Source organism: Dreissena polymorpha, chromosome 5 (genome assembly GCF_020536995.1).
Source record: "Dreissena polymorpha isolate Duluth1 chromosome 5, UMN_Dpol_1.0, whole genome shotgun sequence".
NCBI lineage: Eukaryota > Metazoa > Mollusca > Bivalvia > Myida > Dreissenidae > Dreissena > Dreissena polymorpha.
In genome coordinates this window covers 29,839,651-29,962,346 of record NC_068359.1, presented here as the reverse complement: position 1 = coordinate 29,962,346, position 122,696 = coordinate 29,839,651, and the positions used below count along the sequence as shown (strand labels likewise).

The window sequence follows — 122,696 nt, the reverse complement described above, 5'->3', positions numbered from 1 at the left end:
ACATGTGAAGTTTCGAAATTGTATGTAGAAGCACTTTGATTTTAGAGCAAAATGTAAAAGTTTTAGCACGACGCGGACGTCGGACGGCGGACGTCGGACGACACGACGAGCTGGCTATGACAATACCTCGGGTTTTCTCCGAAAACAGCCGAGCTAATTATATTATATATTTTTATTTATTGTGAATGACAAATGCTGTCAACCATTTAGCATTGTTGGGTTTTCAAAGCGTGAAACAAGATACATGCATTTTTAACCCATTTATGCCTAGCGTCCAGAAAAAGACCTTGGCAAACAGCGTTGACCCAGATGAGACGCCGCATGATGCGGCGTCTCATCAGGATCTGCGCTTATGGCTTAAAAGAATTTCTGTAAGAAATATTCTAAATCTAAAAATAAATATACTAGACATCCCTAATTTTGAAAATAAATTGATCCAATTTAAAGGTAGGGTACCTCGCCCTTGAGTCGGTCGGGCTAGCGGTACGATTCCATAATAAAAAGCTCTTCGATCGAATTGGTAATTTGATAAACTTGTTTTGTTGTGTTTATCTGAAAGCAACATGTTAACAGAGTATTTAGAAAATTTGCTTTGTTTATTTTGTCGGAAACACAACCTTTATTAAGGGTACCCCCGAAACTGTATTCTGTGTTCTTTGGGTATTATGTCAAATTGAAACATTAGCAGTTGAGTAATTGACCTTTTTTCTTTCACAAAACCAAAATTGACCTTTATTCCGCTGGTTTCTCGTGCAATCAATTTTATTCCGCCACTCCCTTAGAATTCTATGGGACATATATATTTTATCGAATAGATATATGTTTTTAGTATTTTACAGATTGGATGAACCGTAAATATTGGTTATTTAGTAAGAAAGGTAACTTTTAAGCAGGCAACCATATCACATGTATATTTTGTCCATAAATGGTCGTTATTTGGGCATGTGGATTTTATAAATGTTTCTTTCATTCAATACTGATGATTCAGACACATAGTGTGTACAACCTTACACAATCATAGTATCTAGTAACAAAAATAGTATCTATTTAAACAATACCGTGACAAGTTACAACAAGAAACCGTCGGAGACGGGTAATGCTCCCCAAAGTTATTTTTGTCACAATATTGCACTATATATTCAGATAAAAGGAAACGTCTTGAGGGGCATAACATTGGACAAAATAATACGATGGATGGTTTAGCAACTTAAAAATTCAAAGGGCCATAACTCTCTAAATAAATCATCTAACCAGAACCCACAAATAACATGCGCATCTCCTCAAGGTAGTTAAGCTTCCCATAAAGCTTCATTGAATTCCAGTCAGTAGTTGGGGAGAAATAGCCCGGACAAGAATTGCACTATATGTACAGTTTATAGAAAATTTCAAAGGGCCATTACTCTGTGAAAAATCATTCGACCAGAATCGGCTTATAATATGCCCATCTCCTCTTGGTAGTTAAACTTCCCATAAAGTTTAATTGAATTCCGGTCATTAATTGCTGAGAAATAGCCCGGACAAAAATTTTGCACGGACGGACGGACGGACGGACGGACGAAGCGGCGACTATATGCTTCCCCCCAAAAAAAATTTTGGGGGAGTATAAAAATATGTAAAGATGCATCCTCTATTCAAAACTACATTGACGCGAGATATGCATTTGTCTATGTTTTTTGTGTTGGTTTTCAACAGCACAGTTTCAAAATTTTAATACAAATTTAAATATATGCGATATGTATTCAATATGTAATTACCACGAATGTAACGCATCGAAATTATTTTGTGTTTATTCGTACGAGCATACTGTGTTGTGTTTGCTTTAATTAATCCATTTATGCCTAGCGTCTAGAAAAAAGGCCTTGGCAAACAGCGTAGACCCAGATGAGACGTCGCATGATGCGGCGTCTAATCAGGGTCTTCGCTGTTTGCTTAAAGGAATTTCTGTAAGAAATATTATAAATATAGAAATAAATCTACTAGACATCCTTAATTTTTGGAAATAAATTGATCCAATTTAGAAGGATGGGAGAGTCCAATCGGCATACATGGGTTAACATGAACAAGCTGTAACAACTGGCGTGACCTTGTATGTTATAAATCTCCCATGTGACGTTGCTTGAACGTCTCATTAATATAATTAAATACGGATTAATGGAGGCGTATAAATAAAATCTTTCATATAAGAACCAAGATCAAAAGTACCAGAAGTGAGATACCCATCGTGTTATGATTTATACTTTTATCAAACTATAAGACCTTAATACAAACACCTATTTGGAGTATAGGGAACAATTTTCCTCGCAAATGGTGCGTTTTGAAACAGTTATCGCCATTGCAAGTTTGAAAAAAAGGCGTCACACCTGTTAAGGGTTACAATTATCTTAAAAAAGTAATTGCGCAATGAATTCAGTTAAAGCGTTAATATGGATAATAAATTAACAAAATTGCGTGATTTCTGTAACGGATTCTTTGTAGTACCGTTCATGGGGATGAACGTCTCTTTACCAGGTGTAACAATGTATGTTTAATCACTCATGAAACGAATAACTTGCACACTACACTAAACGATTAGATATAAATACATATAACCATTAACACTCCATCATTAGAATGCTTGAAAACACAACGTTTATAGCTAATATTTCTAATCTCAATGCAGATGAATCATGCATTCAAGCATGATATAGAAATTAGAATACTCCAGAATGTTTAAGACTTGCTTATGAAAAATATTTAGATTGCATTAATAATAGAAATAATAAAAAAGAAATAATAAACAATAGTTATCCAGATTTAGACTTAGCGCTCATAAATTAGAAATAGAGACTGGTAGATATAATAACATACCCAGAGATGAACGTAAATGTAAACTATATGTAACGCAAACACTGTTGAATCGGAATATCACTTCTTTCTTACCTGCTCCATCTATAAAGATCTACGAATTAAATATAATATTCGATCTAACTGGCCAAACTAAGTCACCTTTAACAATATACCATCTTGCCAAAATGCTAAAGTAATTAACAATGTTGCAAGATTTATAACTGATGCAATGAAACTTCGTGATGAAAAAATAGAGGTATTTGCTGCTTCTTAATTAATATTGTATGGAACCTTTAATATGTTGTTTATTTACTACTTGTTTCTTCTTACATAACTGTTAATACATTTACTTTTGTAAATGCTGTTTGACCGCTTTATACAGTTATTTATGTGTATAATTACATGTATGTACATGTATTTGTTTGTATTGTATTGATAAACTTCGACTATAATTTGTTAACTTGAATATGTGAATGGTCAAAGGCATTTTCCCGATCTTCCAATAAAAACTTGAAACTTGATATCAATTGTGTCAATTATGTTCAAAGGAAGCCCACATGAATATTACAGCTATAAATAAACATTTTAAAAATAAATGAATTATTTTCTTCTCTCTAGCTGGTTTAACCACGTTTATATATGTACTTATATGTTTAATATTTATTTGTTAATTCGGTAACGACTAGAAGTATTTTTAACAATATACGTATGCATTTTTAAGGTGTGCTGAAAACAATATTTGATTTCAATGCGATTTCATTACTTCTACTGCTTTTTATTACTTTCTTTAAACAAACAAACGCGTTTTGTTTGTATTATAAAACTGTAAAAAAACACAGCTACAAAATTTGAACGTGTGCTCGGGTGGTATGTTCTATTCAAATTGTTTCCTCGAAAATAAATAAAGGTTTAACCAATTTATGCCTAGTGGACTCTCCCATCCTTCTAAATTGTATCAATTTATTTCCAAAATTAGGAATGTCTAGTATTTTTATTTCTATATTTATAATATTTCTTACAGAAATTCCTTTAAGCAAACAGCACAGAACCTGATGAGACGTCGCATCATGCGGCGTCTCATCTGGGTCTACGCTGTTTGCCAAGGCCTTTTTTCTAGACGCTAGGCTTAAATGGGTTAAAAAAGCCATTATAATAAATTAATAAACGACCTTATAAAAGTGCGATAAAAATATATAGCTATTTCATGTGTTTACTAAATGTAAGCTGTTGTTATGTTCAATATGTTACATTAAGATATTATGAAACATGCATATCCTGTGCAATAGCGCGTTTCAAATGCCATAATTCCGGCAACAATTATCAGTTAAGATTTTAATAACAATTAACAGTTTTTTCTACAGAAGCGATTTTAATTTAAGTGCTCAGGGATATTTTTCTCTCTTTAATCGAATTAACAATTTTATATCATAATATTTTGCATTTGCATAAATGCGCACGGAATGCGAATATATTCGACATCAACATCTGAATAATAAATGTATCTTTTGATTTTATCCATTTTAATAGATAGGAATCTAAAAATATGTCGTGTGATACAAACAAAAAGTAACTTACTACCATAAAAATCAACGGTAAATAGTGCACTCTGCTTTTTAGACCTAGATTAAATTTTGATAGTTATAGTTCGTTAACGCAGCGTTATGCTGTTTTTATATCAAAGATTAAGGTGTAAAACAGCTTAAAATGAGCCTTCAAGACCAAAGCACGCAATCTTTAAAGAGGGCTTTGGTAAGCCGAGTGTGTTAATCGGGATATCTGACTTGCAATTACATTTAATTTTCAAGTACTTAAAAGCATAAATGTTTTCATTTTATAATGGTGACTAAACACTTACACGAATTTCAATAGAACATTTAATTAACACGAAACGCATATGTTTTGCTCGACTGATCTATTGTAAGAAAACATGCCAAAATGATGATATAAAAGCGGTATAAAACGACTGAATGTTAATGTAACAAAATGCATAATGCTTTAGAATCAAAACGGAGTTTAAATAAAATATCGGGATTAACTGGAAACAGATTGACAGACATCGCATAAAATGTGGTGTTTTGAACAAACATCTTAATAACAACTTCATTTATTAATTCTTCCTTTAACGGACCTAAAGACGGACAGACAATTGGAAAATTTCGATGCTTTATACCTCCGATTTTGTAGGAACATACATTTGAAGCACCTAGAAATCGGTTACTAGACTCACCGAAATCGGTCTCAATTTCAATATAACCAATCTACAATGTGATCTTTGTGTTGCACGTCAACATATCTACAGTTGTATTGCACGTCAACATATCTACAGTTGTGTTGCACGTCAACATATCTACAGTTGTGTTGCATGTCAACATATCTACAGTTGTATTGCACGTCAACATATCTACAGTTGTATTGCACGTCAACATATCTACCATTGTGTTGCACGTCAACATATCTACAGTTGTGTTGCACGTCAACATATCTACAGTTGTGGTGTACGTAAAACATCTACAGTTGTATTGCGCGTCAACATATCTACAGTTGTATTGCACGGCAACATATCTACAGTTGTGTTGCACGTCAACATATCTACAGTTGTGTTGCACGTCAACATATCTACAGTTGTGTTGCACGTCAACATATCTACAGTTGTGTTGCACGTCAACATATCTGCCTTTGTGTTGACCGTCACCATATCTGCAGTTGTGTTGCACGTCAACATATCTACAGTTGTATTGCACGTCAACATATCTACAGTTGTTTTGCACGTTAACATATCTACAGATGCATTGCACGTCACCATATCTACAGTTGTGTTGTACGTCAACATATCTACAGTTGTGTTGCACGTCAACATATCTACAGGTGTGTTGTACGTCAACATATCTACAGTTGTGTTGCATGTCAACATATCTACAGTTGTATTGAAACTTTAAAATCTAGACGGCATCCGTAGAAAGTGGACCTTCACCACGGCAGATTAACATGAAAGTAATTAAAACGTAAATAATTATGCACAGTCATTGGTAAATTATATAGATATGCCATTAAACATTTATTTTATTCTTTACATATACTGAAATTCGATGTTACAAATCTAAGCGTGAACCTGATGGAAAAATCTATTTTTTAAACTATTTAATTATTCCGTTAATAGTTTTAAATATCCGATACTTGAACAAAAGCCCCACGTGCATTGGGATGTGTGCAACACACGATGAATATCTTAGAATTACCCGGAAACAGGTCCTAATGATGACATTATATCCATTCCGAGACGTGTTACCTTTTGCAACAATTCGCGATAAAAACATTTTTAATTAAAACATCGTCCATTAAGCACGCGAGATTGCCGCATAACTGCACGTGACGGCGCGCTCAACTCTTCAATTATTCCTGAATTAAAAAGCAAATAGTGTTCATTATTAAGTATAAAACGATGTTAAAGACGATTTGATAGGCCGTAACGTTGATATATGTTGCCCGGAGGTTGGTCTTTCTCAAGTCTTACGTCGCCAGATCCTTAGTTGTTCTTCAACGATTTCCTTGATAAGGACCATTAAGATGGCGTACGGAAACATTTCAAGTTGTTGCATTTTCTTAAATTGCTATTTACACTTTGATATGCATAAATAATGGACTCTCGAAGGGGCTGCGTTTTATGAAGTCACGTATACTTTACAAATTGCGTGATGCGTGGTTTGGTCCTATTGCCATATATTACCACTAGTGTTTAATAATGAAGTTGGTCATGCGCACAAATGCCGCTTTTTTCTGCTTTTTTCTTGCGAATGGTTGTTTGACAAAGACTGTACTCGAAAGTATTTTCATCTGAAAGGAAACATTAGTATTATGTCGATGTTGTTTTCCTTTATTGTTGATGATCTACGCGATAAATTTTACCCCAGATGATAATATTGAGGATCTTTGATTTACATAATTAATTGCTAACATAATGATGTAGTGATTAGACATCAATGACAAAGACTTATCATTTTAATTTAACACGAAACAAGATGCAATATAAACGCACATTGTTGTGTAAAGCAAACGTGTTTCCGTATCGACGATCTTACAAATATTAAGCTGCTTAACCCATTTATGCCTAGTGGACACTCCCATCCTTCTAAATTGGATCAATTTATTTCCAAAATTAGGGATGTGTAGTATATTTATTTCTATATTTAGAATATTTCTTACAAAAATTCCTTTAAAAAACAGCGCAGACCCTGATGAGACGCCGCATTATGCGGCGTCTCATCTGGGTCTACGCTGTTTGCTAATGGCCCTATTCCACTACGAAAACAAGCCAACGATTCGCTACGATTTCTCACATTTATTGAATCGGGAAGACTCGTGACAGTCTGCGATTCAGTTACGACAGTGGTACGATTTAGTTACGACGAATCGTGGGGTTCGGTTGAAGTCTTGCGAATAGGGTCGCGACTTCACTACGATGTGTAAGAATCTACTGCGACTGTACTACGAACGATGCAGATCGGTCACGACTAATCTAGGACCTCGCCGAACGCACCCATGAATTCGGCGCCAATACCTACTGATATTGATTCTAACACGGCACTCGACTTGTTTTCTATAGACAAAGAAGGAAATAAAGTGTGGGTTATTCTGCAATAAATTATGTGCGGGGCTTAATGTTTCGAAAATAGTTCCGAATAAATAAAGAAAATATTGCAGTAAAATGCACGTGCTTAAATCCCGCTCTTAAAGAAATGTAAAAAATGTAGCACGTATATAAATGAAATGAAAAGACAAATTGTATATTTGGTGATAAGTGGCATGACCACGCCAGCTAAGAATTTGTTTGTTAAGAAACGTAATTAAGGAAACATTTATAGCATGTCAGCTTTTCAGAAGAATCAACGCATGTGACGTCATTTAGTTTCTATGAGTGTTGTTCTCAATGAAAGTGACGTAATTTGCAAAATATTTATGAATGAAAACGACGTCAAATGTTTGTACAATTCAATGACGTCACTAAATAGTGAACTTTGTACTAAGAAGGGCGGAGAATTGAAAAATATAGTTCACGTCCAAAAGCGTGAAGCAAATCAATCAAAATCGTGTAAGAATAGAAATAATATTTTTCTATGATGGATTGTTGTCGAATAACCCACAGTAAGGAGTATAGATTCGTGTTATCAAAGCACTCGTGCTCCGCATTCGTGATTTAAATCCTACGCATCTATACTCCTTACTGTGGGTTATTCGACAACAAAACATGATGGAAAAAGATTATTTCTTTATCATTCTTTACAAAATCGTAACTGTTTCGTAACTAAATCGCGAGAATCTTAGCGGGCTCGCAACTCAATCGGGGTGAACTCTTGAGAGTCTTGACAAAGTCGTAAATGATTCGTAGACAGATCACGTGATCACCGATTCCCCGATTGAGTCACGAATTACCTAAGATTCAATTACCACGCCCAAGAACGCACTACGACACTGTTACGAGTCAACTGCGATTAAATTCAGTCTTTGAGGTCTTGGTCAAATTTTAAACACGTTTAAAAACTGGCCGCGATTTTTTGGGAGTCGGTTACTTATTAATGAAATCGTGTTAGAATCGAAATAATCGACGGGTAACCGTTGGTTATTGCGGTAATAACCAACGGTATGGAGTTCCGAATCCGAAGCGTAGGAATTAAACCACGAGGGCGTAGCCCGAGTGGTTTGATAACATGCATCGGAACGACATACCGTTGGTTATTACCGCAATAACCAACGGTTACCCGTCGATTGTTTTCGATTCTAACACGATTTCATTAATAAGTTATCCGCGATTTAAAATTTATAAATAAGAATTATATTAACCGAAAGTCCTCCACTTTTCCGCGAAAACGTGACGTCACCACAACAAATAAATCAAATGACGTCGTCTTCATTCATAAACAGTGCGCGGACAATCAAAGTGACGTCACTTTAAACAACCGTTGGTATATCGGGGTAATAACCAACAGTAGTTTTTCTTCTTTGTATAGAGAAAACAAGTCGAGTGCCGTGGTAGAATTAATATCAATAGATATTGGCGCCTAATTCATGGGTGCGTTCGGTGAGGTCCTAGCTTAGTCGTGACCGATCTGCATCGTTCATAGTACATTCGCAGTAGATTCTTACACATCGTAGTGAAGTCGCGACCCTATTCGCAAGACTTCAACCGAACCCCACGAATCGTCGTAACTCAATCGTACCACTGTTTTTACTGAATCGTAGACTGCCACGAGTCTTCCCGATTCAATAAATGTGATAAATCGTAGCGAATCGTGGGCTTGTTTTCGTAGTTGAATAGGGCCATATTGCCTTTTTTCTAGACGCTGGGCATAAATGGGTTAAACTATAATATAATTCAATTTAGCAAAATGTCTTAATGTTTTTATCCAGAATATTAGTAGTGTATCTAATGAAAATTACGATGTTAGTTTAATAATAATATTATATAGTTTCTATGAAAATATGACAACAATGAACTGATTCAAAAATCAAACAAATGTACTAAATGATTTCCTTATTTCAACCTAATAATGCATTACATTAATCATCCATAAACTATGCGATGATTTGAAACATGAAACATCCCCAACAACTATGCACGTTTCTGTTACAAAACTAAGACACATCAAAACCTTAAAGGGGCCTTTTCATATATTGTTGCATGTATTGAAGTTTATCATTAAATGCTTTATATTGATAAATATAAACATTGGATCTAAAAAGCTCCAGTAAAAAATCAAGGATAACATTTAAAAAAGAAAGAAAGTAACCCTCAACAGGGCTCGAACCACTGACCCCTGGAGTCCTGGAGTAAAAGTCTACCACTTAGTCCACTCGGCAATCCGTGCTCATACAATGGCATATGTGTTTTATTCTTTTTATTATCAATCTTCGTGGTTTCACAAAATATAACGACAACAACAGAACGCTCCAAATTATTCAATCGTTTCGCGTTGCCATGCTTTATAATTTTCATGTTTTTAAATCGTCAAAAGATGCATTTACTCGCTAATTTAGAGCATAGTAAATGTTCAGTAAAACTGTTTCCTCACAAATATCAGAACTAAACCAAAAATTTGCAAATCTGAAACAACTTTTTTTTTTAATTTTGTCAAATTACCAAAACGTGAAAAGGCCTCTTTAAACACTCTAATTCTTACTCTGGAGAATCTGTAATAAACTCCACACGCGTTTGCGACCATTTGATGACATTTACTGCATTCATTCGAGATAAGCCTGTGACAACAAAAAGCATTGAAGTTCCAGTAACGATACCTAAATCTATCGAATACATCTACATTAATTGAACCGTTAATTAGTCGAGGAAAAACGTTTCGTCTAAAGTGGACACTACGGCCTTAATTGCGTCGTTTGATATGAAAGGTCCAATTTCCGTAGTCAGCTGCATCTATGACAATTCGTTTTTCTACAAAATGAACACATTATTTAATTGAAGGAGCCTGTATCTTTACCCATTCGTTTAACAACCCTCAATCCATAAGCGCGCATTAAAAATTCATCAAGCGGAGATCCAGTAAAAAAGGACTTGTATGGTAATTGTAGAAAGTTAATTTCCAATGGCAATCATTGTCAAGTGTTTCGATTGGCCGAGGGCGTTCATATGGGCGGGTTGAGGATGAAAATAAGAGTATCATGGCCACGCGATGTGTTTACAGTTTCGCTAAAATATAACCATGACAACTAACTTAAACGCATTAACCACCCGGAATAGAACAAATATATTTAATTCAGTAGCCGTTTGATTTTAATACACTTTGTTATGAACTGTTAGTGTGCGTTAATTTGGCTTGGTGAAGAGATAGAGACTAGAGGTTTACTTTTTGGTATGTAGAATGCAGTGATTAATGTATGTTATTAACGATTTAATAGCTATATTAATAGCATATAGTGAGCATCGTTTAATGAACAGCGACAAATAATTCTGTATTGAGTATGTAGTTTATGTAACATATACGAATAATAATGCTGATATTAATTGTATTATTATCACAGTAATACTCTTACATTTGATATTTTCATATAAGTTGTATAATACATTTCTATACTCATAAACTTGTATCAAATAACCGCACACAATGTAACGCGCACGTAATTCATTCAGGAAAAAAGAATACATGGTTAACCGATCATCATGATATATATATTTTTTTACAATATATCATTAAAAATCGCAATCTTTGCGATACGCACTCAATATGCATGTACGGTTTTTAGTATATTATGACAATTTATAATGATTCGTTTTTAGTTTTGAATTAGAATATACAATTTAATAATAGCATTTAATAACATAAGGTAAGAAATAAGTTAAGAAATGCATCTTTTGACGATTTAAAAACATGAAAATTATAAAGCATGGCAACGCGAAACGATTGAATAATTTGGAGCGTTCTGTTGTTGTCGTTATATTTTGTGAAACCACGAAGATTGATAATAAAAAGAATAAAACACATATGCCATTTTATGAGCACGGATTGCCGAGTGGTCTAAACAAGCCTTCTTGAAATAATACTCTCGGCATGACAGTACAAACAACACTACCAACATACCAAACGTCTTATTACATCGAAAGTATTCTTTAGGGTTTCTTTTATTAAAACTGTAGTAAAGCCATCGTCGCTAACTCTTTTTGCACGAGGATGACAATTCCTTGCAAGCGACAATGAAAAAAAACTATTTTTATATAAATAATCTACATTTTGTCACGTGATTTGATCATTTGTTTCATGACTTGTTTAGACACGTTCATAAAGATTCAATACAATATATAATCATAGATATGCTTTATTCAGGGAAAAAAGGCAAAATGCCCATCACTCCACATATAAAACAATACAAAGAAATATATAACTGGTTAATGATGAGGCATGTTACGTCATGTTAGGTATCTGTACATACATATTGTAAATTAAAGAGACAGCAATATTTTGTTTCATACGTGCACTGTAATAAGTTCGTTTATGACACATAAAACCAACAGCATGTTACAATTAATTTAACGAATCAAGACTAAAGAAAAAAAGTAATTTAATGATCGTTTAGACCAAATAGAGTTTATGTGTTTAATATTCTTATTAAGTTCCGAATACTTCAAAGTAAAATCAATTTTTAATTTCAATTTTAGATAACTTAAATAATGTAAGAGTCGAAATAATTCATGGGATTATCGTTATTTAGGGGTCAATAAACAGTTACTTGGGCTGGCGATCTGTGTCTATTTTAAACCCGGGCTTAAGTGTTGTTTGTTTATTGACCGATAAACAACAGTGCATTAAAAGTATTTTTATATTAATGCTTTTCCATCTAAACCCGGGCTTAAGTGTTGTTTGTTTATTGACCGATAAACAACAGTGCATTAAAAGTATTTTTATATTAATGCTTTTCCATATTATATTGTAATTGCTAGTAATCAATATGTTTCTAAATGTCATCAACGTTCATTTAAAGTGTTAGCAAAACAGACGAGATCTTGCTTGTTTTTATGTTGCATATTTATGATTGCTTCAGTCTCCACAAGTGATTAGAAGCTTTTGGAATCAAAACTTTCAATTTGTTTTTGGTTTAAACCATTAGCCCATATGTGAGAATTTAAGTTAACTCTAAATCATTTAAGTTGTTACGTGGTAATATGGAATTATTTTTTTTACTTATTTTAATAGCAGGTGAAACTTTTAAATTTACGTAAATAAAAAAATGAATATGTCCAGACGTTAAGAGCTCGTGAAAAATTATTTTTTTACCGTATGCGAATTTTTGGAGCCTACGAACAGACGACAAATGTTTTCGTCTCCTAAAAGGATTCTGATGTATGTTTTCATTAAAGAACAATTTCATTAAAAGCAGTACCCGGACATAAATCAACTTAATTCGCCTAATCACTTGCTTGTGATCATAGACACTAAATACTTTGAAGCGTGTGTCGTGGTTACAAACAGGTTTCACTGTTAGAGATGAACGAGTTCTTGTTGATCGGCGTTATATGTTAAAGTCTCTATAACGCTCAAAATCAACGAAAATTTCGTAAAGTATTTCGTAAAATAAAGTTAACACCTAAACAACCAGTGTTCCTTATAGCAATAGCCACAATTTCAACGCTAGATGTGGTATGATTACATAGATTTATGTATATACAAAATGTTCGTTTTTATTTATTTGTGACACAATTAATTCCATTTTAATTTCCCGCAAATATATCTATTCATACGACACGCGAACACCATGTTAGTGTTCATGGGTCGTATGAATAGATATTGTTGCGGGAAATTAAAGTGGAAAAACAACGAGCATTGTGTTGGTCTTGAGTAGTAATGTTACTTTAAACTGTTAACATGAGCATTAATTGTCAGTTAGTTCCGTCTATGATGAAATATTGTTTAAATAATCGGTTGTTAACAATTAAGAATCAATGTTTCCGAAAGAACGCATTTTGTCGACAACTTTTGTGGATATATAGTTATTGTTTCTTTTCTGTTGATGTGTTATTGTTTATTAAGCAAGAGTTTCAGTGGGTTTCATGTTAGCACAAAAACAAAACTTTTAAAACTTCGCTTTTTATCATAAACAGTTCTTCTTTTAAAACTCTTAGCTCAACAGTGTAGCTACAATAGACAGAGAGAGAGAGCCCGGAAATAGTCCGGACATATTTTGTTTCTTTCCTTAATAGGAAACAGTCCGGACCTTTTTTTATTTGTTCCTTTAATAGGGGTTGTCGCAGTTTTAAACAGCTTTTCGGTTTGTGATAAAAATGGCAATAAAAGTTTCTAGTTAAAAGTTTGTTCTACTTCATAAGAGCGACTGTTAATAGCTTTAATCGTACAACATCATTCATGTAAACAATCATGCAATGTAAGAAGGCATTATAATAGCGCTGAACATATTTTATGTCGCGATTTTTGCCGATAATTAAATCTCCTCAACCTTGGTCTATATAGCCTTATATGTTTACTTACCAGATTATGATGCATTTACAGAATTGACAACCAACAACATTCAGAATTGAAGATTCTGTTAAGCTCTAATTAAATACAATAATTTTGTATTTTCACAAATTTCACCAAAAGATGTGCACTGAGTGTGTACCCATTTAATAAATAAAAGGAGAGAACCTTATAAGTAATACCAACAACATAGTGTACATTTAAGTTCGTATTCTCACGCATAACCGAAACAATCAAGCTCTGGATATCCTATATAAAATAAAATTTATATAACAGGTGAAATAGTCTATACTGAGTGTTACCAATTTAAAAAAAAGCTAACTAAAACGCCGTCGTGCAGTGAGCTAAGAACGATAACAATAAGCATATAATCATGGCACAACCAGTAATAACTCATTAGCATTTTATAAATCGGTAATACAAATTGTGCTTAACAATTGTCTTACTTAAATAAAAACTTGTCAATTGACATAAATTTTTAAGATTATCAAATATTGATCGCTTTGAAAAAAATGCTTATCTATTTTGAATTAAATTTCGAAACGAAGCAAGAACAATTTTAGGACTAACTAAATGTATTACATGTACTTAATATGTGGATAAGAATTTGATACTTTCGCCAAAAATATAATATGAAGTTAACCAACACATATTTAATATGTCATTATAAAATATCATTATCATCTAATATACACCCACTACTTGAAATTAAAATGTCATGAAACCCAATACTGTAACAAGCGCTGGTGGGATTCATGATATAAACCACTCGAGTTTTTCGAAGTTTATTGAACATATAAAATCAGTGTCACCCCGGGTTTTGTACATCATCTTATAATTTTGATTAAAACTCAGGATACTCGACTAAGTACAGCATAAACCATTACTTTAACCACAAAATATAACCATTACGTTATACGCTTGCTTTGTAATGGGCCATCGTTGTGGTGGATAGATGGTTCTCTTATAAATCGTCATAAATCTTATAAATCGAAATAAACTCACCAACACAAAAAGGTATAGGTGTTTGGTAGCTAAGACCAATAAAATTATGTATAAAAAGTATGTATCTTGATAGTTATTGATTGGCATGATTGGAAAATCACTGTACATTGTGTATCATATTTATTTGCATCTTTATTGAATGCCCTTTTCCCTATGCAAATTCGCTTTTTTGGACGAACTTTTTGACCTACCGTTCGAAGAAGGCAACAATGAAACTGAAAATAAATGTTACCCCTTCTCGTGGGTAACGCATGCGTACGCACCTCTCCTCCTACAAACAACAACAACAGCATAACACGTCGAACGTAAAATTTTGATATGAAAATCAAACAAATGTATACAAAAATCGAAATCGAATTTGTATTTAAATAAAACATCGATAAAATGTTGAAATGAAACACACCAAACAAAAATGTGTTGTAATCAACCATCTTAAAATAAAACGCACATTAGCAAATATGAATTAACATGGTTTGTTTAATATGTTTACATTCCGATTATAACGCCAGCTTGTCTAGGAGTAAAAGCGAGAAGAAGAAGATATCGCCAACTGGTGTCGAAAATGCAGACTTCGAATAAATGTTTGCGCGATGTCTTTACAATTAACGCATAAAGGTTTGCATTATAATCTTCGAGTCGCATTATGACTTTACTTTCGAAATGCTCAGTGTAAAAACATTTTTTTTTGCAAACGTAATGTTTCGCTACGGTAGGTCGATACGTGATGACTCAGTCCTAAAATTCTTCACGCGTCTCGTCTTAAAACTATCGTCTATTGAAAATTATGTACTATCTTTCTATTTATCGAATTATATGAAAAACATTCGTGAGAACTGCGTGGTATTATTACCGATAAAAATAAAGCTATTTGCTTTTTAAATTCTTTCGTAGCTGTCATAAAACGTTACATACCAATGGATACATTTAGGACGATTTCGGTTATTGAATCTTTCCTTCGCAAATCAGAAATATAAATAATCTTGCCGATGAAAGAGACATTCTTTGCCTGATGTTTACAAAGATGGCTTACTAATTCCGAATAAATATTTCAATTACCACGTATTTCACAAATCATGTTCTTTCGAGTTCAAACGGGACACTCGTCTTTCTCTTTAAGGATGAAAGCTTAAATTGGCGAGAAATTGCTTTAATTGGCTGTCGCCGCTAAAAGGTATTCTTTTAAGTGAAACACTAAAATCAGTCCCCAATGAGTAATACTAAAGAGTCGCTGAAATAAACTCTTTAAAGTATAATCGTTGGAACGTTTAAGGTAAATTGGTAATAGTGGTAATAACTGCTGTTTTGGATGTTTAAGTATTTGATTTTTATTTGAGATTAGATCGTAACGCCTTGTACGTAGGTCCACGCCAAACATGATAGCATGGGGCATAACATATATAACAGATCTTGCTTGTATGGAAAACGATTTTTAATGCATGATCAAAATGGCATACCTTATGAGTTTTGAAACCAGTACGGCAAAATAATCTTTTGAAGCGTTGTATATATAACATAAATTGTCAGCAAACACGGAAGTATCGGCTTCATAACCGATCCTACGCGTTTGTTAACTGGTTTCGTTCGAGGGTGTCCTGTAAGCAGATAAATGGCATAGTTTATGGGCATGTGAACAGGATAACAACATGTGCATACGTCGTGTAAATCAAACATTTATCGATAATGACAACCCATGAAGAAAACAATATGTTGATTTGACGCCAGTTTATTTGACGACTATGTTTGAAATTATTGTAATATATTTATTGCGAAAAATATGGAGAACCTATTATAACGATTTAGAATTTTGTTATAAAACGACTCTACTGAACGCTTTGTTACGACGCGCGTTCATTCAAACGCCAGTTGGTCTGAAGTGATGCTTTAAGTGGTACGACGTCGATTCGTGCATTTCCTCTTGAAGACTTATGGCTCTTGAAAAAGAGAATTAATATTTCTTCACGTGGTAAATTTAAGATGCAGTTGTTCGCTAAGTTATTTGCTCAGAGCATGGCGTTTTGTGCAAAAGCAAGAGCAATAAAGCGTCTAGTTACAAGCCAAAGAAGTTTGGCTTCTGGGATAATGAGGATTGGAACCGAACGTTTCATAAGAAAATATGTAGTTTATTATTTTATAAGGTCATTAGAAACATTAATAATGAATGGTCCAAGTAGCCCAGAGATAGTTTCAATATACTAGTATATATATATTTGTTGATGATAATCCACTTTCTGCGTGAAGCAATCACCATTTTTCATAGCTTTGTCAAGTAACGCAGTTATTACCAAATATATATTACTTATTGATTGAACATCTAGTGACCACAGTATGTTTAACTTTAAAACCTATCATTGACTCTTGGATATTTTTCCACAAAGAGAATTATGTACGAACTACATAAAAATTTCTTTTTCAAAGTCCAAGATAAAATGTTGAATAATATTTCCATTAAAACCTTTGATTATGTGTATTGTTCAGTTTCTGAAATGATTGTATTATATTTATTTCAATCTCGAGACAGAAGGACAATCTAAAGATATGGTAATTTAAATAAGTTCATATTCGTAAAATTTAAGCGTTTTTTTACATAGTCTGAAACATTATATCTAAATGCTTTTACCAAAAGTAAGTAATATTGGTGTGGTCTGGCTGGAAGTTAAAACTTACTCGTAACTACGCCGATTCATTGTGTTATTTAGCATGGTTGGAATTGTTTGATTACTTAAAGTTGAAATCTTCCTTACACAGTCTTGAAAAGCTCGATTTTAAACATAAATCTAATCAAGATGTAGTACTAAGAAAAGTTCAAAGGAATCTGCATTTCTCTAAGACAGTATGTGTGAAACAATGTCGTGACAAGCAGTCGTGCCCGTAGCAAGTTATAGGATATTATTCCACTAAAAGAAATACCGGGAAACAATTTCCTGGAAAAAAAAACTTGAGCTAAAGTAAAACGGGTTTTACATTTGAGTGTGAAATGCAACCGCTGTGGGCTAATGAAGGTAACACGATGTAGCGTGTGTCGCGAAATACATAAGACCATGTAACCGCAGTGCCCTTAGAAACTCGACACATTTCAAAGGTATTAACGTATGGCGAGTAAACAACTCTAAACATGGTTGAATAGGTTTGAAGTACGCACGTAGATTAAATAAAAGCACGGCATTCGATTAAGAATCGCTGCTTTAAACTGTACATATGATCATGCCTTGCGTACATGGCCTTAAAGAATAAGATTACGGCGATGCCTCCTCGCAAACCTGTTTGTCCACTTTGATTAATCGTTGAATAAAACTAACGATTAGTTAATTTAATTATTAATAAATAATAATAATTCATTGTTTAATATCATCAAATTCGTATCATTTATTCAGCGTTCTTTCTTTAAAAGTGCTGATATTCAAACATGTCTAAATAATTACCGGTTGTTTGCACTGTCTCGTTTATGCAAGGTAAGAAAGTCCATGAATATGAATGAATCGTGAACTAATATGCAACACAGATTAGCATGTGTGAAAACAAAGATCATTTCATAAAAACGACGATAGGGAACTTGCTGATGTAATAAACTTCAACAAAAATACCAGTGAGAGTGTCTGTTTTGGAAAAAAGGGGTTTAGTGCATGTGTGTAAAGTGTCGTCCCATATTAGCCTGTGCAGTCCGCACGGTCTAGTCAGGGATGACACTTTCTGCCTTAACTGGATTTTTGCTGAGAAGAGACTTTCTTTATATACGAAAAAGACCAGAAAAGCGTAACAGCGGTGAGTCATTGATTAGCCTGTGCGGACTGCAACGGCTACTTTCGGACTACACAGTCCGCACATGCATTAATGTGTATTTTACCATGCTTGAAGAATTCTACTTTTTTATATTTTAGAGCTGGCTTTGTTTCATGCTGGAATCTTGAAAAGTGAAGTAATACTAGCATTGCGAAGTTCACTACCATGCCACATACAGGTAAATTCAAATAGTTATTATTGGATTATATATAATTTTTGAAAATTATTGGTGTTTACATGTCATGAAAAATACCATCACTAAACCATTGACCAGACCTTTTCATGGGATATGCTACTATTAGAACTCATTTCACCCCAACGTGCACTAAGATTATATAAGTATACAATAGGTTCTTACCATATGAGTCGTGTTCTGAGAAAACTGGGCATTATGCATGTGCGTAAAGTGTCGTCCCAGATTAGCCTGTGCAGTCCACACAGGCTAATCAGGTACGACACTTTCCGCTTTATGACATTTTTCGTTTAAATGAAGTCTTTTTTTAGTAAAAATCCAATTTAGGCGGAAAGTTTCGTCCCTGATTAGCCTGTGTGGACTGCACAGGCTAATCTGGGACGACACTTTACGCACATGCATTATGCCCAGTTTTCTCAAAACGCGACTCATATTAATTACATGCGAAGATGAGGCAACACCGATGCCAATTACAAATTCAAACCACCGTTTAACATTCATACAGTAAATATTACAAAATAATTAAACAAACTATATGTGTTTTACATATGTCTTCATAAATATCCTGAATATAATATATAATAAATAATACATGTATAATCTGTATTTTACTTTCTACCTTTATCTGTTTTACTTTATTAACACTTTTAATAATTTATCGAGTATGATCGAATTTATCGAACAGCATTAAAAAATTCAATATGTAATACCTGGAAACAAGTCAATGGTCGGCGCTCAAAATTTGGGCCGAGTTACCGAACACAAACTTCTTTCTTATGTTTATTTTATTGGACTATATTTTATGTTATTTCTAGATTTGTTTGCTTTCAATACTTATTGGAGTAAACCTATCAGTTATTCTTCTCTGTGGGAAAATAATAGCATTAACATTTAACATGTTAACAGATATGCTAGACAAATCAATCTCGACGTTTGTTGTATTTTTGTATATTTTAAATTGCATAGAAGGTAGCGGACAATCTGTTTATCACTACTTGCTACGTCAGAGCACGGCATACGTTTAGTATTGTTATGCTTATTCAAGTTATATGTGTAATACCCAATCTTTTCGACAAGTCATCATGTATAATGGTGTCAAAATGAGTTGCATAATCAATAAACACAGTTTTAAAACTATTTTGCACGAAATGTCTATACGTATTAATAGTATGCGGACCTAATATACAAGCACGAGTTCTACCTTTGAAGACAACTTTACAGGGCATTAACAACTTTTGCTCATTTTCGCATATTCATTTCAAGTTATTTCTTTATATAAAAGAAAATATTTTTAAACATAATAATTTTTATTAACTCTCTCTGCCATTCGATGGATTAAATTGGTTTAAATAGCAACTCTTCTTATATAATCGAACAAAGTACATATGCAGTTAATTCTTCAAGATAGATACGATTATCATATGCATTATTGAAATTATTGGTTGAATCAGGCGCCGGTAAAAAAATACGCATCATTTCCAGACACTCCTCTATTATGCCTCTTCATTGAGTTATTGTTAAAAAAAAGTCTTCGTTTACTGGCGTGCGCGTGATCGACAGATTCACCCACCCACCCGTGCTGCAAAACGTCCTTTATGTATAACCATATAAACATTGTTTAAATAATGCGGTTAGAAAGCGAAACCAATTTATGTATCTGTTCTGTTTGATTCAAAACACATGATATATCGGATAATGAGTCTGGATTTTCCAACACGGCGCCGGCTATATTACATTACGTCGCGCTAGTTTGATAAGTTAAGCAGAACTTATTAGATTGTTGTACAATAGCTTAACTTACGATAAGTGAAAGTAATTGCTTAATAAATTTCGTATTTGATTTAATTAATTCTTTGAATGCCTTCATCAAGTTCATCCTATTCGAATATCTTATTTCTTGGTTAAACGGCAAACGAAAAAAAACTAATTATGCTTTCATGCGTTCATATAATGGAAAGCTAATCAGCGGGTCTATTTTAATTTAAGCGATTTTACGAAATAAATAACATATGGTAAATCACGTATTGCAAAGACACGCAAAAGAAGTCACGATTTGCATTACCCGAAAGTGAATAAACGAGCATCTAAATTAAAAATATTTCATTTTGTAATACGTAATTGTGTATTTATATTTTTGCACATGTCAATTAATTTGAAAATGAACATCTAATCAGTGCAGTAGTTTGAGAATACAGACAATATATGAGACAGTAAACCATTAAGATAATAATCTCAAACGATGTTTCTATTTGTAAAGGCGTGCATCAGTTCGAATTATACAAATTATCAAAAATAAAATTTAATGTCACACATGGAATTAGACTCAAATTATCGTATCTTATTTGATTGCATTTCCTAAGTGAAGAGCAATAACTCTTACGTATCCGATACCAAAAAGGTAAATTACAACATGTTCATGTAGCCGTACAGATTTTTTTACTTATCGAAAATATCATTACACTATTGTAAACTCATAAAATGGAAATTGTTACTGCTGTTCTGTCAATTTATAATTGATTATCCAAAACGATCCGTTTTGAAATATAAAAAAATCGCGCATATACAAACAGTCACGACTAAATTATCAAGATATACGCCGGTAAAACAAAAATGCTTTCTGGTGACATTACACTAAATCATTTTGTATCCCTCCGTGGTCGAAAATAGTGCCTATTTCTAAAGAGTTCCCTTTTTCTTCGAGTTTTAAAGCGATTTTGCGATCGCGACCATGCTTTTTGTGATTATTTCCTGCATCTTATATGTTTATTCACCAATTCTGTGCATTTTATTGGTGATTACGTTGAACGATGAACGTGTGGGGTGCGTTCAATGAAGTACGGGGCTTTGTCGAAATTTCACTTTCGAAACTCTATTTTTCTAGGGTGCTTGTATATGTGCGAATTTTACTTTCTTAGAAGTAGAATGACTATAGTTTTTTGGCTGCATTTATTGAAAGAGGTCAGACTTATCTTTAAAATGATACCGGTATTGCAAAATTTTATGTTCAAGAAATATCAGAGAAATGCTTGGAAAGTTTGCCGTTTTATAATGAGACTATGGGAAATGTAATACAACCTTCTAAATCTTCAATCGCGCGCAGACAATGGCGGAGTCGCAGCCATTTTGTACGACGCGAAGGTCCGTGAAAGTACCGTCGCTTCAAATTGAGAACAAATAAAATCGCACGACATATATTTGACGCGAATTAAAAACCTGTCCGTAAAACATCCGTAGTTGTTGCTAGATCGACGAGATTGTACCCGCCGGAGTTCTTGGACGGGATCTTTTAATATCGTGAAATATTAATATTAATATGTGACTTTGCCATTTCAACCCTGCGGCTCAACGTTTTAATGATAATTATGATTTTAATTTAATTCTTGTCGAGCCATTGTAGCGTTTGGGAGAAATGTTTAATGTCTGATTGAACGTCGATTTAACCTGTTAATCAGAAGATCATTTCCCTGCCCAATAATTTTGGATCAGTGGCTAGGTTACATTTGTGTTTGACGGCTAATGCAGCCGTGATTTTTGTGTAGTTTTTGCTGAAAGAGATTAAACATTTGTCATCCTTTAATTTATCCCATTCCGATTAAGGATTTAAGGGGCCAGTCAATGATACATTTAATTGATAACATCATCGTATCTCTGCAGTGGTTTTATTGACTGAGTCCTAACACGGTAAGGACAATTTTTTCTCACCTTTAATTGTATGTATTCAACACCTGCAGGCGCTTCATTTGACAAATCTTTTTTTTTTTATATAAATATTGATCGTGATTGATGTAATTTATTTAAAAATACTCATTTTAAACCGCTTAATGGTTATTTTAACTAAAAGTACATCAAAAAGACTGATATAAAATGCATTTTCAATTATTTAAAGAAAAAAGTAATGGCTATGCCAAAGTCTGCATGTTTCAGGAGCTAAATAACAATTTCTACAGTGAAACCACTCAAACATAATTCAATCACCAAACGTAAATGATTCAGAGAGGATTTGCTAAAAACAAGCATTACATGCGCTAAAAAAATATGCAAACAAATTTGAACAAATTAAGTCTGTACCGTAAATAACTACTTGAGCAACGCTTTATTGGCACTACTTAAAAGTACCACAGCTACTCTAAAGTATACTACAATGCACCATAGGTACGGAAAATATACTACAAATTACCCGGGCATACTTAATGATACTTTTAAGTATATTTTCCGTTCCCCGGGTACTTTGTAGTATATTTTAGTGTACCCGGTGTACTTTTAAGTAGTACATGAGCCAACAATAACCAATAGTGGTTGTCTCCATTTGGTAATTGTTGGCACAGGTACTACTTAAAAGTACCATGGGAACACAGTCAGTATACTATAATCTACTCCGGGTACGGGAAATACGCTTTAAGGCACCCGGTCATATTCAGGTGTACTCTATAGTATATAAGCCATACCCGGGGTACTTTGTAATGTACTTAATACTTAGTAGTACATGGGGTACTTTTAACTTGTACCGTATCCGACAATAACCAATCGAGCGTATGTAACAGTACGCTAAATACTTCCTGGAAAAAAATGCAGCGTTGTGAAACACCGTGGTTTTATACCGAGTCATTTGCTGATGTAGAAAACGTTCCGAAATATTTATAATGTACATACATTAATAAAATTAACGACATTGGTATCTGAAAAAGAACGTAGAAAAAAAACCCATAAATAGTCTTTTGTACATAGCATACGATTTTTTTCCGTACATTTGTACAAAAGAAACACAACTGAATCTTATCTAACCATAACCTTCGATTACATTTTCATTTGTTAAGCAGTATGGGCAAACGATACGAATTTTAGTCGATTACTCTGTATACGAAAATAAAGTTAAAAAGAACGCTGTGAAATGAATATTACAATTTTTAAAGCTTTACAAGAATTTATTGCGTCTATCAAGCGAGGCATGCTTTTTAGATGTTTGTAGATTTTATTATTCGCGTGTAATAAGTAGAACTGATAATCTAGATAATCGAAAATGTAGATGCGATAAAATTGATTATTAAAATTAATAATGCGTTTAAAAGCTGCAAATCGCTTGATAATCGCCGGATAACGCTAGCTGTGAATGCAAACGATTTAACGATGAATAAATTAGGCTGAAAATGCACTAATCTAATCGCTTTTTATCACACAGATTTGCAAGCGATAGCTGTTAAAACGAGGTACCTGGTAAACCAAGATTAATCGCGTAATTTCATCTATTTTACGCCACAAAGTTTGAAAATTTGACTTTCAATTTAGCTTTTTGTGCAATTTGTATTCGAACTTAGGGAACCCACATGTTTTTTGTACAATCATTTTGTTATGTTATTTAAACATGTCTTAAAAATGTAGATTTTTATGATAATAATTAAAGCATTCGTTACATATCTCGTTTTTTCTTTGTTAAAAAATAGAACTGTATCGCTTCTTAAAAAATGGGAACAAAGTTATGATACAAAAAAGGTAATCGGCATAATATAATTATGATAATTTTAATGGTTCAGTACAAATGCAAACCACTCTTTTTTGACAAGGGCGTTGAATTTCAACAACATGGATCTTCAAAAACACCCATCGATCCATTCTTTTATGTAAAAAAAAGTTAACTTTTCGCTAAAATTAATTCATTATTGTCCAAATAAATCGGGGTTGCACAATCTTGCAGATAATGCTACATTTCACCATTCGAACGTACAAGTGTCCGTGCATTTCAGGTCAGACGGGTGTAAACCAGCTGGGTGGAGTGTTCGTCAACGGGCGCCCCCTGCCGGACCACGTGAGACGCCGCATTGTGGAGCTCGCGCACATGGGCGTCCGTCCGTGCGACATCTCGCGGAGGCTGCTCGTGTCACATGGCTGCGTGAGCAAGATCCTCACTCGCTATTACGAGACTGGCTCCATCAAGCCTGGCTCCATCGGGGGAAATAAGCCGAAAGTGAGTCCGATAAGCGTATTGTTCCTTTCATTAAAAGCCATAGTGTGAGGGTGTGTGGGTGTGTGGGTGTGTTGGTGTGTGGGTGTGTGGGTGTTTGGGTGTGTGGGTGTGTGGGTGTGTGGGTGTTTGTCGAAGTATATGAGGACCTTCCGTGCCCAAGGCTGCATTATGCGAGGACCCGGAGTGAGACCCGGCACTTATACCTAATTAACTATTTGACGTACTTTAATTGGGAAGTATTTTGAATTGCAGCTGCAATTTTCAGTTATTTGTTGTTTTTGTACTGGAATATATAATATTTTGTTGTGGTCTTGTGTTGCGGTGGGAGGGGGGGGGGGGGAGGGTGGAGTATTCGGAGAAAATACCAATTGTTCGGTATGGTGATCATAAACCAAACTTTCATGTTTCCGGTAACGGGGAAAAAAGCCGGTTCGCCTGGGTGAAAGACGCCATATGAGTGTATTGTTTAATTCATTTATCAAAAGCCAGAGATGACTATCACCATACGTCTTCAAGCGTATAGTGACTACCGGTATATATCCAAGAAATCAACATAAGAGCCGCGTTCTGAGAAAACTGGGCTTAATGCATGTGAACAGGCTAATCTGGGACGACACTTTACGCACATGCATTAAGCCCAGTTTTCTCAGAACAAGGCTCATTTTTATTTTGATAAATTATTAATAATTGTTAATGTTTTCATTTTCTGATAGAAAACTTGTTAAAGGATGATATTTAAGAAATTATGTACCGTTACATAACCATTAAAATACGCATTCATAAACATTAATTCAAATTGCAGCAAGTCGCAACCCCACACGTTGTTCGCAAGATACTGCAACTGAAAAAGGACAACCCGTCCATATTCGCATGGGAGATACGTGACTATCTACTCTCCCAGAGAATATGCGATGACCAGTCCATCCCTAGCATCAGCTCCATAAACCGGATATTACGCAATGCCGGCGCGTTTAACAGCGACGGCGTCCTTACGGAGATGTCCCCGATGCTTTATGCACCGTACAGCGCGCCGGCCCTGCAAGCCCTGTACCAACGGCATCATCAGTCCGCGTTATATCCCCTCAGTATACCGGGTCTGTCGTATCCGCGGCTAGTGCAGCCGCTGATACCTCTGGAGCCGGGGGAACTTCCGGTTGATTCCTCAGTCGCCGCCGACAGATCGTCATCAAACAGCGGCGTCCTGGCCGACGATGTTGCGACACACAGCTCCCGGAAACGACATATTTCCGATGATGACGGAAAGAACGCTGCCGGCAAAAGACAGAAAGTTGAAAGACTTGAGAAAGACGGGGAGTGTGGCGACAAGAAAACAGCGGAGATAACAAAAGGTATCGTTTTATATCAACAATAATGGTCGATTAATGTAATTGCTTGTAAATTATTAATGAACGCAGACGGATTTGTTTCCAGCATAAATCGTTCGCATGGTACCGTGCGAGTTTAAATACAGAGACTGTAATGATAGGGGAAGGATGGACCAATTCGCTCAGATTGCCGCTGCTAGGGTCACAGACATTGAAAAGGCGTGAAATGCGATAGCTGTTATTTAGAAGATTTAAAGGCTGGGAATTGATAACCTGGCCTTAACGGAGTCAATAGTAACTCCTTATTTTCGACACGTGCAATGCCAGTTGTGCAGAAATAGACTTGGTCTGTTTTAATTAATTTAGTTGTACATATAATATATGTTCTCAATCCATGTTTTCATACATTTTTATATCTAAAACAAATCGTTTAATTGACATGTTTTGACACATGGTAGTTGCTTCTGTTTAATTTGAAAAGTATAACAAAACCCGTTTATTGGATGTAATAATTATTATTCCGATTACTGATGTATAAATCTATTCATACAAAATTGAAAAAATGTTAACTTATGTAAAACAAGTCGGGTGTTGTATTATTTTTGGCATACAAGTCCTCCGTGTGCAAAATGTTTTTTTTGTATAATGAAAGACTATATTTGTGTTTTCTTATTGCAGCGGTTTTCCAATAATCAAAACATAAGTTAAGAAGAAATGTATATCGCTTGGTATTTGTTCGTTAAATACTAGGTTTTTAGTACTAAATTTTTACGTATGGTATTCGCAAATCACGCGCACCAAACGCAACTATGAAGTCGATTCTCGACAGTTTCTTGTGGCAAATATTAAAGCCTCTATAACGCTTAAAATCGACGAAAATTTCGTAAAGTATTTCGTAAAATAAAGATAACACCTAAACAATCAGTGTTCCTTATAGCAATAGCCACAATTTCAATGCTATATGTGGTATGATTACATAGATTTGTGTAGATACAAAATGCTCGTTTTTTTTAATTTGTGACACAATTAAATCCGTTTTATTTTTTTATTTCCCGCGAATATATCTATTCATACGACACACGAACACTAAAATGATACCATGTTAGTGTCCATGTGTCATATGAATAGATATCGTCGCGGGAAATTAAAATGGAATTAAATATGCAACACAATAATAAAAACGAGCATTTTGTATCTACAAACATCTATTTTACCACACCACATCTGGCGTTGAAATTTCGACAATTACCTTAAGGAACATTGATTTTTAATTGTTTAACTTTATTTTACGAAATATTGTACGAAATTTTTCTTTGAGCGTTATAGAGGCTTTAATAGCTTAAGTAAATACACGGGTGCTTACTTTAAGATTAAAACGACAATATAGCATAATTTTATGCGCCACTGTGAACATTTTGTGGATATGACAAAGTTTGACAACGTCTTCGGTTAAATAAATAAACGCAGATAAATTGTGATAAATATATGAGCCTTGTTCTGTGAAAACTGGGCTTAATGCATGTGCTTAAAGTGTCATCCCAGTTAGCCTGTGCAGTCCGCGTAGGCTAATCAGGGAGGACACTTTCCGCTTTTATGGTATTTTTAGTTTCAAGGAAGTCCCTCTTTACCGAAAATCAGGTTTAGGCGGAAAGCGCGTCCCTGATTAGCCTGTGCGGACTGCACATGCTAATCTGGGATGACACTGTACGCACATGCATTACGCCCAGTTTTCTCAGAACAAGGCTCATATATTAATTGTTGACAAAACGCCGTGATACAGGTGTTTGGAAACGGAACACTGCGTGCATGGTCTCGAGAATGTAACTAAGCGGATTCAATACAAGATAAATAACGAACATGCTACTGAGGTATTGAATGCACAATTTATATTGTTGTTGATAACCCTTTGTGGCTTACAGGCTTATTGTTTGTATTCTGAATTTTAGAATCTGCTTTTCAAAAAAAAAACATGGAATATAGATGTTGAACACATTTTTTTTAAACATAAAATGTTTGTCCCTCTTCCACATGAAACGTCAAATTTCTCCGTTTACCGGAATATGTTGAAAAGACTGGGTCAAAGTTTGGACAATTATATTTTTTCATAAGAGTCAAATAATGGAAAAGTCATATATATGTGTTTTTTTATTACGTTTGCCATGTTAACAATCGTGCTTCTTGGTCTTAAGCAAGTTATTATATGAGGCCTGCTCTGGGAAAACGGGGTTAAACGCATTTGCGTAAAGTGTCGTCTCAGAATAGCCTGTGCAGACCGCAAGGCTTATCAGGTATGACACTTCCGCCTTGACCAGATTTTCATTTTGAAGAAAAATTCCATAAAAGCGATGCTCATATAATTCTAGAAATCCCAGCAAAGACAAAAGGCAAGACATACTCTATGAGAACTAATTCACGATTGGAAACTGAATGTAGTCAGCGCAGGTGATGTTCCACTGCTTTAAGGCTGTAAATGTCACATTTGACAAACCCAGATATTGAGTCCTGCAATCCATTCACGCGACAATCTCATTTACGGCCCCTTATCCTGATCGTTTTCGGTTGATTCTAAGATTTCCCCCGGCTTTTGTGCGAGCGCGGACATATTTATTATACGTCATGAGACTTAAATGACCAATAAAACCGAGTATGGCTGCTACGTATTAGTTATATATGAAGAACATGGTGTTTACAGTTAATTTAGTCATGATGATACTTGATAACGAAACGCTTCGCCTTTTTGCCACCTGTTTATTTAGATACACGATATGTCTAAATGTTAAACAAAATGTGAGCAATTGCCAGTTATTTACCTCGCATGAATGCCAAATTAACTTAACATACAATTTTGATCTGATTTATGGGCGAGTTTGGATATGCTTAAATCGTACTATGAATGGGTGATTAAGGAAACTAACCCACAACGGTTCAGAAGAATTCGTTTCGTTTACTTCTTTTAACGAACAACCGTTTGAGATCATCCACCGTAAATGGCAGGTTCTTTTGTTATCGTGTTTGTGCAGCTTTGACGAATGTTCTGGCGACATCTGTGTTTCCAAGTCCTGACGATATACAGACATAATAAATATCATCTGGAGCAGCGCGTTTCTTAATGAATGATAATTTTAGATCAATCCGTAATGACATTCCATTAGATAGCTTTCTTCTGTAAAGCTTATTGCGTCACAATCTTTGACATTCAAGGCTTTATTATCAGTTATTTGATCGGAAACTAGAGTTGTTCCGTTTTATAGACAATAAACTCAAAGCTTTGGTAAATAATTGGTGGAATCTTCACATAAAGCGATTCTGCGCATGAATATTTAATGAACAATTTTGCAAGTAGTCCTGTTAATTGCGCTCATTAACAGGCTTGTCAATCAATCGAGATAGCGCGGAATCGCTTTGTGGGCCTGAAGCGGTGTCATTATTAATTAGAAAATAGCGAGAGACAATCTCTGCATAATAGACACGCTCAGAAAACTATAAATATGTATTCCTTACTTAATGTAGCCATGCTATTTTATGGTAATTTTCAAACAAAAATACCGAACAAGCGTTGCGATAAGCAGCCGTATACAATTACTTAGGTTAATATTGAACCATTTTGCCACATAAACAACAATTACATTTGCAGAATCGGATTTAAATGATGAGAAATTACACTTAAAACATACAAAACTGTATATCCTGAACGGTTTTGTTCTATCTTTTGAGAGAATATATAATTTTTCCTATCAGAGAATGATTTCTTAGTTGAACGAACAACCATACGTGTACTATGTAAACTTTGAAAATTGTATTCATGGTCATATATACGGTCTGTTTCTTATTTCAGTAACGAGTTTGACACGACTGGGGACGCACGAAACACCAGCGGAACCAACAAAGGAACAGCGAGTGAAAACCATGTACTCTATAGCAGAACTAGTTAAGGACAATCACAAATCACCAACTGCATTGCCACCATTGACCTCCGAAAATGAGACCGCAAAAAGCGCGTTCCACGTCCATGCTTCAAGGGCGTCGTTACACGAGTTAGATCTCTGGAAACACCACTTCTTAATACCTGGAATGTATGCGCTGCCAATGCCGTCTGCCTCATACGACACTATGGCCATGCGCCAGATGACGTCAGCATTAGCGTTGCGTTACCATAGCGACACACGATTCTGTTCAAGTTGAAATGTGCGTGCGATTTCCCAATCATTGTTAATTGTATTTAATGAATGACCAATCTCCGTGACTCTCCGGGCGTGCTTGTGTTGGTACCTGTATAACTGATATCGAGACGAAGAATGTTAGTGGTTTTTCGTGTAAGACGTGAGATCATTAAGGTAAATTAGCATTCAGAGTTTCAAAATCTAATGAAATTAATGGAACATGTAATGCGTTTATTTTTCCGATTTCATTAAGACCGGAAACATCGGACCTGCGAACGGAACCGTATCAGCGATACGTACCTTTTATTGCCGACTTATTTTAGAATCCAGATTGCAAGTGCTTTTATGTCTTGCTATCATTGTTTGAAATCTTATCGTGAATAAAAATGTTATAATATCACACGTCTTCTCCAGCAGAGTCGTAAAAATAAAAATAAATACTTGGTTTTGAGAAATGTGAGAAAATGCATAATTTTTGTATCATTCTTACAACCTGTATTTCTGAATTACTCTCGATATTTTCTGAACAAAGAAAAACACATACCATGTTATCAGCAATAAAATGTTATGATTGCTGCGATTGTGTATGCATGTATACCCACTAAATGCATATCAATAACATAACAAGAAAAGTATTGATGCAAATAATCAAAGGGCGTCGGGAATTTCAGTGTAAAAGGCACTCAATGAAGTTACATGGAACGATTTTTTTTCTACTGTTAATATTAATATATTGGCCGATTATTTTAAACAAAATAGAAAAAGATACTGGTATAACCATTATCTATGATTTTGTGTTATAATCTCCAAATAACCATTGTCTATGATGTTGTGTTATAACCCCCAAATAACCATTATCTATGATTTTGTGTTGTAACCCCCAAATATTTCATAGTTTATTTTATTTACGTTGTTTTTTTTTACTGACATCCGTGTGCAGTTTTCATTCATGGAACAGAACTGTATAGGTTTTAAAAGATCTGCTTCATCTTGTAAGCGTAATTTCATATTTTTCTCAACTTCAAGGGGAGATGATTCTGAACTTATTCTTACGTTGCTCATTTACGATAGGGCTTGAATACTCATTGATATGAAAACACTGTAAAAGTTTTAATGTGTTTACGACCCCCCCCCCTCTCACGCATATATTTTTAATGGACATAATAAAAACAAAAAATGGCTACAATAAAACAGCATATTTATTTAAACTAAAATGTCTACATCAAAACAAAAAGTTAACATAGATCTCATCTCATCTTCGCATGTGGTCCAATCTGGGACATAGGCCGCCAACCAGCTTCCTCCAGGCGTCTCGGTTCTGGGCGAGTCTCTCAAGCTGCCCCCATGTTTGGCCCATCTGCTTAGCATCTGCATCCAGGTCACGGCGCCAGGTGTTTCTAGGCCGCCCTCTCTTCCTTTTCCCTTGGGGGTTCCATGTGTGAGATTGCCTTGTCGTATTGGATGCAGGCCTATCCACCTCCAACATCACTGAAGGATGTCTTCTTCAACTGGCTGCTGGTTTGTTCTTCTCCATAATTCTTCGTTGGAGATCTTGTCTGGCCAGCGGATCTTGAGGATCTTCCTGAGGCAGGTGTTGATGAAGACCTCTATTTTCTTTATGGTGGTGACAATGGTTCTCCAGGTCTCTGCTCCATAGAGGAGTAGCGGCTTCACGATCGTATTGAAGAGCCTAATATTGGTGGTGATGCCAATTACGCTGGATCCCCAGATGTTTTTCAGCTGATGGAAGGCTGCTCGTGCTTTACCGATGCGGGTTCTGACATCTGCATCCGTTCCTCCCTGGTTGTCCAGAATGCTGCCGAGATAGGTGAAGCTGTCCACCTCCTCCAGCGCCTCGCCTTGGACTGTGAAGGGTGTGTTGTTTGATGCGTTGGTCCTGAACACCTTGCTCTTTCCCTTTGTTGATGGTGAGGCCCAGTCTAGCTGAGTTGTCCGCTACCATGTTTGTCTTTTCCTGTATATGTTGTTGGGTGTGGGAGAGAAGAGCCAAATCATCGGCAAAGTCGAGGTCTTCCAACTGTTCCCAGAGTGTCCACTGAATTATATTCCGCTTCTGCTCCGTTGATGTCTTCATTACCCAGTCTATGGCCAGCAGGAACAGGAAAGGTGAGAGTAAACAGCCTTGCCTCACACCAGTTCTCACTTCAAAGGCATCCGTGAGCTGTCTGCCGTGAACAATTCTGCAGGTCATTCCCTCATAAGACTTCCTGATGATGTAGGTGATCTTTTCTGGCACTCCGTAGTGTCTCAGAAGTCTCCAGAAGGACTCCCGGTCAACGCTGTCGAACGCCTTTTCATATTCAATAAAGTTGACATACAACGGCGAATTCCACTCCAGGGATTGTTCCAGAATGATGCGCAGGGTTGCGATCTGATCCGTGCACGATCTCTGCTTTCGGAAGCCTGCTTGTTGGTCATGGAGATGCGGGTTTACTGCGTCTTTCATTCGGTTCAGTAGGATATGATTAAACACATTTCCTGGGATGGACAACAGCGTGATTCCTCGGTAGTTGGAGCAGGAACTGAGGTCGCCTTTTTTGGGAAACTTGATGAGGTAACCCTCTTTCCACTCTGGTGGGATTTCTTCTTCTTCCCATATCTTGCTGAAGAGCAGGTGTAGTAGGTCCACACTGGTCTCCACGTCAGCCTCAAGCGCTTTTGCCGGTATGCTGTCAGGTCCTGCCGATTTGCCGTTCTTCAATTGTTTGATGGTGCTGCTGATCTCTTCCTTTGTGGGAGTGCAGCATTTGATTGGCAGATCGCTTGTAGCTGGCAGAATCTCCGGTGGGTTCACAGGGGCTGGCCTGTTGAGTAGCTCTTGGAAGTGCTCAATCCACCTCTTCTTCTGCCCTTCATCATCTGGTATTACTCCTCCATGTTTGTCCCTTACTGGCCTCTCTCGCTTGGCAAACTTTCCTGCTAATCTCTGGGTGATGGAGTACAGATCGTTCGTTCTGTTCTGATAGGCTGCCTCTTCCGCCTCTGTTGCAAGCGTCTATAGGTAGTTCCTCTTGTCTTCTCTGATACTTCGCTTGACGCTCCTATTTGCTTCGGTGTACTCTTCTTGTGCTTTCATTTTTGCGGCTCGTGTTCTGCTGTTGTTTACACTTGCCTTCTTTTCTCGTCTTTCCTCAACTTTCTGAAGCGTCTCTGCTGACATCCACTCCTTGTGGGTGTAAAACTTGGGGCCCAGTACTTCTTGGCATGTTGAAGTCACTGCTTCTTTCACGTTCTGCCACTTCTGCTCTATCGTCCCTTCTTCAAGCAGCTCCTCTAGGACCTGGAACTTGTTGGATAGAGTGACCTTGAATTCTTCTTGCTTTCAGGTGTCTTTCAGAGTGGCAGTGTTGTACCGTTGGCGTTGGTTGGGCCCCCCTGTCCAACTCTTATTCAGCTTTAGTTTCAATCGGGCGACAAGGAGATGATGGTCCGAAGCCACGTCTGCTCCTCGCTTGACACGTACATCCTGAAGAGAGCGACGAAAACGCCTTGTGATGCACAAGTGGTCAATCTGGTTCTCCGTTAACAGGTCTGGTGACACCCAAGTTGCCTTGTGTAGCCTTCTGTGGTGGAAAACACTTCCTCCAACGACCAGGTTACTTGTGGCGCACAGGTCGGCGAATCTCTCCCCGTTGTCGTTCATCTCGCCTAACCCTTGCTTTCCCATGATCTCCTCATATCTTCGGTTGTCACTGCCGATCTTGGCGTTGAAGTCACCAATTAGAATAATGATGTTTCTCTTTGGTCTGTCTTGTATGATGGTTGACAGTCTATTGTAGAAGTTGTCCTTCTCATCCTCTGTACTGTCGTTTGTTGGGGCGTAGCACTGGATTATGTCCATGTTGATCCTCTTCTTCTTTTTAAGGAAAGAGGCCGTCATGGTCCGAGGTCCGTGTGCCTCCCACCCGATGAGCGCTCTCTATGCCGACTTGGAAAGCATTAAGGCTACTCCCTGGGTGTGTGCTGCATCCTCCTGCTCATGCCCCGAGAACAACAGTTATTCACCGGAAGACAGTCGCTTCTGCCCAGAGCCAGTCCATCTTGGTTCACTGATCCCTAGGATGGTGAGGTTGAACTTCCTCATCTCTGCGGCCACTTGTGCTGTCTTCCCGGTCTCATACATGGTTCGGACATTCCATGCACCGATGGTGGTAGTGGTCCTGGTGGAGATTATGTTCTTCGGCCTGATGGCTTCCAGTTGACACTGGCTTTCAAGGTCCGGCGTCATACGTTCTCCCAGGTCCGTGATGTCTGTTGTTATTCTGTTTGGCGTTTCTGTAGCAATAAGGTTTCAACAGGGTAGGGTAGCTAGCCCTACGTCCAACCCTCCTGCTTTTTCAGCGCGGGCTTGGGACCGTCCTTGGCGGAGTTAACATAGAACACAAATACAATACTTTGATTCTACTGGGGCTCGAACCTTGGGCCTCTCATATGTGAAGCGAGCGTGTTTTTTAACAATTAACAATTTTTTAACAAGAGTGCTTTTTTTCTTATTTAAAATCTAACATTTTATGAAGCATTTTTTAAGTGTGAATATGTTTTTGATAAGATCTTACTTTTAGTTGTATAACTTGTGTCGAGGTATGTGCTTTTAAAGGGGCCTTTTCACGTTTTTCACGTTTTGGTAAATTGACAAAATTTTAAAAAATTGTTTCAGATTTGCAAATTTTCGTTTAAGTTATGGTATTTAAGAGAAAACAGTAATACTGAACATTTACCATGCTCTAAAATACCAATTATATGCATCTTTTGACGATTTAAAAAACTAAAAATTATAAAGCGTTTCAACGCGAAACGATTAAATAATTTGGAGAGTTCTGTTGTTGTCGTTATATTTTGTGAAACTTCGAGTATTACTTACATAAAGTATAAAATACCATCGTTATTGCATAAGCACGGATGGCCGAGTGGACTGAGTGGTAGACTTTTACTCCAGGACTCCAGGGGTCAGTGTTTGGAGCCCTGTTGATGGTTACTTTTTTCTTTTATAAATTTTATTCTTGATTCTTTTACTGGAGCTTTTTAGATCCAATGTTTACATTTATCGATATAAAGCATGTTAAGACAAACTTCAATACATGTCAAAATCTGTGAAAAGCCCCTTTTATATCTATGATTATATGCTGTTTGATAGACATGATGGAAATGTTCGGTAAAATATCAGATATAAGAAACTCGAATGGCTAGGAACAGCCAACAAAAATTGTACAATGACCTAGTAGTGTCAAGCCTTCGTCTTCGGTCTATGTACAATTTGCTGCTGCCCTACTAGTCACGATCATAACATACGGTGCACAGCGGAATTATATACATGTATTTGTTAAAAGATGTGATTTTTTCCTCGGATTCGATTGACCCAGTGGCCATTTCTGAGATTCAAGCGACCCGAACAAATCCGATTTTGAAAACACTCCGCATATTTCAATGGCAGCATTATAATGATAACGTGTTATAATTGTTGTAACCAGCGATGCGATTGGGTGTTGCTTCCCAATCGTCCAATCAAAATCAGTCTTTGAAAATGTGCTGGTAACATCTTTGCTGATTCATTTGCAAATTACGTCGCTTCGAAGACGATACAGTTTATCGAAAGAAAGAACGACCCTCGCCGATCTCGGCGATTGATAAATTAGTGCATATCACATTTACATGGCAATTACAGGAAATAACCGTGACTATTAACCAAAAAGTAATACAAGTTTCCCAATCGTTATGGTAACTGTCTTGCATTGAACGGCGCGGTGTATTCGATGTGAAAATGCCAAATGCCGTTAATAGAAAACTGTTCAAAGTGTAAACGTTCAACAAAGTGTTTATCTAAAACTATTTTAAATATCCGTAAATGCTCAAAATCAACGAATACTTCGTAAAATAAAATCACCCCATACAAAATCAGTGTTTCTTATAGCAATAGCCGAAATTTCAACGCTAGATTTGGTTTGGTAACATAGATTTAACGAGATACAAAATTCTCGTTTATGTGGGACAATATATTCCTTTTGAATTTCCCGCGACGATATGCGAACATTTACGCGAGATTGGCTTCGGGCAGCGTCGGAAGCATGACGTAGTTCACATAAATAATCATTATGTTATTAATGAGAAACTTATTTTACAACTGAAGATGACGAAGACATTTGGTCCACAAGCGGTTTGTAAACACAGTTGAATTTCGGAATTTGATGACGGCAGCTGTAGATTTCTGGGATACCTTGCATACAATATGCAAATTAACGCGAACCGAATGAATCCGATATTGACTCGAGATCATCCGTAAAACGAAACAAGATGATATCGTGAAACGACTTTTAAATGCTAACAAGTTGCAGAATTTTGTATTTTTTTGCTTTTTACACCAATGTTACTTGTTTTACGGTTTACCTATTGTACTTAACCTTTGTATGACACTTTTTGTTGTTGGACGTTTTTATATAGAAATAGTATTGAACCGTGTTAACGGATCTGTAAAAGGTTTTACCTCCGTTTTACGCATCTCGTTCTCAAAATCAGTCGACAGAATTGTCCAACTCTCGGACTTCAACTGAAACACACACCTACTTTCTTAATTGGGCTGCTTGGCCGGTCACTATAATGCAATTGGACTCGGAGTGGGCTTTTCTATTTTAATCTTTGTGTCAACCAATTTATGCTGTAATGGACGATTTAAACAACACTGGCCAACATTAACATACATTTTATTACTATAAAAGTAAGGTCAGATCCAGAGCATATTCATTGTTTGATATATGTTTCTTATGAAATGTTAGATTTTAAACTGTAAATAATAATTGAAAACAAAGCACTTGTTCAATGGCCAGTGTAAACAACGAAAAACAGAAAAGCGCTACCGCACAACGCAACGTTGTTTTCTCTAATTCGCTTCTTAAAATTTAAGAAAGCGCGGTTTTTATTAAACAAATAGGCACCGGTCCATAAACTGTTGATTTCCATGATCTAGTTTACGGACATAATCCGGCAAATTTGAAAAAGGCAATATAACTTCGTATAAATATATCATACATATTGGACAAAATTGTAATGCTTTTCATTGCATTCCATATTTCCTAAGCGATCTGTGTTAACAAAAGTCAATAACGTGATTGAGTAGACTAATAGGGTCATTCGAATATTTATGGATAAAATACAAATAATTTATGTGCCGCACTTCAACACGTTTTGTCAAAAATTAAACTTGTAGCTCGTCCCGATATGTTATTCAGCTTTATCCGTTATGCGGGTTCAATAAAAGCGAACTTTACCATATCATATCAATTTAATTTAAGTTGAAAACGTATAATTTGATTAACGGCCAAGGTAACGCTTGAACTACGTACAATTCAGTCATAATACGAACTACCGGTGTTGCATCTGTTCAAGGGAAGTAACACATTTCTTGTGTTGCAAAAATTGTAATGCTTTATTTCCCCTCACATAGAAATTGGTCATTAAAGGTGCATTTTCACAGATTTTGGCATTTATTGAAAAATGTCATTGAACGCTTTATATTGATGCATGTAAACATTGGATCTAACAAGCTCCAGTAAAAAAGAATACAATTAAAAGAGAAAAAAGTAACCCTTAACTGGGCTCAAACCACTGACCCGTGGAGTCCTGGAGTAAAAGTCTACCACTTAGACCACTCGACAATCAGTGCACATACAATGAGCGATATGTTTTATACTTTATATAAGCAATCCTCGTAGTTCCACATAATATAACAACAACAACAGAACGTTCCAAATTATGCAATCGTTTCGCGTTGCAAAGCTTTATAACTTTTAAGTTTTTAAATCGTCAAAGGATGCGTATAATCCGATATTTAAGAGCACGGTAAATGCTCAGTATTACTGTTTTCTCACAGATATCATAACTAAAACGAAAATTTGCGAATCTGAAACATTTTTTTAAATTTTTCCTCAATTTATCAAAACATGAAAAGGCCCCATCAATGGCTTCGTTCTTATAATAATAATAATAATAATAATAATAATAATAATAATAATAATTATAATAATAATAATAAAAAAAATGATAATAATAATAATACTACTACTACTAATAATAATTATAATAATAATAATGATAATAATAATAATAATAATAATAATACATTTTTTCTTCGTTTTTTTGCAGATTGTTCAAGCCTAGTATTCACTTAAAAATGAATATTTACTCTTTGAAAAATGGAATAAAAAGGCATTTCGTTATACATCATAGAAAAAAAAAAACAATTTGAATAAATGCATGCGCCCTCGGAAAACAGGGTTTCATGAGTGCAGAAATCAACAAAAGCCAGGTTGCTCCATAAATGTGCTAAAAAACGTTCATCTTCAACATTCCCCAATACATGCACGGCAAAATGATGCAAAGCCAAATACATAAGAGACAGGAAATAACCACAAACGGCATAAATGCGGTTGCTAAATGGCTTTTATATCAGCAGAAAAAAGCAACAGTTTAAAATTGGGAACTAATTTCGAATGTGCCCTAGCGGGATGCACACATGCTTAGTTGAATATAACCTTCTTAAATCGGCCCGTTTTCTGCGAGGACTATCTGTTTTGAAAAAAAGGCAACAAGACGAGTGTTCTAAAAAGTAATTAAAGTAATCAGTTCACATTTACATGCATTAATTCATACTCATAAAGAGCAATCAACATGTCGGCTAGCTTAGCTGGGACAGAACAACTATCCGTATAGGGAAAATGAATCCGAATTCCTTTTATGTTACCTAGATTGTAAGCGCGTTCATCGTGCATTTCTTTTTACGATCATTCTCCCCCTACGTTTTATTCAATTTTGAAATATATGTATCCCGGAAAAGCAACCTTTTGGAAAAAACCACTACTCTGCTGGTACAAATAAAGCTGACCATTTTTTATTTTTTTGTAAATCACACACCATATCAGTCGTTATTACTTAAAGTATGTTATCATTGGGTGATATTATACACAAGCGTTGTTTGTAACGAGGGAGAAGTGTTTTTTTTTTAATTTCTTGCGAATTCCGGGATCAGTCTATTGGACAATTGTCAATTGCCGGTACTAGTGTTGGCGATTTGGATTATAGTTCGTTAGAGCCTGTCAAAATGTGTGTAAAAAATCGCCAGTATTAACTTGGCAATCACCGTTATGCACGAAGAACAGCTTACTAAGTATACTATTGTGACTTCACTAAACTCATTCAAATTTTGCATGAACAAAACGCCATGGAAATCGAGGGGAAAATCAAAGCGTATAATGTATTCAAATGGCATTCACAAGTACCAAATCAATATAGTAGAGCTTAATTAACAAACAAACACACTATTAAACATAATTGTAATCACTGATCGATCTGAGGTCACAATCTTCGTTCGCAAGAAACACCTTACTGCAATCAAAAGAAGAAAGGTAAGGGTTTTAAAATATCTCAAATACGCACATATAGCAATTAATAACGTATGTTATTAAGGGAAGGGGAAGTAGCCACTGGAAGAAATATGATCTACGTATACGAGTTGTAGTTTCTGGCTTATTCGGCTAGCGATGTTGGTGCACACTAAAACAACCCTGTTTCAATCTCCACTGACGGCGAATGGTTTAGTTGGTGGTAATCAAACTGAACAATCCATCATTGCAGCACGAATCCTCTTAAAAAATGCCTTTGAAAAAAAAAACAGCCAGGTCAGCCAATGTCGAAACTTTGTATTACAAATAAGATTAAAACGTCAGTCGCTGTTTCTGTCAATGCTTATTTTGCGGTGTTGGGGTTGAGTTACTGGATATTTACAAGTAACGTATGGGGATGGTTGTTGAGTCCAATATATATGATTTTTAAACCATTGATCTTTCAGCTTGATGTCGAACTGAATTGTGTTTATTTCTATATAAAATTGGTATAATGACCTACTTGCATACTCCTTGTGTTTTGGAACAGAAAAGATTTTCCTCATTTCATTTGTCTACATTTGATGTTAAACAGCCCGTACATTTATTCTTGCATGGTTTTCGACTGCCTTTCTTCAAATTCGAAATACTCCCGGCCGTGCTTATCGGTACAAAGCTTCATAGCCTCCATCACATACTTCTATGCCCATTTGTTCAAACTTTATTGTGATAAAAAACACTGTGAGTTGAAAATGCTTTCTGACGTTGAATTTCCCAGCTGGTTGATGTCATTTTAAATAGCTTCGGTTTATTTCACAGACCTTTAGGCTTCAGTTGTTTTGTTTGGCCTGAAATACATCATTAGTTTTCACACATGCCGCGCTATGTTTAATGTATAGTTCTGGTCCCGCAAAAAAAGGTAAAACATGCAAAGGCATCAGCGGAGACAAGTTGGTTCATAGTTTGGAAGTGATAAAAATAGCAATAAGGTTTGGATTTTAAAAACTGAATGTTTATTTCTTAATTTGGATGTACTTGCAAGAGAAACTTTGATTCTCATGGCAGCGAATACACCTTTCTTTCTACGTAATATCACCATTCAATGTCTGATACGCAAATACTATATCGAATGCGTCAAATTCGTCAAAATATAACAATTATGTTAAAACTTTGCAAACTGAATCTTGATTTCTTTATTTAAATGTACTTGACAAAAATTACACTGGCAACGAAATCCATAGTTTGTCATTTCTTATAATTGACACAGAGAAAAGTATTTACTGAAAATATACGTAGATTCTGCAATAACTCAGCGCAGACATGCACTCTGCCTTGTTTTGAAATGTATAAATTATCTATTAGATACTTTTGCTTCTAGAAATTTCCGTTTTCTGGTCGAGCGTTCAGAAATGCCCCTATATTTTATAACGTACATGTAAACGTGTAGTTACAAATGCATCCGTTTGAACGCTACGCTGATATCACGGTACCAGTTCAATGTGTGTGTTACATAGTGAGACGTTGGTGCGTCACTTTCTGAATAGACATAGGCGGTTGCAAAGCATACATTTAGGTATCTTGGGTTCTCCTGGTGACTCATATGTTCTAGATACGAGTCCCTTGGCCGTCCTTGGTCAATACACTCATAGTGATCGCCAGGTACATGTTGTCGTAGTTTGGAATTCTGGAACCCGGGATTACCTCGGCATACGGTTCAGTTCGTGCTAATGTGCGACAGGGGCTGGACACCAAATGACGCAAAACTTTCAAACTGCTGGGAACCATACTTTATGACACTTGTTATTGACGCTTGTGTATTCGAATGTAATTGTGTGGGGCTCATATTTCTGATTGGCGACTGCGTTCCAAATAAAGTCGAATCGTATATTTGAGATTAGAAAAACACTTTTACTTTCGATTTTAACGTATAGATTAGCAAAAAACTAACAACACACTTGAGTCAAAATGACGAATTTTCCACCGATCCCAATCTCATAATGGTGACATAACACGTCAATGCTTTGGAAAATAAGTGTAATGCTTACATGCTAGCGTTTAAAATATATTATTTATTTCTAAATCCTTTATGACCCATCATTTGGTTTTGCAAGAAAAGGTCGGAATCCATAGTAGGCAGCCATTGTGTATTTGATCTTTGTATTGTTTTTATACGTATTTAAGTTTATTCAACATATTATTTGTTTCGTTAGATAAAACCTTAAAGTCTCTATAACGCTCAAAATCAACGAAAATTTCGTTAAGTATTTCGTAAAATAAAATTTACACCTTAACAATCAGTGTTCCTTATAGCAATAGCCAAACTTTCAACGCTAGATGTAGTATGATTACTTAGATTTTTGTAGATACAAAATGCTCGTTTTTATTTATTTGTGGCCACAATTAATTCCCGCGAATATATCTATTCATACGACACACGAACACCATTTTAGTGTTCATGTGTCGTATGAATAGATATGCAAAACAATCATCAAAACGAGCATTTTGTATCTACAAACATCTATTTTACCAGACAACATCTGATGTTGAAATTTCGGCAATTGCCATAAGGAACACTGATTTTTAATTGGTTAAGTTTACTTTACGAACAATTGTATAAAATTTTCGTTTATTTTGAATAGTAATGATACTTTAAATTTTATTTGAAAAATACACAAATCTGTACGAAAGTCTCTTTATGATAAAATTTTATAATTTTGTCTGATTTAAATCGCATAAGAATATTTAAATCTAATAATTGGTAATACAAAAACTGTCATAAAACCCCCCACATGTTTCGCGCACAATTTATTACACTACAAAACTTGAAAATAAATTTGAACATCAACATCAAATGACTGAATGTTTAACCAAATTATTATCAAAGTTATTTTGCTATAACACGTGTAAAGTTTTATGAGGACAATGTTTTGAAACAAACAATTAAGATGTTGAATTAATAGGGGAAACAACGTTGTACTTATTTAACATAACAGAATTTTAAACTTATCAAATCGCATTTTTAAACTTAAATAACATAATTTCAACACCTGAGGGTACATCTAGCTTTAAATTTCCCATCTCTTCTAGAAAATAAAAGCTTTATAATTCAGATATCACACATACTTTTAGTAACCAACAAGTTCCAGTAAGTCTCACAGTTAAAACATGAAGTTTAACATTTTTGCGCACAATTTGCGTACTTTTTGTTGCATATTTTTCAGGTATACATGTTTACATAAGTCTATGTATCTATTCATGGAAAATCAGGTGATAAGAATTATCGAACAAATTTCCATAACAAAGTTAATTAAACCTAGAAAACTTCAACTGAAGAGGACGTACAAATATCAGCACCATCAAAATAATGCATGTTGAATTCAAAACAATAAATGAAAGACAGTGTTTTCTACTAAGTGAATAACGTATAGCTGTGTATTACACTTATTTTGTTTGTATTGAATCATACTGTTTCCCCGAAATGAAGTTTCTAGAATTCAATTACCATATAGTAAAAGTTGTGTTTGGGTTGTAATATAAATACTCAATACAAACCAATTGATGTTGAACATCTAACAACAGTCATGCATGAATCCAAAATATAGATTAATCAAATAGCCAAACGAACCGACTTCTGAAGCAAATACAATTGCCGGAGGGACGGATTGTAAGTTTTTAGAATCTCGCATGACAAATATCATACGTATTTTGATTTTGTTGATGATTGAGGCGGAATGTATATGCATAGACTAAACTGAACTATTATTTGATCTTCTGTAGTCATTAGGACGTGGTATGCAATCCAGCATCAGTAATTGTACACATAAAATATTTTTGGCAAGGAGGTGTTATGCAGAGAGATAACTATTTAATCCCCACCCCTTAACACGAAATGTGAAAAAATGGTTTACTATGAACATGTAACTGACCAAATTACAAAATAACTGTTATGAAACTGATTAAGTGATAACGAATTGGTAATAAATACTTATATTGTTTTTAATTGCGCAAAATCTATTGGTGCCAACGGTAAAGCAGTTAAATATTATACTTTTTTTTACAGTGACATTTATTTCTTCTCAGAGCTACAAGCGCAGTAAAGCATCATACGATCTAATGACGTTTTAGTTTTTAAAGGTACCGTCAACCACGACGACGAAGAAAAGAAAAGTTGTAAAATACCGTATTTTTTGTACAATTATTAGTTTATATTGATTAATATATCACGACTGGTATATTACATTACTTGACAAAATTTGTTAAGTTTTCATATTTTCAGTATATTCGGTAATAAATTTTACTGGGTACCGGTACCAGGTAACTACCAGTTAACGCCAGTAGATTTATCATCATCATCACGTGGTGAACCCAGGAATGCAAATTCAGCATGCGAAGTGAATAGTAGCTATTTTTTATATAAAATGATCAATCTTTTTGCGTTAATTATTGTGTGTATGTCGTTATGTCACATATTTTCGCGATGTACTTTCGATTTCACATCGCGAAATTTTATTACCCAATATATGGAAAATATTTTTTTTTCAAGTAAAGTAATATACCATTCGTGATATTTTAATCAATATAAACTAATAATTGTAAAAAATACGGTATTTTACAACTTTTTTTCTTCGTCGTCGTGGTTGAAGGTACCTTTAAAGTCTAAACCTCTTTATTTTAATTTGATTTTGTCAATAGCTTGACAGTTTCGATGTAGTTGCTTAGGAAGAGCTAGTACTATGTGACACTGTGAGAGATTTGCAGTACACAGAGATTGGAATTGAATAAGGGATATCCATTTCATAAGGTGACCACCATCGGCTTCGTTTGTCAATAAATCAGTTTCCTCGGACAAGAAAGCTCTTTGCAAACTAGATATGACTCAGGTTAACACGTTTTATATTTCCTAGCCAGTGCGTCTCGAAAACCCGTCTGTATGCTATGGCGCTTTAAAGAGGGCATGAAGTACACTTCCCTACAACTGGCGTCAGACGTTAATTAAAAAATACACCATCACAGAGTTTGTTCTATTATCATTTGATCAAACGAAGACATATTGAGCGTACCGTGTGAAACTACAGTACTGAAGTATATTGATTGGTACAGTACTGAAGTATATTGATTGGTTCAGTACTGAAGTATATTGATTGGTACAGTACTGAAGTATATTGATTGGTACAGTACTGAAGTATATTGATTGGTACAGTACTGAAGTATATTGATTGGAGAAGAGAAAGAAGATACAACAGCTTTTACACTCGACTTTAAATATTAGTGAAAGCTTACAAATACATAGAGAACTTTTATTTCGACACATACATATACACAGTTTAAATAGACCGTTATGGTCCTTGTTCAACGCATATCATATCATTCATATATTCATAAAAAATGGTGTTTCATAAAAAACGGTATGGTTCAATAAACAATAATGTTTTGATACAAATCCTCCATCTCGCATCCAGTAGAAAATCAATTTTCATATAAACAGATAGTGTGTCCTGACCATTCGGTTTATGTATTTGTTTTCACAGCATAACAATTCTATTGATTTAAGCGTTTGGGATAAGAACTTAACCATGTGTTTCAGGCTAAGTAGACTAGAAGTAAACGGCCGCTTTGGATGACGCAAGAGGAAAGTAGCAACCATTTTGGCTGCAATCGCTATCTTTGAGTTTAATAGTTGGGTCAAATAAAACACAACGGCTCAAAAGTAAAAATCAAAGATCAAACCCGTGTCTGGAAAATTATTCGCCTATACAATAACACATCTGCGTGGTTCAAACACAAAATAGATCAAAGCAATCAAAGTAAAGAAGAGAACTTACTTACCTTTTCCAAAGGTAAACATATAGTTATTCGAGTAGTTGTTATTGAGCTGTATAGTTTTGTGGATCAAAGGCATCAAAGTGAAGGCAAGATCCTATCCAACCCTTTTAAATAGTAGAACTAATATGCATAAAAAAATGCGTTTAGACGTTGACAATTCTGCGAACACAACTCATAAGCTAGCCAATCATGGTGCAGTTGTGTCTGTGGTTTTCCTTAACTTCAAGGATGTGAGTAATTTTAATTGCTATATAAGCTGGCTATTTGTTCAATCAGTCGTTGACTTAACTTGAACTATGGACACTAAACAACTTTTGGTAAGGCATTATTTGTTCAGCTGTAATGAATGTGTTAATACATTATATAATTGATTAATCTAGATCTAGCAAGTGTGGTAAACGTGGAATACGTGTTTGATAAATGTTTTTTTTAATTAGTTTTAATTGTTTAGTCATCTGTAAACAATTTTCTTTTTTTCTTTATTTAGAACTTTAGAGATTGCTCTCACAACAGAAATGTTTTATGCTTTTTGTAGATGTGCATTTTGGTATTGGCACTCCTAGAAGTGATCAACGCGCACAAGCCGAATCAAAAAACTGGTAAGAAATAACAGTTTTTAACAGTCTTGAATGTTTTTTTATTGCTATGTCATTAGAATTTCAATATTATTATGTAAATTTCACTTACGATTTAGAGTGGTTAGTTATGTTTGGCCAAATTGGACTCATTGACAGGTTTGAAACCGAGACCTGTTGTATTTCTTTTATTTTTGTGTGCCAACACTGGATCAGGCTTTAGAACTGTGAATTGTTATCGCCAAATAAGGTTCATGGAATATTTTCAAAATTATCATTGAAAACGAAATATACCATGAACTATATTGTCGATTTCATGAACGAATCAAGATTTAAAAAATCTAAGTCAGTAGTTATTTTTGACTTGTTTGAAAATAATTTTAAAACAGCAACAACTTGTATTCTATTGGAATACATGCCTTTTATTAAAGGAGCTTTTTCACGTTTTGGTAAATTGACAAAATAAAAAAATGTTTCAGATTCATAAATTTTCGTTGTGAGTTATGATTTTTGTGAGGAAACAGTAAAACTGAACATTTACCATGCTCTAAAATATCCATTGTATACATCTTTTGACGATTTAAAAACCTGAAAATTATAAAGCGTTTCAACGCGAAACGATTGGCTAATTTGGAGAGTTCTGCTGTTGTCGTTATATTTTGTGACATTGTTTTTTTACTGGAGTTTTTAAAGGGGCCTTTTCACAGATTTTGGCATGTTTTGAAGTTTGTCATTAAATGCTTTTTATTGATAAATGCAAACATTGGGTATAAAAATCTCCAGTAAAAAAACAAGAATACAATTAAAGAATTTAAAAAAAAATAACCCTCAACGGGACTCGAACCACTGACCCCTGAAGCCATGGAGCAAAAGTCTAACGCTCTATCCACTAGATCATCCGCTCTTATACCATTTTCAATGTATTTTTTTACCTCATAAATGCAATCCTCGTAGTATCAAAAAATACAACGACAACAACAGAATTCTCCAAATTATTCAATCGTTTCGCGTTGCAACGCTTTATAATTTTCAGGTTTTTAAATTGTAAAAAAATGCACATAATGGATATTTTAGAGCATGGTTAATGTTCAGTATTACTGTTTCCTCACAAACATCATAACTTCAAGAAAAAATTGGGAATCTGAAACATTTTTTTTTCAATTTTGTCAATTTACCAAAGCGTAAAAAGGCTCCTTTAAGATCCAATGTTTACATTTATCAATATAAAGCATAAAATGACAAACTTCAATACATGCCAAAATCTGTGAAAAGTCTCCTTTAAACAGATGCCTTGAAAGTTTCTATATATATAGAGAGAGAGAAACATTGCGATGGGATGAATAACGATTTGCCCGTCTGTTTAAAACAAAACAATAATACAGGTTATGAACAATAATCTGAAGGAACTAATGCCACATTAAATTGTACATCAAACTATTAAATGTTTAGTGTCAAATGTTCGCAGCGCATTGTATGCAAACGGAACATAATGCTGCTATTATAAATACCTTTTTTTTCCAGAGGCTATTAGCAGCTATTGTTGACAGAAATTAACGTAAAAATACCACTGAATTATCTCATTGTTTATATTGCATTTTTTTCATTCAAAACCATGCAAAAATCTTATAATCTTATTTTTTTTATGGTTATAGCCATCTTATATTTGAACACCGTCATCAATTGCATTTTAATTGAATCAAATAAACGACTGAAGCTAATTAAGTTACTCTCAAAAGAGACTTAAGGCTTTTTGATAAAGCGGAGCCTTCACTTACACATTTCAAAGCGTCTGAGCTGCTGATGTACTTCCTATTTATTGTGTAGGCCTACGCTGCGACAAGTGCAAAGGAACGAAATGCCCTCTCCTCCGCGCTGATCGGGTCTGCGATGGATTCTCAGACTGCGATGATGGGGCGGACGAGTTCAATTGTCCGACAAGTAATATCAAATTTTTATATGGTGTTCAACTTGCCAACATTACTTAAACTATATTTGAACATAAATTACAGGCTTAAATTGACTTACTGTGGAAAAAGGTTATAATTATAATATGAAAAAACACGCACATCTAAAACCCGTTTTAAACAATTTTACCGTATCAACTTGTATTTTCTGATTTGTTTTCGCACAAATTTCAAGATATGGGTAAAAACGTAAAAAAAATTGTGGAATAATATTTTATTAGTTTCTAATTCTCTAACAAAAATAAAATAAAAGTATGCATAATAGAGGTCCTTGAGTACATTTAAGAAATAATTACCTATACAAATTTGGAACTATTTTGATATATTCTCCGCCTTTGTGTGAGTAAAACATACATACACGCGCGTTTCATAGAAGACATTCTCCAAAACAGTTAATAGACCATTTTACTTTCTCGTAATGTTAATGTTATATTTCTTACATACAGTAATACAGTCGAAACCCGATGGCTCGAACTCGTCGGGACCGGCAACAAAAGTTCGAGCCATCCGGAATTCGAGCCATCCGATTTTTAATAAACGTTTGTTTACGAACACGTATTCAGTACATTTTCACCTCCAGTTGTAGAGTACACATTTTGCTTAAACTCCATACTACTTCGTACTTCTTTCTGCTTTTGAAATAATAAGAACCAAGTTATACTTTTATTTATCAATATTTTAAAACCGTAACAACTACAATCAAACACATATCATATAGTAAATCATACCAGCACGTTTTAACGTAGCTTATTTTCTGGTAGCACAGAGCACTAAGGAACCAAACACGCATCAGCACTATAGACACATCATTTACATATGAGACAGTACTACATTTATTGATTTATTTATATTTTTGAAGAATAACAAGATGTCAGTCTCACTGGGGGCTGACGAGGTCAAATCGTAGTCCGTTTCGCTACGACGTCGGGTATAGGTTTTACTACGAAAACATTGTGTAAATACACTACTTAATCAGGCGAGTTTCATCTTTTCTGGTGTTTATGGATTAGAGAACGGAACATCCAGTAATAGTAGGTACTTATTTTCAATAACAAACTAATAACAAAAACGCGTAATTGCAACCTTTAAGTTTATTTTAAGCTAAAATCGAAATATTTTGATTTGAAGCAATGCATAAGGTGGTTATTCTGTTAAAATAGCTAATTACGGTTACTTAAATAAAATAAAACTACATGTTACTTTGATTCAGTGTACATTACACATTTTAAAGTGCAAAACAGGTTACGAACATATTTTTTAATTATTCAAATGCTTTTTTTCGAATGAAATTACAAGTCACTTTATGTATAGGTTTCGCACAGAGTAGGTATTGGTTGCGCAACGAAGTACAAATATAATGTATAGGTTGCTCAACGAAGTTTCTGTATCCATTTCAGGACAAATCACATGCAGTTTGCAGTTACTGCAGACTGCCATTTCCCAGTGCAAAAGATGCCGTGCTTCACTGTGCGCATGAACATCCAAACGAAAAGGTTGAACCCGGTGAAAGCCGGCAGAGTCCCGGCAGAGTCCTGGTATACCGTCACTACGCCGGCACTCACCGGGACTATACCGGCATCAGACCCCGGCAGAGCTGCGGCAACGCCCCGGTAAAACCGGGGACAACCGGGACTCCACCGGGAAAGTATTCAAATGTTTCATACCGGTTGTTCCCGGTACAGTCCCGGTTGTTCCCGGTGCCAAGCCGGTCGTTGCCGGTCCTACCCGGTGACTCCCGGTTCATCCCGGAGGTATTAAACATTTTAATACTTTCCCGGTGGAGCCCTGGTGGAGCCCCGGTTGTCCCCGGTCGTCCACGGTTCATCCCGGTGGAGCACCGGTTCATCCCGGTAGGGCCCCGGTTCAACCCGGTAGATGCCTGATCACGCACTGGGGCTCCGCCGGCATCATAGTGAGACTGGGCCTTAACCGCATTGTAACACGAGGTAAATTTACCGGCTGTCATGTACGCAGTAAACAATAACCTGTGACAGAACCCACTGCCACACCTTTACAACAATATATTGGTTATGCAATTGCGGATTTATGCCATTGGGGTCCTACTTTCCACACCTTACGGCTGTTACAGGTGTGGATTTTACAGGTAAAATCATGTATACGAACATGAAATTCATCTCAAAATTAGTTGACGATAACCGATTTTCAAGAAAATCGCTTTGATATATATACAATGTAAAAATCAAATTCCGTATGAGATAAATAATGATCGAAGTTGGGACATGGGATTTACTTTGACATAAGCAGAGTTTTGAGATAAGCGAGTTGGGGATAACGAGAATCGAATGTTATTTGATAAAGAGTACCGTATGCTGAAAACCTATCGTCGGTCTGTATCAAAATGAACGTATAAGGGATTGTCACGAGGTAAAGATGCGTCATTTTTATTGAGACCGACGACATTAGGTTATCGACTCTCAACTGTCATCTTATATTTTATGGATTTTCGAGTTTAATCGTTTCATTTGGCCTAGTCGTGAATTTAATTATATCATAATAATGTGCAATACAATGTCGACTGTGCGCTTCGAATCATGTTGTGCCGTTGTTACTACCTCTTCCTCAAAGGAAACATCCAGCCACTCCATGACTCTGTATTAACTTTTTTTTCTTTATTTTGCCTTCGAGAGATAACCAATACGTCTTCTGTGAGAAACGCATACACGCTAAAGCGTTGTCGTAGCGAGGCTTATACGTATACTGTCAGAGACATGATCATGCTTAATAATAATATTTAGCCTTTATTTCTGATAACTGAGTCACCCTACACATTTCTAAACACACCAGTGGCTTAACGATACATAGATCAATATGGAAATTGTAAAATTGTGTCAATTAAACACAGTTGTAAACCTTAATTGCATTTTTAAAAGTGAAACTTGACTTTGCTTTGAAAATCAGCGGTATATTTCATGTTTAACCGCATAAACCAGACACATCTTGGATTATAATTTGATGTAACAAACCTATGAAATGTCATAATGCTTAAATTCAGAGTTTTGTTATTAGAAAAGCATGATCTTACATGTTTAAAACACAATTTTCGACTAATACTTTCTCGATGTCATATGTTTTTAAACAATGTTTTCGTAGTAAAACATATACCCGACGTCGTAGCGAAACGGACTACGCTTTGACCTCGTCAGCCCCCAGTGAGTCTGTGTTGCGTTCCTTCATGGAGCGTATATCTCATCTAGAGTCCGTGGTTCCTTAGTTGTCGTCGAGAAAAGAAGCTTTTTATTACACCCAGTTGAGATTGAACATGCTGTGAGTTTTCGCACTCCTCTAGATACTTTCTGATTACACTAATACAAAATGTCATCTTTTACTAAAATCAATTAACGATTGAGTCGATGACATGTTTGCAACTGGTGTTAAATCAATTATTGAGTGCCTGTAATTAATCAAGTGGTCTTAATCGATTAACAGTGTATGCGACCCGAAGCAAGTTCGAGCCATCCGAACAAAAGAACGTGTGAAAATTGTAACCGGGACTGTGAAAACAGTTCGAGCATTCCGATAATTCGAGCCTCGCGAAATCGAGCCATCCAACTTTATATGAATATATAGCAATAAAAAAAACGGTGCTTTGATGAGAGTTCGAGCCAACCGGAAATTCGAGCCATCGGGTTTCGGCTGTATATATGCATGTACATTAAATTTAAAGCCTTATTAAAAATATAAACATTTAATGAACTTAATTAGTAAAATTGTATTACTAATGTGGTAAATAGCAGAAAGCTGATGTACATATAGATGGCAATGTCTGTTTGGGATAATTGAACTTTTCCGGAGAGCATGACATTAATAACCAATCATGAAAATAACTTATTAAACCTATTCCATCTAGAGATTAATTCAATATTTTAGTTGTAAAATCTGCGACGGTCTATTTTGACAACGAAGTTTACCGCATTTGTATAGACCCCCAACCAGACGGTCAAACACCAAATCACATTTAAAAAATGTCAAAGCGTAGATACTAATTATCTTTATGAGATAGCTTGTCAAGCATACAATTATAACGGATTGAAGTTATCATTTGGAGATGAACAATCAGAATACATCAGTGATTATCTAAGTTGCATAGGTTAAACACTCTGCGTCAAAGAACTGTGTAGTATAGTATCATTTTGATATTACAATTATTGGCCCCTAGCAAATTCTGAACAGAACTCTTTTTTTGCAAGCCGATATAGTTTTGCTCCTTGTGTCCGGGTACAGGGTGGCGCTATATTCACACCCTACATATACACCACAGCTACAGCTTATTTATGTTGTCTGTTTTTAGAGCCGTGTTCGACAGAAGCCCCTACGACAACCTTTAGGACAACCCAAACGACAACCCGTTAAGACCCATACAACAACCCCTACAACAACCCCTACAACAACCCGTACAACAACCCTTACGACAACCTTTTGGACAACCACTTGGCCATGGCCAGGTTAAAACAGCTACTTCTGTCACTCCAGTGACAATTACTATGGATATTCCTTAAAACAACTTCCAGACTAAAAATCGACTGCTTCAGAACATAATCATTACTTTTTTAGACTTATAAAAACAACAACAAAATTTACAAAACGGCATGGTTTTCCTTTGAATGCAATAACACGATGTTCGTGTACGTCATGACACATAACCGTGACACCATTCGTGTAACCGTGGAGTGGAAAGGTGGGCTTGAATTCTGACTAGAAGATTTGTTTGTTTCTCTGATAATATTTTACACCGAAGCAGTAATTTTACGTCCATCGTTGTGCTACAGAAGTCATTTTATGAAACGTGCTGTTTTCTGGTTGAAAAAACTTTTTTCCACTAAGTAATTGGTCTTTTTCAGACGACGTCATATATTTTCGCGAGTCCGGAGAAATTGCCTCCCTTTGAATTTCTGACTGATAGTGACTGATAGTGATAGTGATACTTTATAACAGTGATTATTAGTGACTATAATATTGATTATAAAAGCAGTGCATCTTCTTCTGTTGACATTCTGCACAGGTATATACTATTATAGACACCATTATTATACTCTTGTATACGTGAGAACTTGTCAGACTAGATTACTGTTGACAATGGAGGCAGCACAAAGTAAAGACTATGTTGACAATATTATGTCTGCCTCACAGCCAATTCCTAAACACTCTGATTGTTCAGTGTCAACTTCGACCTCACGGAAAAGACATTCTTCAGATACGCCTCTTGATACAGTTTTCAGCAAGAAAGTAAAAGAAACCCAGGATGAGACTGACAGCGTTATGGCATCCGCCAGACGCACTTTGTATGGGCAGACACCTAGCAAACCATGTGTTGAGGGCCAAGTAATAGGCAACAGTGGTATAGCTGTAATTTTGCAGAAACTAGATAGGTTGTCGGAAGAAGTTAAAGAAGTAAACAGATCCCTGACTGACCGTATTGACACTCTTGAGAATGAATAAGAGAGAAAACGTACAGAAAAACTACTGGATAAGATGGCACAAAGTATAGACAGACGTGTGAACAACGAGATGAATAAAATTCATAAAAGTCTTGATGAAAGAATCGACACTTTGCGTGCTGATATCACTAATGAACTTGATACATTGTCAAGCCGAGTGAATTCAATGACGGATGTTCTTCAGACTGACCAGATCTGAGATAGATCATTAAACTTGGTCTTTCGTAAAGTGCCAGAAACTGTTAATGAAAACATTGTTGATAAAATTAACACTATCATAAAGGACCACATGCACGTCAATGATGTCAAAGCTTCATCTGCCAAAAGACTACATGTTCGTGGAAATGACCCAATGATCCCAGGCATTGTAGTTGTTACCTTCACAGACAAGGAGCAGCGGTCAAAGATTCTGAAGGCTAAGAAACAATTGAATAACTCCATTTTTAAACAAGTTTTCGTGCACGAAGATCAGTCAAAAGAGGAGCGACTTGCTGCTGGGAATCTTCGAGCTATGGTGAATGCTGTAAATAGAGGCCAACATCTTTCCATACGAGGAAACCGTGTCTACACAAACCAAGTGAATCGTGGTACCCATAATAATGGTACAAACAGTACAAACAGTGGCGCCCACAATGGTTCAAATAGTGTTAACTATGGTGCCCATAATAATGGCACAAATACTCAACCCAGCCCTAGTGGTCCAAGACAGACAGGTCAACGAGGTGGAGCACAGAGTCAGCGTGGATTTAGACCAAGAGGACCAAGAGGCGGCTACAGAAGAAGTTAGGTCACCTGCGGGTTCTGGAACATTAATGGCTTTAGTGCAGACCTCAATAGTGATAACTATATTATACGCCAATCATGTATTGATAAATTAGACATTGACATTATAGGCATCAGTGAAACTAAACTTACAGGACAGAATGTTATAAACTTACCAGGTTATTTATGGTTTGGTAATAATAGAAAACTTACGCATGTCAATGCTAGGACAGGGTCTGGGGGTGTTGGATTTCTTGTAAAACAACATATTGCTAATTATTTTTCTATTAATATCGTAAATGACAGTTATGATGGTATTTTATGGTTAGAATTTACTGATAAGTGTACTAATTATACTTTCTATGCTTGTGTTTGTTACTTGCCACCAAATAACTCCTCAAGACAGGTTGATGTTTGTGATTTTTATGACACTTTGCTTACTAATGTATATGAATATCAAAACTCTGGCACTGTTTGCATATGTGGTGACTTCAACAGTAGAATTGGGGAGAATGAGGATTATATTGTTGGTGTTGATGAGATTGCTGTGAGAGATGTTGTGGATTTTACAACAAATTCCTATGGTGATAAACTTATTGATTTTCTTATTGACAGTAACATGTGTGTTCTTAATGGTCGCAACTTTGTAAAAAATGATTTTACCTCGGTGTCTATAAAAGACTGTGCAGTGGTTGATTATTGCATTATTCACCATGATAATCTTCATCTGTTTCAAGATTTCAAAGTCACACGAAGCACGGAAATTTTAAATGAGCTACATGCTCAATTTGGTATTTTACCCCCATCTGTTCCTGATCATTCTATTTTGTCATGGACGTATATTTTAAAAGGCCAGGATCAATTTTATGCACATAATTGCTGCACTGATGACCATCAATCAGGTCGTAATGCCTCATATGATAGATTTAATGTAGATAATATTAATAATGAATTTCTTACGGCAGACAGTGTGATCAAGTCATTGCATGATACTGTTTTTAAATTAGAACAGAGTATCAGATTGCAAACAGATGTCGATTCAGCCTATATTGATATATGCACTGTTATTAGAAAAGAAATGTATAGCAAACTAGAATATAAAAAAGTTAATATACTTTTTAGTAAAGATAACAAGAAAAGAAGAATAGGCAAACCGTGGTGGAATGAACAACTGTCTAACTTATGGATTTCCCAATGTAAGGCAGAAAAGGATTGGTTAAATTGTAAAGAGGCCAATGCCAAAAATCATCTCAAATACTTATTTGTAACGGCAAGACGTGCATTTGACCGTGAAGTTCAGAAAAGTAAACGGGCATACTGGGTCTCATTTCAAACTAATCTCGCCTCTCAATGTGAAGAGAATCAGGTAGAGTTTTGGAAATCCATTGGAAAAATTGGTGTTGCTCAATCCAAAAATAAAGCTATCCCTTTAGAAGTGTTCTGTGATGATGGCTCTATTTCAGATAATATTGACACAGTTTTGTCAAAATGGAAGAATGATTTTAGCAGTCTGTTTTGCAACAGAAACAATTCTTTTCAATATCAAACATGGTTAGGAAATAGCAATGCTGGGAACAATCTAAATTGTGAAAGTTTAAATGAAAATATTACTCTATCTGAAGTATGGAAGGCCATTACTAAAGCAAAGCGTGGCAAAGCATGTGGTAATGACTCAATACCTGTAGATGTGTTAAAAAATGATGTCTGTGTTTCTTTTCTACATATTCTTTTTAATGTTTGTTTTAACTCTGGCATAGTACCATCTGAGTGGGGTAAAATAATTATAAGTCCCATTCCTAAGTCAAGTACAACTGATTTACGAGACCCCCTGTCCTACAGAGGCATTGCATTATCCTGTTCCATGTATAAATTATATAGCTCCATTCTAAATGACAGAATATCACAATGGTCTGAGGATAATGATGTCATTGTTGATGAGCAAAATGGCTTTCGGAAAAATAGAAGTACAATTGATCATTTGTCGTCTCTAACTAATATTATTGAAACAAGAAAGCGTTTAAGGCAGTCTACTTTCTGTGCCTTCATTGATTTTAAAAAGGCGTATGATTTCGTAGAAAGAGGCATTTTGTGAAATAAGTTGACTTCAGTGATAGGTGTTAAAGGAAAAATTGTCATAGCTATCAAATCGTTATATAATAATGTAACATCATGTGTACGAATTAATGGCCATTATACCGAAGAGTTTGAGGTTCAATGTGGCCTTCGACAAGGCTGTGGCCTGTCACCGCTTCTTTTTAATCTGTTTATTAACGATCTAGCTGTTGCAATTAAAGCCCTAGATAAAGGCATATCCATAAGTGATAATGAAAAACTATGTATATTACTTTATGCAGACGACATTGTTCTTATCTCTGATAATGAGCAGGATCTACAATCTATGTTAAATGTTTTAAATACATGGTGTTCTTTCAATTGTATGGTTGTGAATCATGATAAAAGTCACATAGTGCATTTTAGACCTTATTGTAGAAAGAGAACAACAATTTCATTTACATGTGGTGACTACAATTTGCAAGTTGTGAACAAGTACATGTACCTTGGTATCCTATTGGATGAGCATCTAGATTTTGGTGCCACTGCTAAGTGTGTGGCACAAAGTGCTGGCAGAGCGCTTGGTCTTTTAATTGCTAAATGTAAATCAGCAGGCGGTTTGCCATATAAAGTATTTACCAAATTATATGATACGACTGTCTGGCCTATAATTTCATATGGTGCGGCCATTTGGGGCACTAAATCATTTTCGTGTATTAATGCAGTAGAAAGTCGAGCTATTCGATTCTTTCTTGGTACAGGCCGATACACACCTATAAATGCTTTGTATGGCGACACTGCCTGTCAACCACCACATGTTAAACAGTGGAAATCTATTGCACACCATTGGTATAGACTTGTTAATATGGACAGTGGTAGAATGAATCAAAAAGTATTTTTATTCTGTTCCGTTAAAAGTAGCAGAACTTGTAAGAATTGGCAGTTTGAATGTAAAACTCATTTTAATGATATATGTTTGTTAAATCCATTGAATGACTGTGAAATACTAAACAAAACGCTTTTTACATAAATATATAGTTAAATGAATAAGTTAAGTAATTGGTTTGTATCGTTAGTGTTATCAGGAAGCAACGAAGGAACTAACTAGTAAGGTACTCATTTTGTTTAAACATAGCATACACATTATTACAAATATAATTATGTTTAATTGTAGTACAAGAAATAATAGATGAGAAATTGTTGACAGTGTAAAACGATTGGTTAATTTTATATACAATCTTTAAATCTCGATATCTCGCACATATTCATAAGAAGTGATATTCTGAATTTACCATATTACTAGCACATAGTTGGCTTGTACGGTTTTATCTAGCAATATTAATTCACAAGTACATTTCCAGTTTAAATTTCTAATTACAAATGAGGAAGCACTCACTCTTAATCTTGTTAGAGCTTTTCTATGGCAATAATTGTCAACATATTCACTATATTTGTCAAAATCATAATCCTTTTTTAAATCTAACATAATTATTTTATTTATAATATGAGACCATGACTGAACATTTTTATCTGGAAGTCGTTGTTTTAGATAATGGTATGTTATTTTAATATTTTATTGCACTATATTACATAAGCCTACATTTTTAAAGGGTTCTTCAATAGCTTTTGTCCAGCAAATCTTTACATAAGCTAAAGCAAACGTCTGTGATATTATTATCGTACATAAATAGTATAAGAGAGTAAGGTGAATTAAAAATGCATCACAATGTAAGATACCCCTGTTTGCTGACACTTGGGATATGATTACTAGAGAGATATATAGAATTTGAGATGTATTTTGTAAACCTCATTGTTTGTATAGACCCCCAGACTTCGCAACCACATGTTCTTATAGGTACAACTAAAGTGCTACATAGTAACAATTATTTTACGCCAGGTTCTACTCTAATTAAATAGACAGAAGGATAGTATATGCCTCATGTAGGATTTTAAGAGCATCAGTAAGCGAAACATTATAATTTTATTTTGAAACCTATGTAACTTACTTTGTCAACAATTTCAATGTTTTTATTTTAAATAGCCAAAAACAGTTATTTTAGTTGTGCTTTTTTTAATAAAAAATCTTTTTTAACATTTCTTTTTATACCCAATTTTCGAGAGTAGGTAATTTTTTCAAATCAACTGGGCTTGTAATATGCATGGATCGGTTTTGAAATCTTTTTTATATGAACATTATACACCGATGTGCACACAGGCGAAATATATTTTCGCTAAAATGAGCATTATATTTCGATGTGCACATAGACAAAATAAAAAGTATACATCTATGAAAATAATATGGTATTGACATTTCGCACAAAACAATCTTATTACTCAAAAACCTTTGCTATGCATGATTTCTTTGATGACAATAACTTTGATTTATTTAATGCATATTACCGTAAAATTAAAATGCCTCAACCATCGCTATAAAGCTAAACTTATTCATTTCATTTGTTCACTAATCTTCACAATGTATTTTTTTGTATTGAATAAAATTGTAATTTTATATACAATTGACATGATCTCAGTTTTTATCATGTAAATATTACGTTGTATACCCACCATAAGAAGAGATTCTTGTAAACATCCTTGTTACCATAGTTATTTTCCGAGTCAGGAAGAGTTAAGCAGAGATAGGTTCGATTTTAGCAATAAAATTGAAGACAATTTAAATATTTCTCTTTTCATGTTAGTTTAATGTGACACGCGCTTAAAAAAATTGTACAATGCAATACATTTTCGATGAAAGTAGTAACACTTTGCTAGCTCATTCATCCAAAAAGTAAACAAAAACAACTTATAGTTGAAACTTGAATCACATGTAAACCTTGTAAATACTTAAAAATTTAATTAAATTAAATACATAGTATTTAATGCACAGATCATAAGTATAGCAACAACCGTTGCCCTTCAATTGAAATTTTATAACCGTTTAGATTAAAATTTAAATCTTGATTAAATAAAACTGATTTTGTACGTTGCTCCGTAAAATCACTGCTGCTGCTGCTACTACTACTACTACTACTACTACTACTACTACTACTACTACTACTACTACTACTACTACTACTACTACTACTACTACTACTACTACTTCTGCTACTTACTTCAAATATTTAATTCTTTTTTTTTCATGTAGAAACATATGTTAATTAATTAATAACATAAAACACAGGTGGTTAGCGTGTGGCTATGATATTAATTAGTGAAAACATCATTTTGAATGATAAATAATCATATTATAACGAAAAATTAACTTTTCTGAAAAAAAAAATATTTCACTATCAAATATATATATAACAAGGTATGCAACTCAAAATCAGCCCAAAACGGGGTGCATCGCTTTGAACAGCCATATCTTCATAAATTTTGCAGCGATTTTCACGATCTCGGTCTTATTCAACGCAGAAATGAATTTCCTTTCTGGAAATGTATATGTCTTGCAATATTTTTACAAATGCTGGGTCAACTTTTAAGAAATAACACGATACACAACACGCATGACCCAGTTGACAGTGATCATGTATTCTTTATGAATGAAATCTCCAGTTGTAAAGACACACCTCCGCATTGGACCAATGAAATCACTCGTATGTTTAAAATGTCAGTTAGTTGAAATGTATGTAAACAAAGGTTTCAAACGGCGCTGGACAGTAAGTCTTGATGCAGAATGTAACGACAAGAACGGTAATAATGTTTTTTCATACGTTTTATTGAATTATGGTATCGAACTACATGAACTTTGTAGGGAAGTTGCCCTTTACTCCGTGAAGATTTCAGTCTTAAAGACAGCATGATCACTGTCAACTGGGTCATGCGTGTTGTGTATCGTGTTATTTCTTAAAAGTTGACCCAGCATTTGTAAAAATATTGCAAGACATATACATTTCCAGAAAGGAAATTCATTTCTGCGTTGAATAAGACCGAGATCGTGAAAATCGCTGCAAAATTTATGAAGATATGGCTGTTCAAAGCGATGCACCCCGTTTTGGGCTGATTTTGAGTTGCATACCTTGTTATATATATATTTGATAGTGAAATTTTTTTTTTTTCAGAAAAGTTAATTTTTCGTTATAATATGATTATTTATCATTCAAAATGATGTTTTCACTAATTAATATCATAGCCACACGCTAACCACCTGTGACATAAAACAGCTAATTTAAATGCCAAAAACAGATTATTTTAATCAAATATGGCAGTAACATATACTTTCCTAAATTTTGGAGGCCATCTTGGTGGCCATCTTGAAAATGGTGGCCATCTTGGAAATTGGAGTTGGGTCTATAGCTAAAATTGAATAAAATACGTTTATCTACAAATGTGCCAAGTTTGTTGCTTTTATTAAAAAGTGAACAATTCCACTGAATACAAGCACCATATGATCCCGCTATAATTAGTTGATAGTAATATCTGTTACTTAATAAAAAAAGAAGGTATGTTTAATAAAATGATAAACAAGAGCTGTCTCCATCGGAAGACATATGTCCCCGAAAAACGCATTTTCGAAACCTAAACGCAGATTTCGAAACCTAAACGCGGACCCTAAACTCAAGGTCAAGGTAAAAGGGATCAACATTTTTGTGCGTATGGAAAGGCCTTGTCCATATACACATGCGTACCAAATATGAAGGCTACATCTGAAGCGACATAGAAGGAATGAGCATTTTTCGAAACCTAAACGCAAAAGTGTGACGAACAGACGGACAGACAGACGGACAGTGCGATCACTTTATGCCCTCCTTCGGGGGCATAAAAATAACAACACATATATTACAGGATGTACATTTATCCTCTTCGATAAGCAACGGAACCGTTTGATGTTAGCTCATCGACAATCTTAAATGTCAACCTCTTTAATCATGTTCTTAAGATATTTGTTATGTTTGCTTGTCGACAATCTTAAATGTCAACCTCTTTAATCATGTTCTTAAGAATGTGTTTCTTTTTAAAGAGTTTTATTATTTTTGTCTACATGTTCATCCGTTATCAAAATATGATGACTGATACTGAAGCAAATACTTTCTTTATTACTCAATTGAACAATGATATCGATTAGGGGGTGTAGTATCACTTACAAGCTTGAAGTTCTTATCGTTGTTAATATATTTACTTTCAGTTCATAGCTTTATATCATTGAAAGGATTATTTTAAACGTATGCAATCAAGTAAATTATTAGTATACTTCAAGTAAAATAATATGTATTTGATGTATCCTTTCAGGTCAGTGGACAATGAGGTTCATAGAAGCAATATATCACTTGATGAAATGCCTACTTCATCCCTTTAATCCCGTAATAGTTTAGAAAAAGAGGCTTTTCAAGAATTATCACAGGATGAGACGTATCAAACGTTTACGTGGATTTAAAAAATCCTTCATTCGCTAGTAACACACACAGTATCAGAAGAATTAAGTAAGAAAGGCACACAAAGATCTCTTTTATTTAAATATGGGTTTATTCCATTGATCACGATTTGTTTAAGAGATTAGTGGCATTTATAATATGAAAACAAATCGCGTTTTGGAATCAGTCTATTCTTGAGCTTCAAACGGTGCATAAACACATAAACTTCACAACCGGAAATGTCATGCTGGCAACGAATTACACACAACATATATCTATTATAAAAGAAAACATCTCTTTTATACAAGAAATCAACGCATCTCTCCCTATGCCTTTGATTACACCGTCGATATTCGGAACCTTGCTTATCCTAATACTGGTTGCGAAGGGTAAGTCTCTATCACAACCGTTTTCTTCGTAATACTGCCAGGCTTCGATTTATGTAAGACTTTCCTTTGTCCGCTTCAGGCATGTGGTATCTGGTTCAGTTTTGGCGGGAACACATTTAAAATTGCTTCTCCATTTCTTTTAGTCTATGTAGAAAACTTTGTCTAGACGTCGGTAAGCGTATCAATTTTGACACATTTGCTGCATTTTATGAAATTTGTCTACAATGTATAATTTGTCTTGCCTATTTTGTGTTATTGTAACATATTTTATCAATAAATTACAATTTAACACATAAATCGTATAATCTCGATTTAACGATAACGATGGTGAATGTTTTCATTAGTGTTTTATTTCACCGAGAGTTTGCGTTAAAAAACACACCAGGAGGAAGCAGTACATTTTACCCGTTGTACATATGTACATTTACTTTTCATCTTCACCAAGAAATGATTTTTATTCTCAGAAAAAGAGGTTTCAACTTAATTGTTCATTCACATTTGTTTAATCGTACCTCAATACCTAATTTTATACTCTCGCATATATGTGCAATCCATGTTTGAGCGCTAAGACACTCGTGAATGATTTAAATGAAACAATCAGGTCGTGCAAAGGGATTAGCGCTTGGACGTTTGCATGACATTTACTTATGCGCCTACCCTTTAACACATTCTCGAAGCACCGCAAGCCACATAGTTGCGTAAATAGTTATGTCGTAATATAACATATGAATAGGGTCTATGAGCCATTCGTCGTTCAGGCCGTTTTTCCGCAATACACAAGATCTATTCTTTGTTTCGAAACTACACAGCATTATTGTGGTCCGTCAAAATATTAAGAATTTCACAGTATTTTCGCGAAAATTGTCCCAAACCTAAATAACAATAAACTGCTTCTATTATTGCTGAGTGATTTAATTTATAATTCCGGCATTTTAAAGCCAAAATGCAGCTTGTCAGTTGGCATGTACGGTCCAGGAGTATATCGGCAGATTAAGGTTAAAACTAGTCTTTCGTAAGATCCTTTGGTACCCAACTTACCTTTTTTCTTTGGGCTATGGCTATTCGGACCAAGGTTAACTGGACCCCCGATGAGCTTGAAAACACTTGTACAACTTTTTAGGATAGATGGTGTCACAGCGATTGCAATCAGACCGAACACAGAGATAACAATCCAATTGCTTTATTAGAATATTCGGAAACATAGAGACACAAACGTCATGTTTTTTTAAACACACACAAATATAATAATGAATAAAAATAATATTCAACACTGTGTATGTGAAATATGCCGTGTGAGTTTTTTTACTCGACTATTCACCGAATAGTCCGAGGAATACTATTAACCCAAATGCTGGCTTTACATTCGGCGTCCGTGTAATGCTTAGGTAAATGGAAGCATTTTAACATCACTGTAAATATATTGTTACAGCGGATTTTCAGTTGAAACTTCATACAGTTGCTCGTGGTCATACATGTACTCTTGGTGTGAACCAACTGACCAAGTTTCCAAACTCTGACCTGCAGTATAGACGAATTATGCTCCCTTTTTCAAAGGAAAAAACGGTTCTCCATATTACTGTTACTACTTCAGGTATTCAATTGAAACTTAACAGATAAGTTTAGGGTTATTGTTTAAGATTGTTTGCCATATTCTATAACTCTGACTTCCAATGTGGCAGAATAATGCTCACTATTTGTACATACAAATTTAATTATGGTTAACGCGCAACTTTTCATTATCACTGTTTATACTAGAGATAATCAAATGAAACTGCAACAATTTGTTCGGGGTCGTTGGATGAGGTAACTGCTCAAGTTCTATCGCTCTGACTTGCAATTTAGCAGAATATACCCTTTTGTGCACATTAAAGTTTGGATAAGGTAAACTTTTCCATATCACTGTTATTCTTGAACATGTTTGTGTAGGTAGGTTATACGCTGATCTAGCGAAGGTTTGCAGTAAGGTCATCGGGGGGGGGGGGGGTAAAGAACATGTGTATTCAAATAAACTTCTTTACAGGATGATTAAAATTGCATGGTTATGAGTAATATAAATGAACATTATTTATATAAATAAGATAAAAAATATCCTTGTTTGGAATAGCAACTAGTCATGTCTGTATAATTTATCGGTATTTTGTGTCAATCTAACACTTAATTAAATTTGATATCAATGAGAGCTGTCCCAAGATAGCGCGAAGGTTTTAGTCCGCTTTGCTGGTGTTGCTCGAGTATACATGTACAAACACAGTGAATCAATAGTCGAGTGAGTAATATTGGAACAACTCTCCTTGTTAAATATATGCGATTATAAATGTACAAACACAGCGAATCAATAGTCGAGTGAGTAATATTGGAACAACTCTCCTTGTTAAATATATGCGATTATAAATGTACAAACACAGCGAATCAATAGTCGAGTGAGTAATATTGGAACAACTCTCCTTGTTAAATATATGCGATTATAAATGTACAAACACAGCGAATCAATAGTCGAGTGAGTAATATTGGAACAACTCTCCTTGTTAAATATATGCGATTATAAATGTACAAACACAGCGAATCAAAAGTCGAGTGAGTAATATTGGAACAACTCTTCTTGTTAAATATATGCGATAATAAATGTACAAACACAGCGAATCAATAGTCGAGTGAGTAATATTGGAATAACTCTCCTTGTTAAATATATGTATTTAATGAAAAGAAAAGTATAATTTAACATTAGTAAACGACCGTTCTGCGTTTGCGACCAAACGTCTAAGGTTACCTTAAATGCTGAAAAAGCTTTTAGTTGGCCCTTGTTGGCTTTCTTTATGAATCTCTTATATGGTTTGAATCTTGGACGTAATGATTTGAGAACTTAAAACGTATTTGGCAAAAGTGTGTACCTACATACATAGCTTCATGTTGCATATAAGATTGGCTTATGAAGAAGTGTCTCACCGGTGGGTATCATATACTCTTAGCACCCCATGTGTCTCGGAAATACTCATTATGCACACAAACTGCTACATTCGTAATACAGTAAAACCCCAAATCCTTATTTGAACTTAACAAATAATGTTATAATTACACTAGCGTTTTAACATTGTCATTAAATATATGAGATATAAAATATATTTGGTTAATTAGTATATCGATAGATTCACACAAACAAGTGTTTATGTATGCGTAACTTAAGAATAATTAATACGCCCTTAGTGTCTAGAGCATGGTGATCCCATGTGAATGTTGGAAAGTGTTTAATGCTTCATGTAGTTATGGTTCATAATATTGTCGATGTTTTACAATAGTATTGAATATTTGATAATAATTTGACAGAATTGCCAATTAGAACAATTGGAATCAAAATCAGAAAAATACATTGGATTGTTGATAATTATCAACGCATTTACATTTAGAGTATTTATGCTCTTCAATTCCAATCATTTGAGTTAATGATCAAATTAGTATTAACATTTATGTCAAGTTGTATGGCACATATAGATTCCATCCGCAATTTCGTACGAGTTAAAATATACCTAACCTTTTTTACTTTAGAAGCAATATAGCCAAATACAATTTTGGAAACGTACACAGTGGTACTTGATGATAATTCCTAGTCCACACATATAAAAAACGCATTGGCTTTGACCTTATTCGAAGGTAAATAACTCAAATGGAATATTTCTGGATAAACAATGTTCTAGAATAGATTCTTCATTTAAGACAACGCTTTTTACAGCACGTTTACACCAAGAAGTTGTTGTGCTTGGTCATACCTTACCAGATAAAATTGATTTCACATAAATGCACTTTGACCTTCAACAAGTTTGTATACACACCAAAACAAAAAGACATTGGATAAACCAGTTGTATCCTTTTTCAATTCCACGATCAAAGCATATCACAAACAAACCAATTTGGAGTTGAGTAATGCAAGCAGCATATTTCGTGGTTAATTTTATATTATGATATATCACAACAATGTGTTTTATCTGTATTACCAAATGTATGAACAATATAACATTTGCATTTGCAATGTTCAAGTGAGTCATACGAGGTCAAAGCAAGAGCTAAAACAGGTAAAGGTAAAGGAAACGGTAAAGGCATAGGTTTAAAAACCTGATTATTATAATACGACTTCAACCGAATTTGGAAAATTCATGATCTTATGCACACAGCTGAAAATGAACTATGAATGCTAATCACAACACATAAAACACCTAAGATGTGTATATCTGTTATAATAAGTGCTTTATTACCATATGCAATTATTGCTATAACACCAACTGCAATAATCGATCCCCACTATCTGCAATAATTGCTATATCAGTATCTGTAATTAGTGTTTTATCACCATCTGCAACAAGTGCTAACGCACCATTTCCAATAATTGCTATATCATCGTCTGCGATAAGTACTGTATCACCGTATGAAATAAGTGCTTTAGCACCATCTGCAAGTATTGCTATATCGCAATCTGCAATAAGTGCTATATCGCCAAATGCAATAATTGCTTTATCACCATCTGCAAAAAGTGCTATATCGCCTTCTGCAAATTATGCTACATCACCATTTGCAATAAGTGCTGTATCACAATCTGCAATAAGTGCTGTATCACCATCTACAGTATGTGCTATATCAATATATGAAATAAGAGCTATATCACCATCTGCAATAAGTGCTATATCACGGTCTGCAATAAGTGCTTTATCACGGTCTGCAATAAGTGCTATATCAATAACTGAAATAAGAGCTATATCACTATCTGCCATAAGTGCTATATCACCATTTGCCATAAGTTCTATTTCACCATCTGCAATAAATGATATATCACCATCTGCAATAAATGATATATCACCATCTGCAATACTCGCTATAGCAATATCTAAAATAAGAGCCATACCACCATCTGCAATAAATGCTATATCACCATCTGCAATATGTGCCATATCATTATCTGAAATAAAAGCTATATCATCATCTGCAATACATGATATATTAACATCTGCAATAAGAACTGTATGACAATCTGCAATAAGTACTAAATCTCTATCTGCAGTTAGTGTTATATCACCATCTGCAATAAATGCTATATCATTACTGCAATCAGTACTGAATTCCCATCTGCAATTTGTAATATGTTATCTGCTTCATCAGAAATATAATCATTACGTTCAATTAAAAATATATTTAACAGCATACAATAAATCATTGCTGTAAAGAACAATTTATAGCAAAGAAAATAAATGCAACGTGAGTTCAGACTACAAGGCATGCTTGAGATCTTTTAAGTGTTTAAATGAAAGATAACATCTTGCCTGTTACACCAGCATCCCGTTGGTAAAAAATCAACAAGGATATAATTGTTATCTTTATCACGATATACTATTTATACGTTAAAATATGTTAGAAACCCGGGAATGTGCCATTAGTCGAACCCCATGATTTGATTGGCTAAATTGACATTACCGTATATGCAGCGTCATAACCCGGAAGATGCGTGTGTGTGCGTGTGTGTGAAGCTTTTTTGTTAGATGTCCAATGTCCAATTAACAAGATTGAGCATTTGACAGAGAACGAGCGCGTATTGTTCATAACCACCAAACATACTTTGGCCGGTTTTATGAACGACAAAAGACAACACATTTATGAATATATATATCACAGCATTGCATCTCGATAAATACGTATAATTATAAGGATGAACATCTTAGATACGAATTCAACCACAGGGGAAGAGACCAATATGATGTCGTCGTACGTTACGGAAAATCCTTTTTTGGGCATCACTTACGTCATAATTCTTGGTGTAACATCGGTTGTTGGAACGTTCGGAAATGGTCTAATACTTTACGTGGTTTCCGTGAAGAAAATCATAGGCAAAGTGGAATCGATATTCATATTGAATCTTGCAGTTTCGGACATATTCGTTACGGCTGTTGCAAATGTAATCAGCTTGTTAGGTAAGAAGACACGCATGTTTGTTTTTGGTTTGATAATGCGTTATATATTCGTCTTAATTTGAGATAAAAAATGCGATGATATAAGCTTTAACACACTACAATTACAATTTCGTTATCGACTGTAATTTGTATTGACTATTCGTCTGTATTTAGAAAAGTATTTTAACACAATGAGTGAAACAAGGCTTAAGGTCATGAAAATATTAATATATTTCACCGTTTAGCAATCAATAAAAATGGATGCAACTCGTAAATTGGATATTTATATATCAAACGGGCTTAATAACATTTATGTTTAGCTCGAAATATGCAGTTGTAGTTGGGCGATACTTGACAACTGAGAGGTCATTACGATGTGTATTAGGCCAACACTTGACATTTCCTGTAGACAGTTAGTGCAGTAAATCTGTGTCGATATCGTAAACTTCATTTAAGTACATAAGTAAGGATTAGAGCTATTTTTTCATATCCTTTTGCCAAGTGTGTGTGATGAGTTTTATTCGGATGCTGTATTGTTTACCTACGAACACGTGATGGATCGAATACAATAAATTACGACGTGGGATCACCATCCGGTTGAAAAGAGTCTGTGATTTTATGACATAGAAAATAAAAAGTAGACAGTTTGTTCAGTACAATGGTGTTAACTGGCATTGGATAAAAAGGGCCCGCCTGCGATAGTGACTTCCTGAACCTAATTATCGCGGGCACATGATATAAACACTTAACGACTTACCGGCGCGATTTCCGTTTTTTGTTTACATAATCATTGAATCAAGAAGTTGCGTTTCCGCGAATTTCACGAGAGCTCAATAAATAAAAATGTCTTATATACATGTCCATGATTTTCATCCAATTTAAATGTATATAAATAGGAGTGTTAATGAGATCAAATTTTGACAGCGAAAATAAGCAGGAAAGCATATTGTCAAAGCAGTATGTGGGGATACAAGCCATAGTAATAACTATACCTAAACCAGGTATTTTCCTTTGGAGCTTTTCTTATAGGAGCGCATCTCATTTATAATACGTTGTATTATTGTCATAAATCATGTTTCTTATTTTTAGGTAAGGTGAAGGGCGAGCAGTACATCAACAGTATACCCGGCCTTTGCGTAGTCGTAGCGTCCATTTGCACCGTCACGTGCGTGTCGTCATTGACAACAATCATGGTGATGAGCATTAACCGATACGTGTATATCTGCGCCCCGAAATACAGGAAGATATTTTCGAATCGGACGTCGATTTTGTATTGCCTCGCGATGTACGTTTTGGGCAGTTTTCTGTGTATTTTAAACGTGTTCGGCATTGGAGGACACGGCTTTGATACTCAAGGAAAGATTTGCATATGGGATCGGATGGCTTCGCATCCGTATAAAATTGTGTTCTCGGTGGTATTAGTTTGGATACCAGCCATCATAACGGGCATTATATTTGTACGCGTGTATTTTTTCGTGCGCGCACGAACAAAGCGAAGTTGCCAAGTCCGAATACGGATCGTGTTTGCATCAAATCTTCGTATATAAGCGTCGCCAAGTCATTTATCATAATATATTTGGTGTTCATTATTTGCTGGGCGCCGTACGCGACTGTCATTGCACTCGACTACGATAACTCCTATCCAGAAGACCTGCATGTTTTCATCACCGTGTTTGCCCATGTGCACCCGTGTTTCACGTGGATCGTTTATTATAAGACTAACAAACGGTTTGCAGAGGCATATCGGGCCATATTTCAATTCTGTAAAAACTCTGAAAGGTAAATATGTAAGGAAGTTGTGTTCTGTTCAAATACTGTATATGTTTGTTTTTTCCCTTTCCGTCTGTAGATAAGGCAAAGCGATATAAATGCGTTCAATTGCGATATAGGGATTTATGTTCAAACGGTTACAGTTTTTATAACTGTATTTATAACATTAAACATACGTTAAAATGGGAATCAGGAATTCGAAAACAATTCAAATGTGCTAAGAGTACAATTATTCAATCTTTTATTACAGTATGCGTGTGTTCAAAAGTTATCGGAAATTTGAACAAAACAAAATTATTCTTTCGATAAAAACGATCAAAATATCTAAAGTAATTGTTTTACGATCGCAGTATTCATAAGTTATACATGGTAAATGTTTATTCATATATGGTAAATGTCTATGTACAAAAACTGTTTTGCTAAGATTGCTAATTTGTTGCTTATTTAAACTTGTGCATGGGTCATTTATGGCTCATTTATGGTATCGAATAAATTTTCACGCAAATCTAACGTTAGTTTAACATGGTGCTATTAAGGTGCTATTAGTAAATAATTATCAGACCACGACAGTATAACAAATATATGTCAAGAATATTGTTCTAGCAAGTAAGACAGACAGACCGTTTCAGCAGTGAAAGAACAAATGGCATATTTCCGTATTGGTAGTTAGTAGGTACATCTAGACAAATACGAGTGTATCAACTTACAACACAGATTTGTCCGTTTGTTTGCGTTATAACGTCGAAATCGTTGTAAATCAGGAATTGTTTATCGGCAATTTCGAGTCAAGCTCCATGTCGATTAGACGCTCAATGTAAATACGGTTCTCGGTTTCAGGTATTAGGTAACTCTGAGGCGCGGAACCAACAGTTGGACAAATAGCGTAAGGTGATTGAAAATAAGTATTGAAATAAACATTCAAACATAACGATTATATTTGGTATGGACAAAAAGACAAATCTGTGTTGTTAATTGATAAACTCGTATTTGTTAATTGTACTAATGCGTATCATGTTCGGTAGCTGGGGTATTTCGATACTTTTACTCTTGTAAAAATCGGCACTAAACGTTCGTTTAGATTGGAGCCGACCTAGCATTTCTACGAGTTCGATGAGTTTTTCTTGTAGTTAATGTTAGCAAGTAGCCGCTCGTGGTCATTTTTCGTCACGAGGCATCCTTTCCCAACAAAATGGTACATAGTTTACGAAACTCGACCGCCATTTAGGTACTTAATGGCTTAAATATGTTGATGTAGGTGATTTTCCTGGGTCAATAGATACCTACCTTGTATATATATATATATATATTATATCAGAATTTTTTATTATTTTGTTTTAATGAAAAAAGTTGTTTAATGACATATTGATAGCGTTCAATTGACTTGGCCACGCGCCCAATACCTGTGTTTTTTTCCGCAATTCGCTTCAAAAAGGTTAAACGATCACAATATCTATTCTTTGTTTCGGAAACTACACAGCATTATTGTTATCCGTCAAAATATTAAGATTTACACAGCATATTTGCTAAAAAATGTCCCCCCCCCCATAAAAAAAAACAATAAACGGCTCCTATCATTGCTGAATGATTGAATTTATAATATCGACATTTTAAAGGGACCGTCAACCACGAATGACGAAAATAGGAAAAGTTCTAAAATACCGTTTTTTTTTACAATTATTAGTTTATATTGATTAAAATATCACGACTGATATATAACATTACTTGAAAAAAGTTCAAATTTTTAGTATATTCGGTAATAAAATTTCGCCATGTGAAATCGAAAGTACATCGCAAAAATAGGTGATATAACGATATACACACTATAAATAACGCAAGTAGATTGATCATTTCATATATTATATATACATATACAATTCACTACGCATGCACAATTTGTATTGCTGGGTTTACCACGTGACGATGATGATCAATCTACTTGCGTTATTTATAGTTACTGGTACTTACCTGGTACCTATACCCAGTAAAATTTATTATCGAATATACTGAAAATATGAAAACTTAACAACTTTTTTTCAAGTAATGTTATATAAAGGTCCCTTTAAAGCCCAAATGCAGCTTGTGCATTGGCATGCACAGCCCAGGAAATATATAGGCAGATTAATGTTAAAACCAGCATTTCGTAAGATCCTTCGATTCCCAACTTACCTGTTTACTTGGGGCTATGGCTATTTAGGGGTAAACAAGGTTCACTGGACCCCGATGAGCTTGCACTTACTTGTGAATCTTTTCAGGATAGTTGATGTCACATTAATTGCAATCAGTCCGAAAGCAGATATAACAAACGAATAACTTCATAAGAATATTCAAAAACACAGAGACACAAACGTTAATGTTTTTTTAAACACACCAAAATATAGAATAAAAAAATATTTAACTATGCATTTGAAATATGCCATATGCGTTTTTTTACTAGACTATTCACCGCATTATCATAGCAATACTATAAGCCTAAATGCTGACTTTACATTCGGCGTCCGCGTTATGATCAGGTAAATGTGCGACATTTTAATATCACTGTTTTAACTACGGATTTTCAATTGAAACTTCACACAGGTGCTCGTGGCCATACATGTGATCTTGGTGTGAGCTCACTGACCAAGTCTCAAAACTCTGACCCGCAGTATAGATAAATTCTGCTCACTTTTTCTAAGGAAAAAACAGTGCTCGCCAGATTACTGTTTCTAATTCAGATATTAAATTGAAACTTCACAGATAAGTTTAGGGTCATTATTGTAGGTCGGGGACCAAGTTCCATAACACTGACTTACAATTTGGTAGAATTATGCTCAACTTTTGTACACATTTTATTATGGTTATTGTGAAACTTCACGTGTTCATTGTTTTTACTACAGGTAATCAATCGAAACTTCAAAACTCTGTTTGGGGTCATGGGGTGAGGTAACTGCTCAATTCTATAACTCTGACCTGCAATTAAGAAGAACAATTTCCTGTGTGCACTTAAATAATTAGATTATGCAAACTTCTCCATATCACGTTTACTGTTGAAAATGTTTGTGTAGGTAGGTTATACGCGGATTTAGCGAAGGATTGCATTTACGTCATCGGGGGAAAAGAACATGTGTAATTCAGATAAACTCGTCGATAGGGTGATTAAAATTGCATGGTTATGGGTAATATAAACGACAATTATTTATACAAATATTACAGATAAAAACATCCTTGTTTGGAATAGCCACTAGTCATGTCTGTATAATGTATCGGTATTTTGTGACAATCTAACACTTGATTTAAATGATTTATCAACGAGAGCTGTCCCAAGATAGCGCAAAGGTTTAGTCCGCTTTGCTGGTGTAGTGCGCTCGTTTATAAATGTACTTAGACGTTATGATTTTAGAAGTTTGAAGGTATTTTGCAAGTGTTTGTAGACCTTCATACATGGCTTCATGTTTCATATAAGATAGGATTATGAAGAAGTATCGCACCAATGGATATCATATACCGTAGCATCCGATCAGGCTGAGAAATACTCATTATGCACACAAACTGTAACATGTGTAATACAGGAAAACACCATATCATTATTTAAACTTTATAAATATCATAAGCGTTTTAACATTGTCATTGAAGATATGAGATATACAATATATTTGGATTATTAGTATATCGACAAATTGACACAAACAAGTGTTAATGTATGCCTAACTTAAAGCTATTTCAATACGCCCTAGGTATCTAGAGCAATGTGATCCCATGTGCATGTTACAAATTATTTAATGCTTCATGTAGACATTGTTCATAACATTTCTGATGGTTTACAATATTATTGATTATTTGATAATAATTTGACAGAATTGCCAATTAGAACAGTTGGAATCAAAATCAGAAAAATACATTTGATTGTAGATAATTATCAACGCATTTACATTTAAAGTAGTCATGCTCTTCAATTCCCATTATTTGAGAGTGATCAAATTAGCATTAATATTTATGTAAAGTCAGTAAATTTGTTTGGCAAATTAGGATTCCATCCGCTATTCCATACGAGATCAAATAGATGTAACCTATTTTATTTTATAAGCAACATATTAAGTGCTAAATCACAATTTGCAATAAGTGCTATATCACAATTTGCAATAAGTGCTATATCACTGTTTGAATTAAGTGCTATATCACAATTTGCAATAAGTGCTTTATCATCATCTGCAATAAGTGCTATATCACAATTTGCAATAAGTGCTATAATACCGTCTGAATTAAGTGCTATATCACTATCTGCAATAAGTGCTTTATCACCATCTACAATAAGTGCTATATCACAATTTGAAATAAGTGCTTTATCACCATCTGCAATAAGTGCTATATCACAATTTGCAATAAGTGCTATAAAACCGTCTTAATTAAATGCTATATCACTATCTGCAATAAGTGCTTTATCAACATCTGCAATAAGTGTTGTATCACAATCTGCAATAAGTGCTTAATCACCATCTGCAATAAGTGCTTTATCACCATCTGCAATAAGTGGTATATCACAATCTGCAATAAGTGATATATAACCATCTGCAAATAAGTGCTATATCACCATCTGCAATAAATGCTATATCACCAACTGCAATATGTGCTATAACAACATCTTAAATAAGTGCTATATCACCATCTGCAATAAGTGCTATATCGCCATCTTCAATAAGTGATATATAACCATCTGCAAATAAGTGCTATATCACCATCTGCAATATGTGCTATATCACCATCTGCAATAAATGCTATATCGCCATCTTCAATAAGTGATACATAACCATCTGCAAATAAGTGCTATATCACCATCTGCAATATGTGCTATATCACCATCTGCAATAAATGCGATATCACCAACTGCAATATGTGCTATAACAACATCTTAAATAAGTGCTATATCACCATCTGAAATAAGTGCTAAATCACCATCTGCAATAAGTTATATATCACGGTCTGCAATAAGTGCTATATCACCGTCTGCAATTAGTACTATTAGTTTCAGGTGAGCTACACTGGGCTGTTAAAGCCATCTTTGTATAGTATAGTTTGTTACAAAACCTTGTTTATCAATAAAAATAAATGAAAAAAATGGCTTTCTAGAAGTAGTAGTGTTGGATGATATATTCCTCAGCTTATAATCTATGACTGAGAAGAAAAACAAAATTGACTATTATTTAACCCCAACATACTGTTATTCGGGGCTAGCACAGGAATTATCTTAGCGTCGCATCCTGAATTGTTAATTATGTTCCTAGAAAAATTATGGGTTAGCATATTGTTGCTGTTTTATCCATTGGTTGTCTAGACCATTACTCCCAAAAGAATAATTGTAGGTTCAAATATGCGACTTTCAGGAAAATAAATCTCATTGAAGGAGAGTGCAGTGTCCAAGAACGAAAGCTATTGCACCACGACCATTAAACTATTGACTTGCGGATGAATGATAAGCAATAAAAATTACACAATTGTGGTGATGAAGATTAACTTAAATGGATGCTTATATATCCATCCTCTTCAAAAGCATCGTCACACCAGTACTGTCAGTACTTTGATTTATGTTTGCTTGTCGACAATCTTAAATGTCAACCTCTTTAATCATGTTCTTAAGATATTTGTTATGTTTTCTTGTCGACAATCTTACATGTCAACCTCTTTAATCATGTTCTTAAGAATGTGTTTCTTTTTAAAGAGTTTTATTATTTTTGTCTACATGTTCATTCGTTATCAAAATATGATGACTGATACTGAAGCAAATACTTTCTTTATTACTCAATTGAACATTGATATCGATTAGGGGGTGAAGCATCACTTACAAGCTTGAAGTTCTTATCGTTGTTAATATATTTACTTTCAGTTCATAGCTTTATATCATTGAAAGGATTATTTAAAACGTATGCAATCAATTAAATTATTAGTATACTTCAAGTAAAAGAATATGTATTTGATGTATCCTTTCAGGTCAGTGGACAATGAGGTTCATAGAAGCAATATATCCCTTGATGAAATGCCTTCTTCATCCCTTTAATCCCGAAATAGTTTAGAAAAAGAGGTTTTTCAAGAATTATCACAGGATGAGACGGATCAAATGTTTACGTGGATTTAAAACATCCTTCATTCGCTAGTTACACACACACAGTATCAGAAGAATTAAGTTAGAAAGGCACTCTAAGATCTCTTTTATTTTAATATGGGTTTATTCCATTGATCACGATTTATTTAAGAGATTAGTGGCATTTATAATATGAAAACAAATCGCGTTTTGGAATCAGTCTATTCTTAAGCTTCGAACGGTGCATAAACACATGAACTTCACGACCGGAAATGTCATGCTGGCAACGAATTACACACAACATATATCTATTATAAAAGAAACCATCTCCTTTACACAAGAAATCAACGCATCTCTCCCTATGCCTTTGATTGCACCGTCGATATTCGGAACCTTGCTTATCCTAATACTGGTTGCGAATGGTAAGTCAATATCACAACCGTTTTATTCGTAATACTGCCAGGCTTCGATTTATGTAAGACTTTCCTTGGTCCGCTTCAGGCAGTTGGTATCTGGTTCAGTTTTGGCGGGAACACATTTAAAATTGCTTCTCCATTTCTTTTAATCTATGTCGAAAACTTTGTCTAGACGTCGGTAAGCGTATCAATTTTGACACAGGGCGTAATAACAAACGAACGATTCTCGAGTGTTAGGATACCCTTGAAAGTGAAACAAGCGATGACGGTCCGAATGGTAATGCTTTCTGAGGTCGCACCATCCAACTTTGTGGCAGTCATTCAACATGTGCGTCATTTTCTAGCAGTTGAACGCATTATGGTTGTGCTCTTTGTGTATGTTTGGAAAGAACACATATCCTTTTTTTGTAACTTTTCTTGCTTCGATGTGTGCCAATCTTTGACATTATATCAGCCACTTTAGTTATTTGTTTTCAACTAAACATTTCATATGGAAGAAAACACACACACTCCGACAGTGAATTATCGGTGACCATGAATCGTTTTATGACAAAAATGATATTTTATTAAAAAGCACGCCCTCTACGATCGTAGATTTTGTACCGACTAAAACTAACTTTGACCCGGATTTTTCCAATCAGACAGGCATATTTAGTGCATCTTAATTACGCCCTTAAAATTAACGTATATATACTAAGTGGGAACATATTTCGAGTGGATATGAATAAACTATTCGCAGGTTTGATAAAAACGAATCTTGCAATAAATATTATTAAAGCGTGATTATACGATTTTGACAAATATTTATGAATTTATATAAAATCTGTAAAAAAACTTATTATATATATATATTTCAATATAACTTAAAATAAAAGTTAAGAAGAACATGTGTCGAACAATGCGAAATAACCAAGATATTTAATTCTGAAACAGAAAATGTCTGTATATCATGCATGTACAATGTGAATCTAAATTTAGTTTAACGGTATATATTAAATTCCTGCAACGATAAATATTCATACGACACACGAACACTAACTCTGATCCTAATAAAAAGACGAATGCTTCGATTATTGTAGGAAAATATGTACGAAATATCTTCGTCACAATCGGATCGGGGCGCTTATTTGTCTTTGCTGCATTTTGTGAATTTTTGTCTACAATGTATAATTTGTCTTGCCTATTTTGTGTTATTGTAACATATTTTATCAATATATTACAATTTAACACATAAATCGTATAATCTCGATTTAACGATAACGATGGTGAATGTTTTCATTAGTGTTTTATTTCACCGAGAGTTTGCGTTAAAAACACATCAGGAGGAAGCAGTACATTTTACTCGTTGTACATATGTACATATGCACATTTACTTTTCATCTTCACCAAGAAATGACTTTTATTCTTAGAAAAAGAGGTTTCAACTTAATTGTTCATTCACATTTGTTTAATCGTACCTCAAATACCTAATTTTATACTCTCGCATATATTTGCAATCCATGTTTGAGCGCTAAGACACTCGTGAATGCTTTAAATGAAATAATCAGGTCGTGCAAAGGGATTAGCGCTTGGACGTTTGCATGACATTTACTTATGCGCCTACCCATTAACACATTCTCGAAGCACCGCAAGCCACATAGTTGCGTTAATAGTTATGTCGTAATATAACATATGAATAGGGTCTATGAGCCATTCGTCGTTCAGGCCGTTTTTCCGCAAAACACAAGATCTATTCTTTGTTTCGAAACTACACAGCATTAAAGTGGTCCGTCAAAATATTAAGATTTTCACAGTATTTTCGATAAAATTGTCCCAAACCTAAATAACAATAAACTGCTTCTATTATTGCTGAATGATTTAATTTATAATTCCGGCATTTTAAAGCCAAAATGCAGCGTGTCAGTTGGCATGTACGGTACAGGAGTATATCGGCAGATTAAGGTTAAAACAAGTCTTTCGTAAGATCCTTTGTTAACCAACTTACCTGTTTTCTTTGGGCTATGGCTATTCGGACCAAGGTTAACTGGACCCCGATGAGCTTGCAAACACTTGTACAACTTTTTAGGATAGATGGTGTCACAGCGATTGCAATCAGACCGAACACAGAGATAACAATCCAATTGCTTCATTAGAATATTCGGAAACATAGAGACACAAACGACATGTTTTTTTTAACACACACAAATATAGAATGAATAAAAATAATATTCAACACTGTGTATGTGAAATATGCCGTGTGAGTTTTTTTACTCGACTTTTCACCGAATGGTCCGAGGAATACTATTAACCCAAATGCTGGCTTACCTTCGGCGTCCGTGTAATGCTCAGGTAAATGGAAGCATTTCAATATCACTGTAAATATATTTTTACAGCGGATTTTCAGTTGAAACTTCATACAGGTGCTCGTGGTCATACATGTGCTCTTGGTGTGAACCAACTGACCAAGTTTCCAATCTCTGACCTGCAGTATAGGCGAATTATGCTCCCTTTTTCAAAGGAAAAAACGGTTCTCCATATTACTGTTACTACTTCAGGTATTCAACTGAAACTTCACAGATAAGTTTAGGGTTATTGTTTAAGGTCGCTTGCCATATTCCATAACTCTGACTTCCAATTTGGCAGAATAATGCTCACTTTTTGTACATACAAATTTAATTATGGTTAACGTGCAACTTTTCATTATCACTGTTTATACTAGAGGTAATCAAATGAAACTGCAACAATTTGTTCGGGGTCGTTGGATGAGGTAACTGCTCAAGTTCTATCGCGCCGACTTGCAATTTAGAAGAATATATCCTTTTGTGCACATAAAAGTTTGGATAAGGTAAACTTTTCCATATCACTGTTATTCTTGAACATGTTTGTGTAGGTAGGTAATACGCTGATCTAGCGAAGGTTTGCAATTAGGTCATTGGGGGTGGGGTTAAGAACATGTGTTATTCAGATAAACTTCTTTATAGGATGATTAAAATTGCATGGTTATGGGTAATATAAATGACAATTATTTATATAAATAAGATTAAAAAATATCCTTGTTTGGAATAGCAACTAGTCATGTCTGTATAATTTATCGGTATTTTGTGTCAATCTAACACTTAATTAAATTTGATATCAATGAGAGCTGTCCCAAGATAGCGCGAAGATTTTAGTCCGCTTTGCTGGTGTTGCTCGATTATAAATGTACAAACACAGCGAATCAATAGTCGAGTGAGTACAAACACAGCGAATCAATAGTCGAGTGAGTAATAAATGTACAAACACAGCGAATCAATAGACGAGTGAGTAATAAATGTACAAACACAGCGAATCAATAGTAATTGAGTAATATTGGAACAACTCTCCTTGTTAAATATATGTATTTAATGAAAAGAAAAGTATAATTTAACATAAGTATACGACCGTTCTGCGTTTGCGACCAAACGTCTAAGGGAGCGTTACGGTTACCTTAAATGCTGAAAAAGCTTTTAGTTGGCCCTTGTTGTCTTTCTTTATGAATCTATTATTTGGTTTGAATCTTGGACGTAATGATTTGAGAACTGTAAAGGTATTTTGCAATAGTGTGTACCTACATGCATAGCTTCATGTTGCATATAAGATTGGCTTATGAAGAAGTATCTCACCGGTGGGTATCATATACTCTTAGCATCCCATGAGTCTCGGAAATACTCATTATGCACACAAACTGCTACGTTCGTAATACAGTTAAACCCCAAATCCTTATTTGAACTTAACAAATAATGTTATAATTACACCAGCGTTTTAACATTGTCAGTAAATATATGAGATATAAAATATATTTGGTAAATTAGTATATCGATAGATTCACACAAACAAGTGTTAATGTATGCGTAACTTAAGAATAATTAATACGCCCTTAGTGTCTAGAGCATGGTGATCCCATGTGAATGTTGGAAAGTGTTTAATGCTTCATGTAGTTATGGTTCATAATATTGTCGATGTTTTACAATAGTATTGAATATTTGATAATAATTTGACAGAATTGCCAATTAGAACAATTGGAATCAAAATCAGAAAAAATACATTGGATTGTTGATAATTATCAACGCATTTACATTTAAAGTATTCATGCTCTTCAATTTCAATTATTTGAGTTGATGATCAAATTAGTATTAACATTTATGTTAAGTTGTATGGCAAATATGGATTCCTTCCGCAATTCCGTACGAGTTAAATAGATCTAACCTTTTTTACTTTAGAAGCAATATAGCCAAATACAATTTTGAAAACGTACACAGTGGTACTTGATGATAATTCCTAGTCCACACATATAAATACGCATTGGCTTTGACCTTATTCGAAGGTAAATAACTCAAATGGAATATTTCTGGATAAACAATGTTCCAGAATATATTCTTTATTTAAGACATCGCTTTTTACAGCACGTTTATTCCAAGCAGTTGTTGTGCTTGGTCATACCTTACCAGATAAAATTGATTTTACATAAATGCACTTTGACCTTAAACAAGTTTGTATACACACCAAAACAAAAAGACATTGGATAAACCAGTTATATCCTTTTTCAATTCCACGTTCAAAGCATATCACAAATAAACCAATTTGGAGCTGAGTAATGCAAGCAGCATATTTCGTCGTGGTTAATTTCATCTTATGGTATATCACAACATGGTGTTTTATCTGTATTACCAAATGTATGAACACTATAACATTTGCATTTGCAATGTTCAAGTGAGTCATACGAGGTCAAAGCAAGAGCTAAAACAGGTAAAGGTAAAGGTAACGGTAAAGGCAAAGGTTTAAAACCTGGTTATGATAATAGACCGACTTCAACCGAGTTTGGAAAATTCATGATATTATGCACACAGCTGAAAATGAACTATGAATGCTTATCACAACACATAAAACACATAAAATGTTTATATCTGCAATAATAAGTGCTTTATCACCATATGCAATTATTGCTATAACACCAACTGCAATAATCGATCCCCACTATTTGAAATAATTGCTATATCAGTATCTGTAATAAGCGTTTAGTCACCATCTGCAATAAGTGCTATATCACCATTTGCAATAAGTACTATATCGCCATCTGCGATAAGTACTGTATCACCGTATGAAATCAAAGCTTCAACATAAGTATTGCTATATCGGCATCTGCAATAAGTGCTATATCGCCAGGTGCAATTATTGCTTTATCACCATTTGCAAAAAGTTCTATATCGCCTTCTGCAAAATATGCTACAACACCATCTTCAGTATGTGCTATATCCATATCTGAAATACGGTCTGCAATATGTGCTATATAAATAACTGAAAAAAGAGCTATATCACGGTCTGCAATAAGTGCTTTATCACCATATGCCATAAGTTCTATATCACCATATGAAATTAATGATATATCACCATCTGCATTATGTGTTATATCAATATCTAAAATAAGAGCCATATCACCATGTGCAATAAATGCTATATCACGTTCTGCAATATGTGCTATATCAATATCTGAATTAAGAGCTATATTGTCATCTGCAATACATGATTTATCAACATTTGCAATAAGTGCTGTATCACAATATGCAATAAGTGCTAAATCTGTTCAGTAAGTGCTTTCTCATCATCTGCAATAAATGCTATATCACCATTTGTATTAAGTGCTATATTTCGGTCTGCAATAAGTGCTATATCACCGTATTCAATTAGTACTATATCACCATCTGCAATCAGAACTGAGTTTCCATCTGCATTTAGTACTATATTATCTGCTTCATCAGAAATACAATCAAAAGGTCATTTATAAATATATTTAACAGGATACAATACACCATTGCTGTAAAGTGCAATTTATAGCAAAGAAAATAAATGCAACGTGAGTTCAGACTACAAGGCAAGATTTGTTAAGTGTTTAAATGAAAGATAACATCTTGCCAGCTACACCAGTATCCTGTTGGTAAAAAAAACAACAAGGATGTTATTGTTATCTTAATGTACCATTATGCGAAACCCATGACTCGATTGGCTATATTGACATTATCGTATATGCAGCGTCATACCCCGGAAGATATGTGTGTGTGCGTGTGTTTCAAGCTTTGTTGTTGGATGTCCAATGTCCAATAAACAAGACTGAGCGGAGTTTAGAATTCGATAAAGAACGAGCGAATTTTGTTGATAAACACCAAACATATTTTGGCCGGTTTTATTAACGAGGCGATTCAAAAGACAACACATTTATGAATATATATATACCACAGCATTGCATCTCGGTGAAAACGTAGCATTATAAGGATGAACAACTTAGATACGAATTCCACCACAAAGGAAGAGACAAAAACAATGATGGCGTACGTTACGGCAAAACCTTTTTTAGGCATCACTTACGTCATAATTCTTGGTGTAACATCGGTTGTCGGAACGTTCGGAAATGGTCTAATACTTTACGTGGTTTCCGTGAAGAGAATCATACGCAAAGTGGAATCGATATTCATATTGAATCTTGCAGTTTCGGACATATTCGTTACGGCTGTTGCAAACGTAATCAGCTTGTTAGGTAAGAAGATATGCATGTTTGTTTTTGGTTTGATAATACGCTATATATTTGTCTTAAATTGAGATAAAAATGCGATGATATTAAGCGCTAACATTGCCATTATGCTATCGACTTTTATTTGTATTGACTGTTCTTTTGTATGTAGAAAACAATGAGTGATACAAGGCTTTAGGTCATGAAAATATTCGTATATTTCACCGTTTAGCAATCAATAAAAATGTATGCACCTTGTATATTGGATATTTAGAGCTTCATCAAACGTACTTAATCATATTAATTTTTTTAGCTCGAAATATGCAGTTGTAATTGGGCGATACTTGACCATTGTGAGGTCATTACAATGTGTACTAAGCGAACACTTGACATTTACTGTTGAAAGTTAGTGCAGTAAATCTGTATTGATACCCTAAACTTCGTTTAAATATATAAGTAAGCATTAGAGTTATTTTTCATAACATTATGCCCAGTGTGTGTAATGTTTTTATTCGGATGCTGTATTTTTACCTACGAACACGTGATGGATCGAATACAATAAATTACCAGGTGGGATTACCAACCGTTTGAAAAGAGTCTGTGCTTTTATGACAAAGAAAATAAAAAATAGATAGTTTTTTTTTTCATTACAAAGGAGTTAATTGGCATTGGATAAAACAGGTCCCGCCTGCGATAGTGACTTCCTGAACCTAATTATCGCGGGCTCATGATATAAACACTAAATGACTTGCCGCCGCAATTTCTGTTTGTTTGTTTACATTATCATTGAATCACGAATGTGCGTGTCCGCGAATGCCAGGGGCGCTAAATAAATACAAATGTCTAATATACATGTCCATTTTCTTTCATCCAATTTAAATGTATGTTTATTTGTAGAGCAATTTAAAAAAGCGTCATTAATAGGACCGTGAATGCCTTATAAATGCGCACTAGCCTTTTTGTCCAATTTGAAAGCAATGAAGTGACGAAGGGTTCAATACGAGTGCTTCCACTTTGACAGTAACACGAGTCAGTATAACGTTTTGTTTATTATTATTTTTTTGAACATAAAATGAACACGTTGTCATCACGAAAAGAGATACTAATCACATGTGATGTGTTCGGATGTGATGCACAAGAGAAATGAAATTATCTAAATTAATGTCACTAGAAAAGCTTTAAAAGAACAATTCGATTGGTAAATTATATACATTTGGGCAAACACATAGTTGAGCAATTGTCCTTTGATTGCAATGTAAAGGTGCAAGACAAACGTCACCCGTTTGTTTATTAAACACCAAATTTAAGTAATGGAAACTAATTGAAGGTGTGCTTAAACCAGAAGTTTGAAGATCGTGTTGTTATACAATTGGGAAAAACAGAGAGCTAATAATTGAATTTATAAGATGCTCTATGTTATAAAATAGCGTGTACATTTTCTGTATAATTCGCTTCAATATGGTTTGCATTTGACAAAAAAAACAACAACTGACAGTTGGTAAAAATGTTTTCATTTGTGTGGAGTATTTTGTTAAGAAAACGGAAATTGACCATTCTAAAGCATAAAACAATCTGCAAAGCACATCGTTAATTGCAATTTGAGCTGGAATCTATGCAACCACTGATATACCCAAACACAGTAATTTACTGAAACAATACAATGTCTGTTCCAACATAACAAAATTACACGTGTATGACAGAATTTTTCAATGTTTTGGGAATTTGTTGAAATCGCAGAAAAAGTTGATCTGTAGGTGATGAAGCGGGGAAAGCAAGAACCACAATGATAACTTAAAGGTCAAGGTCACATTTAGACCTTAGACCGAAAGTAAAAAAGACAGCATATAGTCATTTATGTTTCAAAGCGGTATGTGGGGATATAATCTTTAGTTGATAACTCTACTTAAGTCACGTATGTTCCTATGGAGCTTTTCTTATAGGAGCGCATCTCATATTTAATACGTTGTATTATTTAAATAAAACATGTTATGTAATTTTTAGGTAAGGTGAAGGGCGAGCAGTACATCAACAATATACCCGGCCTTTGCGTAGTCGTAGCGTCCATTTGCACCGTCACGTGCGTTTCGTCATTGACAACAATCATGGTGATGAGCATTAACCGATATGTGTACATCTGCGCCCCGAAATACAGGAAGATATTTACGAATCGGACTTCGATTCTGTATTGCCTCGCGATGTACGTTTTAGGCAGTTTTCTGTGCATCTTAAACGTTTTCGGCATAGGAGGCCACGGCTTTGATACTCAAGGAAAAATTTGCATATGGGACAGGATGGCTTCGCATCCGTATACCATTGTGTTCTCGGTGGTATTAGTTTGGATACCAGCCATCATAACGGGAATTATATTTTTGCGCGTGTATTTCTTCGTGCGCGCACGATCACGAGCAAATACGGATCGTGTTTGCATCAAATCTTCGTATATAAGCGTCGCCAAGTCATTTATCATAATATATTTGGTGTTCATTATTTGCTGGGCGCCGTACGCGACTGTCATTGCACTCGAATACGATAACTCCTACCCAGAAGACCTGCATGTTTTCGTCACCGTGTTTGCCCATCTGCACCCGTGTTTCACGTGGATCGTTTATTATAAGACTAACAAACGGTTTGCAGAGGCTTACCGGGCCATATTTCAATCCCGTAAAAACTCTGAAAGGTAAATATGTAAGAAAGTTGTGTTCTGTCCAAATACTGTGTATGTTTGTTTTTTTCCTTTCCGTCTGTAGATAAGGCAAAGCGATTTAAATGCGTTCAATTGCGATACCGGGATTTATTTTCAAACGGTTACAGTTTTTTATAACTGTATTTATAACATTAAAAATACGTTCATATGGGAATCAGGAATTCGAAAACAATACAAATGTGCTAAGAGTACAATTATTCAATCTTTTATCACAGTATGTGTGTGTTCAAAGTTATCAGAAATTTGAACAAAACAAAATTATTATTTCGATAAAAACTATCAAAATATATAAAGTAATTGTGTTACGATCGCAGTATTCATACGTTATACATGGTAAATGTTTATTCATATATGGTAAATGTCTATGTACAAAAACTATTTTGCTAAGATTGCTTATTTGTTGCTTATTGAAACTTGTGCATGGGTCATTTATGGTTCTATTGTATCGAATACATGTTCACGCAAATCTAACGTTAGTTTAACATGGTGCTTTTAAACTGCTTCTAGTAAATAATTACCAGACCACGACAGTACAACACATATATTTCAAGTATATTGCTTTAGCAATTACGAAAGAAAGAACGTTTCAGCAGAGAAAGAACAAAAGACGTGTTTCCGTATTTGAAGCTAATAGGTACATCGATAGTTTGAGATGAGAAGTTACCAAACAAGGGATACAACGAAATATTCAGGACCGAAATATGAAGGGACGCAATTTCACATGCTGGTTATTTTTTAAGTGCAACGGAAGACCGTTATGCATACTTTGTTCCCCTACCTTCTTGAAAGTCGTGGAAAGTGTAAGAAATTGTTTGTCGCGTCCTTATGCTAATGTTCTGAATTAGTGGAGGTTTTGTACGATAATAATTCACTTAAATGCGTTAAACGAATTTCGACGATTTATGAACCCTAAAGATGTGAGGAAAAGTCTAGCTGATAAAATTTTGGACGGAAGGTCGTATCTTAATTAACTCGTTCAAAGGATATAACTCGGCTACACTTACTTATCCTTGTATGTTTGTGTTATTTTTTCTTTTGAATTTCTATCATTAGTAAATAAAACATCTATTTAAGCGAGGAAATAAGTTTGCATTTACAGCTTTTATAATTATATATTATTATTATTAATTTGACCGGTACAATGTCTACTGATAAATAGAGAACTTGTATTAACGTATTTCGAGCGAGACTTTTTTATTACACAGCACTTTTTAAACTGGAATATCTACATATTTATGAGTAAAGGTTTAAATTTAATATTGTACATATAATAATTTGACTACATTCTGTGCAAGCTCACAATAAAATAATTAACCCGTGACGATCAGACCCTTAAGCACGTGGGGTCGGGACGGTTTTCTTTTTCTGCAGGTAGAAATTGTGAAAAATATATAATACTAATTTATTTAATTTTATCATTTAAGGTTGGTTCTTGCACCAGGAAAACATAACATTAATTTATTTATTAAAACAAAAAAAACGCGCAACTGACATGTAGCAGGCCGGTCAGTCATTTAGGGCTGTTTGCAATTGGGCTGTTGCACTTGGGGTCATAAGGGGGGTAAATGCTAGAAAATCACACATAACCTGTTCCGGAGACATATTCTAAGACTACTTAAACACTCGGTATTGTTTTTCAGTGACATTTTGTCATTAATTTGCATTAATCTCAATAATGAACATAATGCGTGTCTTTAGTTCATCTGTATTTATTACTATTGTTTTTGAGCCTTTTACTGTTAAAAATGCCCGCCAATTTTGGACCGGCACTGCTATCTGCCTTCGCCTTCGACCCCGTCAGGCAGATCTACTCAGAATCACACTACTTTGCCCTATTTTTCCTGTCCGGATATCTTGCTGAAATGATACTATGCTTTGCTTTCTTTCCTGGAACGATGTTGTGATAGACCCCTGTGGAAAACATCAGGGAATCTGTATTTAATTGACCTCAACATTATGCGTAAACCTAAGTGTGCATTTGTAGGCGGTGTCAAAATGGGTCTATAGCTCTGCCTGAACTTTCGTCCAATTGGTCTACAAGTCCGGCTGAAGTGACAGGCCATCAAAATCCGCACAGCATGACTGATTCGGAGACGGCCCTCAACACTCGCCCAGTCTTGTCGAGATGATCGGTGTCTTTGCAGGTTAGTACGCCGTTATTTTCAATGAAATCTATTGTAAAATGATTAGTTGATATCCTGGCACACTTTTGTCACCAAAATTAGGAAAATTGGGCTTATAACATTTACTGCAGCTCTGAAACAACATTTTGTGGCGATAACTTTGCCAGTGTGCCCAACAATGTGATGCCGGCGTGGTGACTTATCCATTTGCAGCAAATAAAGCAACAAAAACTATTGAAAGCTTACTCTAATTGTATCTCACATAAGTTGGCACCGTAATGGGTAAATGTGCACAAAAAAAACTTTTTGTTTTCTCAGATTACACGGAATTGAGCACCCGGGCCAGACTGACACTTTCCGGAGCCTGTCCGAGACGGAACTCGAGCCGAGGAATCATTGGTCCAGGTGTGACAGAAAACTTAAAGCTCATGTCTGACGATGACTTTTTTTAGTCAGGAAGTCAATTGTGTTGTTTTTCCATGCAAGCAAGCCTTTGTGTTGGGTCAAATGACATCAGAAATGCTGCTTCTACGTGGATTTTACCTAAAATGTGCCAAAATTAAATAAAAAGTTTTTTCGAATCATGTTCAAAACCTGCTTTGATGTACAAATATTGCCATTTATGATTTTTTTTACTGACCGTTACAACATTATAGCGTGACTATATAGAAACCACGAACAGATTACATTTTCCATAATTCGAATGTGTAATATGCATATTTCTGTATGTGAATTCTTTTAGATGGTACTTTATATATGAAGAAACACTTTGTTTAGCAATTGTTTTGCTCCATTGGCTACTAAATTCCCGATGGACAGATATTTTGTCTGTTAAAATGCACAAGTTTATTCATCTTAAAATGCGTCAACGGAATTCCGGTGATTTATGAAAACAGGGAAGATGTGTAACTTCAATTACTCGCATGTCAAAATTATTATATTATATGTTATATACATTGTATGCTCATGTCTTTGAGTTTCATGTTGTTCTGCTTGTTGATAATATATCATTTAACATATCTCTGTTGTCACCACATTGGATAATTGATGAATAATTGTATTTTGGACCGGAGGCATTGCAGTACAATTAACCCATATGTTATGTTATGCTATGTTATGTTATTATACATGATTTTAATTGAATATTAATTTATTAGTTAGGATACCTTTATAGTTTTTTGCAGCTAATGAAAGTCCTAGACATCCATTTTCTCCAAGTTTTGAAACTGGACTGTCATCTTGCTCTTCACAGATGTCACAAACCTTTTTAGTTATGTCTATACTGGTTACTTCCAGGCTGTAAATATTGAAAATATCTTTAAAACTACATGTATTTTATACAAATGGTATATTACTATATATTATCAAGTACATTCTTTTTCCTCAAAATAAGTATAGAAATGCAGCCAGCAGAGCTATGAAAATATATAAAGCTATAATCGTAATATAAAGGTAGACTTAGTCATTAACTGATGTTTTTGTAAATGATCTCACATATTACTGATTCATCTTCTTATACCATATATATTCGTAAATTTATTAAAGTACAAAACAACATTTGGTTACCTCATTTTTTGCTTCATACAGTTGTTTCCTCATATGCAGAGAAATCACAGTTGTCTTATTAGATCACACAAAGGTAGATAATTGACGATAAAAACAAAGACATGATTCTGAAAAAGAAGGGACATGCATATTTTTATTAGTGTTGTTTGATTCTTTATCCAGACATTATTGTATTATAAGTTAATTAAGTATTAATGTTATAGCTACATTATTACACCTGTGCATAATAAAAAACACACAGAAACTAGACCTTATCCAGTTTATATGTACATGTATATCTTTATTTTTATTCATATAATGTTTCTTACGTGTAATGTAGAGCTATTATAAATGGTTTAAAGATATATAAATATAAAGTTAAAGTACCTTTATTTTATCTACATAAAGCTGAACAACCAGCAAGCTCATAATAGCAGACGTGATAAACAAAAATCTCCTCCTGAAATAGAATTAAAAACAAAAGTTCTTTATTTAAATTTTCACTTTTTTAAATTTGATGGCACTTTCACGCTTCTGTAGTTTAAAAATGTATAGTGCGATGTATTGTTTTTGTCTATTTAATAATTAAAATATAAATCCTATGTGCATATATAATTGATATTTTTATAATTACGATGTAGCAATCTAAACAAATATCATATAAAACCGAAAATTGAAAAAATATATAATGTAAAGCGAAAACGAGTTTCTGTCGTCTGCAACGATTTTATTTTCATTTTTAAGAAACGTGTACACATACTTTAATTTATAAGACTAGCGTTCTTTGGTATTAGATATTTTTGATTCTTAAACACATTACTTACCTAGAAAATGCTGCGTATAGCTGGAAATAGCCAAGCTATCGTAACCCAAATTCGACGACACCTAAATTCGACGATGTTCTATTTTTATCGATTTAAATTTAAATGGATTATTATTGTCTTGGAATCATTTCAAAGTATTACAGCCGAATAAAAAATATTATTTTGTGCTATATAAGTTATTTCATTATTTGCTAAATATTGCTTTATGTAACCGTTATATCGTCGAATTTGGGTAACACCGGGACATAATGAACGCTTCTAAGAGCACATTGTTTACATCTACACCGGTTCCGGTGCAATACGGTTGTATGGTGTAGTAACGGTACCATCGCTATTTCTTAGAATTGTATTGACTTTAAGCAGTGATTTCTCGGAGACTGCACGGAGATTTTTGTAGGACTTTTTTTTTGAGTTTGATATGTTATTGATAAATCGTGTGTTGATATTGTAAAGGAATTTGTTTGACCCAAAATTCCTCATTAACTAGCCTAGAGAGGCAAAGTCTGCTTTAAATATGTTGTACAAAGATTTTATTTCAAGTAATACAATAGCAAACACGTGTGGCATTGTAAAGTTCAATGCTAGTTTCAAATAATCAGTCGTTGTTTGAGACTTCAGCATCAATAAAAGTAAATTATTTTACACATATGCAACGCTTTAAAGGGATTTTTAACACATTACCAGGCATCTTATATATTCTACATACTTTGTACGTTAAGGGAAAAAAGTTCTTAAAAGCTCTTTTGCATCAAAAATAATCAGATGTATTCTAAAACGTGTACGAGTTAAATGCAAGACAATAACTTACTACAGTAAATTTCGTTTTTAAGAAATCCTTTTAATTATGTTTATGTTCAAAGGTACTTAATGCGATGGAATATATTCTTTAAATCGCGCTTGATACGATTTACTCCCGACAAATTATATGCTATCGCGTTTATAGAAACAATTTTATCTGAGAATACTGTTATACAGTATCTTCTTTAAATTTTACAACCGTCCACTAGGCTATACAGAAGTAATTGCGTGTGCTGACTGTATTAAAAAATAATTCAAACAAAGTTGTGAACATGTATCAGCAATAGCACACACTTACCATAGGAAATCAGTCAAGAACTTCTGTGTTAAAAACGCACATTTCCGAACCTATGCTTACCATGTGGTTGCCAGGAAAATAATCGTGTAGTGACTTTGTATGTGGCTTAGCCCATGCTTAATATATTCAGTATTTTGGTAGAGAAAATGAACTCTTACATTATCCCGTGGTTCAAAAAAAAATTCGCTCAATTAGACTTTACGAATTATAGAGTTAGTTTTATTAATTACTTTTACCATATATTTATTTTACTTATCTTTGCAAATAACTTACAAAGGAAATCTTCTTCAAATCACCATAGACCGCTGCATTTGATACATCAATTATTGTTATTCACACAGCGTGTACTGTTTAAGCTCTTCGTTTTAAGCCTAAGCCTACGAGATCGAGACAACGCCAAGAAGCTCAAGCAACAGGTAGAAGATGGCCTCAAGAAGATTGATCGCTGTCGACTACCGGGGAAGTTCAAAGCCTAATTGTACCAGCATGCATTGCTCCCAAGACTTCTCTGGCCACTGATGCTGCACGAGGGTGCAAGTACGACAGTGGAAGCCATAGAGAGGACTACCAGCAGGCATCTCAGTAAGTGGCTCCGAGTACCGCAAAGTTTCACAAGGATTGGACTCTACGGGAAGACCAACAAGCTGCAACTTCTACTTTCTTCACTTGTAGAATAGTTCAGGACTGTAAAGACTTGTGCTAACTCTGAGGGATTTTCCGGATGCGTGTATTCGTGTAGCAGGGATTGAAACCCGTACAAGCAAAAGTTGGTCAGCGACAGAGTCTGTGAGCCAGGCAGAGAGCAACCTCAAGCACTAAGACATTGTCGGAGTGACTGCCGTTGGACGTCAGGGTATCGGCGCAACCAAGACCGTATTGTGGAGCAGATCAGACAAGAAGGAGAGACGAGCAATGATACAGTCGGAGGTTAGAAGAGGGGGGTGAGGCTATGGCAGTTGAGATGGGAGTGCAGGGAACATGGACCACACAATGCCAGCTTTTTCCAGGTATATGAATAAGCAAAGGATAATTATATTTGTGTATGATTTATGATTGGCTTTATTCGTATTTGTGCCATGTTTATCATGTTCATGAGCCAGCTGGTTATTGACGTTAAACTGTGGCCTGTATTTTAAAAGAAACAAGAACAGTCAGACATATTTTGTTTTGTGACCGTAAACCTGCTAATGACAAAAGCGAAATTTCGAGTAACGAGCATATTAATACAACATTCGAATGTTAAATTGCAAAAAGCTTCGTTTATAAATATATGCAACTTTAAATTCTTTTACGTTACCTTGCTCAAGCTGGGTAGTTAAAATCAATTGTTTCTTAGCAAGGCATCTAAAGAATTTAACCAAAACTACAATGAAGAAAAATATTGATTGGGTTTAAACAGGAATACATCAGTAAATTGTGCATTTATGTATATGATGTATTGAATGGTTTTGTTTTAAGGGGTTTTCTATTGTTGCAAGTATTTTTCTTTTCTTAATTTTTATAAAACATTTTATTCTACCGCTAGATTATTTTTTGGACAAAAACTCAAGGTGTCGCGAAAACTTGGGCGTTTGCTGGCAGTCAAGGTTTATCGGACATCCCCAAATACGGTTTACCTTTGTTCAGTCAATATATAATGAAACGTTCTTTCACATTAAATCTTTATCTTTGATTTAAGTTAAGCAAAAATCATTTGAAAATTAAATTTGAATATAAAGATCTAAATATAACATAAAGACGTTTTAAAGTATGCAACTCAAAATATGTACAATCAAGCAAAAGGGTTTCTGTTACTTGTTTACTGAATGAATTTTTTGTGTGCAAAACTGTGTGCTTGATGACGTAATCACGTATCTAGAGGCATCTTTTAGTTCAAATACGCGAGTGTTTTGGCATGTTAAACGGAGTCGGATTCAAATTCGTCACGTAGTATTTTGTGTATTTAGATGGCGTATAATAATAACATTTGAATAATCGTTTGTTTAAAATATATGGATGTATTTATTTGATGAATAGGCCATTTCTTAAATCGATGATCAAACACTGTATAGCTCCAAAGAATTACCCGCTTTCAGTTGATGTTTAGCATTGACAACGAAATTGATGTGGTTCATATGTTTTGATTGTATCGTGTATAGATTGACAACAAATAATGGATCTAGAATCATGCAATATGTAACGGCACTCGACGACCATTTACATGATGTTTTTGTTATTTCTACAATATTGGTGAGTTCAACTAAAACAATAGAGGAATGAAACTTAAATATGTCAATCTCAGTGCGGGGGAAGGCACTACTCGTAAACTCTTTGCCTTAAGCATCCCAACGTTTTCCGTTTACATGCAAACATTCCTTTTATTTGACAAGAAGTCATATTGACAGGCAGTTCTAAATGGTATTTGTATGAATGTTCGTCGATATGTTACAGAATTATTTTAACCGTTATGTGAACAATGTGTATTGCCCATATGTATTCACCCGTCATAGATATACATGGAACAATTTTTAATTTCTTAAAACATATACGCTATTTAATTTACATGCAATATCTAAATAGCTGACTAACTACGGCAATAAATTTAGATAAAACGTAACATGAGTAAGTTGCGCCTTAAAGCAGACAAAAAGCTATGGAAACTATTATGGTTCCAACACAGAGATATGTGTTACTGCCGTGTCTAAAATACCACCGTTTGCCATTTGTCAGAGTGCTTTGATAGTTCCTTTTTAACCCATTTATGCCTAGCGTCTATAAAGAAGGCCTCGGCAAACAGCGTAGACCCAGATGAGACGCCACATGATGCGGCGTCTCATCAGGGTCTGCGCTGTTTGCTTAAAGGAATTTCAGTAAGAAGTATTCTAAATATAGAAATAAATATAATAGACATCCCTAATTTTGGAAATAAATTGATCCAATTTAGAAGGATGGGAGAGTTATCTAGGCATAAATGGGTTAAGATCAAGTTGCCCAACAATGCAAGCTTCCAATGTATGAAGTATTGAAACCTCATATGGTTACAGTCAACATATGCTCTAAGTAGCAATTATTGCGGAATTATAGATCATTAGTTATGGTACTTTGCATGGTACTGTTCCACATTAAAACCACCTACATATTAAGTTGAAAGGTGATACCTCATAACATTTTCAACATAATTATGTTGTGGACATATTTGAAGAATTAAATCTATTACTCTTAAAATACAGAAAAAAGCATATGGATATAGTAAACTTCACATCCAATCACTGGATTCAAACCTACCCATCAGGTTTCGAATTAATATCTTTTATAGTTTCCAGTAAACAATTTATATAGAGAAATATACAAAGGGAAATAACTCTTAAAATTTTGAAGCAATAGTCTTAATTCTTGTGTACTGAATTTCTCCCTATTGAAATCTACCAACCTTTTGAGTTGACATCTTATGTAAAGTTCCCAATGTGCTCCTGGTAAAAATTATAAGCAAACATGCACACATAAAATGATTTAAATAACCCATTTATGCCTAATGGACTCTCCTATTCTTCCAAATTAGATCAATTTATTTCCCAAATTAGGGATGTCTATTATATGTTTTTCTATATTTAGAATATTTTCTACATAAATGCATTTAAGCAAACAGCGCAGACCCTGATGAGACGCCGCATGATGCGGCGTCTCATCTGGGTCTGCGCTGTTTGCCAGGGCTTTTTTTTTCTAGACGCTAGACATAAATGGGTTAAACGTCTTTGTCAAAAGAGGGGCGTAACTTTTGTTATTTGTCACGCAGGATAATGAAGAATGAAAATGAAAACTTTCATTTAAACATAATTTTACATGTTGTATGGTGCAAACTAAAGGAGAACGCCTCCGGACAAGTGTTGGTCTACAGAGAGATGAAAAGACAGCAAGACAGACGGAAAACATCGATGGTGATTCCCAGCACACCCCTTTACTTATCGGAAGGTACACGACCATGTATATCTCAACTTATCAGATTCAGTGTTGCATTCGCTTGAAAACAATAACAATGTACGTGTATAAAATAGTTTGAACGTTAATATAAACGACGATTGGCAAAACTTTCAACATAAAAAAGAGAGAAAAGCAAAAACCATATTTAATTTAAGTTTAAAATACAGCAATTTGGTTAGTAAGTGTTTCATAATACTACAGCAGAAACAAGAAAATAACAAGACGAATAACTTCAAATAAGATGACCGAGAAAAAAAAAGTAAAATCCCATAATGATTGCTTGTGATCTACATTAAGAAGTTACGATTAGATATGATTATTATGATAATATGTTTGATGTTGATTAATAGATGCTACTAAAGCGGTTTAATTTTCCATAATGTTTTAACAAATTATAAAAAAACATGACTTATACCGCACCATACCGTACCAACTACTTACTTAAATAATAACAGCAGATTAAAGATTGCCCTCATATGTTCGGTACGATATTTGTATCCCCGTTTGAAGTTTTAATGGTGATTCGCAATAACTAAAAGACCTTGCTAGTTAAAGGATCAGTTTTTTGAAGCTTTTATTTGCAGCCATTCTTGCCTAACCAATATATCATTATCCAACATTTATATATTTATTTGATGTTTGATGGCAACGATAATTGCAACGAAGGCTCATAATATCAATAAATCCAATGGAAGGCCGTTTTCAACCCTTTAGTAAATTCAATATCAAAGGCTGGTTGAGAGCAAAGAGGATTCCTTAAGTCGCGTACTTTAGAGTTGAACACCAATTATGGGTTGACACCATAATATCGCTTAACAGAACACAATAACCAGACATGAATGTTCTTGATATTTTGAAATCAAAGCAAATGGGTTTGTACAGACGATTGGAAGAATTTATAATGGCATTTCAATATTTGATTTTTATAACACTTACATTTTAATAAAAATGAACCAAAGATTTACAGATGTGCTCAGATGTGCGGTGCTTAGATATTTCAAAGTTTATTAAATTGACCACTCATTGATCTTGAATGTTTTCTAACTTCTGAAAACATTAATGGGGATTTGTAACCGATAAGCCGTTTATCCCCTTCTCCCATGTTATCGTTTGTGTGTTCGGAATGCAGTTAAGTAGACATGAAACGATCTGTTTAAGTTCAATACGTTCTCATTTAATTAGCCACGTGCTCATTTAAGGAGCTTAATCGCATATATATACATAATAAAACTTTCCGTTCCGGAGTTCTCTCATGTAGCTGCGGAGGGAAAATGCAACCATGAATAACACGACAGGAAACGCCACTCTGTTTTCTAATTACGAAAATAAAAATTCCCTTATACACGACGTCTACGTTTTCCTCCTCATACCATTGGTTGCATCGTCAATTTTTGGAAATGTGCTAATTCTTGTGGTGGTTACGAAAAATAACGTCACGACAACAAGTGTATTGTTCGGAATACTTGCAGTCGTTGATTTGTGTGAGACTCTAATTGGTCCGCTTTCGACCATTGTTATACGGTTTGGAGTGAACACAATTCAAGTTTTTACTCAGTTTACTTTCATCTTTAGGGAGTATTTACTCCAAACATCTATGAGCGTATCGACGTGGACGCTGATTTTCATAACAGCAGAGCGCGCATTGAGTGTAACGATACCGTTGAAAGTAAAACAGGTGCTGACGGTCCGAGCGGTAATAGTCGCTGAAATCGCTACATCTATCGTGGTTGCAGTTATTCAATTTGTGAGATATTTCATATTAGTCGAAGCCAGACTAAGTAAAACTGACAATGTTTGGTATATGTGGAGCCGAACCGGACGTTTGGGAACAAATCTGTTTGTTATATCGGATTTGATTTGTTTTTTTTTTCAGTGCCGTTTCTTGTCATTATATCAGCCAGCATAGTAATTACTGTTAAACTGCGTTCTGCGTTTGGAAGGAAACATACAAAGTCTGACAGACTCCATTCGGTGACAATGAATCTGCTTATGGCCAATCTGACATTTATATTAACGAACACACCATTTAGGTTTTTCAATTATTTATTTGTGAAAAATTGGTTTCTGTTTTTATTCACTGAACCTCAGATTGCAATAATCCGACGCGCTACCTCTTTTCTGTTAGACAGTAATCACGCTCTAAACTTTTACGTATACATTCTCAGTGGACAAAAATTTCGAGAGGATGTGAAAAAACTATTCAATGGTGTAAACAAACGACATAAATAAAAATATAAATGTAAACTTTCAGTTATGTAATACATGTTATTGTGTGTCCTCATTATTGTTAAATAGTGTTGCAGTCATTTCTGGTTTCTTTTACATTGTGGTTTGTGTATATTGCTGCAGAAGTTCATTAATTTAATTTTATACATCAAACAATCGTTTCATCGATGTGTTTTAAAAATTAACGTTTTTAGAGATCTCCTTCCGATAAAATACACACAAAAGAAGACATATTTAAGTAATAATGTTTTCATCGCACGGGTTCAGAGCAGATTGTCTATGTCTATTGCACTGGTGTCATTTCAAAATGCGTTTTTATGTGTTTTGTACGATTGATGTCAGTTATTTAAGCTTCTTAAGTTTTTATGCATTTGCTTATTTGCATTTGTGTTGTACATGTGTACGTATAAAAGTATTATCCATATTTAATTTACAATGACAAGTCCAAGTTTTCTGTCAGTTTTTTTAATATTCTGTATTATAAAAGGTTGCGTTTGTACCTGAATTAAAAATACTATTTGTTGTATATAATGTCAGTTTTTGTTAAGTACTTACGCTGAAAGGCAAGAATGCTATATTGATAATAGGGATTGAATCGCTAAAATGGGTTGTACTTGTGTTACCCTCTGGACTGTTGGATGTAATTAAAGCAAATCATTGACGCTTCGTTATCATAGTACACAGCATGTGGTTTGAGTGTGGTATTAGTAACATGTTTGATGTAAACGTCGCATCAGATATAATTTATTTTATAATAATCATTATATTTTACCTGTAAGCTTGGGCTACGTTAAAACCATCACCCCGACACATCTTTTTGTATACAGAGAAAACACGCTATGCGACACTTGGGAATAATAATATTGTATCCCTCGCTTAGTTCCATGCGACACTGGGGAATAATAATATTGTATCCCTCGCTTAGTTCTTTCACTGGGGAATAATAATATTGTAGCCCTCGCTTAGTTCTTTTACTTATAGATTCTGTAGAAGCTTTCTGTATGTGTGACCAGTTAAAAATTACTTTTACGAAAAGTGTTAATCCCGTCGATTGAACGTGGAATTGCTTACAACTAAATTATTTCACTAAAATTTTCTTTTGCATGCTTTTTGTAGGATCACAAACAACTTCCATTCTATGTTTTTAAAATTTTGAATAATATGCGAACTACCCCAACTAAGAAATTCCAATTAAGAATGTTTAAAGGGATCTTTTCACGCTTTGGTAAATTGACAAAATTGAAAAAAGTTGTTTCAGATTCGCAAATTTTCGTTTTAGTTATGATATTTGTGAGAAAACAGTAATACTGAACATTTACCATGGTCTAATATAGCCTTTATATGCATCTTTTGACGATTTTAAAACCTAAAAATTATAAAGCGTTGCAACGCGAAACGATTGAATAATTTGGAGAGTTCTGTTTTTGTCGTTAAATTTTGTGATACTACGAAGATTGCTTATATAAGGTATAAAATACTTCAAGTATATGTACTCGGCGGAATAGCTCAGTAGGCTAAAGCGTTTTTACTTCAGGACTCTGGCAGGACTCCAGGGGTCACTGGTTCGAAACCTGGTCCGGGCAATGTTCTTTTTCTTTTTTTAATTTTATTCTTGATTTTTTACTGGAGCTTTTACGATCCAATGTTTACATTTATCGATATAAAGCATTTAATGAATAAGTTAAAAAATGCCAAAATCTGTGAAAAGGCCCCTTTAATTCGTTTCCTGTGTATGATATATGCTGCTAAAATTAATGATGATGAATGAATATGTATTATAATTGTATGCGTTATATTAAAGCAAATGGCGATTTGTTATATAAAGTTGTGATATGGTTCTTATAATTTGAATAGTACTATGTAAACATTATTTTATTCAGATCCTTTTTCTCGTTATCCGTGTGTATTATGTGTTTCACATTAAAGGGACCGTAAACAGCGATTGACGAAAAAAGAAAAGTTCTAATATACCGTGTATTTTTATTAGTTTATATTGATTAAAGTATCACGACTGGTATATTACATTAATTGAAAAAAGTTCATATTTTCAGTATATTCGGTAATAAAATTTCGCGATTTAAAATCGAAAGTACGTCGCGAAAATAGGTGACATAACGATATACACACTATAAATAACACAAGCAGATTGATCATTTTATATATAAAATATAAACAATTCACTACGCATGCACAATTTGCATTCCTGGGTTTACCACGTGACGATGATGATCAATCTACTTACGTTTTCTATATTTAACTGGTAGTTACCTGGTACCTGTACCCAGTAAAATTTATTACCGAATATACTGAACATATGAAGACTGAACAACATTTTTCAAGTAATGAAATATACCAGTCATGATATTTTAATCAATATAAACTAATAATTGTAAAAAATACGGTATTTTAGAACTTTTCTTTTTTCGTCAATCGCGGTAGACGGTCCCTTTAATGAAGAAAAACACATAATACACACGGATAACGAGATTACTTAGGTCTTATTATGAATGATTTAACTAAACTTACCCTCTTTCTTCATAGTGTAATCATCATACCCCTAACGTACTTGTATACTGAAGAAAATGATGAAATTGTATAGGAAGTATTTTAGCTATATTCTGTTTTTAATGTTAGATTAATTGATGATTAATATGTTTTCCAATGTTAAGTCATGATCATATTTTTTTAAATGTCTAACCTGTTAAGAAACATTCAAATTATTGTTTTTACGTGTGATAATCTGTATGCTCATTTATTATTCAGATGATAATAGTTCATATAAAACTAGTTTAAGTATGTTCTGCAGATGATCATAATATTTTGGATTCTTATTTTTTAATGTATTCATCATACAGCGATAATTATGATTGGTTTATATGTTTATACAATGCTTTTCGTTATGTTTTGTATCTCTGTTGCTATGTTATTTGCTGAAATATTTTGTATAATTACTGAATAATTTATATATTACTTTTCGATAGGGCTCACTAATCGGTAAATAAATTTTGATCGCTTTTGTTTTTTGTTTACGTTCATTAAAGGAATTATTCGAAAATTATTATTATCTAAGAACTTTTTCAATTATTATACGTTTTCACTTATAATGAGCTTCTCTGCTTTTCATGGTTTAAATCGTTTTGTTCAGGTACGTTTATGTATGTTTTGTGTACTTGTGAGTGCAAGCGTGTGTGTGTGTGGGGGGGGGGGGGGGGGTGCGCGCGTGTGTGTGTGTTTGTTGTTGTTTTTGTGTGTATGCGTGTGTGCGTGCTAGCGTGCGTGTGCGTTTTGTGTTGCTGTTTTTGTTTGCGTGCGTGCGTGTGTGCGTGTGTGTGTGTGTGTGCGTGCTGGCGAGTGTTTTTTTTTTCTTTTTTCGTTTTCTTGTTGTTTATTTCTTGTGAAAATCTTCTTTCCGTATGTGTCTATTACTGCTTGGATAGGAAATAAACGACTACCCGATATATCTTATGTACCGTGTATTTGATAGAGTTGTTGAACAAACATGCAGAACTGTGAAGATATTCCTTTTTTATTTACTTTTTTATTAAACGTACAATATGTTTGTTTGGTGTAATAAAATGCATACCATAGAACTCTCGAGATGTAGTAAATATTTCTCCCCTTCATAGAGTAATGTTAATCACGGCCTTCGATTGACATCAATTGATCTCCTAGAGGTGATATATTTACAAAAACTCTTAACTGTCTATGATATTTATATAAAACAATTTTCTAAAAACCATTGCAATGTATTGTTCGCACATTTACGTGATCTGCAAAGCGTTGCAAACAGCCGTTATCTTAAAATGGGAAAACATTTTTATGTTTGTTTGAGTTGTAAACATTTTATTTTATAATGATACAGTTTGCTGGTCTTCACAGACATTATATAGTTATAAATATAAGTTGAATATTATTAACTCAATGTTTATTAACGAGGATTACTTAAATAAATAAAATATTGCAAGATACGGATTGCCGCAAATCATTGAGAGACAACACATCTAAACGATCGCTCGGCGTTTCAACAAACCTTTGTGAATCTTCGCTGATCCGGCGGTATACACAGTTTTCTGAAGGCGGCAAGCAATAAGGCTAAGAGGATAACGTCAAAAATTAAAGTATATTTTATTATTAGCATAAAAATAACGACCACTTTAAAAGGCGACTGTCGCTGTGTAACAAAATAGCTTGTTGGACGAGCATGTGATGACCAGTGTCCATATTCATGTGATATTTGAACAGATTGATTTGCGATAAATACCACATTAGGTTCACAAACATCAAGTGCTGCCATAAATGTAATGCCTTGTTAAGTAAACATCTCATATTCTGTATTGGTTAGTGGATAGCTTTGCTTTCGTCCAATGGAAACTATTCTTCACAAACATGTCTGACAGTGTTGTTGATTTGTAACTGTTGCTAATAAAATGAAAATCAGGGCAATTATCGAAACACTCGCCATTTTAATTTGTTTTCCTTCAAGAAACACTATTTTGTGACGGACAAAAATGTGAGAATATATTTGAATTTTGCTCTTGTTTAATATAAAAGAAATATTTTTTTAATCATACATTGTATTCGCCTATAACAACAATCAGTGATGCTTAAATATATAATTACACAATATATATACCTTACGGTCTGCATCAGCGGCCATTTTTTTTCAAGATCATTTTTTCGGATATATATAATTATTCAAGTTTCGGAGGCGTACAATATTTTACCATAACGATGATATTATGTCAATGTTGTATTAAATGACAGTTAACCTCGAGGCATCGGTACTCCCATTTTGAGTGCTATTGTTAGACATAATATAATAGTTGAACACATGTAATGTAATTAAATTACCAATAGTGTCATGTTATGTGTAAAGTTTTTTATTAAAGAGATGATCGATATTACTCCCTAAATCGATAGAATATAAGTTTTATGTTAGTGGGACTTAGTATATCAAGAAGTGCACTTTACCTACATTGGATCTTCAGGTTACATTATATTAACACTCGAGTCATATAGGCTAAATAATTGAATAGTACTCTAAAAAAAATTCTCAAAGGCACGTTTTACACTTTAAACTGTTGGTATGATTTTTATCTTTTGGAGATGTTGATAAGATAAGCATAGGGTGTCACTTCTGTATCGATGAAATATGATACATTTAGAGACTATAGTAAAACATATAGGCTTAATCAGGTTATTTTCCACTATAAAACGGCCGAAAAAGGAAGGTGCAAAAACAGTTGATTTTGATTTGTTTCAAGTTATATGTGTGTACATAACTTTTCTTGTAATTTCTTAAATCCATCCAGCTTAGAATGCCCTTTAGAAAAATGTAGTATGGCTATGGATGTTTCTATGTGTAAAATGTTGCATTTAACTTCGCCTTAAATTGCCACGTTTACAATTAATAACATAAGAAAAATATTCAGTATTTTGTGACCTTTACATTGAGGATTACTTAAATCAGTGCCCGATGCGTTTTTGGAACTTTCGATTGGTTGATTGAAATATGTCATGGAGATATTGGAGTAAAACCAAATTAAAAGACACAGAAAACATAATCGGGTTGTCAGGAATAAAATAATTTATAAATCACTAAATAAAATAGTTAATTCACGCAACCGCCATCATCGCAACCCCGAAATAATAAAAGTTATTGCATTAAATCTTATAATTAATAACTTTTAACGACAACTTGGCGTTTATGCAGCAGGAATAACTATGTTTTTATATATCAGATCACATTAAAAACAAACGTATCAATCCGTATGCTTACAGACAATACTGAAAAAGACCGTTTCAAAAAACATTTATACCAACAATACACTTACCGGTATATTATGAAAAGTTTACGAAGAACCATGATTGGGTCAATTATTCTGAATTGTTAGGAACGTATTGTAAAACTATCCAATTTTTAAAAGACATACACTTTAACGACAGAAATGTATTAATCCGAAAAAAGTAAATTGAACATGGTCATTGCAATTTGCAAAATCATTGAAAAAATTCCTAATTTCACTGCCTGGACTATGTTATAATAACAAGAATAGAATACTTTTGACGAGTACCTGGATAAGTAAAATCAAACGGAATTTAGAAAACACATTTTTTACTTAAAATGAAATATCTCGATGAAAGCAACTGCTCTAATTAAATGTAATTGTAAAAAACTTACATACATGAAACATATTCTTCACTTGAAAGGTAACTTACTGCACATATAATATAATAGTAAACAAATCTTTAAGCACAGTTACAATCATCAATCAAATCAATAATTGCCTCAGCTGAACACATGTTTAAAATACGAAAAATTTTCTTAATTGTGTATGTTATCAATTATGTACGCCATCATGTCGTACTTTCAACTGGTCCCTACTCTAATAAAAAAGAAGCAAGAAATTAAGTTATTAGTCATTAATACGATTCAATTTTAGCGCAAAGAATCAATTCAAGTATTGCGTCTTAAGCATTAAATTTACATGTCTGTCAGATCGACCTTAAGTAGTAATTAAAAGAATGAAATACAGACATTACGATCAATGGACAAACTTGGCAATATCAGTACCACACAAAGTTAGGTGATTAATTAAAATAGTATTGGTGATAACGTACGTTGAATAGTTTCCATGTAACGCTTTCTTAAATTAATTAATTTGCAATCCAGATAAGTCTACCGATGAGTGGTATATTGGATTATATTTCAGTGGACAAATAGTCATGTTGCCTTTGGCAACCATGTGACAGACAATAGCCGTTGTGGAAGCTAGTAGTAGGTAAGACTTATAAGCAAGACACAATCGCAGGTGGGACTTTCACTCGCAACACCTCGAAGACAATGCCAATTTAGACCATGTGTAGTATTGGAGATTTGAGAGTGGTATTGGAGAATTGCTTTTAAACTCGTATGTTCATTCATACTTTTGCGACTCTATCCTGCGGGTTCGATACTCGCAATATTAGTTTTTTTTAAATTACAGTATAATATTATGTGTATGACATTTTCTATAAATAATTTGAATTTGAAAAAAAGGCAACGAAAGAATGAACCTTACAAACGTCGAAGTGACTTCGTACTTGACGTTCAAACCGATTCTCGCAATAACATACATCGTTGTTCTTTGCTTGGCGTCAGGAGTCGGTACGTTTGGAAATATTCTTGTCATATACGTCATTGCTACGAAAAACATCATAAAGGGCGCGGAGGCGACTTTCATTGTAAATCTGGCACTTTCGGACTTATACGTCACCGCTGTTGCCAACCCAATCAGCGTGTTAGGTAAGTCGGCAGTATGTTGACCTTGGTTACTCATATATCATTGAGTTACTTTTTTAATTAAATCATACACGGCTTTATTCATTGAAATGTGGTCGAATTGTTTTGTTACATAACAAACACGTTGTTCCATAGTAAGAATTGTTATACAAGATATTCAAGTCCGTAAAATGCCGATAGTATCCATAGCTAAAGAATACATTTTATCGTTAGGTGTTCAATCGCGCGTGCCCCTTAAGCAAATTCATTTGAAAAGATTATGTAATCATTAAATTATTAAGTCGAAAACGTTAAAATTACGTTTTCTTATTTGCTACTTAAGCAAGCATGTATGCCTATACAAACGTGTGAACAATATCACCAAGCGAATGTATAATTAATATATGTATATTACTTATGTAGTGATTCGTTGTTCTACTCGTGAGTCGGCTACTTGTTAAAAGTAATGCAAACTATCGTTATCCATTACCCATATTGTAAAGAACTGAAATTTCAACAACAATACCACAACCGCCGGAACATAATTACCACCACAAGGGATCATTTTCGTAGCTCGATATCAAATTGAGCAGAGCTGTTGTGTATTTTTAGCCAAGGTAGAAGGAGAGCATTACATCGACAACATACCCGGGCTCTGTGTGATCGCAGCGTCCATTTGCACCGTCACCTGCGTGTCGTCATTGACAACAATTATGATGATGAGCGTCAACAGATATGTGTATATCTGCGCCCCAAGATTCCGGCACATATTCACCACTCGAAATGCAGTATTGTATTGTCTTTTGATGTATTGCTTCGGAATTGCGTTGTGCGTTTTAAATCGTTTCGGTGTCGGCGCCCACGGTTTCGATAAGAAAGGCCACATGTGCATTTGGGACAGAATGGCAACACATCATTATACAATTGTGTATTCCATTGTTATGGTATGGATTCCAGCTCTTATCACAGGGGTTATATTTTTGCGCGTGTTTTGGTTTGTACGAAAAACAACGCGTGCAATATTTCCCGGTACAACTCAAGCCAGGGCTCCCCAAAGTCCCAAACATATACACGTCGCAAAGTCGTTCATAATCATCTACCTGGTGTTTATTACTTGCTGGGCGCCATACGCTCTTATTATGATTATTGACAACAACGACACCTATCCCGAGGATTTACATGTTTTCATTACCGTATTTGCTCACCTTCACGCGTCACTTTCTTGGATAGTGTATTATGCGACGAACAAGCATTTTAATACGGCTTACCGGAACATGTTGGCGTCTTGCAAATAAAACATACTCCAAAACATTAAATAATTTGCCAAATAAAGTGGTTCTTACCAAATTTCTTAAGACATTTTCAAAACGCACATCGGCGAAGCGGTATATATTTAACTGATGATTGTTTTAATGACTTTGAATATAAACCACTTACAGTATTGAACCATTGTGAACATATAAGAATGGTAGATTTCACTTGACATGATCATGCAGTTCTTCTCTCCAAGTGCATACATCAAATTAAGGCCAAACAAAATAAATTGTACGGTTCGGGTAATCCGACCCTACCTACGATTTTGGTCCCGACCCTGTTTTTTTTTCGTCTTGTGAAAAAAACTATCTCGGAAAAAATCCCGGGTACCGTCCGATAGTGCTGAAAAATAACCGCGCATTTGCCACTTCCGCTTTCGTTATCAATATTCCGATTTTACGTGTTTTATTCCATTTCTACGCTAAAATAATTTATTCTGCCAGCGTTTTGATGAATATCTTTTACGTTGCTATGCACACCTGTCGCTTACATCATTTTCACAAGATGGCGGACTATACAGAAAATAAATTGTGACGCTCGGCCCAGCAATTGGACTATAGGGCTAATAAATCCTTTTTTTTAAATAAAGGTTCTGAAAAAGATCCTTCTACTTACAGACCAATCACGTTATTGAGCTGTATGAGTAAATTATTCACTTCAATCTTAAACATACGTCTAGAAAAATCTATCTTGAAATATGACCTTATTGACAAGCATCAAGCGGGTTTCCGTAAACATTTTTCAACAGCGGACAATATGTTTGTCTTAAATGCGCTGATTAATATTCTTAGAATTCAGAAGAAAAAATTGTCTTGTGCATTTATCAATTTAAAGGCTGCATTTGATACGATTAATAGATCATTATTGTGGTATAAGTTAGGCAAGTACAGTATTAGTGGAAAGTTCTTAAATATTGTCAAACATATGTACAACAACGCCAAATCATGTATCATGTGTAATGGCGAAAGATCAATTTGTTTTTCATGTTCAGTTGGAGTTAGGCAAGGAGAAAACTTATCGCCCATGATATTTTCATTCTTTTTGAATGACCTACATTCTTATTTTGATAATAGTAGATTAGCCGATGGATTAAGTTTTCATATCCACTCGAAGGACAACGAAATGTTTTTTTTAACTATTTGTGTTGCTGTACGCTGACGACACTGTTATCGTATCAGAGTCAGCTAAAGATTAACAAAATTGTTTAAATATTTATTCTCAATATTGTGACATATGGAAACTAAATGTTTACACAGACAAGTAAAAAATTATTATATTTAGCAAAGGTAGACAAGCTAATCATGTATTTTACTATAAAAATCATCACATTTAAGTTGTTAAAAATTATAAATACCTCGGGATGTTATTCAATGGTAGCGGCTCCTTTTTACAGACAAAAAGAGATGTGTTTGTAATAAACACAATGCCCCCTATTGCGCCTCTTTGAAATAATACTTCAATATATTTATTCGGCAGGTTAAGAAATTATCTCCCTTTTAAAGCGTATTACTCCCATTGGATTGTATTTTTTTAATTTTGACCTTGAAAAATGGCCTTGACCTTTCACCACTCAACTGTACAGCTTCATGAGATACACATGCATGCCAAATATCAAGTTATCTTAAATATTGCAAAAGTTATCGCAAAACATAAACCAAGGTTTAAGTTTTGGAACAGAATGACAGACAGACAGGCCAAAATCAATATGCCCCCGATCATTCGATCCGGGGGCATAAAAAGAATCTAGCCGAACAGGCAACCAAAGCTTTGTATTGTCTTATCAATAAATGTAGTAATCTTGCTTTGCAAATAGATATGAAAATTGATCTATTTAACAAAATGATTAAACCCATTCTTTTGTACGGTTGTGATTGTTGGGGGTTTGGAAATAACTATGTATTGGAAAAAGTTCAGTTGAAATTTTTGAAAATTATATAAGGGGTTAAGGCCAGTACAGCATCGTTTAATATATACGGAGAAACTCGAGTCAAGACCCTCCAAATTGATATTGAGACTAGAATGATTTCTTTTTGGTCTTAATTAGCTCATCCACTGTGTTTTAAGTTATCACACCAAATTTAGAACATTTTATGTAATTTACTTATCTACTATGTATGTAATTTTCTTTTTCGACTAGATAGTGTATACGGAACATTTTTGTTAAATGTGGAATGATAAATATTTGGCAATCTCATGATTTTCAAAATTGCACCTGGCTCATTCAAAGTATGAAACAAAAACTAACCGATCTGTTTATAAACGAATTGTACTCAGATATTAATAATTCTAGTAAATGCAGCAATTATAGACTGTTTAAAGACACATTTGGTTTTGAATCTTACATAGATAAAACTCCAGATAAATTTATAAAATACATGATACGAATTCGCACAAGAAATAACAGGTTATCCGTCGAAACTGGAAGTTGGCATGGGATAGAATTGAACCAACGACTGTGTTGTTTATGTAACTCCAATACTCAAATTGGCGATGAATTTAATTATTTACTCGAGTGTTATTCTCTCAAAAATCTAAGAAAACGTTTTATTGATAAAAAATATTACACGAGACCAAATATAGTAAAATTTTAATCGCTAATGTCCATCGATTTTCACAACCACAGTACGTATAGGAAACTTTGTTTGTTCGTTAAAAAACAAGAGCACCGCCTTGTGGGTGCAGACCGCTCATCTATTTTCTTTTTAAAGGTGAAGGGACTCTCAATTTCAATCACAAAGGAGGGAGGTGTGGAGTGAAGACGGATGTATTGTGTGGGGGTGTGGACATTTATTACATTATCTTCCAAAAATGCGAACAAAAATTCAAACAAAAAAAAATTCGGGGGAGGGGATTCTTGGGTGCGATGGTTGGACGGTATTTCAAAAATAAAATAATAAAAATAAATATTTGTGTTTTTTAAACCGTTTAAAAAAAATGGGGGGTGGGGTGGGTGGGGGGGGGGGGTAAAGTGCGAGGGTGTGGTGGTCATTTGTGAGATGATCTTAAAAAAATTAGGGGGGGGGGATTCGGGGGGGGGGGAGGGCACGGGGGATGGTTTGGGTGGAGTCTATTGTGGTATGTCAGGTAAGAGTTGTTTTGTCAAAGTATCAATCAAATCTAATCATAAATAAAGAAGTTATGGCAATTTTAGCAAAATGTAATAATTTGACCTTGAGAGTCAAGGTCATTCAAAGGTCAAGGTAAAATTCAACTTGCCAGGTACAGTAACCTCATGATAGCATGAAAATATTTGAAGTTTGAAAGCAATAGCCTTGATACTTTAGAAGTAAAGTGGATCGAAACACAAAATTTAACCATATATTCAAAGTTACTAAGTCAAAAAGGGTCATAATCAAATGCCAGTCAGAGTTACATAACTTTGCCTGCACAGTCCCCTTATGATAGTTAGTAAGTGTTGCAAGTATGAAAGCAATAGCTTTGATACTTAAGGAATAAAATGGACCTAAACACAAAACTTAGTCAAAATTTTCAATTTTCTGCGTATAAAAAGGGCACATAATTCTGTCAAATTGCATGCCAGAGTTATCTTACTTTGCCTGCCCAGTCCCCTCATGATAGTAAGTAAGTGTACCAAGTTTGAATGCAATAGCATTGATACATTGTGAGAAAAGTGGACCTAAACGCACAACTTAACCGAACGCCGACGCCGACACCGACGCCGACGCCTAGGTGATGACAATAGCTCATAATTTTTTTTCCAAAAATAGATTAGCTAAAAATGAAACAGTTTTAATTTATAACGTGTTTTACGTGGTTGGTTTCTCTATACATTAAATTATTGTATGTTCCCCATGAGCTCTCAATGTTAAAATAGTGTTCGTATATGTTGTATAACATATAAATATTCTCTCCCTTTAAATGTAAAAATTGCCGTATATTATGTAGCCCCTTCAACTATGTACCTATTGATGCACTTTGTGTATAGTATGTAGCCCCTTCAACTATGTACCTATTGATGCACTTTGTATAATTGTTGTATATTATGTAGCCCTTTCAACTATGTACCTATTGATGCACTTTGTGTATAGTATGTAGCCCCTTCAACTTTGTACCTATTGATGCACTTTGTATAATTGTTTTATAGTATATAGCCCCTTCAACTATGTACCTATTGATGCACTTTGTATAATTGTTGTATAGTATATAGCCCCTTCAACTATGTACCTATTGATGCACTTTGTATAATTGCTGTATAGTATGTAGCCCCTTCAACTATGTACCTATTGATGCACTTTGTATAATTGCTGTATAGTATATAGCCCCTTCAACTATGTACCTATTGATGCACTTTGTATAATTGTTTTATAGTATATAGCCCCTTCAACTATGTACCTATTGATGCACTTTGTATAATTGTTGTATAGTATGTAGCCCCTTCAACTATGTACCTATTGATGCACTTTGTATAATTGTTGTATAGTATATAGCCCCTTCAACTATGTACCTATTGATGCACTTTGTATAATTGCTGTATAGTATGTAGCCCCTTCAACTATGTACCTATTGATGCACTTTGTATAAAAGCTGTATAGTATGTAACCCCTTCAACTATGTACCTATTGATGCACTTTGTGTATAGTATGTAGCCCCTTCAACTTTGTACCTATTGATGCACTTTGTATAATTGCTGTATAGTATGTAGCCCCTTCAACTATGTACCTATTGATGCCCTTTGTATAATTGCTGTATAGTATGTAGCCCCTTCAACTATGTACATATTGATGCCCTTTGTATAATTGCTGTATAGTATGTAGCCCCTCCAACTATGTACCTATTGATGCACTTTGTATAATTGCTGTATAGTATGTAGCCCCTTCAACTATGTACCTATTGATGCACTTTGTATAATTGCTGTATAGTATATAGCCCCTTCAACTATGTACCTATTGATGCACTTTGTATAATTGCTGTATAGTATGCAGCCCCTTCAACTATGTAGCTATTGATGCCCTTTGTATCATTTTGTATAGTATGTAGCCCCTTCAACTATGTACCTATTGATGCACTTTGTATAATTGTTTTATAGTATATAGCCCCTTCAACTATGTACCTATTGATGCACTTTGTATAATTGTTTTATAGTATATAGCCCCTTCAACTATGTACCTATTGATGCCCTTTGTATAATTGCTGTATGGTATGTAGCCACTTCAACTATGAACCTATTGATGCACTTTGTATAATTGCTGTATAGTATGTAGCCCCTTCAACTATGTACCTATTGATGCACTTTGTATAATTGCTGTATAGTATGTAGCCACTTCAACTATGTACCTATTGATGCACTTTGTATAATTGCTGTATAGTATGTTGCCACTTCAACTATGTACCTATTGATGCACTTTGTATAATTGCTGTATAGTATGTAGCCCCTTCAACTATGTACCTATTGATGCACTTTGTATAATTGCTGTATAGTATGTTGCCACTTCAACTATGTACCTATTGATGCACTTTGTATAATTGCTGTATAGTATGTAGCCACTTCAACTATGTACAAATTGATGCATTTTGTATAATTGCTGTATAGTATGTTGCCACTTCAACTATGTACCTATTGATGCACTTTGTATAATTGCTGTATAGTATGTAGCCCCTTCAACTATGTACCTATTGATGCACTTTGTATAATTGCTGTATAGTATGTTGCCCCTTCAACTATGTACCTATTGATGCACTTTGTATAATTGCTGTATAGTATGTAGCCCCTTCAACTATGTACCTATTGATGCACTTTGTATAATTGCTGTATAGTATGTAGCCACTTCAACTATGTACCTATTGATGCACTTTGTATAATTGCTGTATAGTATGTTGCCACTTCAACTATGTACCTATTGATGCACTTTGTATAATTGCTGTATAGTATGTAGCCCCTTCAACTATGTACCTATTGATGCACTTTGTATAATTGCTGTATAGTATGTTGCCACTTCAACTATGTACCTATTGATGCACTTTGTATAATTGCTGTATAGTATGTAGCCCCTTCAACTATGTACCTATTGATGCACTTTGTATAATTGTTGTATAGTATGTAGCCACTTCAACTATGTACAAATTGATGCACTTTGTATAATTGTTGCTCATATTGTCATGTTATGCATGAACTGAACTTTAAATAAATAAACTTGGAACTTGGCAAAAATGGCAAATAACGATCAAATTAACGATGGAAAACATGCATTTAGAAGGGATTAATGAAATGCTTGTGATAATCAACGATGTATAAAACGTTTTGTATACAAACAACATATTTATTAGTTATTAACTCAATGGATGTATGTCACGGAAACGAGTGTTAGCAAATTGTTAGCGGTCAGTTTACTTGTAAAGTTAAAACATCGAACAAGATTATCGTTTAAAACGGGATAAGACAAACATGGTTTCACTTATATGTTAGTGGATCTGATTTTATCAGATTCATATGCATATATTACTTTATTATGTTTATCCTGCTGTACCTGAAACAGCATGGAACTTAAATAGACATTCAATGCAAGGTAAATATATTTATATTGATCGATGTGGATGGATGGTTTAATAAAGCTAAGATGTTAGTATCATGGAATTATGGGCATTTTCTGAAACAAAAACACAATGTATGGTTAACAAAATATATTAAAACACTATATGATAGCCATTGCAAATAACCGTACAATTTATTTTGTTTGGCCTAACACAAAACCGTGTCATTATATTGGTCGAGGGTAACCTACTGATTAAATGAAGCATCGTGTCGTATTTAATTAACTAAAATTGCGGTTAGATTGTGTTGATAACATGCAATGATACCAATTGATTAAACCACAAAATTTCAATGACAAATATGGAGCCATTTAGTTAATAAGTACAGACGTTTCTACAACGATAAACAAAACTATTATACAAAGTATAGGCTCAGGTAAGTCTATATTGCTTACAACTGAAAAATATATAATATATAGAACATAAAGTGTGTACATTACCTATAAAAAATCAAGATAATACTCTTAATGGATGGTATTTTACTTTACTGACTAGTTATGAAATGTGGTTGTCACAGACTATTTACATTTTCCTTTTTAGGAACTCCTAATTATTTTGAAAGCAGTCACACCATGTGCGTCAAATAATTCACAAATCAATGAGGATAATATTTGGTCTTTGTTATCAACGAATACTTGCACGAGTGGACACGAGATATTAATGATAATACTTACTAATTGAATATAAAGCAATACAATAGCCTGTTTGTTTAAATCATATTAAGAGACGATTGTTTCAAGAAATTGTATAACATCGAATACGAAATTACGCGTCTGTGCCCATAACCTGAGAATACAGACTGGAAGATGTGATAGATTATGAAAAAAAAACTTGCGGCTCTGCTAATTATGCGACATCAATGAAGTAGAAGATGAATACCACTTTTAGTTGAAATGTTCAAAATTTGCCCAGACTAGAGAAGACTACATTAAAACTTATTATAGAGTCGGACCTACTTGTTCAAGCTCACAAATTTGGTAACAACAGAAAATAAAAATAAAATTCTTAAAATTAAAATTAAATGCTTAAGATAAGAAATTTTATATCAGACGCACTAAAGATTCGTCATCGTTATACCAATAATATTGTATGTTTTTTTTAATATTCAACTTTATATTAAATACATTCTGACATTATCGAATATATTATACATTTACTTGAACATGGTCAACTTTATAGTAAATGCATTCTGACATCATGTAATATTTGAACATGTTTTGTTTCTAGTATATGCTGATATATTATTGCATTCACAGTAGGTATACATGTAATCAAGTACTGTGCCGATATTACTTTAATATGTGATTGGGATTCAAACGTATCGTCGAAAATATAATTATAGTTATATTTTTTTATTATAGATTGTATTATGATACATGTATTGCATATACACTAAGTATAATTATAATTCGTCATTTTGCACTTGCTACTGAAATATTATTTGGTTTGGATTCGAATTGTATTAGTTTGTATTATTATAATTTCTGTTTTACTTTATTGATTAAAAAGACATGCATGCGCAATAACGGTTCCATATTTAGCTAGATATTCTGTTAACATATGATATAAACGAGTTGTACAAATTAGCCATTGCTTTTTTATATAATTATTTCAAAATCCATTTGCTATACTCATGTATTTTGTATGATTGTTTCATTTAACATTAGAAACTGTAAAGTGTATGTGTAATAAAATTATGTGTGTATGTGTGTATGCGTAATAAATGTGAAGAAAAATCTTCGAGCTGTCAAATCAATTGTCGACAGTACTTTGTGCACTTCAAGTTTTTAAATAATACGATATATCACTCTGTCAGGATTCTGGAATCGTGTCATTTGCATGCACGTAAGTGAAAGTAAAATATATACGAACTGTCAATATTAAGGCGTTGCACACTATTCTACGGTTGTGGTATTTCCAATCAGCTTATAGCGTCATTAGTTTGCTGGAAAATCTGGCCTGATACCATATCTTGCATTGACAATCGGACATAAATCCCTTGAAAACAATGTCATTAAGTTAAATAACAAAGCCAATATTACTACTAATAATAACAACACGTGCTTGATTTCGATTTGAGATATATACTACCATTAATTGGTAACACAACAACATATAACGCCCAGAGCCATCACATGATATAAAATGAGTTTTTATTTGTCAGGATATACAATAGGAATCGTTCTTGATCGATTTTTATTCTCAGTCACAGATATAGATAAACATTATATAGGGAATTAAGAACCATAATGATAACTATGGTTTTCAAAGCCAAATGCTTGGTTTTACATCATATTATGAGATTGTTTGAAATATGGCTACATTTAAAGCTTAAATAAAAAAGGGTGAGAAAATTGACACTTAGAAATGAACACTTAGACCATAAAGACCCCTACATGTGAATTCAAATTTTGTCAAAAATACTCCACTTAATTTGAAAAAATCTAAACCAAAATATAGAGGTGCGAAACTTCAATTCATGTGTTTCTAAATTATCATCGCTCCAGCAGAAATACCTTTTAAGTTACGCACACGAAAAAAGCTAGAAAAGTGACTGTTTGCTGAAAGCGACTTTAACACTGGTTATGTCGAGAACATCTTTTGCAAAATATGGAGGCGTATAGGTCAAAACTGGCGTTTGCAAAGTTTCATTATTCTTGCAGCCATACTTGTAAAATTACGCGTGACGTGACATTAAAAACAATTTTATTTGTGTGATAAAAATGACCATAAATCCGGTAATAATAATACAGATATCCCAACCGAAATCCTTAACATATGTATGTATATATATATATATATATATATATATATATATATATATATATATATATATATATATATATATATATATATATATATATATATATATATGTGTGTGTGTGTGTGTTTGTGTGTGTGCATCTTTATTACAGTTATTACAGTGTGAACGTATTTACATTCGGCTTAGCCTTACAGAACGTAAAATCATAAACAAGGCACCACACATCTTCTGATTGTTATCACTTCAAGAACGAATATGAAACGGACACATGTGGGAAAAGATACACATAAGCGAGTCTGTTTCTGAAGTCATTTGTCGATATTTAACATGTAAATCATACGATAGTCGACGGTTTCATGGGATGTAAGGTGACAAGAATGACAGAATAGCTCTACCGGTTTTACTTCATAGCTTCAAATACACGTGTTTAACCCATCCATAAATGTCGCGAGGTGTTGATATGTTTAGTGGACTGTTCATGAGTTTATCTTGGCGTAAAGCAAGACGCGAACGTATTTTAAGACGTATTTGTTTAGTTACTATGGACGTTACAGTTCAAACGAAGCTAAATATCGTAACACGCATCGCGCTTAATGTAATATGTGTTCATCCGTTATTGTATTTCTTATTCCATAGGGCATGCAATAGTTATACAGTTTATAGTATTATAATATGCACGGTTTCAATTCGTATTTATTTTCTTTGTTGTAATTTGTCAATATATTAATTTGGTTAAAAAAAGGACGTTACACATCAGTTTAATTTTAACCAACAATGTGAGATACGATGTAAATTTCGAACAAATACAAACAAAGTAAGAATTGATAAAAAAAAAGTACTTTCTGTTTTTGGCAAACTAACCAAATTATACAAATTGAAGATACGTTCAATCCGAAATTAACATCAAATATAGGATTTAACACATACAAATTGGTAATACGTCATTACGAATATCGGCATATTAGCGAAACCGTATATATTTGAAATCAACATACTCCAACAACGGTAAACAAAATAACGATTTTAAGCACCGCGTTACCAATTTATAAGATGCGCATGCTGACTCGGAATGCCACCTCAATTTGTGAAAGTTAAACATAATGTACTTACGTTTGTACATTTAATACATGAACAATAAAATATCAGGCATGAAACATGAGATGCTCGAGTTTTCAATACATTTCAGTAAAATAGTTGTTTCAATCATTCTTTTGAGTAATCGGTCAAAAGGGTTTTGAAAAAAATTCATTTGCCAGTCTCAGAAACACAATTGTATTGTTTTACTACAAAGCTTATCGTGTTGCCAGAATAAATATCGCACATGCATAGCAAATAATATAATTATCAAACATCTCCATCAAACAACACCATAAGTAGAAAAGAAACGGGAAACAATTAGTGAGCCTATCCATGTAGAAGATTGATTCTTGCAAACGATAATCACACTAATGAAATACAAACATGATATAAACAGTTTCATATCGATAAAACAATAACGGGGGTACTGACCGACAATTGATATGGTCGATGTGTGAAATTGATGGCGCACAAAAACTCAAGGATGTTTCTAGGTACGGACGTCAATGTGTTTATATAAACCGTGCGTGTAAGCTTCCGGCCTCCTATCCGCTAAAAAGAAAACATAATGTCAACAGCTAGATATCACGAAATGACCATATCCACCGACGTCTCAATATAAAATGTACTACATCTTGCTATGATTTTTTTTTTTTTTTGCTTTGATGACTCTAATTCATTTCTCACGAAAATGATCATCTTGTTTATATAGAATACTAGCATTTTTAAGCATATCAATTACTGTCTAAAGTCCTGATAAACAAATAAATATACTTGCATTTAGTCATCATAGACACATGGGATTCCTTTAGGAATGTAAACTATTGTGCTACTACATATTTGAATGGTAAATGATGAGGATTACGACATTGACAACGATATTAATGCTACCGCTTCTGATGCTACTACTGCTACCGATGATGCTGGTGATGGTAATATTTCAAAATGGTGTATGCAAAACCCGTTTTATGTTTAATGCTGATTTTTAATAAACTTTAATGTATTGATTTTTTTGTTCGAATGCGATAATCAAGAAAAATGCATATACACTTCAGTAATTCGTGTGAAACATCAAAGAATATTAAAAAATCCCATACTTACGTCACCAGTTACCTATAAGAATACAGTTTAAGGTATGCATACCATCCGATACTATAAAGAGAGGATGTTTAAATTTTCGCGTTTAAATGTCTTGCCCAAACGCTGGACATTTTGCCGTGCTTTATTTTATGGTCACTTCCAAAACAAGTGACTGATTCTTATTTCATTGCAATTCATATGTTTCTCGTAAACCTCTAATGTCCGTACATAGAGCTAGCTGTTTGCAAGCGTAACGGGCTGTTTGAACAGCTTTTGGATGTATTGTTAATTTTAATTTCTTAAATACTAAAAATGAGAAACAAAAGGTTCGGTCTTAGTTTTCTACAGTATTTTTGTTGTATTTATAACCTCAGATTCTAATGAATACCTCCGCTGCGTAAATAGCGCATTTCTTTCGTTCGTTATCATTCAATGATGATTTATGAAGACAAACACAGTTTAAAAACATAAACGGGCACATAAATGCATTAACATCAGCTTATTATACGATGTGTGAATCTATTACGCTCTCGTCAATGTAGAAATACTTTAATGAACGGCCGATTTGCGCGATTAATAACGTCTTATGTTCTTACTAACTTGTTCATCAACACGACGCATGCGTTTACAAATAACTCAAAATCTCAAAACGGCATTTCTAAAAGAAACGTCGTCATTGCACAATTCTGAAACAGCTCTTAATAGACATCTTGACTATAACGTATCGTATTGCATTTTTTTTTACATAGCCAAGTCAAAAAAACAGTACATGACTGCAGTCATGACAACACAAACATCACGTAGTGTGGATGTAGTCAAAATAATAATAACAACACATGTTGTAGTAAAAACAACAAAAACAGCACATGGATGTTTCATGAAGATCGGACTATAAATGTGGACATTAGAGTTTAAACAAGATTTTTCAATAGCCATATAAGGAAAAAAAAACGCCCCTTGGCAGCCATATTTTTCAAGCAAATGTACCCATTTTCGAACTCATCCAAGACATCGATACGACAAATCTTCTGACCATATTTCATGAAGATTGGACAATAAGTGTGGCCTCTAGAGTGTTAACAAGGTTTTACTATAGCCATATAAGGGAAAAATGCCCCGCCCCCTGGCGGCCATGTTTTCAACCAAAGGGCATCATTTTTTACCTCATCCAAGATATTATTGGGATAAATCTTTTTACCAAGTTGCATGAAGATTGGACAATTAATGTGGCCTTGAGAGTGTTAACAAGATTTTACTATAGCCATATAAGGAAAAATGCCCCGCCCCTTGGCAGCCATGTTTTTCAAACAAAGGTTACCATTTTCAAACTCATTCAAGATATCATTGAGACAAATCTTCTGACCAAGTTTCATGAAGATCGAAAAATAAATGTGGCCTCTAGAGTGTTAACAGGGTTTTACAATAGCCATATAAGGAAAAATGTCCCACGCCCTGGCAGCCATGTTTTTAAACCAACCTGCATCATTTTCGAACTCATCCAAGATATTATTGGGATGAATCTTCTGACCAAGTTTCATGAAGATAGGACAATACATGTGGCCTCTAGAGTGTTAACAAGATTTTACTATAGCCATATAAGGAAAAATGCCCCGCCCCTTGGCAGCCATGTTTTTGAAGCAAAGGTTACCATTTTTGAACTCATCCAAGATATCATTTGGACGAATATTCTGAGCAATTTTCATGAAGATTGGAAAACAAATGTGGCCTCTAGAGTGTTAACAAGGTTTTACTATAGCCATATAAGGAAAAATGCCCCGCCCCCTGGCGGCCATGTTTTTCAACCAACCGGCATCATTTTCGAACTCGTCCAAGATATTATTGGGATTAATATTCTGACCAAGTTTCATGAAGATCAGACAATAAATGTGGCCTCTAGAGTGTTAACAAGATTTTACTATAGCCATATATAGCCATATAAGGAAAAATGCCCCGCCCCTTGGCAGCCATGTTTTTCAAGCAAATGTACCCATTTTCGAACTCATCCAAGATATTATTGAGACCAACCTTCTGACTTAATTTCATGAAGATTGGACAATAAATGTGGCCTCTAGAGAGTTAACAAGGCAAATGTTGACGCCGCACGACGGACAACGGACGACGCACGACGGACAAAAGGCGATCACAAAAGCTCACCATGAGCACGTTGTGCTCAGGTGCGCTAAAACACATGGATGAAGTCAAGATAACACAAACAGCACATGACTGTAGTCAAGAAAACACAAACAGCACACGGATGTAGTCAAGATAACACATAACAGTACATGGATGTAGTCGATCGGCCCTTTAGTAATCCGAAGTAGTATTTTGCTAAAATATGCATTTCACAGATAGACATATAATATTAATATATAATATATTTCTTTTTACAATAGTTACGTGCCCAATCTGATTAAAAAAGGGAGCAAACCGTGGCTTATTACCCCGACATACCAACCGTTGTTATCCACTACGGAAGCGGGACTATAAACAACGTACAGTCATATTTTTTCTATAGTAGTTAATGGGGATTCGGGAGATTATATAGCACACACTGCATACGTAATATTTGTCAAACATCCATGTGTTTTATATTGGAATAGTTTTTTTAAGATAAGGTCATTCTTAAGATATGCCGTGACCCAACGAAGCATATTATATTATATAATGAAATTGCCTAAATGTAAACATTAACAATGAATATTTCAATGTCCGTTGAAATTGAGATTTCTCTGCTTGATATATACAAATTACACTTGCATGGATGAAAGTTGAAGATGTTTAAAAAACGGAACATTTTGCTAGGGGTCCAGCAGGGGGGTGGGGGGGCGGGCGCTATGCCCCCTTCGGGTGCAGGGCATAGCCCAGGTGGGGGCATGGTAGGCGAAGCCCCCCCCCCCTCGAAGCTCCAGAAATTTAGCAAATTAGAAACCATTTAAGTTAAGGTAAAAGGACTTCTCACGCTACACATTCTTCTTACTTTCTCCATTATATTTATAAGAATGTATTGATATATAAAAAATACTTGTATTCTTATAAATTTTTGTTCTCTGTCGTTTGCATTTACTTATGTTGAATTTTTGCACTGCATGTAACTATCACTCATTAACCAATGTACCATATTTGAAGATCCTAGGTTCCAATTACTACTATCAGCTTAACCTTTTACTTTAGCCAAGGGGTCAATTAAATAATTGTCTGAAGGCATGTTGAATGAACCGATGAGAAGTCGATCGCAGTTGATAATAGTTTAATCGTAGTTAAAGGATATGATCAGAAAAATACTGACTTAAAGAACGTTATTTCTTGAATACATGTATATCAATAAAATGTGGACAAATAGCCGGAGTCGTATTTGATAAATGTTAAATATTATTGTCTCTCTTCCTTCTGCTTAAGCTGGGTTCCCACTGCCGATCAGATCAACTCGATCAAGCCCGAACAAGCGGTCGGGTACTGGTCTGATTCGGTCGGCATGAGTGGTCGGGGGCGGTCGGATAGGTCGGCATTGGTCGGGCTTCTTACCCGATATTTTTTGACATGCCAAAAAATATCGAGTAGCGGTCGAGTAGGAAATGGATCGAGAAGCGCTCGGGAAGTGGTCGTGTATAAGTCGAGTTTATCGTGAAGCAATCGTGTGGCGATCGAAGTTACATCTTTTACACGATCTGTACCCGATCCGCTCGACCTCTACAAGAGTTATTTTAGATCGCAAAACGATCCACTCGACCTCTATTCGATTTGATGTACAGATTTATTAGACTGCTACCTGACGGCTACTCGACCGTACACGATCACTTCCCTATTGGTATTCGACCATACACGAGCTCTGTACCCGATCCGCTCGACCTCTACCCGAGTTTATTTAGATCGCTTCGTACGCCTGAAGTACGACCATCACGATCTGGTCGTGTAAAGATCTGGTGGCGATCGAGCTGAGGTTCACTTGGTCGAGCCGAGATCGTATAGGGCTCGCGTATAGGTCGAGATGATCGAGCGGAAATCGGAAAGATGGTTGAGTGGACGTCGTGAATGAGTCGTGTTGGTGTCGTGTGTTATCGACAAGAGGTCGAGAAGAAGTCGTGTGTACCTTTTTTAGTCGAGCTTTGTCGGGAAATTTCGGTTATCGGGATGATCGAGTTGATCGGATCGGCAGTGGGAACCCACCATTAATGTGAAGACAGCCAAAACATTGACTGATTCTCGAGCTATGGGTCTTCGTAGCCTCATTAAGACCAGCATGAGGCATGTAGTTGTAGAAAAAAATAAAGATGAGCCCCGTGGGATAGAATGTACATTTGCGCCCAAACGTTCTAAACTATATTTTCAACAAGAAAAGCAGTACCAAGTTTGAAAAACAATACACACTTTTTTAAGTATCCAGGAAAGATTTAACATGTCTGGCATGGTAGACCATCGTTTAGACAACAAGAGCACCGCCTTGCGGGTGCAGACCGCTCATCTATTTTCTTTTTAAAGGTGAAGGGACTCTCATTTTCAATCACAAAGGAGGGAGGAGTGGAGTGAAGAGGGGTGTATAGTGTGGGGTTGTGGACATTTATTACATTATCTTCCAAAAAAGCGAAAAAAAAAAAAAATGGGGGGGGGGGGGTTTTGGGTGCGATGGTTGGAGGGTATTTCAAACATAACTGTTTTAAAAAAAAAATGAGGGGGGGGGGTATAGTGTGAGGGTGTGGTGATAATTTGTGAGATGATCTTAAAAAAAAAAAAAAAAAAAAAAAAAAATCAAAAAAAAAAATTGGGGGGGGGGGTGGGGTGGGGGGGTGGGGTGGTGGTATAGTGTGAGGGTGTGGTGGTCATTTGTGAGATGATCTTAAAAAAAAAAAAAAAAAAAAAAAAATTAGGGGGGGGAAGGGGGGAGGGGGGGGGGGAGGGCACGGGGAATGGTTTGGGTGAAGTCTATTGTGGTATGTCAGGTAAGAGTAGTTTCATCAAAGTATCAATCAAATCTAATCATAAATAAAGAAGTTATGGCAATTTTAGCAAAATTTAATCATTTGACCTTGAGAGTCAAGGTCATTCAAAGGTCAAAGTAAAATTCAAGTTGCCAGGTACAGTAACCTCATGATAGCATGTAAGTATTTGAAGTTTGAAAGCAATAGCCTTGATACTTCGAGTGGATCGAAACACAAAATTTAACCATATATTAAAAGTTACTAAGTCAAAAAAGGGCCATAATTCCGTAACAATGACAACCAGAGTTATGCAACTTGTCCTTTTACTGTACCCTTATGATAGTTTGTGAGTGTTCCAAGTATGAAAGCAATATCTATGATACTTTAGGGGTAAAGTGGACCAAAACATAAATCTTAACCAAATTTTCTATTTTCTAAGTATAAAGGGCCCATAATTCCGTCCAAATGCCAGTCAGAGTTACATAACTTTGCCTGCACCGTCCCCTTATGATAGTTCATAAATCTTGCAAGTATGAAAGCAATAGCTTTGATACTGTAGGAATAAAGTGGACCTAAACACAAAACTAAATCAAATTTTCAATTTTCTAAGTATAAAAAGGGCACATAAT

General features: G+C 34.6%; 3 protein-coding genes across 3 annotated transcripts; all 3 read left to right on the top strand.

The window, feature by feature from the left end:
* The first annotated feature begins 18,743 nt into the window (after positions 1–18,743).
* LOC127831136 (paired box pox-neuro protein-like) lies at positions 18,744–30,549 on the top strand. The gene is made up of 4 exons (XM_052356126.1): positions 18,744–18,756; positions 24,510–24,730; positions 25,533–26,079; positions 29,891–30,549. Exons 1-4 carry the CDS (start codon positions 18,744–18,746, stop codon positions 30,235–30,237), a joined length of 1,128 nt encoding a protein of 375 aa, XP_052212086.1. The 3' UTR covers positions 30,238–30,549.
* Positions 30,550–45,657: 15,108 nt separating this feature from the next.
* On the top strand, positions 45,658–52,552 carry LOC127882201 (LDL receptor repeat-containing protein egg-2-like). The gene is made up of 4 exons (XM_052430716.1): positions 45,658–45,744; positions 45,963–46,026; positions 47,827–47,940; positions 52,276–52,552. Exons 1-4 carry the CDS (start codon positions 45,724–45,726, stop codon positions 52,335–52,337), a joined length of 261 nt encoding a protein of 86 aa, XP_052286676.1. The 5' UTR covers positions 45,658–45,723; the 3' UTR covers positions 52,338–52,552.
* Positions 52,553–82,175: 29,623 nt separating this feature from the next.
* LOC127831828 (melatonin receptor type 1B-like) lies at positions 82,176–89,556 on the top strand. The gene is made up of 4 exons (XM_052356901.1): positions 82,176–82,661; positions 84,636–85,311; positions 87,323–87,482; positions 87,780–89,556. Exons 1-3 carry the CDS (start codon positions 82,400–82,402, stop codon positions 87,465–87,467), a joined length of 1,083 nt encoding a protein of 360 aa, XP_052212861.1. The 5' UTR covers positions 82,176–82,399; the 3' UTR covers positions 87,468–87,482; positions 87,780–89,556.
* The last annotated feature ends 33,140 nt before the right edge of the window (positions 89,557–122,696 follow it).

Excerpts from the sequence above, each read along its gene's own strand:
- LOC127831136 (XM_052356126.1), top strand. Across the intron at positions 24,731-25,532 it reads TCGGGGGAAATAAGCCGAAA|CAAGTCGCAACCCCACACGT; the intron begins GTGAGTCCGATA and ends TTCAAATTGCAG. Across the intron at positions 26,080-29,890 it reads AACAGCGGAGATAACAAAAG|TAACGAGTTTGACACGACTG; the intron begins GTATCGTTTTAT and ends TTCTTATTTCAG.
- LOC127882201 (XM_052430716.1), top strand. The coding sequence starts at position 45,724 with ATGGACACTAAACAACTTTTG. Across the intron at positions 46,027-47,826 it reads CAAGCCGAATCAAAAAACTG|GCCTACGCTGCGACAAGTGC; the intron begins GTAAGAAATAAC and ends TTTATTGTGTAG. Across the intron at positions 47,941-52,275 it reads CGAGTTCAATTGTCCGACAA|AGCCGTGTTCGACAGAAGCC; the intron begins GTAATATCAAAT and ends GTCTGTTTTTAG.
- LOC127831828 (XM_052356901.1), top strand. The coding sequence starts at position 82,400 with ATGAACAACTTAGATACGAATTCCACCACAAAGGAAGAGACAAAAACA. Across the intron at positions 82,662-84,635 it reads AAACGTAATCAGCTTGTTAG|GTAAGGTGAAGGGCGAGCAG; the intron begins GTAAGAAGATAT and ends TGTAATTTTTAG. Across the intron at positions 85,312-87,322 it reads TCCCGTAAAAACTCTGAAAG|GCGGTGTCAAAATGGGTCTA; the intron begins GTAAATATGTAA and ends GTGCATTTGTAG.